The 114,571-nt window shown below is 38.2% G+C and overlaps 14 protein-coding genes, 1 non-coding gene and 2 pseudogenes across 16 annotated transcripts; 8 read left to right on the forward strand and 9 right to left on the reverse strand.

Annotated features, from left to right (window-relative positions):
* Positions 1 to 13,053: 13,053 nt before the first annotated feature.
* On the forward strand, positions 13,054 to 13,718 carry LOC121787956 (auxin-responsive protein SAUR64-like). Its single transcript, XM_042186800.1, has one exon. The coding sequence runs from the start codon at positions 13,182 to 13,184 to the stop codon at positions 13,596 to 13,598; it is 417 nt and encodes a 138-aa protein (XP_042042734.1). The 5' UTR covers positions 13,054 to 13,181; the 3' UTR covers positions 13,599 to 13,718.
* Positions 13,719 to 17,611: 3,893 nt separating this feature from the next.
* Positions 17,612 to 17,763, forward strand: LOC121788204. Its single transcript, XR_006047654.1, has one exon. It is a non-coding gene; the product is annotated as a U4 spliceosomal RNA (small nuclear RNA).
* Positions 17,764 to 24,229: 6,466 nt separating this feature from the next.
* On the forward strand, positions 24,230 to 26,373 carry LOC121787695 (heterodimeric geranylgeranyl pyrophosphate synthase small subunit, chloroplastic-like). The gene is made up of 2 exons (XM_042186511.1): positions 24,230 to 24,711; positions 25,595 to 26,373. The coding sequence occupies exons 1-2, from the start codon at positions 24,379 to 24,381 to the stop codon at positions 26,261 to 26,263; spliced, it is 1,002 nt and encodes a 333-aa protein (XP_042042445.1). The 5' UTR covers positions 24,230 to 24,378; the 3' UTR covers positions 26,264 to 26,373.
* A 346-nt stretch (positions 26,374 to 26,719) lies between these two features.
* LOC121787699 (V-type proton ATPase subunit B 2-like) lies at positions 26,720 to 31,612 on the reverse strand. Its single transcript, XM_042186515.1, has 15 exons — positions 31,459 to 31,612; positions 30,710 to 30,774; positions 30,416 to 30,471; positions 30,222 to 30,320; positions 29,872 to 29,931; positions 29,205 to 29,316; positions 28,908 to 29,116; positions 28,672 to 28,800; positions 28,442 to 28,579; positions 28,047 to 28,197; positions 27,871 to 27,953; positions 27,693 to 27,740; positions 27,551 to 27,604; positions 27,359 to 27,442; positions 26,720 to 27,270 (listed from the first exon to the last, which is right to left on the reverse strand). Exons 2-15 carry the CDS (start codon positions 30,765 to 30,767, stop codon positions 27,085 to 27,087), a joined length of 1,467 nt encoding a protein of 488 aa, XP_042042449.1. The 5' UTR covers positions 30,768 to 30,774; positions 31,459 to 31,612; the 3' UTR covers positions 26,720 to 27,084.
* Positions 31,613 to 32,479: 867 nt separating this feature from the next.
* Positions 32,480 to 36,384, reverse strand: LOC121787514 (probable protein phosphatase 2C 46). Its single transcript, XM_042186261.1, has 6 exons — positions 35,981 to 36,384; positions 35,703 to 35,858; positions 35,181 to 35,611; positions 34,466 to 34,833; positions 33,465 to 33,701; positions 32,480 to 33,081 (listed from the first exon to the last, which is right to left on the reverse strand). The coding sequence occupies exons 3-6, from the start codon at positions 35,497 to 35,499 to the stop codon at positions 32,812 to 32,814; spliced, it is 1,194 nt and encodes a 397-aa protein (XP_042042195.1). The 5' UTR covers positions 35,500 to 35,611; positions 35,703 to 35,858; positions 35,981 to 36,384; the 3' UTR covers positions 32,480 to 32,811.
* Positions 36,385 to 39,923: 3,539 nt separating this feature from the next.
* LOC121785940 lies at positions 39,924 to 42,290 on the forward strand (annotated as a pseudogene).
* Positions 42,291 to 42,824: 534 nt separating this feature from the next.
* LOC121787068 (probable 26S proteasome non-ATPase regulatory subunit 3) lies at positions 42,825 to 47,215 on the forward strand. Its single transcript, XM_042185682.1, has 10 exons — positions 42,825 to 42,936; positions 43,037 to 43,113; positions 43,232 to 43,331; positions 43,575 to 43,765; positions 44,362 to 44,496; positions 44,590 to 44,726; positions 44,923 to 44,977; positions 45,064 to 45,174; positions 46,127 to 46,366; positions 46,479 to 47,215. Exons 3-10 carry the CDS (start codon positions 43,244 to 43,246, stop codon positions 46,989 to 46,991), a joined length of 1,470 nt encoding a protein of 489 aa, XP_042041616.1. The 5' UTR covers positions 42,825 to 42,936; positions 43,037 to 43,113; positions 43,232 to 43,243; the 3' UTR covers positions 46,992 to 47,215.
* A 145-nt stretch (positions 47,216 to 47,360) lies between these two features.
* On the reverse strand, positions 47,361 to 49,982 carry LOC121787069 (trafficking protein particle complex subunit 2-like protein). Its single transcript, XM_042185683.1, has 5 exons — positions 49,872 to 49,982; positions 49,640 to 49,736; positions 48,198 to 48,276; positions 48,025 to 48,106; positions 47,361 to 47,722 (listed from the first exon to the last, which is right to left on the reverse strand). The coding sequence occupies exons 1-5, from the start codon at positions 49,902 to 49,904 to the stop codon at positions 47,582 to 47,584; spliced, it is 432 nt and encodes a 143-aa protein (XP_042041617.1). The 5' UTR covers positions 49,905 to 49,982; the 3' UTR covers positions 47,361 to 47,581.
* Positions 49,983 to 51,219: 1,237 nt separating this feature from the next.
* LOC121787336 (probable ubiquitin-conjugating enzyme E2 23) lies at positions 51,220 to 57,220 on the forward strand. Its single transcript, XM_042186040.1, has 8 exons — positions 51,220 to 51,310; positions 52,282 to 54,324; positions 54,457 to 54,585; positions 55,014 to 55,484; positions 55,630 to 55,699; positions 55,781 to 55,920; positions 56,031 to 56,342; positions 56,544 to 57,220. The coding sequence occupies exons 2-8, from the start codon at positions 52,282 to 52,284 to the stop codon at positions 56,790 to 56,792; spliced, it is 3,414 nt and encodes a 1,137-aa protein (XP_042041974.1). The 5' UTR covers positions 51,220 to 51,310; the 3' UTR covers positions 56,793 to 57,220.
* A 6,826-nt stretch (positions 57,221 to 64,046) lies between these two features.
* On the forward strand, positions 64,047 to 66,195 carry LOC121787834. Its single transcript, XM_042186677.1, has 2 exons — positions 64,047 to 64,500; positions 65,214 to 66,195. Exons 1-2 carry the CDS (start codon positions 64,204 to 64,206, stop codon positions 66,051 to 66,053), a joined length of 1,137 nt encoding a protein of 378 aa, XP_042042611.1. The 5' UTR covers positions 64,047 to 64,203; the 3' UTR covers positions 66,054 to 66,195.
* Positions 66,196 to 66,313: 118 nt separating this feature from the next.
* Positions 66,314 to 68,570, reverse strand: LOC121787835 (annotated as a pseudogene).
* A 1,525-nt stretch (positions 68,571 to 70,095) lies between these two features.
* Positions 70,096 to 73,271, reverse strand: LOC121785789 (rac-like GTP-binding protein 5). The gene is made up of 8 exons (XM_042184231.1): positions 73,182 to 73,271; positions 72,745 to 72,962; positions 72,049 to 72,136; positions 71,859 to 71,968; positions 71,442 to 71,505; positions 70,754 to 70,818; positions 70,576 to 70,641; positions 70,096 to 70,503 (listed from the first exon to the last, which is right to left on the reverse strand). Exons 2-8 carry the CDS (start codon positions 72,841 to 72,843, stop codon positions 70,399 to 70,401), a joined length of 597 nt encoding a protein of 198 aa, XP_042040165.1. The 5' UTR covers positions 72,844 to 72,962; positions 73,182 to 73,271; the 3' UTR covers positions 70,096 to 70,398.
* A 2,874-nt stretch (positions 73,272 to 76,145) lies between these two features.
* Positions 76,146 to 85,442, reverse strand: LOC121787539 (E3 ubiquitin-protein ligase UPL3-like). 2 transcript variants are annotated; one of them, XM_042186305.1, is made up of 19 exons: positions 84,206 to 85,442; positions 83,902 to 84,012; positions 83,660 to 83,776; positions 83,396 to 83,566; positions 83,159 to 83,320; positions 82,722 to 82,970; positions 82,524 to 82,645; positions 81,043 to 82,438; positions 80,696 to 80,797; positions 80,009 to 80,165; positions 78,672 to 79,942; positions 78,343 to 78,558; positions 78,151 to 78,255; positions 77,396 to 77,476; positions 77,242 to 77,310; positions 76,972 to 77,100; positions 76,761 to 76,883; positions 76,567 to 76,668; positions 76,146 to 76,440 (listed from the first exon to the last, which is right to left on the reverse strand). In XM_042186305.1, the coding sequence occupies exons 1-18, from the start codon at positions 85,067 to 85,069 to the stop codon at positions 76,603 to 76,605; spliced, it is 5,511 nt and encodes a 1,836-aa protein (XP_042042239.1). In that variant the 5' UTR covers positions 85,070 to 85,442; the 3' UTR covers positions 76,146 to 76,440; positions 76,567 to 76,602. The 2 variants fall into 2 exon arrangements, with proteins under 2 accessions (XP_042042239.1, XP_042042238.1); XM_042186304.1 differs by having other exon boundaries at positions 78,672 to 80,165; positions 84,206 to 85,441.
* Positions 85,443 to 89,085: 3,643 nt separating this feature from the next.
* Positions 89,086 to 92,562, forward strand: LOC121787404. The gene is made up of 3 exons (XM_042186113.1): positions 89,086 to 90,158; positions 90,729 to 91,085; positions 91,497 to 92,562. Exons 1-3 carry the CDS (start codon positions 89,749 to 89,751, stop codon positions 92,152 to 92,154), a joined length of 1,425 nt encoding a protein of 474 aa, XP_042042047.1. The 5' UTR covers positions 89,086 to 89,748; the 3' UTR covers positions 92,155 to 92,562.
* Positions 92,563 to 95,316: 2,754 nt separating this feature from the next.
* Positions 95,317 to 96,942, reverse strand: LOC121787405 (H/ACA ribonucleoprotein complex subunit 2-like protein). The gene is made up of 4 exons (XM_042186114.1): positions 96,770 to 96,942; positions 96,606 to 96,675; positions 96,079 to 96,184; positions 95,317 to 95,689 (listed from the first exon to the last, which is right to left on the reverse strand). The coding sequence occupies exons 1-4, from the start codon at positions 96,903 to 96,905 to the stop codon at positions 95,528 to 95,530; spliced, it is 474 nt and encodes a 157-aa protein (XP_042042048.1). The 5' UTR covers positions 96,906 to 96,942; the 3' UTR covers positions 95,317 to 95,527.
* Positions 96,943 to 97,571: 629 nt separating this feature from the next.
* On the reverse strand, positions 97,572 to 100,194 carry LOC121787693 (proteasome subunit alpha type-7-like). Its single transcript, XM_042186507.1, has 3 exons — positions 99,810 to 100,194; positions 98,378 to 98,792; positions 97,572 to 97,887 (listed from the first exon to the last, which is right to left on the reverse strand). The coding sequence occupies exons 1-3, from the start codon at positions 99,980 to 99,982 to the stop codon at positions 97,723 to 97,725; spliced, it is 753 nt and encodes a 250-aa protein (XP_042042441.1). The 5' UTR covers positions 99,983 to 100,194; the 3' UTR covers positions 97,572 to 97,722.
* A 723-nt stretch (positions 100,195 to 100,917) lies between these two features.
* LOC121787694 (dirigent protein 1-like) lies at positions 100,918 to 101,882 on the reverse strand. Its single transcript, XM_042186510.1, has one exon. It carries the CDS (start codon positions 101,670 to 101,672, stop codon positions 101,100 to 101,102), a length of 573 nt encoding a protein of 190 aa, XP_042042444.1. The 5' UTR covers positions 101,673 to 101,882; the 3' UTR covers positions 100,918 to 101,099.
* Positions 101,883 to 114,571: the final 12,689 nt, after the last annotated feature.

Genomic DNA, 114,571 nt, shown 5'->3' on the forward strand with positions numbered 1-114,571 from the left:
AGCTTTGACTCACAATCGTTGGCTTGTTGCAGCTCGTTTCAGACGAACTGCTTGTTTAAGCTGAATTGTGGTCTTGTATCTTCTGTAGAAGCTTTGACTCACAATCGTGTGCTTGTATATGTTCTAAGAAGGGGATCAGCCTTCGAAGAACAAGATACCTCAGTAACATTTGTAAGAGACGACACACACAGAGACAGACAAAATACACAGACAAAACGCACAGAGACAAATAAAAAGCACATAGAGAAACAAAGATCAAGCAAACCAAATAAAGCACATTGACCGGACAGGACTCAAGACTGACTGACCGGACTGTCTCTTACAAATGAAACTTCTTGAGGTTGGAAATGTGCCATGTTCGGGGTACCTGTTCTCCTGACATGTGAGCCAATTTGTAAGACCCTTTGCCGAGGACTTCTGACACCCGATACGGACCTTCCCATGTGGGTTCGAGCTTGCCCAGCTTTTCTGCTCGGCTTACTTCGTTGTTTCTCAGAACGAGATCTCCCACTTGAAATTGCAGCTTCTTCACCCTTTGGTTGTAATACCGGGCTACTTGCTCCTTGTACTTGGCTGCTTTTATGCATGCCAATTCTCTTCTTTCTTCGGCAAGATCTAGCTCAGCTCTCAGTCCGTCGTCATTCATTTCTGAGGAGAAATTTAGAGTTCGGGGACTGGGTACGCCGATCTCCACCGGAATTACGGCTTCAGTGCCGTACACAAGGCTGTACGGAGTTTCACCGTTGGAGGTTGTGGGTGTAGTTCGGTAGGACCATAGGACTTGAGGGAGATTTTCTACCCATTGTCCTTTGGCTTGTTCTAACCGAGCTTTTAACCCTTTCACCAGGATACGATTTGTTACCTCCGTTTGTCCGTTTGCTTGTGGATGAGAGACCGAAGTGAACCGCTGTTGAATATTCAGCTCTTGGCACCAATTCTTGAACGTCTTGTCGGTGAACTGAGTCCCGTTATCCGAGATGAGGATGTGGGGTATGCCGAATCGGCACACTATGTTCTTCCAGACGAAATCCAATGCCTTCGAGCTCGTTATCGTAGCTAATGGTTCAGCTTCCACCCACTTCGTAAAGTAGTCCACGGCAACGATTAGGAATTTCATTTGCCGAGGAGCTTGAGGAAGTGGTCCCACTATGTCTATGCCCCATTGCATGAAAGGCCAAGGGCTCTGCATAGTGGATAGATCGGTTTGCGGCATCTTTGGGATATTTGCATGGATTTGGCACTTCGGGCAGGTCTTGACGAGCTGCACTGCTTCTTGTACCAAGGTTGGCCAATAATATCCCCATCTTAGAACTTTTTTAGCTAAAGCTCTAGCTCCGATGTGGCTGCCGCACGATCCTTCATGAACTTCTCTGAGGATGTAGTCCGTCTCTTCTGGTCCTACGCACCGCAATAACGGCTGGAGGTAAGACTTTCTAAAGAGGACTCCTTCATGAAGTTCGTACCGAAGTGCTCGGCACGTGATCTTCCGAGCTTCTCTCTTATCCTCGGGCAATTGTCCTTGATCCAGATACTGCAAGATCGGCGTCATCCAGTTCGGCGAGCTGGATACTGAATGTACCTCGGCTTCATCAATGCTTCGATGCATTAATTCTTCCGCCTTTGAGCTCGGATCTGAGGCCAACTTACTTAAGGTATCTGCTCGGCTATTTTCCGCTCTGGGAACGCGGATTATCCGAAAATAGGAGAAACTTCGGCTGATGCTTTGCGCTTTGTCCAAATACTTCTTCATTCTCTCGTCACGAGCTTCACTTGTACCCAACATGTGATTTACTATGACTTGTGAATCACAATGGACTTTGAGAGATTTGACGAGCAGACTTTGCGCTAACTGGAGTCCGGCCAGGAGGGCTTCGTACTCGGCTTCATTATTAGTAGTGGGGAATAGGAACCGAAGTGAGTAGGTTACCTCGTGTCCGTCGGGAGCGACGAGTAAAATACCAGCTCCACTTCCCATCTTGTTTGAAGCTCCATCTACGAATCCGCTCCAGCAGTCCGGCGGCTCTACTTCGGATTCCAAGGGCTGTGCTAGTTCGGCATTGGCAGACTTTTTCTGTTCGGCAATGACAGGGATTGCTTGATCGAACTTGGCTTCTGTAAGAAAATCTGCCAAGGCTTGTCCCTTGATGGCTTTCCGAGGTAGGTACTCGATTGAGTGTTCTCCCAGCTCTATGGCCCATTTGGCGATTCTGCCTGATGCTTCTGGCTTGGTCAAAACTTGCCGAAGAGGCAGATCGGTTAAGACGCATACCTTGTGAGCATAGAAGTATGGCCGCAGTCTCCTTGCTGCATTTACTAACGCCAGAGCAATTTTTTCCAGAGGTTGATACCTTGTTTCTGGACCTCTTAATGCTCGGCTTGTAAAGTAGATGGGAAACTGCTTTAGGCCTTCTTTTCGTACAAGCACCGCGCTGATGGTTTGATCTGATGCCGCTAAGTATAAGAATATTACTTCGGCTTCGGTTGGAGCAGAGAGAATAGGAAGCTCGGCTAGATAACTTTTGAGCTCGTCAAAGGCCTTTTTCTGCTCGGCTCCCCACTCGAACTTGGGTGCCTTTTTCAACACCTTGAAGAACGGCAGTTGCTTTTCGGCTGCTTGGGAAAGGAATCGATTCAGTGCGGCTAGACATCCGGTTAGCCTTTGCGCGTCATGTATGGACTTCGGCATTGCCATGTTCTGAACGACTTGAACTTTTGAGGGGTTTGCCTTGAGTCCGTCCTTTGAAACCCAACAACCCAGAAACTTTCCCGAATCTACCAAAAAGGTACACTTTTGGGGATTAAGTTTGAGGTTGGCTTTCTTGAGCACGTTGAGAATGGACTTGAGGTTGAGCTCGTACTCCGAAGTGCTTTTGCTTTTGACGACTATATCGTCAACATACACTTCAACCTGCTTTCCGATTAGGTGCCGAAAAAGCTTGTCTACCATCCTTTGATAAGTTGCTCCGGCATTCTTTAAACCGAATGGCATCTTTTTATAAGCGAAAATGCCGAAATCGGTAATGAAAGCTGTTTTCGGAGCGTCGCTCTCATCCATCAATACTTGGTGATATCCTTTATATAAATCAAGAAAACAGAAAATTTCGAAGCCGATCAAAGCTTCTACTTTTTTATCTATATTCGGAAGGGGATAGCAATCTTTAGGACAGTGCTTGTTTAGATCGGTGAAATCTATGCACATCCGCCATCCTCCTTCCTTTTTCTTGATCATGACAGGATTGGCCACCCACGAAGGATACTTCACTTCGAATAACACATCCGCCTTCAATAATTGACGGACTTCGTCATGGATGACTTGACTTCGTTCTGCCGCAAAGAGTCTTTGCTTCTGTTTTATCGGCCGGACCGAAGGATCAATATTTAACCGATGAGTGATTACCTCGGGGGGCACTCCGGTCATGTCCAACGGAGACCATGCAAAGACGTCTTTATACTCCTTGAGGAGCTGGATGGTTTTTTCCCGAAGTAGAGGTGTTCCCGCGAAGCCGATCTTAACCGTTCTGGATGGATCGTCTTCGTACAGCTGAACTGTCATCGAGTTCGGCTCCGGTATGGCTTCGGTCATCACCTCTGACTCCGGCTGCTGTGATTGCTATGCTTGGTGGTGCCGATCTGACTGCTCGGCACTTCTAAGCGCAATTTGTAGACATTCCTTTGCTCTCTTTTGGTCACCTCGGATGACCGCTATCCCTCCTTTAGTAGGGATCTTGATGGTGAGGTGATAAGTAGAGCAAACGGCCCGAACTGTGTTGAGCCAGTCTCTCCCCAGGATGATGTTGTACGGGGACCGAGCTTTCACCACAAAGAACTCGATCATCGTATTGGAGCTTGTAGGCGCTTTTCCCACCGTGATCGGAAGGCTGATAATACCTTCAGGGCGGGTGTCCTCCTGGGCGAAACTTTTCAGAGGAAGCGGAGCCGGACTGAGTCGAGCTGGATCCACTTCCATTTTATCGAAACATTCTTTAAAAAGAATGCTGACTGACGCTCCTGTATCCACAAATACTCTGTGGATCAGTTTGTTTGCCACTCCGGCTTGAATGACAATAGCGTCTTGGTGAGGAGAGATGGCTGGGACGGGATCGGCATCTGAAAATGTAATCACTTCGTCTGTCTTCAGCCTTTTATGTGTTGGCTCCTCTTGATTGGAACCTCTGCGTTCTGCTTTTAGGGACGACTTAGTCTTCCCGGCAGGGAGAGCATCAATAGTCAGGATTACTCCATCATATTGCGGCTCGTCGTCGTCTTCGGGATCCTCATGCCTTTTCGGATCCTGAGGATTGCAGTTCGCACCTCTCTGTCTTTTGTTCTTTTTCAGCTGCTTGCTTTGGTATTTTTTTAATGTTCCTGTTTTCACAAGAACATCAATATCTGCAGCCAAATCTCGGCACTCCTCGGTATCGTGTCCGTGGGCCTGATGGAAGGAGCAATATTGATCCTGAGGTCGCCGCAGGGCTGATTTCGTCATCCGCTTTGGTCTCTCGAACATATCGGAATGTAGTTCGAAAATTTCCGCTCTTGACTTGTTCAGCGGTACGAACTGAGCGGGCGGCTTCTCGGGGTTGAGACGTGGTCCCAATCTGCCTTGTACCGGTGCCCTTTGAATTCTTTCAAAAGGAGTTCGGCGAGGAAGCCTCTGATCGCTATGATCGGGCTTCTTTTCGTCTCCTCGGGATGAGCTGTCTAAAGACCGTTTTCGACGGTCTGCCTCATCCGCACGGGAAAACTGGTCCGCAATGTCCCACATTTCTTGAGCTGTTTGCGGACCGCACTCCACGAGCTTTCTGTAGAGAGCTCCGGGCAGGATTCCATTTTGGAATGCCGAAGTGACAAGTAGATCATTGAGATTATCTACTTGTAGGCATTCTTTATGGAATCTCGTCAGGAAGTCGCTGATCTTTTCGTCGCGACCTTGACGTATAGAAAGCAGCTGAGCCGAAGTGATCCGGGCTTCTGCTTTCTGAAAGAACCTCCTATGGAAAGCATCCATTAGATCTCGGTAGGATCTAATGCTGCCTTGAGGAAGGCTGTCGAACCACCTTCTGGCGTTCCCGATGAGCAGCTCGGGGAACAGTTTGCACATATGGACCTCATTGAGACCCTGGTTCGCCATATTATATTGATAGCGTCCCAAGAAGTCATGAGGATCCTCTAGCCCGTCATAAGTCATTGACGGTGTCCGGTAGTTCCGCGGCAAAGGAGTTCGGGTGATGTCGTCCGAGAACGGAGTCTTTAATGCTCCGTACATGGCGAACCCGACATCTCTTCGGTACGGAGGAGATGGAGTTCTCCTGTGGTTCCGGTACCGAGGAGGAACTGGAACATGTCGGGGTTGAGGATTCTTTCTCCTGGAAGACACGTCACTACTGCGGTAGTGACTTTCATGTCTGGATGAGGAGGGAGAATCCGCCGTTGTCTTCTCCGGCTGTTGGCTCTTCTGCAGGAAGGTTAAGAACTCCTCCTGCTTCTCGGCCAAGAACAGCTTGACAGCTTCATTTAAATCGGGCTGCTGGGAAGACTCGGTGCGATGACTCCTGGAGTGGCTTGTTCCTCCTTCGTGAGAACCGGAGGTAGATGTCTCCCGAGGCCGTTTTTCAGACCTGCGAGCTGGACTAGCTTCCTCACGGTTATCACGAACGGTATTACGGGTGGTATGTGATCTGGTATGCATTTTTTTTTTTTTTTTGGGGTGGAAAAAGGGTCAAAAATTCGCTTTATCACAAATTTGGTTCTCTGTTTCCCACAGACGGCGCCAGTGATGAGGCTGCGAATTTTTGATGGTGATGAATGTTCGTAAAAATAAAGGAAGATCAACACACAGAGATTTACGTGGTTCGATTTACTGAGGTAAATCTACGTCCACGGGAAGAAAAGAGGGCAGAGTTGTATTGCTTGATCTGTTTTCTACAGCTAACAATACAGACTTGCTATTTGCTATTTTCTCTCTAGAGAGCTTAACAGAAGTTAACAGAAGACCTTTATCTATCTGACCTAGGTTCTATTTATACATTGAACCAAGATCGTGGCATGCAGCATTTATTAGGTAGTGGATGTCGTGGAGGTCGTGGCGACCTTGCATGGGTCCACTATCCTGCATGAGTTAATGACTGCTTGACACCACTAAATAGATCGTCGGTGTAGCGGAGGTGGAAATCTTGCATGAGTCCACTATTTCCTAGTTCGGTCGAATACTGAGACCGGACTGCTGAATTATTGCCGAGCAGCTTTTGCCGATCTGAGAGTAGAGCTTGATGCCGACCAGAGAGCAGAGTTTGATTGGTTGGCTTTTACCGAGCTGTAGGCTGGAGCCGAACTCTGTGGTTGTGCCGAACTGAACTCTTGAGTCATGCCGGACTGATACTCTTTAGCCATGCCGAACTGATACTCTTTCTTGGGCTTTACTGCTGTTGGGCTTGTTTAGTATTTGTTTAGTACGTACTCCATCAATGGTGCTGTGCTGTCTAAAAGTATGTTTGTGTGAGAGAGAGATAGTGGGGTATTGTTTGAGAAGAAGGGCAATCTATTCGAGAAAGAATTGCTACCTTGACTTCTACCACGCGGTTTTTTGGTGTACTAATTGTTGAAACCTTCTTCCTTTCACTTTCTCATCTCGGTCCATATAACAGTATTCCCTAGGTCCCGCCTTAAATGAGGCGCTCCTTTTGGCACGAGATTTTAGGAAGTACTCCCTCTGCCCCATTAAATATACAATATTTAAAAATCGGCACAAGATTTTATACAGTGTTGTTTTGTGAGTTAATAAAGAGAGAGTAAGGTAAGAGAGATGAAAAAGTAGAGATAAAATTATTTTAATTTTAAAAAACGTTTCATTTTTAATGAGACAATCTAAATTGGAAAACGTTTCATTTTTAATGAGACAAATAGAATATTATTTAGTACTACTAGGTTAAAGTAAAAGTAGCAGAAAAAATAAAACATGAGAAAAAAAGTAAGAGAGAAAATAAAGTATGATAGATAAAAATAAAGTGTTGGTTTTACCAAAAAAATGCATCACTGAGGTTGGAATGATCCAAAAATGAATTTGAATCACTTGAGGTGAGACGGATGTAGTAATTTTTATGTCGAAGGCTATTCTGATACCATAATAAATTTTACGAGGGCTAGATACGATCTTATTCATTGAACTGTACTTCTGTTCACACTCGACAACACATTTGGCTTGAGAATAGGGCTTGCTTTGATACCCTTTTAAACTTTACAGGGATTATGTACACTCTTATTCATTTGAAATATATGTTAGATTATACATAGTCTGATCTATTGAAATATACTTTATATGTAAATGATAGATCAGTTAAGCGAGTAAGACAGTTTCTCTTTCGATCAAAACATTAAGGCTTTGGGTAGCTATAAAATCAGGTTCAATCTAATCAAAATTCTTGAGTAATGGGACACAAAAGCATTAAGGCTTTGAGTACCTATATAATCAGGTATAGTCTAATCAAAATTCTTGAGTAATGGAAAATCTTACAGTGAAGTTTCCTTGAGTGATTTGTTTATTCCAACTAATGGGACTTTTTGAATTGGTCATCGTAGGAAATCCCACTATATAGTGGACTCTAAATTACTTTTCACACTAAAGACTTCTCAAATGACAAATCACTATCATCTACTATAATCAATCTATGAAAGTATAAATTGGAAACATATTTTAGAGAGAGAGAGAGAGAGAACTGACCAATTGATGAAATTTGCACTCAGTAAAACGCGTAGCTATCATAATAGTATAAGGAATTGATGAAAATCACATATTCTTTTAAGTTGTCACATCGATTGACTTGGAAATTTAAGTCTTCCCTCAAAGGTGGGCCGACTCATTACTAGCTTTGATGATTTATTGTCGCAGCTATAAGTCTATCAAAAATGTCATGGGTGCTCTTGATTTGCATAATTTCTTTGAAGAAGACTTCAACGATGCCATTTGGGGATTTTTTTTTCAAATGTATGTTGTGAAATTACAATTTCATAGTACTTGCTAAAAGGAAGAAAAAAACTTTTTTCTTTTCTCATTTGTTCACTTCAGACTTCAAAGCATTTCATAATTAAATTTTGTTCAACATGAACTAAAACTACGAATTTTGTAACTTTATGCATGTTGGATAATATTGGACAAAACACTTCGGAGTATGACCCACCACGATTCATATGCCCTTTCCTTTTGGGTTTGAACAAGTCTTAGACCATCCACAATGCGTCTCGCGCCGGGCTCGCGTCTCGTCTCGGAGAGACGAGACCCCCGCGAGACGCATTGCAGCGCCCATCTCGTCTCCAGCTCGCGACCGTCTCGTCGCGTAGCTCGTCTCGGAGAGACACGAGACGAGCTGTCTCGCCACGCGCCAGGGACACGTGGCACATCCCCATGCGTGCGTGACGCCCACTCGCTGGCCCGCGAGTGGGCGTCGTCACTGATGACGCAATAATTCATTTTTTTTAAAAAAAAATCGATTTTAATAAAAAAATTTTTTTTTTCAAACGGTAATATTACCGTTAAATATTTATTTTCATTTTTTAAATTTTTAATTTTTTTACTCTATAAATAATTCTATTCCATACTCATTTCAAACACAAACACACATCTATTCCTCTCAAATCCTCTCTATCACTCCAATTTCCATCTTCAATCAACTCAAACAAATGGATCCTTTTGAGCAAATGCGCCAATTAATGGAACAATCACTCGAAGAAGATCGACGACGAGAGGCGGAGGAAGCCGCACCACCCCCACGACGCTCCCGGAAGTACATCAATCGGAACCGGGAGGAAGCCGCCGCACGGTTAGTACGCGACTCTAGCGCCCACACCCAACTCCAAGAGGATCTAATTGAGCACATTTGGGAAAACTTTGGCGGAGAAGATTAAATTATGTCATTTTTATTTTTTTAGAATTTTAATTATGTCTTCGTTTTTTTTAATGTTAAGTTGTAATATTGTTTTAATTTTAATAAAGTGTGTTTGTTTAAATTGAATTGGGTTTTAAAAAAAATTATAAATTAAATTGAATGAATAGTAATTAAGAGACGGTATAGAGACGGTTAAGAGACGGAGCGTTGCAGGTTCCGTCTCTTAGTTAAGAGATGGAGGAAAAAAGGACAGTGGGGCCCTCAAATAGTGCTCAAATAGTAGTTAAGAGACGGTTTAAGAGACGGTATAGAGACAGCGTTGTGGATGGCCTTAGAAGAATTAGCTAGAATTAGCAAAATCAAATTTCATTTATTTTTTGTAACAAATTTCCTACCATGTATGCCGTTAACATGATATAAGAGCAGCATCATGCTCAAGCCTAATACATATTGAGATATTTACAAGTGAAATGTCCTACATATAGTGAGTCATTCCCTTTATCACCAATTAATTTTGGAATGAAATTGTATTAGGATTTGATCAGTCTCTCGTATTACTTATGCATTAAGATCTAAACACATGTGGCCACTGGGGAGGGATTTTGGTCTAATATTTAGAGCATCCACAACCGTGCTCTTGCCAGCGGCACGGTTGTGGGCTCGGGCGGTACTATTCATGACTGCTCTCTGGCAAGAGCACAACACCCACAACTGTGTTCTTCCGCAAGGACGAGCACAATTAATTTAAAATCCAATTAAACAATAACATTTCCATAATATTAAAATTCATTTAAAAACCACAATAAATATTACAAATGACAAATAAAATTAAACATTACATAATTAAAATCCTAAAAATGAAAAATTACATAATTAAAATCCTAAAAATTAAAAATTACATAATTAAAATCCTAAAAATTAAAATAACCACTACTCGTTGCCGAATTTCGCACACATGTGGTTGATTAGGTCTTCTTGTAGTTGATTGTGGATTCGAGTATCGCGCATTGTGTGTCTTGTCTCGATCCTCTGGCCAACCGTCGTATGCTCGCCTCGGCGTGGGGGAGACCTCGCTGTTGAGCTTCCGGCTTCGTCCTCGTCGTAGAAGCTAGCCGCCCTCGGCCCTTCGTCGGCTATAATCATGTTGTGTAATATAATACACGTGAACATGATGTCGGTGATATTATTCACGTACCACAGCCGAGCCGGGGCCTTCACAATGTTGAATCGAGACAGGGCCTTCACGATGTTGAATCGAGCTTGAAGCAACCGTTAGCAATCATCGGTGGTGGGTGCCCGAAGGAATTCATCCCCAAAAGCAGAACGAACGCCCTCGCAAAAATTCTTTAAACAAAGGATTTCAGTGGACTCACCGATATGCAAATACTCGTCGAAGATGTCGGCCGTTTGCCCAGTAGCGACTTGTCGGATGGCACACGTACACTTCTGCAACGCCGTGATACTTTGCCGGCCGACTGCATCTACACCTGTTTGAAAGTATTCAACACGTGCGGACAATGTGTTGACATTTCGCATGAACAAGCGCTTTGACATGCGAAAACGGCGCCTGAAGTAATCTGCCGGAAACCGTGGATGGTCGGCAAAGTAGTCGGCAACGAGCCTTTCGTGGGATCCCTCCCGGTCACGATGGATGTAGCGGCGATTTGATCTAGTGCGTTGAGGAGGATGAGCGGGGGTATTCACCGCGACATATGCTTCGTAAGCGGCACGATGTTGTTCGTAGTATTCTTGTTCTTCGCGCTCCGCTTCCGCCATGAGATGAGTGAAATCCATTTGATGTTTTGAGTGAAGGTTGAATGTGTTGATAGTTTGTATAAGAATTATGAATGAGAGATGAATGAGAGATGAATTGATGTGATAAATGAGTGATGAATGTGTGTATTTATAGATGATTTTGGGAAAAAAAATCAAAAAAATTCAGAAAAAACGGGAAAAAAACGGCCATATTTTTGGGATTTGGAATTTTTTTTTAGCATTATTTATAATTAAATACCGATTTTTTTAAAAAAAAGTTTGAATGCAACGGCTACGCCGTTGCCCAATCCCGTGCCGCCACGTGTGCGTCCGCTGACACGGACGTGCTCGATATATCGAGCAGCGTCGTGCCAGCGGCGGATGGTGTCCGTGCCAGCGGCGCGGACGGCGGTGGCGACGGACGCCACCGTTGCGCATGCTCTTATGATGCCAACAAAAAATCTTTTGTTTGTGCAAAGAAAATAAAAGGAAAATGTTATTGGAGACAGAATAAGGAAATGTAGACATAGTCACTAGTGTAATTTCTAGGAGTCTGCATTGATATTCCTTTGATTAATAGTTATATTATCATAGTACTATTTAGTATATCTCTAGCTAGCAGATTTCTTATGAAGTTCGTCGAACATCCCATGTTGTCAGTGACATATCACCTGCCACACTTTATTCAAACAATATTTACTATTTTAATTAATTCTGAAAGCTCGGTTTGTCCAAAAATGACTTTGGATCGAAAGGTCGAGCATAATTCAATTAATCCACTAGGGCTTAACTGCATAATGATAACAAAAATTGATGATTCGAGTGACAAAAAGAAATGTACATCAAATAGTGATATTCTATGCACTTTCAAATGCAATACTTATTAGCAATAGCCAGAATTTTGACGTTGGGGCCTTGAGTATTTAGCAGCGGCATCTCTCTCAGCAACGACATTGGTGGTTGTCGGCCGGCTGTGAGAGAGATGGCTAATGACTAATAAGAGAGAAAGAACTAAAGGACGGGTGAGAGAAGCTAGAGACGCGGAAGTAGCATCGTCGACGAGGCGGTAGTGGCAGTGTTGGCAATAAGCTGCAAGAGAGATAGAGATGCGTGGAGAAATAGAGTAAGACGCAAGAGCCAACTGTGAATGCAGCAGAATATTGTTGGACAAATAGTGGAAGTAGGAAGGGATTCGAACAAGTTATAATTCGCAAGAAAGAAAAAGATGATTCAGAAGAGGAAAATCAACAACGGATACAAATAACTTAAAAAATTTATTAATAAATATTAAAATTAGCAAAATACTCTAGATATTATCCGAAATTGCTTGGAGGACCATGCCCCCAAGCTCAACAACCCCGTGTTCACACAGCTGCCCGAGATGTCTGAAGTGGAGTACGGCCTGCCTTTTAAAGGCCCGAGATATCTTCATGGACTACGCCATCAGCCTCATCCGGGAAGGCCGGGCTGGAGATTTACATTGAGCTCTGCTTGAGTTGCTTGCCAGAAGCTGCTGCTCGTCTCACACAAGTACGCGAGAAAAACACCAGTGTGGCCGCCTCATGATCACGAAAAGCTTGCAGTATATGATCATGTATTCATATAAAGGAGATCAACTAGCACAAGGTATCGAACACCTAAACACCAATCAACAATTGGTCATCACCAGATAAAGGCGATATGGATTGTTAAATGCAGACAACAGAGACCCTCTTCAAAATCCTTAGCAACGACACATTTCAGACCCCTCGTCTCTAACATTAACCCATTCTCACAAGCACACGAGTAAAATAACCACCTCATGATCACAAAAATCTTGCAGTATATGATCATGTATTGATAAATATCTTCTCTATCCTAAAGCATAATAGTGAACTTCCAGACAGAGTGTGGCCACATGTTGGTGTTTCGAGCATACAAACAAGAGTGTACCATTTCAACTTTGGCGGTTTGAGCCACAAAATCCTTTGTAACAACGAATTTTTAAGGTCCTCGTCTCTAACATCAACCCAGTCTCACTAGCACGCGAATAATATAAGCAAAACACCACGAAAAGCTTGCAGTATATGATCATGTATTGATATAAAAGTGAACTTGAAGACAGGGTGTGGCCACATGTTGGTGTTTCAAGTATACAAAAACGAGTGTACCATTTCAACTTAGGCGATTCGAGCCACGTTTACCAGCCTGTTCGGAAGCCTCCCTCGACCAGCATTGCCTTGTCTTTGACCTGCCAAACTTCCCCACTCATTTAAGGATCTTGTTTCCTAGCTATCAATGCATCCACCTCCTTGAAAAAGATTCATCCTTCCATTCTTGTGGCTCTCAGCAATTCCTCCTCTTTTTCCCCAATTCCCACATGGCCTTGTAGCCCTAATCACCACAATTCAAAAAAGCCAAAATTTAATGCATTGTCTAGAAATTCCCCAATATATAAGCCCCAATCCATCAAATCCAAACACAGAACAACAGCAATCAATCGAGAATTCAATCAATCAACGAAACAAACAAAACCCTAAATTTCTCGATTTCGAAAAACCAGCCGAGATGATGATCAAAATCGACGTGGCAAGGAAATGGAGGGAAATTGCAGCTCTAGGAAGAAAACGCATCTCTTACCCGGAGAAGATGGATCGATCCTCGGAGGTGGCGGAGAAGGGGCATTTCGTCGTGTATGCGAGCGACGGAGTGAGATTCTCGTTCCCAATCGGTTATCTCAGCTGCCTTATCTTCAGGGAGCTGCTGAGGATGTCTGAGGAGGAATTTGGGCATCCCAGGAACGGACCGATCACATTTCCCTGCGATTCGCAGGTGTTGAGGTATGTGGCGTCTTTGATGGAGAAGAATGCAGCTGAAGAAGTGGAGAAAGCTTTCTTGCTGTCAATGACGGATTGTAGATGCTCATCACCTTACTATTTAAAGCAACAACAACAATGTCAGCACATTTTGTTAGCTGGTTGCTGAGATTGTTTAAATTTTTCAGTGATTTTCGAATTCTTAGTGTAGATTTTGTGTTTGAGGAAATGCTAACATGGAGAAGGAGATCGCATTTTCATGATAAAAAGTAAATTAATAATCCTTTTATTCATTTTTTTTCAATACTTTTATGGAGAAATAATAATGTTAATGAGCAAAAAAATTTAAATATTAAAGATTAAAAAATAATAATTGTAAGTAAATGTTGAACTTTGAACTCAATGAAATAAAATGAAAATTTATTTTATACTTCTAATTAGATTTTGAATTCAATTTATAAATCAATATAGCAAATAAAACCAACATAAAACGATATAGGCAGTCATTTTCTAGTCTTTATTTTTGAAATATCGAATTGCATTAAAATAAACTCAAAAACAGTAATTTTAAACCCTGTCTCATTCTTTACTATTCCATATTCAATTCTTTTTTCCCATTTAAGTATGCCGATTGATGATGTGATAGTAATATTTGAAATTTTAGAAGAAAAACGACGAGGATATTATATGTTGTTATCTCAACAAGAACAATTTGTCCAAACTATTTGCTAGCTTTTTGTTGATTTCAATTAATATATAGATTTTGTTCTTAATCCATAAACATGTAAAGCACATTCCAGATAAGATATCAATAATGTTCTTAATCTATATACGTAAAACAAACTTTAAAAGAATATATAGATAATGTTCTTATCCATAGGCATGAAACCGCACTCCGAATATAATTAGCTAACCTAACTTTTTTACATTTCTTAAAAATCAGATCTATTTTTTAAAATAGGACAATGGCGAGTAGTTGTCAATGAACAAATAATAGTATTTCTTTTATTACTATAAGAGCAAATTGCAAATTTGGTCCTTAGTGTATACAAAATGCATATTTGCGTTACTCCATAAAAATAAATTGTGCCAGAAACTTTTTCCATTTTATTAAACTAAGTATTTCTTTCTCATTTTCCTCTTTCAATTTTAATAAACAAAGAAATAAGGAAGTTTAGTTTTATTTTCAAATTTGTATAAAAGAATGTTTTTGAGAATATAAAAAAAATCCTAAAGAAAATATAAAATTATTTTTATTTTAAAACACATAATAAGAAAAAGATGAGAAGATAAGAGAAAAATAAATGAAGGGAAAAAATAAAAAAGGTAATACCGTCGCAAAAAAGAAAAAACAGTCTATTAAATACTATATCAAACAATCTCTACTGTAATTTAGATACTAAAATTTCCGTTCACTCTTTGACTATAAATAAAAAAACAATAGAAATAGCAATAGTGCATATGAATATTCACATAATCAATTCTTCTCCAATAAAATAAAATAAAATAAAATATGAGCTCCCCTAACCAAGACCTCCTGGACTCCCAAGCCCATGTTTGGAACCAGCTCTTCAACTACAAACTCCATGTCCCTCAAATGCGCCATCCAACAAGCCATCCCGGCCGCCATCGAGGCCCACGGCCCCGCCCCGATGCCCCTCTCCCCCCCCGCCCTCCAAAACCCCCGCCCTCCGCCGCCTCATGCGCCTCCTCGTCCACTCCAAATTCTTCAAAAAAGCCGACTCCTCCAGTGAGGAAGAGGAATCATACTGTTAGAAGTGACGACAAAGTTCGTCAAGCCGCTGCGTGCCAAGTTGATCAAGCCGCTCGTCAAGCCACTGCATGCCAAGTTGCATGTCAAGTTGATCAAGCCGCTCGTCAAGCCACTGCATCTCAGGTTGATCAAGCAGGTGACAAAGTTCATCGAGCCGCAGCATACCAAGCTGATCAAGCTATCAACTTCACACGAGCCAAGGAGGTGGGTAAGACAAAAGTAAGGACAAAGGCTGGTGCACGAGAAGAACCAACCCAAGAGCTCACACGAGCTAAGCTGTGTTTGTACCAAGCGTGCCAGCTAAGGTGGAGGACCACCACTGTACTTGGAGAGACGTGTTGCTCAATGGAATAAAGAAGAAAGAGCAGTTGCAGAGTTTACAGTTGCAGAGTTCGTTTTGATTAAGGAAGTAAAGCGTGTTTAGTTTAGCATAAAAGTAGATTAGTGCAATGTTCCAGATGGTTCGAATGAAGAGTATATGTATTGTATCTTGTTACATTTGAACAAAATGAAAAATGCTAATTTGAGCTCTCTCTCCAAACATATCTCGAGCATGTTTTTTATCCTCGTAGCTTCCGCAGCTTTCTTTCACATACCTCCTCACCGGGGCGTCACGCCTCCTGCTCAGCAGCAGGCGCGACAGCATGGTGCCGTTCGTGCGGATCGTGCTCGACCGCGTCTCCGTGGACCCGTGGCACTCCATGGGCGAGTGGCTCCGGGACGGCCGGTCCGCGATGTTCGAGACCGAGCACGGGTCCACGTTCTGGGAGTACGCGGAGGGCAACGGCCGCCTCAACGGGCTTCAACGACGGGATGGCGAGCGACGCCGGGTCGTGGCGCTCGTGCTGGGACGGTGGTCGACGTCGGCGGGGGGATCGGGGCGACGGCGAGGGGCTTCGCGGCGGAGTTTTCGGGGTTGGAGTGGGTGGTGCTGGATCTGCCGAGGGTGGTGGAGGGATTGGAAGGGGCTCAGAATGTGAGGTTTGTTGGTGGGGATATGTTTGAGTCCATTCCTCAGGCTGATGCGGTTTTTATGAAGGTGATACGGATACAGTATTTATTTATTTATTTAATTTAATGTGTGAATTAATTTGATAATTTTTTATGATCTATTTTGGTAGTTGTTATAGTTTGATATAAGAAGAAATATAGTCGAATTATTGTTAGTTAAAATGGAACTCATCGTATTTATAAAGCTTATATAAATATATAGAATAATTTTGATGTATGAATAAAAAACGAGACTATTTTTCTGCCCTTCCCCAAAAATATTTTAGCTATTTCTAAAATTTTATAGTTTTCTCTATTTGATGAAATTCTTAATATTAAATTTATAGCATTTTCGATTTTTATTTATTCGTAACAATTTATAGATATCTCTCTAATCTCCTAACACTATTCCAATATTTTTTTCTCCATTAATAAAACTAATGTCATCTACTATCAACATTATTGATTATTGGAATATATTTTATCATGGAATTTTGAAATTGGACACAAGGTTATATTGGGGTAATAGTCCCTAATTTCGCAAACATTGGTTGAAATTTAAAATTTGGTTGCTAATATCATTAACTTATGGCTTTAATTAATTATGAATTTTCCAGGAGTTCGATTTTTCCATAAATTGAATTCGACACAGCACGTTGGATTATGTGTGTGAACAAACTGGTCAATATAAGAAACAACAGCCTTTAATTGTTTCAAACACATCGTTTTGTGGCAAAGAAAGAACCGACAAAGAGTGGGCTAAGTTGTTCTTCGCTGCCGGCTTTGGAGACTATAAAATTACTCCTATCTTAGGCTTGAGATCTGTGATTGAGGTTTTCCCATGATTCCTTTCTCGGAAAACTAATATGGCGTGACGTTGTTTTGTGTGTTAAGTTGCACAACAAAGAAAGTAAGAGATATAATAAATTAAGAATGAATACTCATGTTTTTTTTAGAATTGTTTTACCTTAAATGAACAATCCAAAAAGAAAACGTATTACTTTGATCAGGATAGAGAGTATTTCTATTTTCCTTACCATGTCGTGTTCTCCGAATCATATGTTTACCACAATGTCTTATAAACTAGACTAGTATGCTGGTTAACAAAATTATCGATTTATGGTTTAACTAGTCTAATCTGTTAACCGGTGAGGCCAAAATACTATAGCAAATATGAAATATGTATACACATTCCTAGTTAAAAAAAATAATGTAGAGTATTATAAACAATAAAAGACATTATACAACATATAATATAAACTCTAGTTTATCATAAAGAGGAAAATACATGTAGAAATACTATATTGTATTGTTCTCTCAAACGAATAGGAGTACTAGTTAATCCCACATCGCTCATTCAGGATAATGATTAGTGGGATAAGCAATATAAAAGTAAACTAACTTGACTTGTCAAACTCATCTTTGCGCTTGGGGCAATGATGCAGCTTGTGAGGTTCTAACCGAGGCGCGTCTATTGCTGGTTGAAAACTATTTCCAGACCTCCTCTTCGGCCTGGGCTTGACTTGGGTTGTTGAGAATTTTTGGAAGGGCTCCCTTTTTGTGTTAGGCCCTACAATTTTATTATCAAAATTTTCTGGCTGCCGCCGTTGCTCGGTCGTCTCACTTATGCAGCCGCTGGTGCACCATTTGATAGACTCTTGGATATTCCCTAATATTATATCAAACTAATGTTATATTTACAGAATATATTCCATCAACACAATTTTGGAGATATTCCTACATTGTTAGCATCAAATGAGGTTTTGATTGGCTCCTTCCCTAGACCACCACCACTATGTGAGCCACCACTCCGAGTTGACTCTCAAACGTCCTATATTGGTCATGCCTGGTTTCTTTCGGAGACCACGGGATACCAGCTCTCAAAGTATTGAAAGAACCAATGTTCCAAAAGATTAATCGCTCACTTCGTATATAAATGAGGACTCTGTTATCTTACACAATCGATATATATATATAAAAGACAAATTTCATAGACATAAATCCTATTATATCATTTGTTTTATCATCTATACTCTGTTACTCTATTTGTAGTCAATTCACTTGTTATAAAGCACTAACTCTATTATAGTGTGAATCAAATCAAATCAATTCTACACATTCATGCAAAGTCACTATCTACTGAAAACATCAAAATCTAGACACTTAATAGTTCATACCGCCCAAACAAATCATTGATCTTTGGTATTACAGAAAACTTTTAACTCCTTTTGCCACAGCAAACACTTAACCACGAAAAGCCTATAAATACTTCCAAAAATTAGCCAGCATGAACACAAATAAGTTCTACCACAAGTAAAGTAAAGCTAGCAATACACCTTCTTCCTTGCCCTCATCCTGTATGGCCACGATAATAATACCTTTGTGTATGTCCCTTCTTATCATCTGCGCCACTTCCACGCCTCAGACGGACGACCCCACCAAGAAACTCATGTTTGTTCTTGGCGACTCAACGGCCGATGTTGGAACTAATAACTACATCACAACCCCTTTAAAAGCCAACTTCCCCCAAAATGGCGTAGACTTCCCCGGGAGCCAACCAACTGACTGATAACTGACTTCAACGAGGTGGTGTCCGTTAGGCGCTGTACGGGCTTGGGGCGAGAAAATTCGGGATCATAAGCGTTCCACCGGTAGGCTGCTGTCCGTTTTCGAGGCTCATCCAGCTGAACCTTACCGCGACAAAAGGCTGCTTCCCCCCGATGAATGATCTTGCTCAAGCCTTCCACCTTGCCCTCGATGGCCTTCTTCTCAACATCAGTTCGGAGCTTCCGGGGATGAAATACTCTCTTGGGAACACATTCAATATGACACTTGATGTCATTAACACACCAAGAAATTTATGTAAGAAAGAGTGCATCAAATTGTAGCTAAAAAAACACATGCACAAAGTGAAGAAATAACTTGAGGGTCTATTATATATACACATATAGGTAATTAAAACTTTAAAAATATTCAATTAAAAGTTAGTAACAAATTTTGACATGCCAAACAAAGACTATATAATTAGAATATAACTTTATGAAGAAATGGTTTGGTATTAAATTTGAGTATTATAAGTTCAACTTTAATTCTATGATATTGAATGGAGCCTTAACCTCTTCTATATCCGTACATCAGCCCTATTCGGATCGGTGGATACAGCATGCTGTGGGAGTGGAGGCTTGAACGCGGAAGGCCCGTGCAACCAAAAAGCGACGCTTTGTTCGGACCGCTCCTCGTATCTATTCTGGGACATGTTCCACCCGACTCAGGAAGCTTCGTTACTTGCGGCTCAGGCACTCTACTTCGGCCCAACTTATGTGTCACCGATTAGCTTTAGTCAGCTGGCAGATGAGTAACAGGACAACTAGCTATACTTTGAATATGTGTTGATGGTAATAAGCATTTTAAGGATTTACATGGAAATCCATTTTGTTTACACTATTTCATGTAAATCAGTGTACAAAATAATAGTACTCCTTTTGTCCAGATGACACTTTTGTACAAAATAAGTAACACAGCAAATAAGTTCTAACTATCATTATGTTTACATGCGATATCATTTAGTAGTATAAATCTTGATGCCCCTACGAATCAATGAATTATCTGACTATTGTGTTTTGATATACTCACTATGTGATTTTATTCATAAATTACTAACCATATCTTCAAGAGCAAAAACAACAAACCGGGGAGGGGTAGAAACCAATCAAACATGCTTATAAGTTCAATATTCATTATTATAGTACAAAACTAGTAGGAAAATTCAAACATATGTAAATTTCAGGGATATATAGGCCTGAATGATAGAAAAAAATGGAGCCAATATGTTTGACAGTGTAGCTACTGAAACCAGCCCCTTTGATCACTAAATCCCAATAGTTACACGTGTAAAAAAATCGATATTCAAAATAATTTATACTGTAGCATCGTGTGCGGGTCACAGGTGGAGTCTGCAGAGTGATTAATCGGATCCACCGCCGGCCGACCCCACGTCGCCGCACGCCAATCACATTAGCAAAAAGTAAGAGAAAATATTTTTGTAATTGTAATTAACTAGCTATGACGAAATCATTAAATGTTAACCCAATTTCGAACTCATATATTTACTGAACTCATTACAAAGAAATAAAGTAAGAAAAATTAAAAGAATTTATTTTTGACAAAATAAGAAATAACTCCCACTTATATCATAACATCCGAAAGATTATTTTATCCAAGCCCCTTGGCCTAGCAGTAAAGGGTGCTGGATACTGCGTCCATCTTGGAGGTCTCGAGTTCGAACCCTGGGTGGCGTCTCGTAATTTGTCTTTCCTCCTTGTTATAGGAGTTGATTTGTAATTTCCTCCTTCGTATATATGATATAAATATATGAAGTTAATTTAAAAAAAAAATATCATAACATCTGAAAGGAAACTATTCGAACCCAAGACCTTTAAATTTAGCAGTTTAAGCATTACTATTTCATGCTAACTCACACACAAATAATGACATTTTAATTTATATAAAAAAAAGGTTCAATAATTATAATCATGGCCATTAGAAAGATTTGGAATAATACTTCTTTATTTATATGAAAAAGGACAATACTCATGGCTATTAGATTACAATTTAATATCCGTGCATGATTTAAAATTACGACTTTTTTATTTATATAAAAAGAGAAGGACCAATACTCATGGCTATTAGAGCATCTCCGGTTCTGGACATGCAATAGCCCTCCCATAGTCTTCTCACTGCCACATCATATGCACTAAAATCCTCCTGCCACATCATCTGGACATGCAACTGGACATGCAATAGCCCTCTCATAGCCTATCCACATCACTAATAACAATTATATAATTTAATTTACAATCGTAGCAACATACGGAATTTAGTTTACGAGACAAATACAGGAAAATTGAATAATAATATTAAAATTTATTAAAAAAAAGTACAATAATTTATAAAAAAGTACATTAATTTTTTAAAAAATACAAAAATTAAAAAGCGTGTTAATACAAGTGGTGCGAATGAAAATGACGGCCAAAGCACGTATATATAGTGTTTCGAAAAATTTAAAAAAAATAAAAATAAAATTCTGACGCCGGTCTGACGCCGATTCGGGGCCTACAATGGCGCCGTGAGAGTCGGCGTCAGAATCGGCGTAGGCGCGCCGATTTTGACCCCGGCTGCAATGGTTCGGCGTCAGCACCGGCGTCCGCGAAAAATCGGCGTGTCTACGCTGACGCCGCCATTGGAGATGCTCTTAGATTACAATTTAATATTCGTGCATGATTTAAATCACGGCTTCTTTATTTATATAAAAAAAGGACCAATACTCATGGGTATTAGATTACAATTTAATATTCAGGCATGATTTGTTGATAGAACATATTTTAATCATATCATATTGTGTAGATCCTTTTCAGTCGGTGTAATACTAATAGAGTATTTTAATCAAGGTTGTTAAATGCCATTTTAAATTGTAGCACACCGCCCATTTATGAGCTAGAATGATTAGTTGGATAAGCAAAATAAAGTAAACTAGTTTGAGTTGTTAAGCACATCTTTACATTTGAGACAATGAGACAGCTAATGCAATTTTAAGCTCTCTTTGATCACTTAGGCTGTTATGAATTTTTTACAGGACTTTCTTTTTGGGATAGGCCTATAATTTTATTATAAAATTGTTTTGTTTATAATTGGTAAAGCCACTAATGTATTTCGTCTGTCCCACTAACAAGTGAGGTGTTTCTTCTTTACCGTTGTATTGTAAGAAGATAATAAATAGTTAAAGTAGAAAGAATTTAAAGAAAGTGAGGAAATAATATAATATAGAGTCGTGTATACATTATTATATTACTTGTAATGGGACGGAGGGAATATTAGATTTATAGAGTATATTTGCTTGTTAGAATGCTAATGTTGGCATGAAATAGTATTAATTATTGATAGATAATTTATTGTTATAATCTATACTAATATAAAAGTTGAGTTTTGAGGGCAATTTGGTAAATGAGAGATGTTTTTTTAGGGCAATTTAGGTAGCTGAGAAATGTTAATGCCATTACGAAATATTGTAACAATAAGTACCCAAGTGTGCAAATCCTCAAGAAAACGGCAGAAATAATGTCTTCTTTAATCTAATTAAATAGAATAATAATTGAAATGTAATCCAATTGGATCCAAATTCTAACAGTTTTTTATGACAAAAATTTGTGAGACAATTTAATGTTGATTTAATTAATTATTATAAATTAAACCGTGCTCACTAAAAGTCAATTGAGAAGAATTTGAAAGGAGAAGAATACCAAAAGCTACCAAATGTGCAAAGTAGATTATGAGATTGGTAAGTTACTTGAAGAACAATGGGGGAAATTGTTGCCATTTCAATTGTTTCATTAAGATGTAAAATTGCTGATTTAAAGATTGAGTGATCGTTAGTGTCAGTTACAAATTTTGTTATTAATCTATTCCATTGAAATCAATGGCTAAATTTTTAAACCAGCTAATTTCACTAAATAATGACTTAATTCATTTTAATTGTTATTATTAGCTGGATAAATGCATTTTCATTTCCATTATATATGGTAAAACTTGAGAAGTTTTAAAAATTTTCATTATATTTTTATGGCGATATCATTGTCATCCTAAAATTTTTAATTGTATATTAAATATTTTATATCCATTTTATATTGATAGGATTTTAGTAGTAGTATTAAAGAGTGTATGTTGATAAGAACAATATTTTTCTTTTTTTTAGTGATCTATATAAGTGTTGTAGTAATTAAAAGTTATTTTCATGTTGATTTAAATACCTCTCTTGCTTTCATTCTTGCTTTCAAGAACTACATTACTGCTTTCATACTTGCTTTCAAGAGCAACATTATGAAGTTACAAATTTTCTTATATGCAATTTTTCTTAGGCATATTAGAATTTCACGTATTTTATACAATTATATAAAATCCATAATGATATTTACGGAGATTTAATATTGCCATTGATTGGTATTTATAAGTATGAGGAATAACGACCTTTTGTTGTATGAGTATGCGGATTAACCGAAAGGTTGTAAAGTAAATTCTGAGATTATTACTTCAATGACCTTCCATTTCATTTTCCAAAATTTATTATACATTTATTCGTTACTCATTTCATACAAATACAATGGCGGAAATTATTGTCATTCATTTTCCAAAATTTGATAACATTTACGTAACGCTTAGTTTTTAATTTTTGGAAAATTAAAAGGTTTTAAATTTTTTAATAATAGGTGAAGAAAGTGAAAAAGTTTTGAGGAGTTATCTTCTATTTTTTGGACTATAAATATATAACATTTGGTAATTTATCCACTCACATATTTTTTTCATCACGTTTTTCACTCCCTCCATATTTTCCAATACTCTTCATATTGTTTAACATGAAGTTATGATATTCTTTTTATTTTTTTCTATTATTAAAGTTTGTTTCAAAGTGATTAACAAAGTAAAATTGAACTGGGACGGAGGGAGGATTTTATTTATATTTGGCTCATTTGTTGGTCATGATGATTATATTTTAACGTTAAGGGTTTAGGATTTAGGTTTCAAGGTTTGAGTTTTTAGCGTATTAGGGTCACTATATTGCAATGTAATGAAGCTCGACTATGATAAAGTATAGTACTAATTTAAATGGATACAAAATACAAAAAAGATTACACACAATTTTGTGACAATATTATTCTGCGTCGGCACTTTTATACTTCAAAATACAATTTTAAAACCGTTTTGAGGTTTGAAAAGCTATCATCCAATTTTAAAACTTGCAATACTACCAATTTATTTTCGGAATCAAAACTTGATCTTGTGTTAATCAATTAACAATTTAAAATCATATGATAAAAAAATATTTCATCGTGCATCGCACGTGGGTTAAAACTAGTAATAATAATGCACGACAACATCATCCTTATTTTTTACTATTGAAGTTCACTTCGATTCTTAGTTCAAACAAGATTAATTTAAAAAAAACGAATTAGACTTGCAACCTATAGCCAATGAAGAGATGCCGAGTCAGCAACAGGCGCACAAGCTTCGGTTTCGTCAACCATCTGATCTTCTTCACTCTAATCTCTCACTCAATCAAATTTCAGCCCCAAGGCCATAATCTAGAGACAAATTCAGCTCAAATCGGCAGCAATTTAGCTGAAAATCCAAATCAATGGTTTTCTCTTCCGTAATTGCATCGACTCCCCACGTTTGCTTGCCGAAGATCGCCCGCCCCGCGCTCCGCCGCACGATTCGATGCTCCGCTGCGTCGGTTTCGCCGGGATTTGATCTCAAGACGTATTGGACGTCTCTAATTAGAGAAATCGATCAGAAGCTCGACGAGGCGATTCCTGTGAAGTACCCTCAGCAGATCTATGAATCGATGCGCTATTCGGTTTTAGCGAAAGGCGCTAAGAGAGCGCCGCCGGTTATGTGCGTCGCCGCCTGCGAGATTTTCGGCGGTAATCGCCTCGCCGCCTTCCCAACCGCCTGCGCTCTTGAGATGGTTTGTTTTCTGAATATTTATTGAAATTTACTGTTTTTTCTTTTGAATCTATTCTGCAATTGATTGCTTAAGTCTTTCTATGCTCTCATATTCTGAATCAGCTGCAAGGCTACTCACTTGAAATCAATGCTCTAGTTTGAAATTTGTACAAATTGTGAAATGATTGCATTTTTATTGTTCTGATCTAGAAATCAATGCTGCTTAGTGATTATTGGGGCTTAAATCACATGTTAAGATTGTACTATAATGCTGAATATAGGTTGGCTATCAATGCCGTGTGTCTTCAATGCGCCTGCTTGAATTTTGATAGGTTTAGTCTAGACACATACGAAGATGTGAGGATAGATACATGAAGGGCCTAAATCACAGATGCTGCAAATGGGAACATGGTAGTTTTGCTCTGTTTAAGCAGTGGGAGGATTGGATTCGGTCTATCCGAGGGTTCAATTCAAATAGTAGTTCCCCTCTCTTTGATCAGTGGCAAGCTTCAATCGAGCTGTCCTAAGGTTCAGTTTGAGGAGTTGTATTCCTCTTGAATTTTTCTTTCATGTAGGGTTTGATTTACCCCTGAGATCTATTTTTCTGAATCTCCTTGCTAGATTATGTATATGACTTATCTCAAGAGTGTTGATGGTTTGCTTCAATGGTATAGTATAGTTCTAGCCATGAATTCCACCGAATTTGTGAACTGAAAATCAAACGTCTTTGAATCTTAAACTTAGGAATCTGCACAATTTCATTATGTATTGTATTTTTTCTGAGGTCAATGTTAACTTTAGTGTCTGGAATTTGTACGGTCGTTTTCATATGATCTAGTTTCAAGACATTGGTTAATTTTGTTTATAATCTCTCATTCCTTGACGTATGTGCCTCGGAACAATAGGTCCACGCTGCTTCACTGATACACGACGACTTGCCATGCATGGATGACGATCCATCAAGAAGAGGCAAGCCCTCCAACCACACAGTATTCGGTGAGGATATGGCAATATTAGCAGGGGATGCATTGTTCCCTCTCGGTTTCCAACATATTGTTTCGCACACCCCCACAGATCTCGTCCCTCAAACCTGCCTCCTCCGGGTCATTGCTGAGATCGCAAGGGCAGTGGGGTCCACCGGCATGGCTGCAGGTCAGTTTCTCGACCTCGAGGGTGGGCCGAACGCAGTCGATCTAGTGCAAGAGAAGAAGTTTGGCGAAATGGGGCAGTGCTCTGCTGTTTGTGGCGGCCTTCTTGCCGGTGCTTCGGATGATGAGATCGAGCACCTGAGGAAATATGGTCGGGCTGTGGGTATTCTGTATGAGGTGGTGGATGACATCCGGGAAGCGAAACAGCAGTCGGGAGAGGAGGATGGGAGCAAGGGTAAGGGTAAGGGTAAGAGTTATGTGTCTGTGTATGGAGTTGAGAAAGCAATGGAGGTGGCTGAGAATCTGAGATCCCAAGCAAAGAAAGAGTTGGATAGGTTGGAGAAATATGGTGATAAGGTTATGCCTTTATATAGCTTTGTTGATTATGCTGCTGATAGGTATTTTGGGTTTGAAGAATTAGTTTAATCAATACTTGTTTGTGTTCAAATTTAGAGAAACTTATTCAAAACCTTATTGGAAATCTTGATGGATTAAACTCAATTGTATTTGCTATAATCAGAGCCAGTTTATTGCTATTCTATCGTTGATAAACTTGAAAAGTTGGATGAATAAATACTTCGAGAAAACATAGGTGAAAACACTGGTTCTTTGGTTCGATGCTTCGTGCGTGCGGTGTTCAATCATTCATTAATCAGTATAAACTACAAACCCATTCTCCTATTTTTTTTTCTTCTGCCATAAAATATGGAGTACTCCATTAAATTAATAAGATAAAAAAAAATAATGGATCAATATATTGGTTTCTTATAAGACTATCTCATTATATGATCTGAACGAGATTGAAAAATATAGTAATAAAAAATGTAAATGAGATAGTAAAATCAAAATATTGTGTTTTTTTGTTTCTAACTTGGGATAATCTGAAATAGAATACGATATAATATCCTCATTTATTTTAGAAACTCAAGGACAAGAAGCAATAATGTCCAGCAAAATACAAATCCAGAAAAAAAAATGCACTACTACTATAGTATATAGAAAGGTGGGTAATAATGTAAGATGCCAAAACACAATGATACAAACGAATTACAGCATGATGCATGCTTCTCTGTCTTGAAAGAATACAACTCTCTCTTACTTCCTAAGGACGACCGTCTGCCTCTCAATGGTTTCAATCTTATTCCAAACCAGATAGGAACAAAACAAACACATCAAGAAACGCACCTCGAGGCGCCCACGCCAAGACAGTCGGACACATAACTCAGCGCTTCCTCCTCTCTCCTCGTTCAGTTAGACGCATCCCTGCTGTAGTATTGGTCGAGTGTCTTGGCTGGAATGCGGTGAAGAAGCTCCCTAGGAAAGATTCGAAGCAGGGTCCACGCCAAGTCTAGTGACTGGAAGATGTTGCGCGTGTCATAAGCTCCTTGCGCCACAAACTTCTTCTCGAATTTATCAAGGAACTCGAGATACAGCTGTACAACCATGTGGAGTTAGTAATCTAAACTAGTTGCCGTTGGGAATTGAATACAAGAAATGGCCATGTGTGTACGGGATACAGACCAGGTCTTCGGAGGAAAGAGCTTCCTCACCAACCACGGCTTTCATCGCCTGGACATCCTTCCCAATGGCATAGTTTGCATATAGCTGAGAATAGTAAATCCGAGGAAGAAGAAATTAGTGCAAATTCAACTGAATCCTTCGGCCAGTCAGAGGAAATCAGAATCAGTGAAACGAAAGTTGGAAGTGTACTACCTGGTTGGATACATCAGAGTGATCCCGACGTGTCATTCCCTCACCAATGGCACTCTACAACATATTCAAGCAGCAATAGTAGCACCTTCACTATCTTAACTAGTTCCTCAAATATAGATATAATGAACACACATGTCCTTACCTTCATTAGACGAGACAAGGATGGCAGCACATTGATTGGAGGATATATCTGTCAATTCAGGCAGATATCTATTAAGCTGAAACCGGAATATACCTAAATTCATAAACAAGAAAGAAGGCCCAAAGATACAAGTGGTTCTGTGATTAGATAATAATGGGGTGCATCAACCTCACTTTACCTGCCTATTGTAAAGTTGTCTGTCAATGTATATCTGTCCCTCGGTAATATACCCCGTGAGATCCGGGGTAGGATGTGTAATATCTGAGAATATTCGACAGAAAAGAAAAGGATTAACATTGATTTGTAACAGTGAAAGTGAGATAGTTAGGAGAAATTTATAGGTGTATGTATTACCATCATTAGGCATGGTTAATATAGGAATTTGAGTAATGGATCCTTTTCGTCCTTCAATACGTCCAGCTCGCTCGTATATGGTAGCCAGGTCAGTGTACATATAACCAGGATACCCACGCCTCCCAGGAACTTCCTCTCGAGCAGCAGACACCTAAGACGAAAATATGATCTCTAGCCCTTATCTTTCGACTTTCACTTGGAAGAGGAATAGCTAATACACATACTAACGGACAGCCAAGATGGGGTGCGTAAAAACACTTGTAACGGCACTTTTCACTTGAAAAAAGTTCATAGAATGTGAAATAAGGGGTACCAAACATTTCTAAATAAATCTTAGAAGAAGATAGAATTGTCGGTTAACAGCTGATAAAGCAGGAAGGATGTTCAGATATTACCTCACGAAGAGCATCAGCATAGGAACTCATATCTGTCAATATGACAAGAACATGCTTGCCACATTCATATGCTAAGTATTCTGCAGTTGTCAGGGCAATCCGAGGAGTAATAATACGTTCTATTGTAGGGTCATTGGCCTGAAGAAAATAAGAGATTAAATATGGGAGACCATCTCAAACCAAGATTTATGTAATAAAACAGTCTAGAACGAGGTCATCAGCATAATTACCAAGTTCAGGAAAAGGGTCACCCGCTCCATTGACCCATTCTCCTCAAAATCACGTTTGAAGAACTGTGCTGTCTCCATGTTTACTCCCATAGCTGCAAAGACAATGGCAAAGTTGTCCTCTTCGCCACCCTGTTGCACAGCATAGATGATAAAACTATGTCAATGGAAAAAGCTAGAGGAATCAAAAAAAGATTAAGCTAGAACCTAGAAGAAACTTTCCAGCGGTAACACCATACCTCAAGAAGATTCTCAGTTTTCTCCAGACGTTTCACCAAGCCTGCCTGGCGACAAATCTGGGCAGCAATTTCATTGTGGGGAAGACCAGCAGCAGAAAATAGAGGAATCTTCTGACCTCGGGCAATTGAGTTCATGACATCGATTGTTGAAATTCCAGTCTGTATCATTTCTTCAGGATAGGTTCTCTCACTAGGATTGATGGAACTCCCTGGCCCAAGGGCAAGAAGTTAGAGAATACATCAACTGTGAAATGGTCCAATGTACACCAAGGACACTTCTATATTAGTAGTACTTGCCTGATATATCTAAGTAGGCCTCTGGAAGAATAGGAGGGCCGTTGTCAATGGGCTTTCCAGAACCATTAAAAATACGACCAAGCATGTCCAATGAGACCGGTGTTTTCAAAACCTGCAAACAAGTTATAGCCAATTTCCATGAAACCAATTTAAATACCAAAGACTTAATTAATACTGCACCAGGGTAAAATCAGCCCATTTACCCCTAAAACAACCTCAACAACAACAAAAACAACAAAATTAAACTTTGTCACATATAATGAATGCATAAATGTATTCCAAAAACGGTAGTCAACAGAATTTACTAAAAAAGTTCACGCTTTTTGAAAGTCCATTCATAAACTTCAGTGCATCTAAAGATCTTATGGACCAATCATTAGTCTATCTAGGAAGAACTAACACAACTAACATGACAATGAATATCCTCGATGATTAATAATGTGATAACTTAAATAATAATTTCAATTTTTCCCATTGAAGTACCAAAGGGTAAATTTCCCTTCTCTCTCTCGCTATAACAGAATGGGTGTGGATGTTCAGGGATTAAAGTAGACTGCAAAGACAAAACTATGCCAAGAGAATATGAGTTCATCTTACTGCACTAGCGAGATAACAGAAAGAAGCTGAGAGAAATAACGGCCAAAAAAAAAAGAGGAAGCATTTGTACCTCCCCGGTAAACTGGACAGTAGTGTATTTGTTGTCAATTCCAGATGTTCCTTCAAAAACCTGATAAATAGAACAAAGGATTTCAATTATACTATCTAATACTACAAGAAGCAGATGGAAAGAACTGACTAGGTAAATGCAGAAAATAAAATCCAAGCAGATATGCAAAGAACAAACAATTCAAGCACTCTCCAAAATGGCAGTACAGCTGATTAGTCAACAAGGAGACTTTTGAGGAGAGAGCGTATACTTGTGGAAAGGAGTATGTAATCCTTACAATTGCAAAAATATCAAGGAAAAAAGTTCCGAAGGTTGCAAAATACAAAGCAATAAATTATTATGGCAGTAACCTGGACAACAGCCTTCTCTCCATCAACCTCCAGGACTTGCCCCCGGCGGGTTGTTCCATCTCCCAAGCGAATGTTGACAATTTCCTGGTACTTGGGTCCCTGACAAAAGTTTGGAATCCACCTAAGTTATATTGTTTCAGATTCCATAGGAGAGTTGCACAGACAGAAGAAATGAATAAGGAGTACAATGTCACCTTGACTTTGTCTAGGATAACAAGAGGTCCAGCAACACCAGAGACTGTTCTATATTCTGAGAAATTTTGAAGATCATCATACTATGAACTTTATAGTATATCAGTATATACGTAAAGGGAATATTTACACATTTTTTTACATAATTACATTAATAACTTGGGGAAACAGGCCTTTGGTAGATTCGAGAAACACATAAATTGATGATGCTTGGTTATGCATGGACTGGTGATTTACATAAACATCTATGCAATTATGTGAACAGAAAGATAACTGGTTACAGTTTGAGAGTATACCCATTCCAATCTCTAGTGTTCCCTCCTCCATGTCAATGGTGTTTTGTGTCACACCCATATTCAACCTACAATATTAGACAATATTTCAGACCAAATCGGACATGTGTGTGTGTGTGGGGAGAGACAGAGAGAGAGAGAGTAAATTCCAATTGATTTGAAGCAATTAGTCCCAGGGCATCTCAAAAACATGACTAGACCTCAATCTATATCTCCTGCGAGCATGCAGAGAGGCATAACATATGTTTGGCTAACTAGAGAAACTCTCCCTCAACTCCCTAACTTTACACAGTACTTCGAGTTAAACATGTAGTCATGAGAATAAGGAGGTCAGCTGAACCCTGAAGCCCAGCTTACACATTGCTGCTTGCTAACCAGTAGACTGCTCCTAATTGCTTATCGATTCAATAACCAAAATCATACTATCTACGATCTACCAGTGTAAACCAAATAAATACAGATCATTAACACATTCCATTCACATTCCTCATCAAAAGTTTGCCAACATTTCCACATGAAAGGATTACACTTAACAGCTACAAAAAGCATTGTACAATAATTGAGTTTCAACACAGATCACCGCAATTAAAAAGGAACAAAAACTACTACTATCTCTTTCCCCTCAGATTCTCCCTCCCAATGCACAACAGCAACGACAACTGATGTACGGATCAAATTTAACTCCACGAACAGCATAATCGATGATCAATTAAACTGAATATGCTTAAAGCTGGATCTAAAAAGAGGCATACCTTTTCACTGAATCGCAATCAGAGAGAAAGCGATGAGAATTGCAGTGAGATCTGACGATTGGAACCAAATGGATTGTCAGTATTTCGAGTCACGTATCATGTGATGATTTTTTTTTCTTTTTTTTATTATGAATAATTTTACTGAAATGAAATGAAAAGGAAAAACGAAAAATTGAGTGTACAACTCGCGGAAGCGTGGTTTACTGCAGCTGCAACTTTTTACCCGCGAATGTACAATACAATCAAGCGTAGACCATCGCCATGGAGATAGGTTATGAATCAGTAAGAGGGAATTAGTTCGAATCGAACGGTTTAGAAGGCAACACGTTGCGCTTGATTATGATTATGTGGTGGTGATTATGGTGACAAAGACAACCTCGACATATATTTTATTCAACAAATTATCCACAATCACTATAAGGTTAATCAAATTCTATTCAGTATGCAATGGGGAATTGCATACAAAATCCAAATTTAATTTTTTTCACGACCAAACTTCTCAATTTCCAAAACTTACCCAATTTTGTTTAACAATTACTACATAGTTGTTAACATGATTCAATAATTTGTTCACAATATCTTTTTTATTAACTAAATTTGTAAAAATACTCCCTCATAATTTTTAAGAAATACTCATGAACTAATAAGAAGTTAATAGAATATGAATTTTATTTTTATATAGTTTTATAGTAATAAAATTTGAATAAAATGATAGGAGTTTCAAGAAATGTGGAGTTTTTTGTTAGTTATAATAAAAACGGAATATTACTTCCATCAATGGATTTAATTCATGTATGTGCGGGCACGCACACTACGATCTGACCGATTGAACCATGAATCAATAGTTTGACCAGTTCATTTACCGATCCAGTTTTTGACAGTTTCACCGGTTCGCTCACCAATCCAGTTTTTTTAAATATTGCCCGCAACTATGTGTACCCAATCAAGGGTAATTAGTAAATAGTACTACTTATTTGTGATTGGCAACAAAAAACGAGACATAGCATAATGAACAAAATGATTGATCAACAATCATCATTTGTAATCATCATAAACATAGCCATGCAATCTTGCATATATCATCATACAAAGGAAGGAAAGCAGAGTATCATGAGACAAAAAAAAGTTATAGGTATGGAAGTTTCAGCTATAAAATCTGTTTATAAAAGTGGTGACAATGGGAAACATGGGGGGATTTACAAAAAAAGCTCAAGTATGATAGGAGGATTCCAGAACTAGCAAGTCTCGGGGTTAAAAAAAAGTTACAGTGTACATTAAAGAATTCAAGGGCTGCTGCTCAAGAAGCTACCTGTATATTCATTCATCCATCAGGTGAAACAAATCGGCGTAGCGTCAAGTTGTTGCCGGTTCTGCTGGTGTTGTGAAAGGCGCGAGGTGATTTGGAGGGATGGTGATGCCGCTCCCCTTCACGGATATGTTGGGGCTCCGGCCCGAACTAGCCCTGCTCACGAGATGAGAGTCGATAAACAACACCACTACAGTTATGTCGTCGTGGAAATGACGACGGACTCCACGGTCGATTTTCTTCAGGTCTGAATACCTCATCTCCCTTTTCTTTGCTGCCTCTTGCAAAGCTGCTTTCACTAATCTCCTAGCACTCCCCTGGACAATTTAACCATTTTTGAGGTATGGAATCTATAGCACAATTCGAAAAAGAATACGAAATAATTTGTCGAACCAATGTGATAACTAACAACACAGCTCTTTGCTCCCCTAGAAGCTTATATACAAATATAGGATTAAATTCTGCAGTCGATGAAGACCAAAAAAATACATGGCATAGTAGATTCCTATCAATATTCAGACAAATGAATAAAGAGAAATTGATACGTGTGAGCACGAGCTCATAACCAGAAAAGCGTGTGTGAAAACAAATGCCGAGCAGTCTACTCGCAAACTGTAACATGATCATGAGAAAGTTGCACACAACAGAGTACGGCCCGAAATAGAAATCTGCTTAAGGATTTCAGAGTTAAATATCTTACACTGTGCGGATGATTTTGGACTAGATCAACGGCCTCTTGGTTGGTAAGGTGCTCCCAGAGGCCATCAGATGCAAATATGATGAATTGGTCATGAGGCAACAGCTGTTGCACAGCGATTGCAGGGTCTGCGCTCAAAATAGGTCTTTTGAAAGGTTCACGAAGTCGGAATTTCTGGAATAGTGGCTCCCTGTTGAATTCAGCCTTTTTTAAATACACATCTCCAATTGATCTTGAGATCTGTAAGCAACACAGTTGACATCAATTCTATATTAATAATTTCAAGATCACATAATTTCGTCCAGCATGGACAGCATAAAAACCAAGTCCCTAAAACCGAGTCGAACATCAATATAGGCTAAACCAATTTGAGAGCTAAAACATAAGCATTGCACCAAGTCAGGGTCCTAATGTCTTAATATCAAGAGTTCTGCTTACTGACAAGTCATGACCACTTCACATCAAACATATAAATGAAAATTAAATTCTTGGAGTATCATAATTGATTCATATTACTGAAAGAAATGATAAGATATGGCAATGGTTTAGCTCACAACCGTGGAAATGATTAGCTGCTCAAAATTTCAAATACAAACTCGTGAAGCTCAAGCCATTATAAAGAAACAGATATGTGCAATATATCGATAATGGAAATTACACTTTGAAGACATGTAGAGCTTACTGTAAATCAATTTTAGAAAGAAAAATGTTTAATGAAATATCAGAAAGAAATGAATTTAATTACTCATTTAGCTAGTGTTGAACCCTTATACATAAAATTCTTTTTAACAAGTATCATCATGTTTCAATTTTCCAAAACCAATACAGCACCGAGACCCTTGAAGTGATATATATTATTCCAAAAACGCTTCTCATAACAGCCCTTGGATGTATAAGTTATATCCATACGATCAACATCACAATTAATGCGAAAAGAAACATGCCATCCCTGTCTTCATTATAATGAAATCAAATCAATGGTCAATGGGGAAATGATAAATTACCTGTATAAGACCCTTCACACGCCATACATTATGCTTTAAAACTACAATATGTGAATCATCAGGGTGTAAAGAGTGCAACTCCTGTCTCACTGACTCAAAACTTGCATTGTGCTCGGCTGAGAGCTGAATAGCAAGTACTTCCCCTGTTGCCTTGACAAGCCTTCCTAGAACAGCACGGGAATCACCAAGATTCGCAATATAAAGAGTTCCGTTGCAGATTATTCCTACAAGACAACAAGAACCAACCGCTGCAATCTGTGGTCTCGTAGGCCATTGTCTGCTAACAACTGAGAAGAAACCATCCTCGGTTGCTTGAAATGCCTTACGAATAACTTCTACTGACATCGACTGATGCTCCGCCGCAAACCCTGCACAATCAACCAGGACTTTAACATGATCATACTTAGCCATACACCACGTCCTCCATGTTTAAATTGAAATCAGACTCATAACTCATTTATAGTATTTGCTCCACACATGTAATAAAAAGGCAATCCCACTACATACACCCTAGATTAGATATATGTTATACTATATTTCAACCAATATTCTTTTCTAAACAAAGCAACACATCCAATCTAACTACATTTATTAGCAACTCAAAAATCTAGAAACTGTTGAGACATCAATCAAACTTCTTTCCTAAAACAAAACAACAAATTAAACCAACTAAAGTTTATAGCAACTCAAATTTCAAAATGCCATTGAGACTTACTCTTTAGATGTGGGAAGAGGTGATCATTGATGAACCGGGAGGTCTCGGGACCTCCATGCCCATCATAAATCCCCACGAAGGTGCCATAAGGGCCAGACTCAGTCGTGCTCAAACAACCAGATTCGAGCTGGCTTTGATCCTCCAGTAAATTATTTGCTTGAACTACAGCCATTGAGAACTCCCCATTGAAATGCTGCCCCAAGTCCTTATACCATAGAAGTCCATCCTGCCGGCCATTGGCATCCGAGCCTTTATGAGCATACCCGTCTGCCCATGGCCGAAAACAGGCCCTCAAAAAGTTCATTAACCCCGATAACATCCCTCATCTCGTCCAAATCACCCTCGAAAACATCCACATTTACCGCACACTCAACGATAACCTTCTCTGAACAATGAAACTTAACCCAGTCCGAATTTTCTTCTTCTTCAAACTATGCGCATTAAAAGTCTAACAACCATAAGAATTCGAACAAGTAATAACGATAATTTGAACTTAATTTCCAATTTGGGGGACACGATTACCAAGATAGGCCTCCAATGTGAAACAGATCTCCCAAATCAACAATCAGAACACGACGAGGAAGGGGCACGAGGGTTTCAAAATAAATTGGCGACGAAATTCACTTAATTTAGGTAAGAACTATTCGAATTAGGAAAAAAAATCCAACACCACGATACCTAATCAAACGAAAAAACTAAAATAATCAGTAGAAATCGAGCAATCGAAAATGAAATTCATTAATTCAACACTAGATAATTCAATTCCAAATAAACTGAAACGAATATGTCGCATGAGTTACCTTGGAGCTGATTCAGGAAGATCTCAAACTGAAAAAAACTTAGATCTGCGGATCCAGCGAATCGAAGGGGGGTTTTCACAATAAAACAGAAAAATAAAAAAGTAAGTTTCAGAAATTAGGGTTTCTAGCTTTGTAATCCAATCCTCCTCTGTGGTGTTTGTAAAGAAGATGGCGATGGAACAATGGAGCAAAATACATATAAAAAGGGGGAAAAGCAGAATATAGAGAGAGAAAATGGGAATTATGAATGAGAGAGAGAGAGTGGTAACAGCAACTGTGGTGGTATCGATGGGGAGACAAACGCCATTAAAGAAGCAACAACGGAGAGCTTCAACTTTCAATCCAGCAAAGCAGAGGACCAGTTTCGGGCTCCACTCTCTTCTTACAGATGGGTGGATTTTAGAGAGAGAAACTGTATTTATACCGTTGTAGAGAGAGAAACTGTATTTATACCGTTGTAGAGAGAGGTCGGAGGTATGAAAATAGCCACAAACTAACCAGAGGTTTTACTAATTTTATTTACTCACAAAATCAACATATGTCAACTTTAAAATGTGGAATACAATACAAGTGATTTAAATTCCTACAAATTTTATTTTACACAAAATTAATAGTATGTCTATTTATTTAAATCACTAATATTTTTAAAATTACGGTCAGTTTTATAAGATTTGAGAAATGAATATTAAATTGTAAAGTTTTTATTTTTCTTAGTTGTTTTGTTCGTGTATAAAATGACCTTGTTTGTTAAAGTAATGAAAAATATTGATGAGTATCATCAAAATACTTTTTATAAACACGGATTGGATAGTATAGAAATATATAAAAATTTCATAATTAAATATTCTATATTTAAACTTTATGGTTCTGACTAAATATTGTAATTTAAGTAGATATTGTTACCTTTAAATGGAAATGAACATTTGAGTATTCTTTATATGTTAGTGAAAACATGGTTAATTGAGTTTATTCATTGCAATGCATGGTAAATTGGATTCAAGACTTTAGAATAATTTCAACCTTTAACAATTGATTAGTTTTTTAATCCGGAATTGATGTCATACTCCAAATCAGAGTAAACACTACACTAGCCATTTATATTATATAGAGTGCTAGGTTTGGGTGAGGACTAAGGTAGGTTTTATGTACTTGCCCATTAATATTATTTAGAGCACTCGGAACGCGTTTATTTAAATGCACTCAGGAGCATTTATTTTAATGCACTGCATAGTGTGTGTACTGGTGTTTGTGCGTTACAACCTCCCACCACACCGTACTTGCACATCTTTGTTGTAAGGTGCAATTCACGTGCTCATCGTCCGCCTCGACCAATGGTAGGGCACGCGTTTGAGCGATTATAGTTGACTTTTAAATAGAATAAGAGTGGGTGCCAACCACCATGTCTTTTTCGATGAAATTATATTAGCAACTGACAAATAAAGTGATCCATAATGCTTCTGATTGTTGTTGTTGAAGTAGAAAGCGTAAAGTACGAATTAAACTCATTAATAGTATAAATATAGCCCCAAACAATGACGTGACACACGTTTGAACGATTATAGTTGACTTTTAAAAAGAATCAAGAGTCGTTGCCTACCGTCATGTCTTGCTCAATGTAATTATATTAACAACTGACAAATAAAGTGCTCTATGATGCTTATGATTGTTGTTGTTGAAGTAGAAAGCGTAAAGTACGAATGAAACTCATTAATATCATAAATATAACCTCAAACAATGATGTGACACGCGTTTGAGCGATTATAGTTGACTTTCAAAAAAGAATCATGAGTCGTTACCAACCGTGACGTCTATTTCAATATAATTATATTGGTGACTGACAAATAAGATGCTCTATAATGCCTTTTTTTTACCGTGGTTGTTGAAATAGAAAGTGTAAAATACAAATGAAACTCATTATTGATAGTATATATTTAGTGCTCCATAATGTTATTGGTTGTGGATACTTTTAATTTACCTGGTGTAAGATAACATATTTTAGTATTCATCTTATCAATACTTTTAACTGTCTCAAGTATTGATAACATAAAAGTTGTTCCGTTAGTTAGTTCATGATTCGAAACATTTTACAATATTTTGCTTTTAATAATAAATAAATTGGTAATCACCAAATGAACAATCTCTAATTTCAGGGATAGTTGGTTTATGGAGTACTAGGCACGAATCATTAGCCATTGATTAAAGTTTTAGCATCCACACAGATAAAGTATTACTACTAATTAATAAAGTAACAAGTATTAAATTAACTGTGCTAAAATGTAAATTCTAAATATTATACAAATTTCAAACTATAATTTGGACTGTTAGAAAATGTCAACAAATAACAAAACAATCAACACATTTTCAACATAACACAACAGTTGACACTGTATTGACATTTTCTGTTGATGTTATTTTGTTATGTGTTGACAATTTTTAACTATCTAAATCATAGTTTAAAGTTTATATAATATTTCGAGTTTGCAATTGATTATATCTCATTACTAATAATCATTAATCAATAAAGTGACATGCTATATATCAATTTAGGTATCAAATTCAATAAATGGAAATGTTTGGCCCATTGGTAATAAATGAGCTAATTAAGATTTAAAAATAAGCAAAAAGAATTCCATACCATTTTATTAAAATAACAAATCTCTAGTTTGCATATGTTATAAAAAATAAATTATTAACATTCTATTCACAATCTAAATAGATTTGTATTTCATAAAATGTTAATCATAACAAACATTAAATGTCTATATAGAGAAAGTAATTAATTCGAAAAATGAATTAGTCTATAGAAAACAGAATGAGAATGTGAATAATGTGAGTAATACACTTTTTCAATCATGGACTAGTGAGTTGGGCCCTTTTTTGGTGCTTGCCTCGAAATAGTATTTTTGTGCATGTGTTTATACACAGTGGGCCTATGCACTTCAATAATTATGAAAATTATTGTATGATTTTATAGTAATCTTATGTAATTATTGTAATATTTTAAAAGTATTACTTCATTCATTCGTGGTCAATGTTCCGATTTGATTTGCCATGACTTTAGAGGAATAGGTTTAATACGAATGGAAAATATTACTAGTAGAATACGAGTACTAGTTTTATATTTACTCTATTCTATTTGTTTTAGTTGAGTCATTTTTTATTTTGAGAAGTTTAAAAATAATTATGGCATTTTTATTTTTGACAAAAATATCTCTCTTTCTTACTTTATTCACTATACATTTAATGTACTATTCTTAATTTTCGTGCTAGTTAGAAACGCCTCTAATAACAAGGAACGACGGGAGTGTTAATTTTCTAATGGAACATAAATTTATTTATATTAATAAAAAAACCAGAATTTCGTTAAATTTATGAAGTTATGTTGTTAATTTGTGTATAATTTTATAGCGATAGTTTTTTTGCTAATAAAATTGTGAAATATGCTAATGGGCCCCGGCGTGAAATATATACTCCGTCATTATTTAAGCATGTTTATAATGCATAAACCATGGTATAAAAACAAAGGCATATGCATCACATGAGTACCAGCTCACTCTTGTTTGGCCAACATTTTTAATTTATTTAATTATACCAAAAAAAGATACTATTAAACTTCATTAGTTAAACATCATCAATCATAATGTTGGTTTCTGCACACGAGTATAATTAACATTTTTTGGGTATATAAATGTGATAAGTGTTAAACATGGTTATTACTATTAAAATTCGCATCCTATGCTAATACAAATAGAAGACGATGACCACGATAATATCACGAGAGCTATTATGATTATATAAATGGAAGAAGAAGATGATGATGTTGATCACGATAAAATCGAGAGAGAAATTATAACAAATTGGTTTAGCATCAATGTACTGAAATGAATCCTATGCATAAGCTTTCGAAATCAAACACTCTCTTTCAAAATTGAACTCAGTTTGACTGATTTTTTTTTTGTTGTTGTTGAAAATGGAAGATATAGTGATTGTTGGAGCTGGAATTGCTGGCCTTGCAACATCTCTAGGGCTACACAGGTATATCCCCAGCCAAAAAACTTCCCAAATCTTTCAATTAAGATACAGACATTTCGTCGAACATGTAAGCTGCTGAAGCTCTTCTGTCTAGATGATCATGATATGAAGATTTTAAAGCCGTTGTTTACTGATAATCGCAGATTGGGAGTTCGAAGCGTGGTTTTGGAAGCAGCAGATAGATTGAGAGCTTCGGGATTTGCTTTAGGAATTTGGGCAAACGGTTGGAGGGCATTAGATGCTATTGGCCACTTCGTGAAAAACACAACAGAATTAGTGGGTAGCGTTGATTTTTTCCTCATTTTGTTTGAAATTTGGATTGATTCGTTGATAGTTCTGAAGTGTTTGCCTTCAAACTTCAAAGTAGTTAGTTAATCTTGTTTTGATTTTGCAGAATTGTGGTTACATCAGTTGACTCTGGGGTTCAAAATGCAGAGCTACATTTTAGGGATTTACACACACAGTGAGTGTAACTTTATGAGTATAGTAAAAGATAAGTTTCTTCACTGTTTAAAACATGATTATTGACTATGTATGGCTGCATCTACATATGCAGGGATGATCTTGAGTATCGGTGTGTGAATCGGGGAGTTCTGTTGGAAACACTAGAAAACGAACTTCCGAGAGGTACAAGCATGTACTCCTCGAAGGTGGTTCATATACAGTGCGAGGGTCGTGTCAAATCTCTTCATCTATCCGATGGAACTGTCCTGAGAACGAAGGTAGTTAATGCGGAAACAAGAATGCTTGCTCAAGTTGGCTGATTAATGTGTAATAAGAAGTGTGATGTAGTTCTTGGCTTTGGATAGGTCTTGATTGGATGTGATGGAGTGAACTCTGTGGTGTCGAAGTTCCTGGGCTTTAGTAAGCCGGCTTATGCTGGTCGGACAGAAGTTAGGGGCTTCGTGTGTTTTAAGGATGGACATGGTTTTGCGCCGAAGTTCATGCAGTTCTTTGGAGAGGGTGTGAGATTTGGTGTTATCCCTTGTGATGGTTGTAATGTTTACTGGTTTCTCACCTTTACTCCTTCATCCCAAGGTAGATCTTATGATCTTTCTTTCATAATTTCTGATTTTGTTCCATCTTGCATTGTGTGTACTTGTTATGATCATTTTTGTCTGAGGAATTCTTGTCCCTTTGGTGATACGTAGCGGAAATGATAGACATGAAAAGATCTAGATTTATAACAAATATTGTGTGTTGAGCATTTAAATGCAAGATAACTTAATTGTTGTATTGTTTGTTTCCCGTGTTTGATCGATTTTTACAGTTGAATTCATCACTAGGTAGGCATCCACGTGCATGCAAATCCGATGAAGGTATAAATTTTCATATTATTTGTTTCCCGTGTTTGATCGAATATTGCAGTTTAATTTACATATCCACATGCATACCAATCCGATGAAGGAACAATTTTCGCATTTGTTTGTTTCTCGTGTTTGATCAAATCCTGTAGTTTGAATTCACGTATTTACGGGCATGCCAATTTGTTAAAGGAACAATTCTTTGTACGCTGTTTGATGAGAGAAAGCTATGCCATGATTGAACATGAATTCCTAACATGTTGAACTCCAACGGTGCAGAGAAAGAGATGGTGAAGGATCCGACCAAGGTGAAGCAACTCGTGCTCAGCAAGTTTGGCAAAGCCTCAGATAAGATAAGTCGGGTATTTGAAGAAACCGAGCTAGAAAACATGGCGTGTGCACAAATAAGGTTCAGATATCCGTGGGAGATGCTATGGGGAAACATAAGCAAAGGCAACGTTTGTGTCCTTGGCGACGCATTGCATCCCATGACACGCGGTGTTGCCCAAGGCGGTTGCTCTGCTCTGGAAGATAATGTTGTTTTAGCCAGACTTTTGGTCGGGGCGCTGAGGAGGAGTGATGGAGACAATGAGCACCATGCAGTCTCAGAGGTGCTAGAGAATATGGCGAGGGAGAGGCGGTGGAGATGCTTCGATCTGATTAGCTCCTTGTATATTGTTGGTTTCATGCAGCAGAGTGATGGGGTCTTGCTGCAGTTTTTGAGAGATAAGTTTATGACTGGAGTTGTGTTGAAGAGAGCTACTTTTGATTGTGGTGATCTTGCTCTTGAGGTGTAGATTGCAAGGCTATATTTATGAGTATGTGAAGTCGAGACCAACCATATGAAATGACTATTTGATATTTAAAAAAAGTTGATTTTTACTTTACATTTTGAACGTGAAAGATTCACGTGTAAATATTTCAATAGTGTCTCCCATCCGTTTTATTGAATATGAATGTATGTTTTCATCAAAGTTTTGTATTGTGGCACTCTTTTAATATTTTTCTATGTTTTCATCCGGTCTTTTAGTATAATATGAGTCTTACTTTTATAGCGAATAGGTATACGTACTAAAATAGAACGTTAGAATATACTATCTATGAGACTACGACGTATAATGACAAAATAAGTCCATATGTCGTGGACAAAGGGAGAATGAAAAAACAGGGGTAAAGGCGTAAAGCCATATATAATCTATAGAGACTAGGTCGAATGAAACAATGATATAAAATGTACTCTATTAAATTGGCACGTGAATGGAATTTTTTATACATGAAATAACAATTAGACATTTTTAAGCGATTATAACTGTTTAGTTATATATCTTCAAAATTGAACTCATATAAATCATTTAAATGTCAAAATAATTACTAGCAAGAAAGAGAGGGAATGACAAATATGAGTATATTGTAAATTGAATTCATATAAATCAATTAAATGTAAAAAAAATAGTAGCCTGAAAGAGAGGGAATGACAAATACACCCCTATTCGTCATACTTCAGAAATCAGAGATCAGTCTATATTCTACTTTCTTCAAGGCTTGGAGAAAAAGAATCCCCAATTCGAACAATCCTGCAGTTTGAAGGGTTTCTCCTTTTTCTATTGAATCGAATCTCAGGTTGTGGCTCAATCTCCTGCCTTTTAACTCTCCGCATCGAATTTCGTCTTTTGGCTTTGTGAATTTCGGGAAATATTCAATTTTGTATTCTGGCTTGCAGTGAAAGAAAGTAATCTGAACCCTAGCTTTTTCCCATCCGTCCTTGATCTCAAGAATCACTATTTCACTCAATTTCAGGTAAAATCTGATCACTTTTAGTAAATCTACGATAGTTGGATAGAATAAATAAAAAATGGATCTTCCAGCTTTTATTTCTGTTTTTTATGCAACCATCATGTTTGCGTTGATTTCTCAGATTTTGGCCAAGATGACTCAAGATGTTGAGATGAAGGAGCAGCAGCCTGCCCCCGCTGCAGACAATTCCGTCTCGTTGATTTCGCCCTCCATTCTTGAGCGTAAGTGCTTGAATTATATGTATAAATCTGTAAATTCAGTGGATTATACTTGATTTTGGTGTAGAGATGCGTGTGTGTGTGTGTTTGTGTGCTAGAGAGAGAGAGAGCTGGGTGTTGCAACTGTTTGGGCTTCTGATTGATAGTTACTGCCTACTGGAGGGATGAAGATATGAAGGATAGTTTTTGCTGTTGTATACATGTGTATGTTTTATATTATTAATACATTTGGTTTGTTTATGTTAGAATTGAAGGACATAGCTGCTTTGATTGAGACGGGAGCTTACACACGTGAGGTTAGGAGGATTATGAGGGCTATCCGGTGGACAATTCAGATAAGGAAGAAGCTAAATGTGTCTGTGCTTTCTGCATTTCTGAATTCTGCGTTTGTCCCTGGGTCTGAAGTGCATTCTCGCTTGGCGTCTTATATTCCTAAAGTAAGTCAGACCTGCTGGCTGATTTCTTCAACTTATTTTTGAAGTTCAGTTTCTCTTTAATGAAGTATGTATGATTTGTTTAGTTTTCATTCAGTAACGCATTCTGACAATTTTGTGCATCACACATGTATTGTTTGCCTGAGTTTCTGGATACAAGAGGTTCATGGCTAATAAGCTGTGATTTTTTTTTTAAATACCAACCAGCTGTATTTCTGTTGTTTACATTTCTGATTGCAGCTATTTCATTCATTCATATTTTAATAGTCTATCCTGTTATGTTTTTGCTACAATATTACTATATTAGGCGTATTAAAACCTATAATTCCACACTACTAAGTGGTAAGATTTCCAAGAGAATGTTGATGTGTCATTGCATCCTGCATCGATTCTATTACATCTGGATTTCATCTTTCTTAATCTTGTTGTCGTAAATTTCTGATTTCTAATGTAAAAAAAAGTAACTATCTTGTCTAGAAATACCATGGAATGGAGCAGTTGGTATTTCATACTGGTATCTTGTTTAATCAAAATGATGTGGAAATGGAAGATAAAGAATGTATGTAACTTTCAATCATCTTCATCTACTGATGTTTCAGGAGGAGGATCAAGATATGGAAGTGAATATAGGAACATCTGCTACTCTTCCATCAAAGCACTCATTACCAGAGATTGAGATCTATTGCTATTTGCTTGTCCTAATATTTTTGATTGATCAGAAGAGATACGATGAGGTATGTCCTGATGATTAAGTTTCCAGAAAGGCTTGCATAATGATAGATGCACTTATGCATGTTAACTCATTGGCAATTTTGTGTTATAACCAGGCTAAGGCTTGTTCTTCAGCTAGTATTGCACGCATAAAGAATCTCAACAGGCGGACTATTGATGTCCTGGCATCCAGGCTCTACTTTTACTACTCTCTGAGCTATGAACTTACTGGTGATCTTGCTGAAATACGAGGGTGTGCTGTTTTTTTTCAGCTAGTTTAATTTTTTCTGCTGAACTTAAAAGCCGCTGCTTAAAATTTTGGAATCAACTTATAAGTAAGGAATAAAGTGGTGTGAATGTCATGTTTCTTTGCTTTTGTTTTTAGTTGTATCTTATTTTTTCATGAAATCCGCATGCCATTTCTGATATTAACTTTCATTTATTAACAGCTCCTTGCATGCTTTGCATCGTACTGCTACTTTGCGCCATGATGAGCTGGGGCAGGTTTGTTTGTAATCGGGCTAACTAGTATTTTGTTTCTGTTACTTTGATATCAGTGTTCTCATGACTGATGACATCATATAATGCAGGAGACACTTTTGAATCTGTTGTTGAGGAATTACCTCCATTACAACTTATATGATAAAGCGGAGAAATTAAGATCAAAGGCTCCTCGCTTTGAGGCTCACTCAAATCAGCAGGTAATTCTTTATGCCCGTCCTTGCATAATTCAATATCTATTAACATTGGATCAGGGATTTGTGCTCTACACCTTTTGACTTATATGTCATCCAAAATATTTATCGTTTTACCAGAATACCAGATGATATTTGTGTGTTCTACACCTTTAGAAGACAATTAGATTAGGGATTTACTTTTTACACTGCTGACTTGATATCTTCCAGTTTGCTATCCAAAATAGTTCTTGTTTTACTACTTTACTAGAACATCAAATGGAATATGTAGTAGAAAACCATAGTGCAAAGCGGATATGTGAGTTACAAGATTCACAAATTGCATGTCTTTGTGTGGAATGAGTCCTTGTTTGCAAATTTTAAAACACTCAGAGAGTTAGAGGCTTAGAGCAACTGGGATTTGCAGATCTCAATAAATTTAAGAACAATCCTGGCCAATCTTACTAGATTTCTTTACTTTCGAGTCTTTGAGATAATAACCAGTGGCTTTTAAAGTCTTCCTAATCGTAATGTATGCTATATTGATCATCAGATACTACAACAAGACCCTTCAGATTGTACTCTGATGGTTTTCTAAATGAGAAATACTAATGCTGGGATATCATTGATTCACTAATGAATAGGTAGAACCATAGAAATAAGTACTCCCTCCGTCCCTCGCTAAGTGAGGCATTACTTTTCGGCACGGGTTTTAAGAAAGTGGAGTTTTGTTAGTTTAGTGTAGAGAATAAAGTAAGATAGATGCAGTAAGAGAGAGAGTGCCAAAAAAGGAAATGACTCACTTTGCTTGGGACATCCAAAAAAAGGAATGTGAATCACTTAACGAGGGACAGAGGGAGTACTTTTTTTCCTGCTATAGCATTATTTTTGTGCTGATGGATTCTTTTATTAATTTATACTATGATTTAGCTTTTACTATTATGACCTGCTGTTTCAATCTTGCTTTTTTTTTGTGCAGTTCTGCCGATACCTCTTCTACCTTGGAAAAATCAGGACAATTCAGCTGGAATATACTGATGCCAAAGAGTCTCTCCTTCAAGCTGCAAGAAAAGCACCAGTTTCTGCTCTGGGTTTCCGAATCCTGTGCAACAAGTGGGCTGTGATTGTGCGATTGCTGCTCGGAGAGATTCCGGAAAGAACTGTTTTCATGCAGAAAGGAATGGAAAAGGCTCTTAGGCCATACTTTGAGCTCACAAATGTGAGTGTAAATTTGTTTCCTCATCTGTAAAGAACTTGAGACCGTAATGTTCCTCGAAAACAGTTTAGCTTAACTAACTCATCTGTGTTTGACATTCTAATATCTATTTCAGGCTGTTCGAATAGGAGATTTGGAGCTGTTCAAGACTGTGGCTGAGAAGTTCGCCAGCACCTTCAGCTCTGACGGAACCAACAATCTGATTGTCAGGCTACGGCACAATGTGATCAGGACTGGTTTACGCAACATTAGCATCTCATACTCCAAGATATCTCTCGCTGATGTTGCTAAGAAGCTGAGATTGGATTCTCCAAATCCTATTGCTGATGCTGAAAGTATCGTAGCGAAAGCAATTAGAGACGGTGCGATTGATGCCACAGTTGACCATGCTAATGGATGGATGATATCAAAAGAAACTGGGGATATATACTCAACAAACGAGCCTCAAATCGCATTCAACTCCAGGATTGCTTTTTGCCTTAACATGCACAATGAAGCTGTCCGTGCTCTTCGATTTCCCCCAAATTCCGATAAAGAAAAGGAGAGTGCAGAGAAGAGAAGAGAGAGACAGCAGCAAGAGCAAGAACTTGCTAAACATATAGCTGAGGAGGATGATGACGAATTCTAATGAATGATGTTCCAACATGGTTGTCAGATTTTCGCACAATGATGTTCCTCACACCGATGGAGGCTACTAGCTTTCAAATAGGTGTGAGCTATGTCTAGGACAAGTATATGTTGGTTGCACTCTGATTCATTAAACAGCGAAGAACCATTTTTTATGTTGAACATAGTTGATATTGCAAGTCTATTAACATTAAATTTTATCAATATACATTTTGTTTCGTTCAATCGAATTAATTGCAACCTTGATGTTTCTAAGTGATACTATACTTTCTGCATGCCCATTACTTTCTTATACTTGAAACTGAATTATGAATTTCAGTAACATTAGAAACAGCCTCAATACGAGCAAAAGATCGAACACAACAGCAAATATCGGACATAATGCGTTTACAACATTTCAACTCAAGAAAGTGGATCAATCACTGTCTAAACATTACATCCACAACTGAAGTGTTTCTATCAACAAAAATGGGTGCTAAAGTTCTGGCAGAGAAACATAATTGAACACATGAATATGGAGTAACATTGTAGTTTTGGGACGAGGTAAAGCTTCTGAGAAGAAGAAAAACGTGCTTCACTGTTCATAGATATTCAGCTAGCTGAATTCAATCCGAAGGGCTTGACAATTGAGCTGACTCGCTCCCCGAAGGTTCTGGATGTGATCTTTTTACCAGGAATGTGAAACGGGTTTGAGACCGCATCAACGTAGGCAGCATGGAACTTCCTGAAAAACTGTGGCAGTTTCCAAGTAAGAAAAGTCAAGTTATGTGCCATGGAATCAAGAACTTCGATAAAACTTTTGAGAAAGCACAAGGGATGATGGAACAGTCAAGTACTCATGCTACCATACATTATACATTCTGACTTCTGAGTTAGTTAGAGAACATCAGATTTTAGTAAACAGTCCAAAGACTAAAGTTTATGACTCCCGAGCATTAACAGTTAAGGAGCTAAATGCAATCCGAAGCAGATTAGTTAACCAAAAAAATTATTCTGAGTTATCACATGAGAGCAAGTTTTACCAGAAGACTTACATTTCTCACATCTGCATCTCGTATATCAAGATCTGTCGTCACCAATATGAACTTCACCTTAGTATTGGTCAAGTAACCATATCTGCAGACATTGCATGATGAACTCAGTTGAGCAGAACAGGAGGAAGTAGAACAGTGTATTGTTTCCTTTCGACAAGGTTTTATGCACTTACACTTTGTAGTTTTCAGTAGGATATAGCAAACCGAGGAATGCCTCGTTTATTGCGGGGCTGGACTTTTTGGGGTTGTTCACTGGTCAAAAACAGCAAAAAGAAGTTCAATCATGAATCCATACATATTGAAGGTAAAATGCGATGGAAACGATCATTGCAGCAATAATATCTATTGAGCTTAAACTAGCAAACAGAGAGAGAGCATTGAAGACAATACACGCTGATTGTAATATTTTCCGAACTGATCTTCCCTTTTACTCTGCTAATTCTGAAATCAAAATTTCCATTACTAATCCATCCACTATTCTCCTCGATCAAATGTGCCTAAATCATACTATCAAAATATGACTATAACTATATATATCAGGGGCAGAGCTAGGAATTTGTAGAGAGGGGGGAAAATTTTTATATGAAGGAATTTTAAGTATTTTTGAGGAGGGGCATTTAGTAAGAGATTGAATGAAATAAAATTTATAATAGGTAATATATATACATGTGTTGGAAAATGAGGAGGGGCAAATGCCCCACCTAGGCATAATGTAGATTCGCCCCTGATATATATCAAGATGGGAAAAAGGCTTCGGACTTCGGTTGATTTGGAAGATACTAAACATAACAAGCAGCTAAATTCTCCAAAACAGCAACATTATTGACTTGACAGATCCAACACTTATGCTTCTCAATCACAGTACAACTAAATTATCGGTAATTCACAACTGAAATGCGAAATTCAGGAATTGCTAGTTTTGATCCAGTCTCTGGTGTTTATCTATGAACCAACTACTAATGAAGCAACATTAAGATCCAACCCCCAACCCCCAAAAATTACCCCTCTCATCGATGACGTCGAGAGAGCTATGCTTCTAGATCATAGTATAACTAAATTTTCGGTAATTCACAACTGAAATGCAAAATTCAGGAATTGCTACATTTCACAAGTTTTGATCCAATTTACTCCAATCACTGGTGTTTATCTACAAACCAACAACCAATGAAGAAAAATTAAGAAGATCCAACACCTTACCACCCAAAAAATTGCCTCTTTCATCGATGACGTCGAGAAAGCTATGCTTCTATATCATATAGTATCACTAAATTATCATAAATTCACAGCTGAAATGCGAAATTCAGGAATTGCTACATCTCAGCAGTTTTTATCCAATCACTGATGTTTATCTACAACAATCAATGAAACAAAATTAAGATGATCCAACCCCTCACCCCCCAAAACTTACCTTTTTCATCGATGATGTAGAGAAAGCTATGCTTCTAGATCATATAGTATCACTAAATTATCAGAAATTCACAACTGAAATGCGAAATTCAGGAATTGCTACATTTCAGCAGTTTTGATCCAAACACTGCTGTTAATTTATCCACGAACCAACAACCAATTCAACAAAATTAAGAAGATCCCCATCCCCCCATACAAAAACAATTACCTCTTTCATCGATGACGTCGAGAGAACAATGGACTATATGATGAAGCTTGAGTGCATCATCTGATTCAGTAAAACTTTGTATGTATAACGGATTATTCTGCCAATCACAACAAACGCAAACCAAGTATTATCACCAAATTTCGAGTGATCACATCACATTTACAAATTAGGATAACTACAAGAAAGACCCAATCACAGAGAGAAACACAGTTATAGGATGAAACCGGTGCACCTCGTGGCCGACGACGGCGAGGCAGACAATCATCGCTTTGATTCTCCGCTGAATCAGCTCAGATTCTTCGCTGTTTAGATGAAATCGTAAGATTTGGAAGGGTTTACATATTTGACCCCATATCTTTATTTATTTACACAACGATCCCTAGGTTTTATGAAGTTGTCGCATTCGGTACTATTCTAGTTTTTACATGTAAATGAAATTTAAATAATTTTTGATTTAAGAAATAGTAGTAAATTTTATATATTCGTTTGTCCAAAATATCAAGATACAATAAGTAAAGAAATAAAAAATGATTAAAATGATACTCCTTATATAAAGTTTTTCTAGGAATACAATACTTTAATCATACAACAATTAATATTATGTTAAAAAAGATTTTAAATTTCATGATTATTCTAACAAATCTAATACTACGTGACGAGCTGTTAAAGTTTGCACAATAAAATAATTAGAAATATTATTTAATAAGTATAGGGAATATTACTTACTTCAATAACATGATCACGTTATCATTGAATAACATATGGTAGACAAATAAAGAGAATAACTTTACTATCTTTTAGAATTTATTTTTTATACATGATGTATTTTATTGTTGCAACTAATCTAATTGGTTAAGGGTCGGTTTTGTCCCAATATTTGGGAGGTTTACCCGAAAATATGTCACTATCTAGGTGATTATCATTTAATAAATACTTACCATTTCATTTTTGTAATAAAATACATCATATAAAAAGTTTTTGCGACCTAAACCATGGGACATTTTGTTGAATAAATATCTTAAACGGTTAACAAAATCAACCTTTACCTAATACTAATAACATCCAAACACTATAATTAGACCAAATCCTAGTCCACTTGTCACATATGATACTCATAATGTAAATTTTGAATAGGTAAATTATCACTAATAAAATTTGATTGTCGTACGTATTTCAAAACTTGAAGAATAACTAACAAAATTTTGATTTTTCAGATTTTCTTATGACAAAGAGTCACCACCAAATCGAGCTTGTGTTAGACGAATGAGAATGACTTGTCGGCATGTTAAAATAAAAAACGTATATTTAGATACTTCGTTTGAAAGCGCCAAATACGCGCGCCAGATATTGAGTTTTAATTCACCGAACATTTTGTCCATATTACTAGCATTTAAGGCTCGCGACTCAACTTCGATTTTACTAGAATTGTTTGTCGTACTAAAAATCAGAAAAATCGAAACTTCATGATCAAAACTCCAAATATGCTTCTAAGGCACGTATTACCAAAATGCCCTTGACTTCACCGATATATTATCAAAACTCCAAATATGCTTCTAAGCGGCGCGTGATGTATATATATATACACATTTCTTCTATAAATTAATAAGATCGACGCACAGAGCTGCTCGACTTTCTTCTTCCTTTTTTCAATCGATTAAAATTTTGCGTAAGGTAATCGATAACATTATTGTCTCTATTCCTCAATTTGATGTGCAATCGATTGACAACCATTTTATCGACGCTTCTCAGAATTCTATAATCCATTTCTGAATTTCTATTTTTTTCTGGATGTTGATAGTTTTATTTTTGGTGAATGTATTTTGGTACGGAATAGAGTCGGCTGATCTTGTTTTCGGTAAAGAAAGAGTATCTGTTTCTTCTGTTTCAGCTTCAGCTGCAAAGAAAGAGTATTTTGGTATATGAATTTGGAGCTGGTCTAGGGATTTATGTTGTACTTAGTATATAATTTCTTATTTCATTGTAAACAGCTGATGATTTTTGCCTTTTTCCTTTATTGTGGTGATTAGAGTCACATCCAGTTAATGAATGTTTAATAGATTCATTACTAAATTCATAGGGTGGAGTTAGTTTGAAGTTAAAGATAAAGAAAACGAGATGATTTGAGCTTAATCGGTTCATAACTAAATCTGTATACAGTGTATTGTAGCTGTGTTCTTTCAATGTCTTTGAGATGAAGTTAATTCTGCTAGGCTTATGAATATCTTTCTAGTTGAGTGATATGCTTTTTTCTTCATTAAGGTTGCCATGGCATTGGGTACCTTTATCACATTTCAGATAGGGAGAGGCATTTTCAACCCTCTTGTTTTTGGGAAAAATGTATTGAACTGGTTTGTATATACCCTAATCCAACTCAACCAAATGATAATTACGTGTCATTTTTTAACCATGGGATGATGATACTTGGAGTTATAAGAAGAATTATTTCAAATTACATGGTTAGGACTATAACATATCTTAGTGGATTCATTTGGACTTCATTTTTTGGTCAGTTGAGCTTGATGAAGATCTCGTAATATATGAATGGATTTAGAGAAAGTCACAGATTATGAGAAGCAAAAGCTTTTAAATGTCCTATCGACAAAAAACATCTTTTGACTTTCTCCATGTTTTGTATTTGCTAGATGGAATCTGAGCAGAAATCGGGCATTCTGGATGCAAATAATGACTATAAAGCAACCTCAGAAGAAAGTAATTCTTCATCTTGTGGACGTAGTGGTGACCAAAACATGAGCTATGATAATAAACCTGGTGAGATCCTCCAGAACTTGCAGAATGTCTCATACATCTACCGACAAGATGTTGTCAGATGCAAATCAAAAACTCAAATTGGGATAGTGACTGAAGTTGCTGGGGATTCAGATTCAGATTCAGATTCAGATAGCAGCATAACTGATGATGAAGATGAAGATGAAGATGGGGGAGGAGTTGATAATGAAAAGGATGATGAGGCAGGTTCTAATGAGGAAGGTGATTTAGAAAATGACGAAAATTCTGGAGAGAATGCTGTTGATAGTAATGAAAGTAATGACTCTAAGAACAACCCACTCACTGCAGACCAAGTTAGGGTGCTTTGGATGGATGGGGCTGCAACAACAGAAACTACTACCGACGTGGAAGTTATTGATAGAGGATTTTTACATGGAGACTATGTGGCTGCTGCTTCTGATCCAACTGGCCAAATAGGTATAGTGGTGGATGTGAATATCAATGTCGATTTATTAACACATGATGGGTCTGTTATAAAGGATAAAGCATCCAGAGATCTGATGCGCATAAGAGATTTCACTATTGGGGATCATGTGGTACTTGGGCCTTGGCTAGGTAGAATTGAAGATGTTTTTGATAATGTTACTGTTCAGTTTGATGATGGTTCTGTCTGCAAAGTGATGAAAGCTGACCCACTCCATCTTAAACCAGTTGGTAAGAATATACTGGAAGATGGACATTTCCCGTATTATCCAGGTCAACGTGTGCAGTCAAGCTCTTCATCAGTTTTCAAGAATTCTCGGTGGTTATCTGGGTCATGGAAAGCTAACAAAGTACAAGGTACAGTAATCAATGTTACTGTAGGATCAGTGTTCATTTACTGGATTGCATCTGCTGGTTATGGGCCTGATTCGGATACTACTCCTGCTGAAGAGCAGAGTCCTAAGAACTTAAAACTACTATCTTGTTTTGCACATACAAATTGGCAGTTGGGAGATTGGTGCCTACTCCCGTTCTCCAAGGAGTCAACAGTTACAACCTTGAACAAGGGATCAAACAAAGCTGATTCCCACGATTCTACTAAGGGCGAGCATGAATTTACTGGAACAGTTGATGATTCCGATGCAGAAATGGCCACTACGGAGCAATCATCTGAGAATAATAAATCTATTGGAAATGATTTAGTTGCTTCATCTGTCCAAAATTGTGAAACATCAAAAGAAAATAAGACCTCAGCAGAAGACTCAGGCAATAGTTCAGTGCCAGCTTCAAAGGAAGTTCTTCATCGCAAGAAGTTGCGTAAAGTGGTAGTTAGAAAGGACAAGAAATCCCGAAAGAAATTAGAAAATTTTGAAAGGGCTCTCTTAATTTGCAACACCAGTACAAAAGTTGATGTTGTCTGGCAGGATGGCAAGATAAAATGTGACCTGGATTCAACATCTTTAATTCCTATTGATAGTCCTGGTGATCATGAATTTGTTGCAGAACAGTATGTTGTGGAAAAAGCTGCTGACAGTGATGATGCTGTTGAGACCAGACGAGTTGGGGTTATAAAAAGTGTCGATGCAAAAGACCGGACCGCCTGTGTTAGGTGGTTGAAGCCTGTTGCAAGGGCGGAGGACCCTAGAGAATTTGATAAAGAGGAAATGGTGAGTGTTTATGAGCTAGAGGGGCACCCTGATTACGATTATTGTTATGGAGATGTAGTTGTTAGGCTGTCACCTATTTCTTTACCAGACCAAATGGATTCTCTTGTGCATTCTGTTGAAAACATGGCACTAACTCATCCGGACGAGCTGAAACAAGAAAATGGGGAGCATTATGGATGTGGAAGTACTGAAACCACACTTATTCATGATGAATCTACTGAATTTGCTGACCTCTCTTGGGTCGGGAACATCACAGGTTTGAGAGATGGTGATATAGAAGTCACATGGGCTGATGGAATGATATCAACGGTAATTCTTTTCCAAAGGATACATGAATATCATCATTCTACTTCTTCTCTTACAAAAAATACTTCATGCTAACAGTTTTCTTGTTCTTTTTCGTGAACTCTACCTTAATGTAAAACTTCATTGGCATGTCAGGTTGGTCCTCAGGCGATATATGTTGTTGGCCGGGATGATGATGAGTCCATTGCTGGTGGAAGTGATGGCGATGATGCAGCTAGCTGGGAAACAGTTGAAGATGACACAGACAATGTCAATGATCCTGAGGTAAAGGTTATTAGCTATATTTGATTCATCCAGTAGTTGACTATATTTGCCAGCATCATAAATTGTTGTTCAATCCCTTCTTTGAGGCTTTAATTTAAGGCTGTTGGACCGTGGTATGGCACAAAGCTATTGCCAGTGAAACTATGCACTGAGAAAGTTTAAGAGGTTTAGTGTAGATACTTAGCACATGACTCGAGAGTAATTGATAATATAAATGTGATTTCAGTGGCCTGAAACTCTAAAAATTAGGGATATTTGATTCGATGACCTATGTAACTGTTTCTTTTGCTGCTTTATAATATCAAAATCTCTGCATAGCAAACACAGTGTTTGGCTTCAATATGCAATCTTTTACTAGTTATTATCATCAATGTTGTTCCTATGGAAGATTTTCTCTAGTTATTTAATATGTGTTTTGAATTTTTTAGGACCATGGGATGGAAAATGCAGTAGACAGCAGGCCTGAAATTGAAGATGAAACCATTAATGCAGAAAATTCTGGAAAGAATGGAGCTCTTTCACTTCCCCTAGCTGCAATTGGTTTTATGACTAGACTAGCCTCTGGAATATTTTCCAGGGGACAGAAAAATTCTGACCCGTCGGAGATAGATATACAAAATGAAGATGTTCTTCAACCTGAAGCTAAAGATCATGACGGTGGATCAAGCTCTCATAAACAGCATGATATTGATGAACGCCTTGCTAAGCTAACGAAATGTGAGGAGGAGGATCATGAGGCTGCAGAGGCCTCTGATCTGTTAGAAATCGCTGAGACATTATGTAACTTAAAACCTCCAGAATCGAATGCTTCTGCGCGTGAAGAGTTTATTTCAACATTCAAAGGATTTGATATAGTTAGAGATCCTTTAGACCATAACTTTCTTGGTTCACAGAATCAGGTTCGTACTTCCTAGTCATGCTGATCATGCAATATCAGAATGTAAATAATTTGTGTATTAGTATCGAGGTTACCCAGGGCAACCTTTAAATATCTTGTCTGTTATTTCTCTGAAATTCGAGTGATACTTTTATAACATCTTGCAGAACAATTCCGCTAGGAAGTGGCTCAAGAAAGTTCAACAAGATTGGGACATTCTTCAGAATAATCTGCCGGGTATGCTCCTGATTCTCTAAGATGTTAATCTTTGTGATCAGATGGGAAGCTGTCTTTTTAACCTCAGTTACTGGTAATCAGAGGGTATATATGTACGCGTCTATGAAGATAGAATGGATTTATTGAGGGCTGTGATAGTTGGAGCTTATGGGACTCCTTACCAAGATGGACTTTTCTTCTTCGATTTTCACCTTCCTCCAGAATATCCAGATGTTCCTCCTGTACGAAAACTTCTACTTATATATGTTTTTTCTTTATGGTGGTGCATTTTTTGCCTGAAGCTTGAATATTTTATGCATGCTAATGATAATCTGATTGTATTCTTCTGCAGTCTGCATACTACCACTCTGGAGGATGGAGAATAAATCCAAATTTATACGAGGAAGGAAAGGTTTGCCTCAGTCTATTGAATACGTGGACAGGTAGAGGAAATGAGGTCTGGGATCCTTCAACATCGAGCATTCTTCAAGTACTGGTTTCACTCCAAGGCCTAGTATTAAATGCAAAGCCATATTTCAATGAAGCTGGATATGACAAACAAGTTGGGACAGCCGAAGGGGAGAAAAATTCTCTGTCCTACAATGAGAATACATTTTTATTGAATTGTAAGATGATGATGTATCTGATGCGGAGGCCCCCAAAGGTGATTAATTCAACACTTCCTCATTCTTCCCACATTTTTATTGCTTGTTTGGAGATCTTTGTCGATATAGTATACCCCCCATCCGTACTTCCAATTACTGTGCATTATCGCCTTCCTTCTTTCTTCGTTTTACAATGCTTGTAGGTGCTTTCATTAGAATGCTGGAAATTTTGTTGCAATGTAATGACAAAGTGTTTGCAGGATTTCGAAGAGCTTGTTGTGGAGCATTTCAGGAAGCGTGGCTCTTACATTCTCAAGGCATGTGATGCTTACATGAAAGGGAACCTCATTGGCTCGCTCGCAAAAGATGCTTCTGCCAGTGATAGTATAACCAACTCGAATTCAGTTGGTTTCAAGCTAATGCTTGCTAAAGTGTTACCGAAACTTGTATCTGCTCTAAATGATGTTGGAGCTGAGTGTCAAGAATTCGAGCATCTGGCACAGTCATAGCAGTAGTCTTAAGGTATTCTGTGCGAAACTATTGAAGTGCTACGTCTCAGCATAGCACGCCCTAACTCGAGACAGTGGTACCATGTTCGATGGTTTGAGAAATCCGCAAGGATTCACTCATACAGTTGCAAAAATTTGTGAATTGACTGCAAAGTTGATCCATCTGTTTGCCATAGTTTTGAGGATTCAATTTCATTGCTCTTTGCGATTTCTCCGTCTTCGTCGACTGTATTTTGCTTCTGTTGTTAAGTGAGCTGCAAGAGGTGGAAAAGGGTGAGGGCAGTCAAATTTTTTTACAAGAACATGGGGTTTTTTTTGTTGTAAAATTCAGATTGTTTGTTTCTGCTTCTGCTTGCTCTCAACTCATTATACTATGAAACAAAATACAATTGGTCCAGTAATGAAATTTAGACATTCTTTTATTTTTACTTTTGTTTTGTGCTGAAATTGATTATGATGTGCATCGCATGGATACGATGGTAGATGGAGAAAGAGAAGTTTCGATTTTACTGAAATTCAATTCTTTTGACCTACAAAATGTATCATTATTATTGTTGTTATCATCAACGGCGGATTCAGGTGAGGTCGGAAAGTCACCACCGGAAAACTCCATTGTAATCTCTAATGGCCATTTGGACTGCCATCGGGAAACATGGGAGAATGCAATTTCATGTGTAATCAAAGCTTCGAGCAATGGCGGATCCAGGTAGGATGGGGTTAGGCGACCGATGCTGATGACGACCTTATGTCATCCGCAATCCACATCTCATTCATACTCTAACTACATTTCATCGGCTATGTTATCATTCTCTTCAATTTTTCGCTTGGCCACAACTCACATACTTCAACCATACCTCTACTTAAAAAAATACGATATTCATACCCCCTCTACAAAAACTACAACGGATGGCACCCGTCCAAGCAGTCCGGCACCCACATTTTCCATCCGGTGCATTCACCGTTGTTCGACTCACGAGTTCTGTTTTCTATGCCAGGGTAAACTCAATCAAGTCTTTTAATTCACGTTACTCTTTAAACATCATTTTTTTAATTGAGTAAATACACTTTTCGTACAAAATGTTTTACACTTATTTCAATTTGATACAAAAAGTTTTAAGTTTACATAATTAGTACAAAAAGTTATGTCGACGTTTAATTTTAATACAAACCGTTAGTACAACACTAACTCCGTTAATTGTGTGCTTATGTGGCATGTGACTCATCAAAATATACCAAAATGAATATAAAAGGAAGGAACAAATCGTTTGCCAACTTAGCATTGCCTTTAAAATGACCATTCACTCATCTTACTTTTTGATAGAGATGAACTCAAAGCTCCATAAGGGATCATCGCGACTGCCTTTACCTCCACGAGAAAAAAATGAAATAAAGAGAGAGATAGAGAAGTTTTATTGTGAGAAGTGGATGTAATGCTCTCTTGGTTCACAGGTCTTTGAAGAATGAAGTCAAGAGTTGCTTATGGGAGTTGAGGAGTTTTTATCTAGAATTTTGATTTTTTAATTAGTTGATGAGTCACATGCCATATAAGCACATAATTAACGGAGTTAATGCTGTAGTAACGGTTTGTATTGAAATTAAACGTCAACCTAACCTTTTGTACTAATTATGTAAACTTAAAACTTTTTATATCAGATTAAAACAAGTGTAAAACATTTTGTATGAAAAGTGGATTTACCCCTAATTTCTTCGTGCTAGTTTTGCCAAAATAAAATTCTTCATTTAAATCCGGAGTTTGTAATCCAAATCCAGCAACAAACAGAGGCTACGAAACTCGAAATTAATCATCATAATTCAAAACCATCCTATCTTCAAAATCACATCAACAAAAAACCATTCCTCTCAGATTCAACAAATCATCGCGAGCTGTAATATTTAATTATAAAAATAAATAAAGCATAATTTAAACATTAGGTTTTTTATTTAAATTTTTGCAATCATAAAGTTTCAAATATTATTTAAATGAGGGTTTAATTGAGTTTTTAAAAGAAAATGATTATTGAAGAAAAAATAAAAAAAAATTTAAAGGGAGAGTAGAAAGGTCCAAAATGCCCTCAAACATTAAATATTCACACTAGTGGTGCTTAAGGTTACTTTAGTCTTATCGTACTAAAAATGATAAAAAAAATATTTTATGGACCATTGGTGCATTTTTCGACAAGTTCAGGGACTATTAATGTAGTTCACTCTGAAAACAAAGACAATAAAAAGGCCAAAGGGCAAAGGGCAAAGGACAAAGAAGTTTCACTCACCAACAAAAATAAAAAATTAAAATTAAATAAAAATTGAATAAAATTTTTAAAAAACCATTGTCATACACTAGTATAGTAGTATAAGATAAAAATTCCCTTTTGAAATGAATAAATCCAAAGCATCCAGTCGATTTTGGTTTCATTAAATCTCCATACCACATTCTTCTACTCCCCCCCCCCCACAATGTTACTCATTATTTAACAAATTTATTGATCTGTTTAATTTTTAGTTGAATTTCTTATTATTAAGTGGTTAATTTTACCTAATCAATAAGTAATAGTAGCATATTTATGAAATTAGTTTTTATGAACAAATTGCAAATTGGTTTGAGTTACAATTTGTGGATCGAGTGAAATTATTGGTCACATTTATGCAACAAAAATTGCGCGGAGAAAGAGAAATTGTTATAAGTTGATTCATATGCTTTAATGGCGAATCGTGTTTAAATTTTCAATCTTATCATTATATTTTTTCTAAAGAAGGATAACATACAAAAACAAATTATTATAAGTTAATCATATAATATAAAAGTCAATTTAAAACTTGTAAAGATCATGTGACAAACAGCTGGCAGCGTCATGTTTTCTTTTATAAGTGGATGTAATAGTGTGGGGTGCTATCCTAATTTGGAAAGTGCTTTTTTTGGAAAATAAATTGTGATCTAGTTTAATATGAATCTACCTTACCAAAAGCTAAATGCTCTCATAATTATTTCTATATTTCCTTCGTCCAACAATAGATGTCCATATTTTTTCATTTTGATATGTTCTACTTTATGAGCCAAAGTGCACTTTTACTATAAATAGCACATAAAAATTATGAGCAAGATTTCACTTTTACAATAAATAGCACATAAAATCACATTTCAAGCATATTTTATTATAAAAATAAGACATCATAAAACAATTTCAAAAGAAAATAGATTCTTAATTTCTCCAATCCCACCCTCAAAATAGGACATAAATAAAATTAGCTCATATGACACTTCCTTATTAGTGGATGTGTTTATCATGAGTGTATAAATTAACAAATTTACTGAGTTAAATGAAGAGAAAATAAATTAAAAAAATTAATATATTAATTTTTGTATTAAAGAGAAATATGTTAATCACAATGAGATGATTAAAAAATGAATATAACTCAACTATAATGGGAGAGAAGTACTACTAACATAATTTATCAACTATCTACGAATATTTAAAAATTGCGACCCATAAAAGAAACACAAGAAATTAGCATATAGTAAGTACAAAGGAAGTCTATAAAATGTAGTAATACTTTTCAATATACCTACAAAATGGCCCAACCTTTGAAAAACATAATTGCAAAAAAGGGCTGGCCCTTCTTATAGATATATGGTATCTATATTATTGAAAATTTGAAACTAGCTTTCAGATTGTACAGATCGAATAACATGCTAATGCTAATGCAACCCTATATATATAACTTGAAATATCTATTAAGACCATCTCCAACCATTTACATCAAACTCAAATTCATTTTTTACTATACGTCACATTATAAAGTAGTTTACCCCGACCATTTACACCAAATTCAAAATTTACACCATTTTTGAGTTTTTGTCTCACAAATTTTTTGCAGCAACACCATACTTGGTATTTTTTAAAAAAACATCAAAAATGAATTTGTATTTATTGTATGGTTGGAGAATATTTCTACACCAAAACTCATTTTTGGAGTATGATTGAAGATGGTCTAATGCACTCTCCCCCTTTATTGAAAATAAAATAAACTAATAGTAGCAATAAATGAAATTGTCCTGGGTTGTCTTTAAAGAGAAAAAAATCAATTAAATTAGTCTAAATATGGTGACAATCGATTCGTTGATGAAATAAAAGTAAGAAATAGATAAAATAAAATAGGATTAAATTAGTCATAAGGATTAAGATGAAATGGATAGTTATGAATATAGAGATGGACCAACATACGATATCACGGACAAACTATGAAAAAAAAAAGCAATTGAACAATAAATTAGAATAGACACGACCACTAGTTAGGAGTAAACATGGAAATTGAACCACCAATATGTGTACTACTATTATCTCGATCAATGAGCCCAAAATGTCACACTAGCTCGAGATTTTTTTTGTCATTAACCAAAGTTAATCGACGATGGATTCAATGATTATTTCCCGTGCTGATTTGTGGCTTTTTAAACAGTGGGACAGTAACTGATCCAAGAATTTAGGATTGCTTTATATATTCAAAGACACGAATTGATCTCCATTTCGTTAAAGATGAATGAGTCATATGCTAGTTGACTATACCCCTTAGGCTACTATCTTCATCCGTGACCCTCACCCAACCCAACTTTAATCAACTTTTAATAAAATATTCATTTCTCTATCCTCCACATATACAACCTTCACTCAATTCAACCCCCATCAATTTTTTTACTTCCATCAGTGACCTCAACCCAACCCAATTAAATATTTTCTTTTTCATATAATATATATTTATATTTTGATTTATAATTAATTTAAATATATTAAATAATGGCTAAAAATTATAATAAAAAAGTATATGATTCAAAATTAAAAATAGAAAATATTAGATATTCAAATAATTAAAGCACAATATAATAATAAATTACACACATTAAAAAATACAATACGATAATAAAAATAAACAAACCAAAATACAAATGGAGAGTGAAAAAAAGCTAGCTTAAACAAGATAAACATTAGTATGTATTTAATTGTTTGTGCCAAATTTAATCCAAATGTGCTCAATCAAATCTTCCTTCTGATTTTTACCACGCACACTATCTTCGCTTGCGTAGATCCAAGAAGACATAAGTGATATATCTTCTTTCACACCCCAACTTACATTTTTTGAGCTCCTCTGATTTTTGTTCGCTTGTTGGACATTTCCGAACAAATTGCAGGAGATATTTACAGACGTGGGAATTTCAGTAGATGTAGGAATTTGGCTTAGATTTGGAGAAAATTCAAGGTTTTGTGAATACTCCGGATTTGAAAAAAATTGGGAGTTTGGATATTATGATAATTGTTGATAATTTTGGGAATTTTGATGGTTTGGGAAACAAGGACGAAAGTCCGGATAATTTGGATCCACGAAACCAAATTTATCAAAACAAGAATGAAAAGAAAGTTAGTTTGTTTGTAAAGAGCATGCTTAGTGGGATATATATAGAAAAAATGAAGCAAAATAAAAAAAAGTAGCAAATAATAAAGAAATAATAATTAATTAAAAATAAAATGAACTAGTTCACGTGAATTTTTCACAAGAGGGGCTCACATGAATGTTTGTAAGAATAATTCACATGAGTTTTGAAATGATATATAAAGACAATATAATAATAATTAAATAAATTAAATTAATAACTAAAAGTAATAAAAATATTATAAATTCACAATGTTCAAAATATTCAAAATGTGATTATCTAAAATATTTACATTTCATATTTATAGTATAAAATTCTAAAACATGTACATAAATAAAGTAATGATTAATCAATAATTAACAGTAAATAAAAAAAGCAAAAATAATAATATATTGAGCCAATAGAAAATTGACATGTGTCCTTTGCCCTCCACTTTATGTTGGGTCGACTGACAAGCCCTCAAATTGGAGGTTGGGTTGTGTTATTTAATTTTTGCTTTATTTTTATTTCTTTCTATTTTGTCTTATGTGTTTGCCTCCATCTCAAAGTCACCGATGGGGGTGGTCTCAGAAATCTACTGAGTTTCTGACCCATATAACAATACGTAGTTTGTTGGGCCAAATCAACGATCATAACTTCAATTATTTATTAAATTATTTTTATAATACTCTCCGGTCTCAAAGAAGATGACTCTTTCTTTGAGTGGTCGTGATTATATGCAACTTCTGGTACTGTCCTGTCAGAAGCTCATCTACCAAGATATTACACTTGTGCATTAGAGGTGTTGCAACTACACGACAGTAGTGAAACTCTATCGGTGGCTATTCTTGCAAATCTGCCCTTCCGGAACCAATTGCGTTGTCAGTACGGGCTATATGCAACTTTAATTTGTGCATTGGATGGAAAGAATAAAATAGAAAAATGAAATAAAGTATAGATAAAAGTATTTTTATTTTTAGTGATAAGTTATCTTAGTATATTTTTTTTCAAAATGTTCGACAAAGTAGTTGTGTTAAAAAAAGACTTTTGATAAGATGACAAAATAAAGATCCACCTAACACTTTTGCTTGCGATAAGGAGTGCAACTGTGGATGTAATTAGGCCACAACGTCACCTTCAACTCGTTCAAACAATGTGCTATTTTAATTATTTAGAATTACGAATAAAAGTTGCTCATTTATTCCCATGATCATAACTATTCTAAGTTTCTAACTCTTGACCAATTAATTTTGATTATAACTAAGTCGTGCTTATTCTTTGTTAAAAGTTCAAATAATGTGGATATGAGTCTATTAAGAATCATCAATTTTCTTTTCTCCCTAGCTTATAGTAGTAAAACTTTAAATAGAGTACAACTCTTTTGCAATCAAATTTTGGAATTAAGATTAATAATTTTTCTTTGTTTTTATTTAATAATTTTAATATTAAAATTTAGGTGATCAATAATTATGATTTAGTTTTTGCTGCAATTTATAATTATTTATGATAATCAAAACTTATAAAATAAAATAACCAACAAATAAATTAAAAGCAAAAGATAAAATGCAATAAAATGTATATATAAAAAAAGAAATAAACTCAATTAAAAGTATAGAAAACATAAATCTCCGGCAGAACCGCAAATCATAAAATAGCCATGATACAAGACCGCAATAATAATAATAATAATAATAATAATAATAATAATAATAATAATAATAATAATAATAATAATAATAATAATAATAGAGGAAAAAGTAATTTTTAAAATAAGAAATGAAAAATATTAAGAAAAGCATTGATTTTGTGAGAACTTAGTAAAGGGGGAGAGAGAGTGTTTAAATTTGAGTGTCAACCAAGCGTAGATACACAAATCCAACAGTCTAAATGCATTATCTTCTTTAACTCATCTTTTCAACCCTATAATCCATCCAATTCTCAAATCCTTTGATCAAATAAAGGGGGCGAATTTCCTCGAGCAGTTGGTGGGCAGAATCAGCAACAACAAAAATGGAGAGGTTGATCTACTCTAATTCCCTTCCTCTCAACCGCCGCCTCAATTCGCCGTTTCTTCCACAGCTCGCTCAAGCAGACTCGCCCCAGAGGCTCGGACCGCCTCCGTTTCCGCGCCGATTGAAGTCGGTTTCCTGCAGGATCAATGTGAACAGCTCCGGGATATTCCCCCGCAGAGGTGTGGATGATTCGCCGGAGATCAATTTGGAGCCTGTTGTGGATTCGGGGAATGTGTCTGCGCCGGAGCCCGGGTTTCTCAAATGGTTTGCTCAGAAATTGTCTCGGCAACAGAAGGTTTGAATTGGATTTGTTTTTGTTAGTTTTAATTGTCTGAGTGATTATGTTCAATTTTTGGGTTTAATTTGCTTGTTTTTGTGAGAATTTTTTTAGTAGCCTTGCAGTGAATTCCTTTCTTCGATTTGATAAAAATTGGGTTGAATGTGGCTTTGAATTGGTATGTTGGGCTTTTAATATGTGATCATGTTGCTAAAGATTTAATCTTTGTAGCATTGGAAATTACAGTATGCTTTAATCAATGAGAAAAAACCACAAAATTTGGAATTTAGGAAGAATTAGATAATGTTAGGAATATGAGTAAGATCAAGGCTTTTTTGCTGAAATCAATATTTCTCTTTCAAACACTGAAACTCGGATTTTCCTAGCTGGAATAGCTGAGAAAGAAAATGACATTGCAGAATGCTGCTCACCAAAATCTGTGTTTTGTGTCAAAAGTGTAACAAGTGATCTAGTTCGTTTAATCGAGCTTGTTTTCCATTTGATAGTAACTTATATGATTAGAATATGTCAAGTGCTAGTTACTGAATCATAAGTATATGTATGGTTGCTTATGTGACAAAATGTGTTATGCTGCTTTCTAAGATCCCCTTATGTTTTGTGTATAGAGATAAGAGCTCTCGTCGAAGTAATAATTAATGGTCACGTATTGAAAATCAGGATGAATGAGCTAGTTGACCCAATGATATTGATTGTTTAAAAATCTGTTACAGTTGGTTAACGCTGGGAAGGTAATACTACTATCAGCATTCATTTTAACGTTTCTCCATCCAGCTACTGTATCTCCAGCCTTTGCAAGTTTCCAAACAGAAGCCAAATCAGGAGGTCCAGCTGCAGCTGCAGTTGGTAGCACTCTCGTCCGCAGTGAGTTTTTAAGCAGTGCGTGGACGGGCTTTTTTGCTGGCTGTCTGCACACGCTATCTGGCCCAGATCACCTTGCTGCATTAGCACCACTCTCAATCGGCCGCACAAAAATGGAAAGTGCTGCTGTTGGTGCTCTATGGGGATGTGGGCACGATGCTGGCCAGTTACTGTTCGGCCTGTTGTTTTTACTCTTGAAAGACCGACTTCATATTGAGGTAATCAGAAATTGGGGAACCAGAGTCGTGGGCTTAACTCTGCTCGTTATTGGTGGAATGGGGATCCGGGAAGCTTCAGAGGTCCCTGTGCCTTGTGTCGCCTTAGAAAATGGCGAATGTGATGTTAGTGAGTACGAAGACCTTGTGAGCCAGCCAGTTGGAAAGAAGAAGATTGGGTTTGCTACATTTGCCACAGGAATTGTTCACGGGCTTCAGCCTGATGCGTTGATGATGATCTTACCCGCACTTGCTTTGCCTTCCCGACTAGCTGGTGCTGCGTTTTTGTTGATGTTTCTAGTCGGGACTGTCATTGCGATGGGAAGTTATACCGTCTTTATAGGCTCATGTAGCGAGGCGCTGAAGGAGAGAGTTCCTCGGATAACGGAGAAGCTAACATGGGCATCTTCCCTCATCGCGATCGCGCTTGGGCTTGCTCTTCTAGTTAGCCAGTATTTTGGATTTAGTCTCTATTGACATTCATTATGAATCTTGAGTTATGCTATGTAGCTGAGGATCTTGAAGGTAATTGATTTAGTGAATTGAGAGCCAAAGCTCATCGTTGCAGCTTTGTATTTTTACTGTTAATTTTAAAAATAAATGCATTTTTGCCTCTATATATACTTGATGTATACTAGTATATTGTAATTTCTCATTTGATACTGTATCATCATGAAGCAATCAAAGAGATGTAATAAAATCATAGATTAAGATTGATATATCATTAAATGAAATAATTCAGAGATCAAGAATAAATCTGAGCTTCATTTGAATAAACGGCCTAACCATTTTTTACATTTCTACAAAGTGAATCAACAGGTGATTTTCAGACATGAGTACGTAAGAGAAGAGATGTAAAACACGACCCTCTGGTTGTGTACAGTCGAGACACGTTATCTTGTTTGAGTTCATCGACAAGCTCTTAATCAGCTTCTGATGCCAGTCCCTACTCATCAACATGCTGCGCGAAACAAACAAAATACTACGAAGCAAGGCCGGCCATCCCCCCTACTGCTTCTTTGCAATGTCATAGAGTATACATGCATCTGCAGCTGTCTTCATCTGCAACCAGAAAACGAATGATCAGTTGGAGCTGAGGATAGGCACGATGAAGGAGAATGCAGAAATGATCCGGAGAGTCACATCTACTATACTTTTTCGGGACTACTCTAATTGTCATGTTGATGCGGGAGAGGAAAACTATGAACTTGCGAGAGTAATTCAGAAATAGAAGATATTACAAGTAAGATTAATGCACATGGCATAGCATTTGTTGAGACATCATTAGATAAAACGAGGAACACCATTTCTTGGTATCAACTCTTGACCTGTATGATATTAATTAGTTGTTTGATCGCCCATCCAACGAGACTCAAAGGAAGTAAAGTCAGGTAGAGCCAGTTTTGTGTTGAAACATTTGATCAAACCTGAGAGAAAAGTAACAAACAATAGGATGCTATAAGTATATGTCTCATATCATGCTATATGACACGCTCAAGTAAGGCGAGACTTACTTCAATAAGGTTCTCAGTCGGATTATTTGCCAGAAGAAACAATATAATATAAAGCACCTGTCATCCAAGCCAACAAATTACGTAACAAATCAAAACTTGAGACACATCTCTAGTAAGAGAACGGCTACCTCACAGGAAACACAACAATAACCCATAAACTTCCGATTCCTGTAGTAGAGCTTGAAAAGCCAGCTGCTGCTATCTTTAACATCTTTATGGCTACTCTTGCCCACCAAGAAGGTACTGGAGACAAAGTATTAAGTAAACACAGGAGCTAACTCCGAGGAAAGAACAAACACATCGGAAGGTCTGAAACAGAGCATATACCTATACATTTGCAACCAATGACAGGCAATGTCTAGAGCAAGCAATGACAAGAAAATCAACCCAAGCCTGCACAACATCATCATGAGTGAGGACTAACATCGTAGTGTGTTTGTAGAAATTCGAATTCCGTAAAACCTAATCAAATTTACCTATAAACTTGGGACAGTACAACTAACAGACAAGTTGTACTAATCCTGCAATGTAAAAATGGATCAAACTGTATCACTTTTTTTCAGAAATAATTAAAATGCAAGCTTACTAATACAGATGTACTGCATTAAATAAACACCATGACATCGTATTACAAACGAACAACCAAAAGATACTTGTCTGTAACCATGTCAAGAACAGCACCAAATGTCGAAACTAGAAACACAAGGTTCAACATGTTATTCCAAATTTTACCGTAATAAGCAGGTGAGACTAATCCACACTATGAATGACCAATTTTGCATTAAAATGTGCCAACATTCAAGCATACAATACATTAACCAGCAAGCTATGCAATGCCTCTCAAATTCAATCCACGCTTATCAAAAGAGAAAATCAAATCATAAACCCTAACCTTGATTCAATTTGCGTGCAAACCATCCATCCAAAGCATCACACACAAAGCTATAATTTTGTTTTACAAAATGCACAACATTAGATTCACAATAATGATTCATCAAAACGAAAAATGAGCAAAATAGAGACAGAAGCTCACCTAACAAAATACAAAAGGGAGAAAAGATACTTGTTCTTAAAGCATATCGCGAAAGCATAGCAATTCATTAAAATCCTTACATAACCTGTCCATGAGTGAAGAATACATCAGTTAAATCACGGATTAAGTGCAGAAGCGATAGTGTTGAGAAATCAGTGCTTACCGATTATGTTTGGGACGTAAAGATAAACGGACAAGGTGCTAGGTCTGGACTTCTTCGCCATTGACAAAGATCTGAGGCGATTTCTGCAGCAAATTAGGAGGTGGATTGTTCGATCAACGGATTCGGCCGCACGGATTCGCTCTCCGAGATGAATTCGCGTGGATTTTTGGAAGCAGAATTGGGGGAATTTGGGAGAGTAATAAACAAACCGTAGATTGCAAGAGCTAAGCAAAGAATCATATTCGAAAATGATGCACAATTTTTTAACGACAAAACACAAGAAAGATTAGTTACTTTAATATACTTTCTTCCTCTCTTAAAAATAGTCTCAATTTACTTTATACAAAAATTAATCAATTTCTGTTCATAGACATTATCAATAGCTTGTTATCTTGAAAAAAATATTATCCTATGTACATTGCACACAAAATTCGTTATCTATATAGTAATCCATGCATATTAGTTAGATTGTTTTATACATTTAAAATTATAATTCTTTATTAATTTTTGACATAGCATGCATAACATTTAAAGGCTAAAGCTGCATTTGTTATGTTATTAAGTTTTGACATAACATCCATAACATTTAAAATTATTGAAAAATAATAAATTGAACTTTAAGAGTCACATTTAGAATCTACGATATCAAATTTAACCTCATTATTCATCAAATTCACACTCAAATGTCATTACTTTCATAAAAATAAAACAAAACAAAATTCTAAACATACAAAAAGTAAAAAAGATCTCACTTTCCACTATATCACTTCAATTATTACAAACTCCAATAACTACTACCTCACTTCATTTATTACACACTCCACAAATTTCTTAAATTCCGTGTCATAACTAAATCTTGCTATAACTAAATCTTACTCTTAAACTGGGACCGGGAGAGTATAATAGAGTAAAAACAAATGTGTACGAGAAAACGTAACAAATACAAACGTAAACTGTGTGCTTATCAAAATATTAGTATAACATATGTAATTATCTTAAATCTACTAATTTTATATACTACTCTCCATGCTTTATGAGTGATCATTTTTTCATTCTCAATATATTTACAATTTTTTTTATTAATTAGTAGTACCAATTATATTGGAACTGGTGCAATATTTCGAAGTGTATATTTTTATTTGAATTGGTGCCATATTTCATTAAATAGTGTACCTACTCTGTTAAAAACATTAGAAATAAATGAAGGTAACTGAAAAAGCTTAAAAGGGAAGTGGAAAAACATTGGAAATAGTAGGGGCCTCGCCTTCTTGCTTTTCTCATGCATAAAAGGACGGCTAGAGATTTCACTAAATAATTGCTTGAACAATTTATAATTTACAATTATTGTGGTATTAAGCAACAACTATTGTTTGGAAACATGTGTGAAATGCACTCAAAGGAAAAGGTTCTAACCATTTGCTACAACATTGAATCCTTTGAAAGATTCAACGAATATATTACACCCACAATGGGTGTTTTCAATTTAAAAAAAAAATCAATCAATATAGTTAACGAGAAATGTTATGTTAACTTGTGTGAGAAGTATTTTGTGGGCATTGTTCTTCTTTAGTTCACGTTTTATTCATTTGGTTTGACTCTAATACCTTAAAGTCAATTTAATCTCGAGTAATCAATATTTGTCTTCGTCTGTCCGTCGCCTTGCCTACTCATGGGCATCTTTTGATGAAAAGTGAAAACAGATATGAACAGGCGTCGTATTTGGATCTCTCTCTCTCCATGTCTTCATACATACGAATACAGGCAATTATAGCAGTATGATGTTATTTTGAAGAAAAAAACACCACCAAAAGAATAACACAATATATATAAATATTCTTTTACATAATAGAGTAGGAGATTAGTATGCACAAGCAGTTCAATCCAGGGCCTAAAATGGAGGATATTTTCATATTACCACACATCTCAAATCACAAACATACATTGTGAAAAAACTATAACTAAGAAAGTGAAATCGACTAGTCGATGCTTCAAGGTATCTCCCTAATACAGTCAAGTTAAGAATATAGAGCTCACGTCATTTGCATCTTTAAAGGAGAGTAGGAGTAGAGAGTAGTACACTTTTAAAACAACAGGATCGATCCTCGTTGCCAATTATAATATCCTGCAAGCCTTTTGGCCCTTTCTCTTCTTTTTCTTCTTTTGCTTGGGTGGCTGCAAAACAACCTTGATTGCTGCATCGAAGACAGCTTTCACATTCTGCAATGTTAGGAAGATGAAAATATTATGACAGATAATGTATCCACTGAAAATTTGTAGTCCGGGTCAAACCTGTTGTGTCTTAGCACTGCATTCGATGTAAGCAGCAGCTCCAATCGATTTCTTCAAGTCCTCTCCCTACGAAAGGAAAAGGAAAATCGCTCTTTACTTTCACAAAGGCATACTCCACTTGTAGGTAAAGAGGCAAGATAGTTGGAGGATGAACGGCTGAATTTATATCGCAATGTACCTGTGCTGTCGTAATGGGCACTGCTCCCGGGTGGTCCACAAAGAACTGCTTATCCTCTCGAAGATCTGCAAGTCAATAAGTTTCCAATTGGACCACTATAAAAAGAATAAAGAATTATCAAAGCAGGAAAAGCGGGAGAAAGTGAAGCCCACATGTGTTCCTCCATCCCCCTCATGTGTGTGTGTGTGTCTTGGTAGTTTACTATTGGCTTACAAATTTCATAACATGTTGTACATTACACGAAACACAACAGCCATAAAATGTTCAATAGCTTGTTTACATGAGGTCATTCTTCATTAAGGATTAAATTCATGACAATACAAATCCCTCCCATCCTTGCATGGACAAAGAAGAAAAGATGCAGAATCGTGTGTATTACCAAGCTCAGTTGCAACGGTAAATGTTTCGATCGTAATACTGTTAAGTCCAATAGATTCTACTAAAAATACTATGAGAATGTCAATGAATAATGTGGTAGCTTCAATACAAAATGTATTACATGATATATGCCATGTGAAAATATAGAAAAATTAATTGAACACTAAAATTTTGAGCATTGTAATAACCTAATGTCAGGATAATCAGACAGCAAATGGGCATAATTAACTGTAAACAATGTTTCAGGCAAAAAAGGGCATGTGGGAAATTAGTCCTGTGCAGTGGAAGAAATATAGAATCAGATCCTTACCAAGCTTTGTCCCCACAAGGATTATTGGAACTCCAGGAGCATAATGCCTTAATTCAGGAATCCACTGAAAAATGAAAGACAAACAATCAGCACAACATAATCCACTGCTTTTTCTACTTTCAGCAGGACATGGTGAGGGTGCAAGTCTGGGTGATGTGGCATAACAAAGTTCATGCTATCAAAAGCCCTCCACCTTATTCAGTGAAAAAATGGTGTACAAGAAAGAACTAAAAGCTATTAAAGAGGTTAACAAAGTGCCAAGAAAATATTGATCAACGGTAAAATGAAGCAAATTAGAAGTAAGCTACTCTTGCATTTCTAAATTTACTTTTCCCCTTTTAATAACCTGTTATTCTAGAGATCAAACAAACTGAAGAGGTCAGGATTCCTACCCCACTAAGGTAAATGAGGGCTCACCTTCTTAGAGACATTCTCATAGCTGGCCTTGCTAATAAGAGAGAAGGCGAGTATGAAGACATCAGCTCCACGGTAGCTCAACGGTCTCAATCTGTTGTAATCCTCTTGACCTATACAATAAAGAGTGACTACCTGTTCCATAGTTTCCTTAAAGATGAGATAGAAGATATGCATGGAACCATCATTTTACCAGCAGTATCCCACAATCCCAGATTAACAGTGCTTCCGTCCACAACGACATTGGCACTGAAATTATCGAAAACAGTCGGGACGTAATCCTGTTTAGACCAAACCAAAAAAGATCCAGTTAGAAACCTAGTAGCTAAGAAGAAAAAAATCCACTGTTGAAAACTATAATAGCATGTGAAAAGGCAACACAGTGAAAAGTAAATCAGGAAACACTAAAAAGAAGAAAGGAATCTACATATCCAAGGATACATTACTGTTTTTGAATTTTTATTCATGTAACAACGAACAAAAGATAAAGCTAAACCACATGAAGTAAAAAAATGTTTAAAAAATTAAAAACAAAACTGATAATTTGGAAAAAGGAGGCTGTGGGTGACAAAAAAGGTAAAAGGATCCAGTCAAAAGCATATCCCAAATTCCCAATCCTCCTCTTTTTCACACTTCTGATTGTTCAAAACTATATTAATCTCAGGTACTCATTAATAATTTATAATTTAACAGATCCTATCAATATTAGAATGCTCCATTATGCAAGGAAAAAAACCCTCGGTTCCCTACCATGCCAGAACTAAATTGACTACAAAAGCTTGAACAATACCAACATCAACATTGCCTGCTCTTACCCAATCAAAATAATCACAGCAACTGAATGAAAAATTAAAACAAAAAATCAATAGAATCGGAGAACAAAACTTACAGTGGGAAAAGTGTTGCTAGTGTAAGAAATGAGCAAGCAAGTTTTACCCACAGCTCCGTCGCCCACCGTCACGCACTTAATAAACCTAGAAGCGCTCATCTCCGCGCCGGAAAGTTCCCCTATTACCGGCCGAACAATTATCTCAGCTCCAATTTCCCCAATCCCCCAACTCACGCAACTCCTCTGCAGCTCCGGTTAGCAGCCAATGAACTGCTTAGCTGCACAGGGAATCACGAGGAAAACAGTTAGAAATCTCCAATTAACACCAAATCAAAACCCTAACCTCGAAATTAAAACCTAATTACAGTACAAATCACCAACCGCACGACACCAAATTCACCAGCCGCATTCATTGTCAGTCAAAATTCAGAAACAAGCAGCTAATGAGAGAAAATGAGAGACAAATAGAGCTACTAGAGAGAGAGGAAGCACATTACCATAAGTGAGAGAGAGAGGTGGTGATTTTCGCAGAGAGAGAGATTATCAGTGAGAGAGAAAATGGAGTTTTTTAAATACAAATGTGAGAGAGCCAGCTACGACACAGCTATAGAAGTAGCAGCATATGACTCCATGTGTCATCTTATTATTTGCTAACACATAAACAGAAAAAACATCATTTTTTTTTGGGAAATTTAGTTTGGTTTTCAAGATTCAATATTTTTGCCAAAATTGAATGCACATTAAATTTCACATGTTTTTTCATGTGAAGGAAAGGATTTTGAGGATAATGTAATTTAGTTATGCTTTTCTTTGGTATATATCAACTACTACTCCATAAATTAGACATGAGAGCATCCACAACCGTGCTCTTGCCAGCGGCACGATTGTGGGCCCGGGCGGTACTATTCATGTCTGCTCTCTGGCAAGAGCACAACACCCACAACTGTGCTCTTCCGCAAGGACGAGCACAATTAATATAAAATTCAATTACACAAAAACATTTCCATAATATTAAAATTCATTTAAAACCCACAATAAATATTACAAATGACAAATAAAATTAAACATTGCATAATTAAAATCCTAAAAATTAAAAATTACATAATTAAAATCCTAAAAATTAAAAATTACATAATTAAAATCCTAAAAATTAAAAATGACACTACTCGTTGCCGAATTTCGCCCACATGTGGTTGATTAGGTCTTCTTGTAGTTGATTGTGGATTCGAGTATCGCGCATTGTGTGTCTTGTCTCGATCCTCTGGCCAACCGTCGTATGCTCGCCTCGGCGTAGGGGAGACCTCGCTGTTGAGCTTCCGGCTTCGTCCTCGTCGTAGAAGCTAGCCGCCCTCGGCCCTTTCGTGGGCTCCCTCCCGGTCACGATGGATGTACCGTCGATTTGATCTGGTTCGTTGAGGAGGAGGAGCAGGGGTATTCGCCGCGACATATGCTTCGTAAGCGGCACGATGTTGTTCGTAGTATTCTTGTTCTTCGCGTTCCGCTTCCGCCATAATATGGGTGAAATCCATTTGAGATTTTGAGTGGGTGATGAATGTGTTGATAGTTTGTATGAGAATTATGAATGAGAGATGAATGAGAGATGATTTGATGTGATAAATGGATGATGAATTTGTGTATTTATAGATGATTTTGGGGAAAAAAAAAATAAAAAAAAATCAAAAAAATTCAGAAAAAACGGGAAAAAAACGGCCATATTTTTGGGATTTGGAAAATATTTTATTTTTATTTTTTAGCATTATTTATAATTAAATACCGATTTTTAAAAAAAAAATAAAAAAAAGTTTAAACACAACGGCTATGCCGTTGACGAATGGGAGCGCGCCACGTGTGCGTCCGCTGGCACGGACGTGCTCGATACATCGAGCAGCGCCGTGCCAGCGGCGCGGCTGCAGCGGCGGCGGTCCTGCGCCTTGCCAACGGCGCGGACGGCGGTGGCGTCTTTCGCCACCGCTGCGGATGCTCTGAAACTAGTGGAGTTTTTTTTTTTTTTTTTTTATGAAATTATGAAATAATCATACATCCAAGTTTATGATAATACTATAATTATGAACACATTGCTTATCTTTGGTCAATTTGAATTGACTTTGACTTTAATTAGACTTAGCTAGTTTTCCCCCCTGGTTTTGTCTTTCTTTTATAATGATATTCTGATTTTGTCAAATTTCGAAATATATTGAACTTTGATAGCTATTTCTAAGATATTGGTCTTCAATATGATAATCCATTTTATGTCGTTGGAGCATGAAGAAGACACTGACTGAAATACTTCCCTGGCAATTTGGTTCGATAAAATCTCTTGGTGGGATATTTTTTAATTAAATTTAAAATGTTTGATAATTTTTTGCAATTACCTTTTGGTGGAGACATTTTTTTTAAATCCTAATATAACATACTATAAAAATTAAATAAAGAGGTCTCGTGCGTTGAAATTAGACGTCTTCAAGTCTTTATCATTCATATTAGCTGTGATTGATGCAATATATACCTATTTTTCTAACTTTAATGTCAATGTTGATGCACTATAAAAGCTTTGAAATTGTTGATATAAAATAAATAAACAAACTTTGATATTTTGCAATCCACGTGGCACACCTAATTGTAGTGTTTTTCAAGATAGGGAGAGGTCTTTAATTTATTTAATTACCTAGTACACAATTAATTTTCAAATTTATGGTGACAATTAGGTGGCTTGTCCCAAAAAGTGATAAAATATTTTGAAAGTTCATATACATTTGATAATTATAGTGCGATTGCTGATAGGTTAAACGTTTCCCCTAAAAAGATGATAAATTCAACCTAGGTATACAAATGAAACATAATTCATGCAATGTTCAAATAATCAATAAATAAGAGTAGGCAGCTTAAGTTTCCTGTCAAAATTAGGCCCTACATGAAAATTTATAGTATAAATTAAAAATCAACTGAAAGTTTTAACCACCTCCATTATAAATTGTTAAAACAAATCCAGCTTTTTATAATTGATTCATGTTTTAAAATATTGAAATGGGTTAGTTGGGGCAGTTAACCTACAACTGAACTAAACTAGCACCAATTCATTAAAATTAACGTAGACAAAGTCCATATCAAAATGCCAATATAAGCTTTAGGTTTTTCAAAGTGAAGTCTTGAGTCAAACTTAGAAAGGAGAAAATAAGAATAAAAGTACTCCATGTACTTATATCAATAACAACAAATTATATAAAGTTTTTCTTTCAAACTGAACAATGCATATAAGATTATAAAAAAAATTAGACTAATCTAATAAACTAGTGTATAATAAGCTATAAACTCTTGACAAGCATATTTTTTCATTAATCATGTTTGATCACTCAATTCATATGCGCATATCTAGCGTGACAATGAATCAACATGTACTGAATAAATTATTGAGATTAGATATTTAGTATAGTTAAATCTGTCAATAATATTATAGAGAGAGATAAAAGCAAGTAGGCAATTTATTTTAATGGATGCTTCATTATTACAAAATAACCAAAAAATAGCTACCAGAAACAAAAAGAGATATGTCAAGCAATGGATTTTGCCATTACAGCCATAATAAACAAGATGACTTGTCTACCAGCCATAAAAGCAGGTGACTGAATTATAACATAAAAAAGGATAAAATAGTTTTTCCAAGATAATAAAATCCTAGTACTTATTTACAAACTCTCAAAACATTCAACAATGTATCCCTTCACTGCCAATCCTTCCAATTCCAAGTTTTCCGGCAACCTGACAAAGACAGCCATCTACTACGTTTAACAGAGAATAAACAGTGTATCTATGAGTAAAGTGGTGATAGTGAATAAACAGAACAATGAGATAAGTAAAGCTGCTGTCTATCGAAAAATTACTAACCTTAACTATGTCAGTGGTTAAGAAAGAGCACACAACTCACGACAAATCGAAAGATCCCTGTCCTTCACTGATGGCGTAAAGTAGTTTCTTGTACATAACATCCTGAAAAGTACAGAGGAATTTTATTTGCCACACTTAGAAATGGCTCTGAGAGCAAATGACCGAACGGAAATGAAAAATCGTAGTGATCTAACCTTGGAGGAGTATGGAGGAAGCTTCAAATAATTTGCGCAGGTCATCACACTAGGTAAATCTTCATCAGCCGACTCAGATGCACCGGAACCATTGTTTTGTGTGGTGTTCATGCTGGAAGAATGCTGGTAAAAAAACAAAGATGCTTTGTCACAAACTAAAAGAATATCCGGAGAATTATAAATAATAAAGAGATCTTGACTATCTGCATACCTTTCTCACAATTGTCAATTTGGGATTCAACACAGCCAGACCACCTGGTGGAAGCCGCGGAGCACCAGTAACAAACTGACAAAAAGCCCGTTGCTGTTCCGGGGTGAATTCACCCATAATCTCAAGAAGCTGATTACATTGTAACGTGTAAGGTAACAGATGAAGCATAGAAGGGTAAATGATGTGTAGAACTCGAGAAACTCAACTGAAGATTACATAATTTTTGTCCAACATAGTTTATTCTGTGTTTTAGAAATATACAAAACTCACATATATAATAGCAGGACTTTTGGAGGTATATCCATGATCGAATTTAATGTGATCTGCCAGCGACTCAGCCTGAGCATCACAAGACAAGGATGTAAAATCAAGCAAAGGCAGAGGATTACAGGTTGAAGTTGGGTTCGCAAAAAGAAAACATTACCTTCCACAGCTCTCTGCGACCACAGAGCAGATAGTCCAACTCATTTGGAGAAAATATTTGCAGTGTTGAGATGTCAAACACCTGATCAAATATATACGGGTAAATACTATACTATGTCAAAATTTGAACATTAAACTGCAGTGTTACATCACACCATCATCAGTTGAAATCAGAATAAATCAGTTCATACTATTTGCCAGTAGGGGCAAAATAAAGTTAAGTAATCTTGCAGTTCATAGTATTTGCCAGCAGGGGCAAAATAAAGTTAAGGATTCGAGATTACATAAACATTAGATCTTAAGAAGATTTTAGACAAGGCCACATGTTAGTTGAGAGAATTCTTGGAAACTTTCCTTTTGGGAAATAAAGACAGAGAAAGACTGGGGAGATATTTGGTAGATGAGATTATCATAAGAATAGGATTTCAAATCTAATACCATGGGAGTGGGCTGCACTCTCATTCCCTAACTGTTTTCCATTTCGTAGAGCAAATCATGAAGATTTGAGAAAAAACAAATTGACACACAAAATTAGAGCAATATTATTGGCCATGTTTGGAATAGATAAGTGAAGGACTAAGATTAGGGCGCAAAGGTAAAAAATTATGACTGCCAGAGTACAAAATCACATCAATAAGTCCTGCTATGGGAATCATTATCATCCATGCTAGCATAAATACGAGGTACTCAGGCATCATATAAAGCAGAGCAATAACAGATCATATTTAGAGAGGATGAATATCAACAAAAACACACCTCGTTAAACCCTGATCTAAATGCTTCCATTTGCCGCATTATCCCAGTCCCTATAGTAGCATCAATCACAAGTGAAATATAATCCTCCAAACTGCTTGCATCCACCTGTGTATCAGAGCAGGCACACAAAATCAAGAAAGCAAATCGAAGGAGAAGGCAGTAAAAGAAGCCAATGGAGAGCTTGTTACTTACAATATCGTTGCCTGGTTTCAGAACATAATCGGGATAGCCTGGTAGTGAAAAATCTAAACAAAGATCTTCAATTAAAGCTCCACGAAAACGGAGTTCTTCTGGGTTATAGCCCCCTGTGGAATTCAAATATTGTTCCCGGAATACAAGCCCTTGTAACTCTTGCAACGTATTTCCAAGCTCCGTATCGAAAGATATTATATCATGCAAATCCAGCTCCTGCAGAAGTAATGGATCATAAAACTTGATAAATCAACCGAAGTTACTCCAAAAAATATATAAAATGTGAGCATCCCATTCATTGGGCAAAATAACAGTAAGAATATGCATACATGACCAAGGACTAGCTTATAAAAAGCAATTGACAGTGGCAAATCCAGAAGCCTCCCATCTTGGAGAGCCTTAGCCATAACTCGACCAAGTAATCGATAATACTCAATAGCTTTAGAAAACTGGCTACCATCAGAAGTATCAGCATTTGGTGCCCACGGACGAGGAAACAACCCAAGGGGCATATTGATAACATCTTTATCTCCGTCGGTGTCCATAGCGGGCCCACCAGGTGAAGAACCTGACCTCCACAATAGTAATCCAGATTTCTGAAGCTCATGACTTAGAAGAGTATAGAATTCAAGAGTTGGCCCAAGCCCTGTGCCAACTTCACCAAAATATTCAACTTCAAGAACTGCTTTTTGGCTGGAATACATCTCCATTACTTTAGTAGCAGAGTCTAATATCCGATTCCTAGAAACACGAACTTTTTGGCGCTGTAACCTCCCAAGCCTGCCCTCCCTCTCACCTGTCGATCCATGACCGTCAGCACCTTGCTGCTGCTGGAGCCGATACAGCGCACGCGACAATCCAAAAGCAGTTGAATAGAAATACTGTCGCCGGGTTTCAAAGGGAAACAAGAACGGGCAAGCTTTAGTAAGCTGGTAACACCATGATGGAAGAGACCCACTACAAAGTGCAAGAGCATCTTGAATTTGTCGAGCCAGTTTTGGAGTAAGCTTGCTATTGACAAATTCCTCAGGCGGTACTTTAGCTCCAGAAGCAACAAGTCCATCTAGGCTTGGAATTTTTCCCTCAGAGAATTTACCCATTGCTTGCTGGACTCGCAGACGAGGTGCAAGCTGATTCAACCCCTCTAGCACACGTAAAAGAACCAATATGTTATAGGTAGGATTACTTCGTTCTAAATCACATGGAAGTTCCCCTTGCAAAATGCTATCCAGCAGGGATACATGATGAGCTGCTGTGTCAGATCCAGAAATACTTGAATTAGCTTTCGCAGACTTAGACGGAGTACCTGAGCCTACAGCCCCAAGTGAAGCCCTCTCAGATTGACAATCTGCTCTTTGATATGTTATAGTGTAAATATCAGTCCAGAGCCTGCTTCCATCAGTAGAAAGAAGATCACTACCAGCAAGTCGGTCATCATCTTCCTCATCCAGAACAAGTTGCCGCTGAATTGCCTGATAAATAGTCAGGTGTCTATTCAACTGCCTTCCACCAGAAGTAAATATTAGTCTCTGGGAATCTTTAGAGCCGGATAAGGGACGTCCCCGCCTGTCTCTGCCTCCCCTTAGGCCTCGACTGTTACCTGATGCAAGTCCAGTCATTGCAGCAGCTGCAAACGACATTGCACCTCTTGAAGCATATGAACTACCTGTTCGAAACTCCGCAGAGCCTCTGCTGCTAGAGCTACAAGCTGGGTTGTTCTTCCCATCACTTGGGGCAGGCACAGGACTTTCTGCAGACTCACCCAATTTAACATCGTGCACTTCATCTGCCATACAAAGTGGAAGAGTATCATCTCCCAGTACCTGTCAACAATGAAGATGACATGTTTCAAAAAGGTAGGATTTTCAAAGGGGCAAATGTACAATTCAGCACCATTTTCATTGCAAATACACCTAATCATAACCAGAAAACACAATGCTCCCGCTGTCATTTAAGTGTTCCAATTTTTTCCATTTTAGCAAGTCCCTTTAAAGATTTACAGTTCCATATACCCACCAATACCTTTTATATTTTACCCTCGCTATATAAGCCTAGTTGCATCAAATCAAGAATGGCCCACCCACTCATCTACACACTTACATAACATCTACAAAAAAGTATAATAGGCCTACAATATAGGTGGACCCTTTATCCTCTCATCTACACATTTGCCTAACATTATTAAAACACATGCGAAAAGTTATGGGAACACATACGACGACAGGAGTATTATTTCATATTGAAAACATACAAGGGCTAATAATTATTATAATTCTGTCTGAAGCAAGACATTTCTAAAGTAAAAATTTAAGAAAAATATATAATTCAGTGATGGGAATATAGAGCAGCATACGTCATCATTCTCATCATCATCGTCGTCGTCATCTGATATTTCATCATCTTCAATCACCAGCCCCTCGTCAATTTCTACAGGTGAAATATCCAGCTCATCATCCTGCAATGTGCACAAAATCAATGCTCAATGCATCACAGTTGAAATAGTAAAAGGTACACAGGTGATATAAAAAACAATTGTAAAAGAAGCAGCAAACATTTAATGATTGTAACAAAAATCGAGATTACCAAGTTGGTCTAATCATCAGAATATATATTAATGTAATCATATGAATACAATAAGCCTAATATTGAAAATCAACAAGTCTATTGATCTAGACAGGTCCTGACAAATTTAAAACGTACCTCAGAGCTAGTGTCACCTTCAACTGGCTTCATTTCATTATCTTTATCCAAGGCTGCCCTTCTGCGGGAAGCATTTCTGGTTTGGGGTCCCTTTCCCTCCTCTAGGTTAGGCTTCAATACAGCTTTTCCCTTGCCTTTTGACGAGCTAGAGCTCTTATCAACTGATGAATCTTTTTTGCTTGAATCGCCAATATTAACAGAAGTTCTGGAGCGTGTTGAATGCCTTTGAGTGGCAGGAGTGGAAGCAGATGGTGAAGAAACACCGGTACCCACAGGTGTAGTCCCAGATTCAGAGTTCACGGCAGATACTGAAGGCATCTGACCAGACTCACTTCGTTGGACCCTGGGCCACAGGAAATCTTCAACACCAGCCAAACTTGCTAGCGGATCAATCAGAACTACATTTGATGAGTAGTCACGAAGAGATTTTTCTCCATGTGCTCGGCAAAGGCGGAGCTTGAATGGTTGAGACAAAGCACTTAGACCAGAAGAAAGACGGCCATTTCCGCCAGACGAACGTGAAGCATGGCTTAGTACAACGGGAAAACGTTCCAACGAAGACAGAGCATTTTGAAGTTTCTGAACTAAAATGCCCATGGGAACTACATTTCCTCCATCTAAAGTTGGAGGAAGAGAAACAGAAACAAAAGATATATATCTTTTGATTGCTTGTTCTCTAAGCCTGGGTAGATTTGCCTCAGAAACCCTCTCCTTAGAGAAATAACCACATGTGAAGTAGTTAAGCAAAGAGGCAACAACTCCACTGCCAATAAACTCAAAAGTAGACACACCATCATCTCTGTTAAGTTCTCGAAGCATCTCAGTTATGCTCTCACCCAGGTGTTCCTCTTTACTAACAGATAAATCAGAAGGTCGGGCAGCAGATGCTTTAGATTTTCCCTTCGATTTAGTTTTGTGATCATCATTTGCCAAGTTCAGTTTCGTGCAAAGATTCTTTAATCGGAGTAGATCTTCTGTTGCAGCAGTTTCACTACCCTCTGGGTCTGAAGGGAAATATTTCTCTTTAAAAGTTTTTGCACATGCACTAACTGATGCCCGCAGGCTTGAATTAGCAGTTGGAATTTCAAACGAATTCGGTATAGAATTTTTAGAATCATCAGTAGGATTTGCATCAGAAGCAGAATTACCACCACGTCGTCTATTCCGTCTAGACCGTGATGATCCAGAAATGGAATCATTATCTTTGTCATTAGAAGATGGCTGTGAACTGCTACTAGATCCTGTTAGTATCAATGTGTCCACGGCATGCACTACACCCTCCCTTACAAACATCTTAGAGAATGTACCAGGCAGTTTTTCCATCAATATTTCTGCTATTTGAAGGGCGGGCACCAGAACTTGTGGATCTTTCCAAGCCAAAACCCCAGCTAAAAAACTAAACAGAAAGAGAGTAAGTATGTTTCTATAGGCTCACCGGTCGGAAGAAAGATCATCCTGTGATATGAGGTAAAGCCATATACCTTGAAATGTTTGTGTCATTATTCAATGACTGGATAAATTCTACTGAGCTGAAATACATGAGTTTTCCTATAACTGATAGACACTTGTGGCGAACAGGACCATTGACACTGGAACCATAGACCTACAATCCAAAAATAATGTGAGATTTTAGCATCTGCAACAAGAAAAAAACAAATTTAAGCTCCTCTGACACCAACCTGGACCAGAACAGGCAGGAGATCCATTCCAAAATGCTGCAGAAGTTCAGGCTGATCATTTAACAGTTTCTCACGATTTGACACCTCTTGTATCTTCCCATTCGTATCTTCTGGCTTGTTAGAGCTTCCTGCATGACCCTTCTTAGGAAGGGACCCTTTCATAAAGAAACTACTACTGACAGGGAGAGATATTGTTCCTTGAGGAAGTGGCGGGAGAAGCTCATTTGCCAGGTTCACAATTTCAAATATCTGAGTTAATTGAAAAGGCCATCAGTCAAAGGAAATAAAGTACCTCAGCTACATGACCGCTAAAAAATATCACTAATAAAGTTGGTTTAAAGTAACAAGTCACATAACGGTAACTAATGGTAAAATTAATTCTAGTCTAGAAAACAAAGCCTGGAAGATATAGCTAATATGATAGCTATGAAGTGCACCTGCTCAGGGGGCCTGCTTAAAGCAGGTGAAACAGACATGCTTGATGCAAAGCCAGACCCAGATAAGATGTCCTTCAGAATTCCACTGATACCAAGGAGGAGGAGTGACTTGGCTCCTAAAGGAGAACCGCTTGCACATGTTGAAAGAAGCCGAATTAGTCCCTGCACGCAGGTGGGTATGGTCACACAGTGGATTATCAGACAAAACAATTAACCAAAAGTTGTCATTAGCCTTACCGTGTATGTAGAAGTGCTAAGTGAAGCCTGACCACCTCCGGCAATGCTAGATGAAATAAGTGTAGCAGCTTGTGTAACAAGACCATGGTTGCAGAGTTCATCAAGCTTTTCTGGTGATGAAGCAAATGCCTCAGCAATCCGAGTCAGACAAATAGATGCAGATTCTAGAACCTAAAAATCAAAAAAGAATTGCAATAGCTCAGAACGAAGGCCTAAATTTGCAACCATCAAGTTATATCCAAACAGCGTACACTCATATATAACCTTGGCATCATGATACTGCAGGAGATTTGTCAACAAAGGCACAGCTTCCATTACAAAATCAGATGCATCAGAAGGTAACTTCTTGCACATGTTTGCAGCAGTCGCCAAGGCAACTCTCTGAAAACATTAAAATGTAAAAATTCATATTTTTCCCACCAAAATCAGAAAAGGTAATCCGACAGCAAGGTGAAATTGGGATTTTATAGTTCACATTTTGTATATAATTTCCACTATTTACACACCTGAACCCCTGTGGAGAAGAAGTCGAGATACGAAAGCACAGCCATGAGTGCACCAGCCCGCAAGCAAGCAGTTGGGTGCTCTTGAGATATTTTTTTCAAAGCTTGCAGAGACTGTCTCAAACATTACAACGTCAATACTCAATAAAAACATAAGTTCTAGAAATTCTCAAATCCCAAAGGCAAGTATATTACTCAATAGATTGATTAGAATAAGAAAACAACATCATGATTAACAAATAATAGTCAACTTATAAAAAATCCAAGCAAGTAATACTAGTAGTCAAAAAATCGAAAAACAAAACACCTGTTCAGCCAAGTCCATATATTCGATAGTCAGAAGCCTCGCAACAAAGCAAGAGACAGCGCCATAATGCACCACTGCAGCACAAGAGGAGGGCAACACATCCACCAAGTGAGTCAGCGCCCTCGCAGCAAAAAGCATGATATCAGGATTACTTTCATGGTTAAGCAATCCCACCAGCACCGGAACAAAAGAATCCACCGAGAAAGTGCTCAAGGACTCCTCCGTCCCTATTGAAAGCATATCGCACAGCTGCGTCAGCGCCTCTACTTGCTTACCTTCCTCGCCATCAGCTCTGAGCCCCGACAGAATCTTCTTCAGCCGACCGCTCTGATGAGAGGACGAAGCCGAACCCATAGCAGAGCTCGGAAGCAAGTCGTCTAATCCAGCCCCCAACTTCCTCAACAAACCCTGAAGAGCACTACTAGCAGTAGTCAAATTCTGGTGCAGAATTCCAACTCCTCCCTCACTGTCATTATCATCATCATCCCCATCGTGGGAATCAATGTTCAGCCCTAAGCTCCTCTCTGCTTCCCTATGCCTGTGTTCCGGCTCCTTCTCTTTACCCTTATCCGAATTAGTGTTGTCTTTGTTAGTATTACTGTTTTCCCAATTCTGATTAGTGGTAGGGTTCTTCCCGCGGCGGCTGCGGGTGGTGGACGCGGAGGCGGTTGAAGGCTCCTGATTCGGGTCCATGGCAGTCGATCGAGTGGCGGTGCGAGAGCGCGTCGAGACCGGAGGGGTGGTAGCGGTGGCGTTCGCGGCGGAGGTGGCGGAGAGGCGAGAGCGTTTGGTGGCGCGTGTAGTGGGGCCCGATAACGCTGCTGAGGTGGATGCCTCCGCCCGCTTCCGGCTCCGAGTTTCCATACAATAACCCTACAAAACCGACTGAACAGCTCGCCGATTAATCGGCGACGAGGCTCTCCTCCGATCCGCAAATCCCTACCATGTCACAAATCAGAACCTCGAGAAAACCCTAATTCCTCGAAACGCCCAAAACCGAAGATCGAGCCCTGGCCAATTGAGCTGGATCGGAAACGCGAATTCAATAGCGAAGCGAGTGCTCACTGGTTCATCACCGATTGACGGAGATGCTTAACCGATAAGGAATTGGACGGCAAAATTCGAGAGAGGGCGATGGATGATTAAACAAAAAAAGGGAGGTGTAAATATAAATAGGGGGATTAAAATAAGCAAACCCTAATCAAAATGGATTTATTTATTAATAATTGAAAATTTGGAGAGACGATTCTGCTGCGATGTGATGGAATTTTGCCCTTTTTCTGTTCACACGTAACTTCTCACCGCTCTTTCTCTCTCTTGAGTGTGTGTCAGTGTGTAGATACGCATCATATATTAATATTTATTTTAAGATAATAATCATAATCTTTTACTAATAGGATACAATATTATGTGTATCATATCTACAGGGTTATCTAGTACTACTATTATGCAAACCATCTTTGTCACAACTTTATTATTGTTAATTTGATATGCCTCTCAAAATTAATCCATTCTATTTGTAAGTAAGTTTTTATTTTTAATACAATGGATCCATTTTCAAATAACAACATATCAATCACTTTTATATTATATTTTTCTCATATTTTACCAATTTTGCATTTAATAATTTTACATTAGAATCCGTGTTATTCTTAAATTTTTTATTTTAATGAAACGTAAATACGACTATATAGACAAAGATTCATGTGCGTGCACTCTTAGGTGCGCAAATCCCAATACGGTTACTCCCTTCTCATCGTCGCCACCTCTTACACTTCATGCTCCTTTGCGATGTCCTTGTCGTTCCCCCTCTTTCCATGCCGCACATCTTCCCCCATAGTCCTTAGTCACCTCACCTACCCCTTATTGTCGCCGGCTCAAGTGTTATAGTACTAGTATTTAAATTTTTAGTCATGGAGTTTTATATCATTGTAATGTAGTACTAATATATTATTTTTATTATTATTTTCAATATTATATTATTCCATCCGTCTGTAGAAAAGTATGAACTATTTCCTTATTAGTACGTCCTTGAAAAATATAAATTTTCTAATTTTAGAATAGTTAAACACACACATTACGTCATTACCCTACACATCATTCTATTTACAATTTATACAATTACACTAATACTATAAATGATGTGGAGCTCACTCTCAACTAATACTACTTACATGGCCCTTTCTCTTTCTCTTAACTTAATAATTATATATTAAAACTCGTCCTAAACACAATGTTTATAATATACAGGACGGAGGGAGTAATAAAAAAAATGCTCGTTCACAATTTAATTTTGAAAAATAAATAACATATCATCCAATGTCAAGTCAAGATTCTATTATTAGAGCTAGTAACATTACAGTAATAAAAATTGATAAATCACAAGAATTAGGATAGATTCAATAAGTAATCAAAAATTATAAAATGGGCTTATACATTGGGTCATCAGTAAATAAAATGGGTTTATATGAAATATTTGTGCTCATGAACTTATAAACTGGGCTCAAAATATATGACATTGGGCTTTATTTAGTCGAATGTGTATCATTTCTTGTGGAAAATACATTATTTAAGCAAGGAAATAAATTTTACACCCATGTAACGCATTTTTTTCTTTCTATAAAAAATAACTACTCTGAATAAATTATGATTAAAGCAGAATGTATAATATAAATAAAAAATATAATTAATGTTAAGACTTGGCCAAGCCTAAACAGTCTTCAGATCACTGGGCCGGGCCTAAAAGCTTGATGTTTATGTGCCTTGTACACTTAGAGCCCAACCGGCCCTAAAATTGATTGGGCTGGTCCATTTAAGGCCCATTTTGACAATTCTACTTGCTAATTATACTACTATTAGAACATAAACCAACACTAAAAATTAAAATATAATTTCCATTTTAAATTTTACTTTAATCAAATGGAAAGCCCTATGATTGCACATGGAGGCTGAAGTTACATGTCTTCTCATCTTTAAATACTATTCATAATCATTTCATAACCAATAATTATTCCTATCCATATTTAATTGCATCAACTAAGTATACCACGTGGAAATAGCGTACGGTTTCTCGTGTGACAACTAATATCAAATATACAGAATTGCATGAATTTATTGGCCCATTTTGGATTTATAATTTAGTATTATTTGCCTTTTGTGGATTTCTTTTTCCTTTCAGATCGATTGATGCTCAATGTTTTGTTATGTGTTTTTGTTCTTGTCATTCGATTTGGAGCTTTTGGCAAAACCATTCAGCATTGGTGGCGGATAGTTGACGGATAACAACATGATGTGTGCTGCCCACTTGGATCTATTTTACTACCATCATTCGTCGTTTTTTTCGCGACTAGTTTTTGATGGAGCTAGCGTTCGTTACTGTATAGTCATTTCCTTTTTATTGTTTATATTCAGTTATGCTATTATTTTGTTCATTATTATCTTTTTAACTTCAGCATTTTGTAAGACATAAAAACCCAATAAAATTCTCCCCTTCATAAAAAATTTCCAAAATCCTTTGTGCAAAATGGCAATACGATGGCAGTGGGGACATTTTTAAGGAAGATGTTTGCTTGTCTTGCTACTCATCCAACATGGAATCATGGACAAACCCTTTATTAATCAAATCTAGATCCATGCAAATATTTATTTATTTCGAAGCATCATGACAATTATTGATCTCCCCATTTTACCATATGTGTTAATTCATCCTACTGATTTCTTAGTTGAGTCGCTCCTCTTAAAGATGTTTCAAGTCATTCGATTTTTACATGTACATCGACTTAGGTCCAGAAGTCAAACGATCTAACACAAATCATAGTACTCGTCAAACGATCTAACACAAATTATTGATACATCGGAGATTCTAACGAGATTCGAATTTGAAGGATCATGAATGAAGGGCAAACTTTTGCTGGATGAAGTTAGTTAAGAAATGGGGGAGTGGCTCACATGGAGGCAAAGAAATATGATAGGAGGTAGGTAAGAATTGTTTTAGGACAACCCCACAAATTTTGTTGTGTCTCTACCTAAGCACATGACATCCATTTGATTTTATGAGTTTGGTTGTCATCTTGCATTTTACCAAATAATTGCCTACCCTATAACCCATGTACTAGCTAGACTTTCTTCATGAATAAGTTTATAATTTGGTACTTTCTATTATCGGAAAAAGTATTTGGTCATAGTAACAAAGAGATATTTGTAATTGTAATATAGAAGGAAATGGCATGAATACTGTAAAATTATTATACTAGAGAAATATTTTCTGATCGATCATAATATGATCAAATAGCACTATTCTTCCTTAATTAAGATTGGACAACGAGGGCAAGGGTGAGTATAGATGTTAATGTTTGATTTTGAAGAGTTAGTTTATGAAAGCAAAATGTGTATGAAAGTCCTGAAAGAGGCTATTTCTCTTTTTTGTTTTCTTTATGAATATGAGATAATGTTTGTGTGGAAATAAACTCGAAAATGGAGTGCCATTATTCAACATCAAATGTGGAGCCATTTTTTGCGCCAAGACATTCTGAAAAAGGCAAGAAAGTAGGTAAATACATCTATTTGAAAAGTGGGCATCTCTCTTGCTCATCAAAACCAAATTGATTGATGGATATTTGAGAGAGTGAATTATTTTATAGTGGGTAGCAAATGATGCATATGCAAATTGGGTTGGGGGTAAGCATTTTTGGTAAAAAATAAAATAAAATAAAAATAAAAATAAAAAGTTAAGTGGAAGGTAAAGCAAATCACATTTATTTCTTTTGCCCTAAACCTCCAACTCTTCTAGAAGCTCTTCACACACACACAAAATCATGACACTTTACTGCATATTGCACCTACACCTAATATAAGTAAAGTGAGTAGAGATAAAGTGCAACAACCACCACAATTTTTATTACATGCTTTACAACGTTAAGCCCACACCTTAATTTCACATAATATCTCACCAATTTCTTACCTATTTTCCCACATCACGTGCTTAATGCATGAAATAGTTGCAAAACTTTAATGCATGAAATAGTTGCAAAAAGTTCGAAAACAAAATCAATAGATACGCCAATAGGTCGTTTATGTCATTTCTCGAAAACTAGCAGTTCAATACTATCTATGGTCCTAGTAGTTTTCCGCCTCGGTGGATTTCTGGCTCTTGATTATGTGGTCGTTCGGTTCTTCATTTACTTTCGTCGCTTGTTTTTCTTGTGTGGCTTGCCTTCACGACATTTTCTTCCCTTCAGTTCGCTTGGTTGGTGGATATTTTGTCGTGTGTTTCGTGATCGCCGTTTGAAACTTCTCATACAGTTCGTGTGCCATTCATTTGCTTTTGTTTTACTATGTTCATCCGCTGTTTTTCTTCTATGGTTCGCCCATCGTTTATTACTACTATAAAACTGAATAGTGAAATGATTGATAAGGGCAAAATTAGGGGGTGGTTGTTGCATGATAATATAACATCCCCTTTTAATTAAATCACTTCATTACACACCTATACCACATAATAATCTTGTCGTACTATTATTCCAATTCATGATGTTCCTATCACCATGAAATTGCCACCACCCCATTCCATCTCTCTCCAACTTTTCCACCAACTCACATCTAGAAGCTCTCTCTCTCCTATATATGTATATATATATATAGGTTTAGTAGTGGAAAAAATAGTGTGTTTCATTTTCATAATTGTGTTATCAATGGGAAGGTCTCCTTGTTGCGAGAAGGCTCACACGAACAAGGGCGCGTGGACGAAGGAGGAAGACGACCGGCTCGTGGCGCACATCCGGGCCCACGGGGAGGGGTGCTGGCGGAGCCTCCCCAAGGCGGCGGGGCTCCTCCGCTGCGGCAAGAGCTGCCGCCTCCGCTGGATCAACTACCTCCGCCCCGATCTCAAGAGGGGCAACTTCACCCAAGAGGAGGACGACCTCATCATCAAGCTCCATAGCCTCCTCGGCAACAAGTAAGTCTCCTTCCTTTTTAGCCCTTCCATCGTCAATATTTTTTCACATGCTCCATGAATGTTCAATTTGTTTCAGCCTGTTAAGAATTTTTGTATATATATAGTCTGGGGCGGACGCAGAAATTTGTTTTGTTAACGAGGCTGAAATTCAATTTTAAATTTTGAGAAAATAATTATCTTATGTTTTGTTGCGATCATAGGTGGTCCTGGTGAATGAATGATCAACACAAAATATTAAAAAAAAATCGACGATATTATATAAATTTATAAAATAAATTTTTTAATTGAGTAGGTATAAGCCCTAATTGACTTTATGTACTTCCGCCATAGTTATAGTGAATGTACTAGTAAATAAGAAGGAATATAAGGGTAATAATACGAAAAAAAATTATATTTCTATTTTTGTCTGAGACTGTTTTTTAGCGCATATGGAAAGATGGAACTATTTTTCGTGGACGGAGAGAGTAGATAATAAGTTTTTGATCGTCGAGATTTTTATATACAATGGATGTTGTTGCGTCTCTTTGCTGAATAAATGTTTCAATTGTTAATAATGAGTTTGTGGTGCAGATGGTCTCTTATAGCGGGGAGATTGCCCGGGAGGACGGACAACGAGATCAAGAACTATTGGAACACGCACATCAGGAGGAAACTGGTGAGCCAAGGGATCGATCCCACGAGCCACCGCCCCATCAGCGAGCCTTCAGCTGCAGCATCGTCGCAACGAGAAGCAAATCCATCAAAAATAGACAAGTTTGTCAAAGAAGAGAGTCAATGTTGTAGCCAGGTTAGAGAAAGGTGCCCAGATTTGAATCTTGATCTAAGAATCAGCCCTCCATATCAGAATCAAGAAGCCTTCAAAACCGGCACGAATAGTACCTTTTGCTTCGGTTGTAGTACCGGCATTCAAAGTAGCAAAGATTGCAGGTGCAAAGAGGGGAATATTACTAATTCTGGATATGATTTTCTTGGCTTGAAATCTGGTGTTTTGGATAACAGAAGATTGGAGATGAAATGAAGAATCTTTTTTTTTTCATGTGTAATAATAGTTAAAAATTAATCTAGAATACTTAGAGCATCCACAACGGCGGCCGTCCCGGCGGACGTCCTCCATTAGGCGTGGGAGGGACGGATGCGGACGTCCGCTGCAGACACCGCAGATCCGCGGCTTTCCGACGACGTCCGTAGGGACGTCCGCCATTACGGGTTCCCGACGGACGACCCGATTTTTCATTTTTTTATTAAAAAAACTCTATATATACGTCTCGTTGAACTTCGTTTCATTCGCACCACTTGTTTTAACGAGTTTCTCTCTCTACGTTTCTTTTATATATCCAGAATGGCAAGTGGTAGTGGTAGTGGTGCGGGTGGTAGTGGTGAAATTTTTGATGACGTACATCGGCGAATTAGAGAACAGTTGCGGGCAGTTACGTCCAGGGAGATAAATCGCGCGATACAAGCGGCCTTGCAGCGGCAGCAGCCGGCGGTACCTCGACCCATCCATCGTCGAACTATAGTACCCCGGGACCACATCGCTGCACACCGTCGGTTGTATGAGGATTACTTCGCTCCGGAGCAGCGTTTTGGGGAGAACATGTTCCGACGATGTTTTAAGATGCATCATCCGCTATTTCTGCGTATCGTGGGCGCTATAGAGCGTCGATACAAGTATTTCAGGATGAGGGAGGATGCGGTTGGTAAACCCGGCCACACGCACATACATAAGTGTACTGCCGCAATCAGACAGCTGGCATACGGAGGTGCGACCGACATGTTCGATGAGTACCTCCACATCGGCGAGACGACTGCCTGCGATTGTCTGAAGTATTTTTGTGAGGGCGTTAGGGAGATATTCGAGGATAGGTATCTTCGGAAGCCTACCCTCGAAGATTGCCAGGCTTTGATGGATATGCACGAGAGTCAGCACAAGTTTCCGGGAATGTTGGGCAACATAGATTGTATGCATTGGGAGTGGAAGAACTGCCCCGCCGCCTAGAAATGAGTGTACACTACCGGTTTCAAGGGCAAGAATCCCACGATGATCCTTGAAGCAGTAGCTGACTACCGGCTGTGGATTTGACATGCGTATTTTGGAGTAGCCGGGTCGAACAACGACATCAATGTTCTCCAGTCATCGCACCTTTTCAACGACTAGTGCATGGGTGTTGGTCCGGCCGTCAGTTTCGTTATGGGCTATTATTTGGCGGATGGGATATACCCTATGTGGCCCGTCTTTGTGAAGACGATCAGATGCCCAATAGAAGAAAAGAAGATCCATTTTACGGGTCGTCAGGAGGCAGCATGCAAGGATGTGGAGCGGGCATTTGGTGTGCTCCAGGCTCGATGGGCGGCAGTGAAGGGTCCATCACGGCTGTGGTATATTGACAACATCGCTGATATCATGTACGCATGTATTATCATGCACAACATAATTGTCGAATATGAAGGTCCAGCACTGACTAATTGAGACAATGATGATGTTGATGTTGCCGGTCCAAGCCACGGCGTGGCCACTGCCAATGTACGTATGGGGATACCCCATGAAGAGGCCGATCGAGTCCGTGCATTTACCGACATGCGCTAACAACAAGCCCATATTCGACTCCAGAACAATATAATTGAAGAGCTATGGACGCGGAGGGGTCGTCGTTGATATTTAGAATATAATTTGTCTAGACTTTTTTTTGTTAGAAATGTACTTTTTTTAATTTTTTTTTATTTAATGAAATTATCATTGCATTTTCTCCGTCCGTATTCGTGTCGAATTTTTTATTCCGTAAATTGTTTAATTCCGTAAATTATTTAATTTGGTGAATTTGTGAATTTTTATTATTGTGAATGTCCGTCGGTATGTCCTTGGGATGTCCGTCATTGTGCAGTGGGATGTCCTTATGACGTGGCATGAGGTGTTTTTGGGAAGTCTGTCGGGATATCCGCCGGGACATCCGCATCACTGTAGATGCTCTTAGCCCGCGTGTCGCGCTGTTATTGGCCAAACCGTGCGATACGAGTCACCTCTCTCTAAGGCACATTTTGCACAAATTTTGTTCTAAGGCTCTCTATATGAGATTTGGAAATTTCCAATCTTGTGTGTGTGCAGAGGGTAGGTGTGGAACATAAATAATGTAAGACTAAATAGCCATTTGCAGTTGTTTTCTTCTATCCAGTTTGGTGGTCCAAAATTTAATGAAATTTTGTAACATAACATGGGGTCTTTGACAAAAATGAGTTTTTGAATCTTTGGTTAATTACAACATGTGATATAGAATTATTTAAAAAATGTTGATTCTTATTGATTCTTTGATTCTAGTTCATCGGAAGGGAGATTCGGTTCCGATGAATGAGGAATCTCTTCACTTAGGAAGATGAAATTGTTGCGGATTTATGCGTATGAAATTGTAAATTGTTGAGAATGTTTGCCTATCTATGAAATTGTAAATTGTTGAGATCTTTGTCTATCTATGAAATTCTAGGAGTGGGTTATAATCAATGTCGAACTAAATTCTAGTTCTGAACTTTTGAACCCGTCATTGTTAGTTTGTTTTAGGTCATTGTAAAATATTATTAGTTTGTTTTAGGTCCTTTTTAGTTCGTTTTAGGTCATTTTATATAATCCAAATTTGATAAATATGAATGTCATGTTTAGATCATTTAGGTCATGCTTACTATCATGATCTAAAAGCTGACTAAGAATGACATTCATATTATCTAAAAATGACTTTCGGGTGGAATTCTACCGTTCTATGGTTCAACAATAAGATTAAATTTTGCATATATTATAAATCGGCTAGGAGTACTATATATTTGACGATTATGCCATGTTACCCCCCACTATACGTGTACTAATTTTGTAACAATTATATACTATGAATTATAAAATGATAGATTTTTAAAAAGTTAAATTGATTTTTAAAGAAGTTGGAAAGTTTGGTAAGATATGAAGGAAAGTGGACCCAAAAGCCCATATTGATGATCAAAGCCCATAAATTAGTGTGGGCGCGACACGCCATAGTTTGGTAGTTGTCTTGTCATCTCACTTCATAATCTTTTTTTTTAATTATTATTATTGTTGTTGTTATTATTATTATTATACTATTACTATTACTATTACTATTACTGTTATTGTTATTATTATACCTACCAATTTCTATGTCATTTTGCCCATATGAAATTATTTGAGTTGTTGGGAATTTGTCTGGAGAATCTTGTGGAAAAAGGATGTTATTGAGGAACAAGTACACACACCTTGATTAGTTGATTCATATTGACATATGCTACGTGTTATCTTATCTATTCATGTTGCCACTTAGAATACAATTTTTGTCCTCAAGGATCGATTTATGCTTATATGTTATTTATGTCGAGTGTTAGTACTTATATTTATTTATGTTTAAAGAGTTACCGATTAGAATACAAATTTTATTTTTGAGTGATCAATTTATACTTTTGTGTTATCTTATCTACTATGATTGAAGAGTTGCCTATTCGAATACAAATTTTGTTGTCTAGTGATCGATTTATACTTATGTGTTAACTTATTTATTTAGTTTGAGTTGTTGCCGATAAGATACAAATAACATTGATAAAATGTGGAGTATAATATGAATACATCGTAATTGATCGACTCCAAAATATTCTCAAAATCAATATAGTACTGACTCCCTATATGAAAAATACTCCCATTTTGCGATTTTTAGGATGTCTACAAAAAATAATCCATTTCTATAAATGAAAAATCTATCTTTCATACTTTACCCACTTTTTGTCATCTATTCCATACTTTATCTACTTTTTCTCTATATCTATCTTATTTTACCAAATTTTCCATTCAAACTCATGTCATCCATAAATAGGACTATTTTTTTTGGATGGATAGAGTAAATGATTACTAAAATAGTGTTTACCCCAAACTGGACTTGTTCTAATGTACATAAGGGTGTCCACAATAGTGGACAAGCCATTCTCCCACCGCGGCAGTAACAAAAAACGTTTTCGGGACCGCGCCCATCTCCCATAGCCGCGACCTCGCCGAGTGCTCGGCGCAGAGCTTTCCACCCCCCGGCCCGGCCCTCGCTGTCCACCCCTATAGCTGTCGTGGCTCCCCAATTGTGGACACTCTAAAAGAAATATGTCTCACTTAAAGCTGGGACAGAGGAAGTATTATATAATGATGTATGTTTAATAAAATACTTATATTCACGACATATTAGCCATAAAAATGCAGGTTGCATACCAAATAGTAGTAGTATTAAAGATAATATAGGAAGTTGGAAACTAAAGAATCAGAGAAGTTGGGGGAAAATGCATCAACACAAAGCTTAACTTAAAACACCTAATAAAAGTGATAATGTAATATTTGGTACACTAACTCAAAACATTGTGTTTGCAAGCTCTGATATGTCAGAAGCAACCTGATCATACTCTCCCTTCAACTTCTCTTGCTCCTCCTGCCCGATTTCTCCCTTGGCTGGCTTGGTCGACACGAGGACACAGCAAGTCGGCCTCTTGGTAGCTCCTGCATTGGCGAGATCCTAAAAACAAGCAGTTCATTGTATCATTAGTACCCATTTATAACCAACATTTTCATCAACCCAACAGATATACGTAGCTATAGTTAGTGTTTGAGCTTTTATGCAATTGTAGAGAATCAAGGTAGCAAACGAACACGAACAAAAGCCAGTGGTGAAGTGAAAATAAATTCACACCAACCAAATAGAACAGATTTAGCCATAACAAGATATGCAGTAAACGAGAGGATTGAGGGGACAGCTCAAAGCTTGACCGTAAACTCGTTTTGTACAATATAGACAGTTGCCCCATACATCTTTGGCTAAACAGATGTGAAAATATGCTCTTGTGGCTTGATCGAAGATAATAACAGGACAAGTAATCATGAATAACAGAAGAGAAGGTAACTTGCCTCTTTCGATGTAACATAGACATATGGTATATCAGCTTCTTCACACAAGATTGGGACATGAGTGATGACATCGATAGGCGATATGTTCCCAGCAATAATACAAATTCTGCAAGAAAGAGTAAAATCTAAGCTTGAAAACCAAACCAAAACAAAAAAAATCTAAAAACAGGTTTCTCCATAACTTAATCAAGCAAACATATCAGGATACAAACATCTTGTAAGTTGTAACAATCATTCAACAAGTTAAGCCAAGTCTATCACAAATCATTTCCATACATAATTCACATTCACGTCGCACCACAAAAAAACTAAAATCGCTAACAGCTCAATTTAGCTCATGATTCTATACTATCAAAGAAGTATTTAAGCTCTCACTTCGTGAAAAGACTTCACAAATTTCCAAATTCACCACAAACGAATAAAACCTCCAACAACAGAGTTGAAACTTCAATAATTAACGTTCTATAAATTGATAACGTTACAGAATAAAAGCGTATCTCGTGAAAAAACTAGTGAAATCAAAATACCCTTTGTTTCCGCGGCGAATACTTTTGACGACCTCCTTAACTCCTCTCTTCAAGCACTTGTGCTCCGCAGCTGAAATCACAAGCAAAAAACACGGTTACAGAAACGAAACACAGAAATTGAACGGGAGAAACAGATGTAATACGATCGATTATAGTGACTGAACCTCGGCGAACAAGCTTGAGAGCGCGTTTGGAGAGCTTCTTTCCGGCGAGTGGCTTGGCGATGGGAGCGAGAGCCAAGATCTTCTTCTTCTCCCTCTCTTTCTGCGCAGATTTCTCAACTTCGCTGTCACTTCCCATCTCTGTGTGTGGTGCGTGTGTGTGAGTAGCAGAGGAACTAGGGTTTTATGAGTGAGGTTTAAGCAGCGTGGGTGGGTATTAAAGACTTGAAAAGACCAAAATGCCCTTCCCATTTTTTTCCGATTTTATTTTAATTTTGTACTCCGTATTTGAAAATTGGATTTTTTAAGTCTCCGTTACATTTATAGTATTTTAATTTAGAGTATGTAGTTACTTTTATGTACTAAGTTAAAAAATTATAGATTATCTGTTACATTTTTAAATGTGTGCACTTCTAAAAAACCAGCCCCTCTCTATCCACCAATAAGAGTCTCACTTTCGCTTATTGAATTTTAAAGTATAATGAAAAATGAGTGAAAAAATTAGCAAAAAGTAAATTCTACTTTTATATAGTACTACTAGTATAGTTTATAACAAAGTATGAGTAAAATAAAATTTTAAAAAAATTATAACCATTACCAAGTAAAAGCAAATGGAACAATTATTCACTACAAACAAAAATAGAACAATTAATAGTTGGGAGAGAGTACTAGATTAACTATTTTCTTCACGCCGTTGTGAAATAAAAATGCTACTACTATCTCTATAATAGAGACATTCTTTTTTAGCACAGATGTTAAAAAAATGGGGTAAGCGAAAGAGAATATAAAGCATGAAATAGATCGATGAACATCAAACTATTCTTCCTTCAAGTAATGATCATAAGCCGAAAAATAATCCTTGCACGAATCATTTTAAATAAGCAACAACAGACCATAATCTGCAATACAAGACAGTAAAAGTTATAATGTGAAGCATTTAAAAGAAGTAGAAGAGCTTAAGATTCCTTGGTTGCCGGGGCCTTCTTTGCAGCTTCTGCAGCCGCTTTCTCTGCTTCTATATCGGCAACTATGGCGTCAATTTCAGCTTCTTCGAGTTGGCGCAGTCCCTGCTCTTTAGTCATTACAGCAACTTCGATGTTCTTTCCTCCGCTTTCAACAACCTTCAAGCAAGATGACAGAAAAATCCTTAGCCATTTAAGCAAACAACGCATTTGCAGTATGTAGATACTCTTACTAAAATACCAAGTCACGGAAAACACACCCCAAGCAGGTAATTTTACCCCGATCATATTGCTCAGTTTGCAGAAAAGATGTAATGGACATACAAGTTCCAGAAATCTGCCATTTACCCGAACTCATCCACCTTCGGGATTCCACACAGTGTCGTGGATGGGAGTCGAATCATACACACCTATTCTACATTTAGTTTTATTTTACCCCACTGACCACTCGATATTATAATTCACAATAGTTCAATTTAGTGAGTAAAGAATGCCTATGGACCTCTTTGACTGGAAAAAGATCATGTCAAGAACGAGTAAGACGAATAACCCTCATCCTTTATCGAAGAGAATGCTTGGTAGTGAAATAGCACCGACATGACATGGTAATCACAAGTGAAATAAATTTTGAGATTCAATGATAATATACCTCAAGTAGAGCCCTGATGGCTAACTTCACAGTTTCTTGGCCAGATGTTTCGGTGTAGTTCTTCTCAAGAAACTCTCTGATAGAGTTTGAGTTTCTCCCAGTAGCATTGGCTTTCCATGCAGAAAAAGTGCCTGACGGATCAGTCTGATACAGTGCTGGAGTACCCGTATGTGGATCGAACCCGATGATCAAGGTTGAAAGGCCAAAAGGTCTCACACCACCACTTTGGGTGTACTTCTGTTGAAGACCAGCAATGTAGCGAGTTATGTATTCAACGGTTACAGGATCCTCTATCGTAAGCCTATAGCTCTGGCATTCTATACGCGCCCTATTTATCAAAACGCGAGCATCTGCCTTCAGGCCTGCACATGCCAACGCGATGTGATTGTCTAGGTTGACAATCTTCCTCACTGACCTGAGATATGCCAAATAGAAGTAGGTATTAACAGCAAATAGCCTTTATATACCTACCAAATTTGAAGTACAGATATTGGATTCAAAATGGAACAGCAAAGAAAACATGTACAAGACTTGTAACTTGTAAACAAAATTAGACAATTTAACAGGTTAACAAACAAAATCCGTACTCTATTGACATAAGAACTTCTCTTCTAGTATACAATCACCTTAGCCTGGAGAAACCTCAGGGAATGACGAGAGAAGAAATGCAATACATCATTCAGGAATACAACTGATTCTCAAAATGGTTCTGAAGAATCTGAACCATACATTAAGTTAATTTTCTTCGGAAAAAATGGCAACCATTTCAAAGACTCCATTCTAAAACATACAGTAAGTTAATTTTCTTTCAGAAAAAATGCCAACCATTTCAAAGACCCGCATTCTAAAACACACACAAGTATTCAAGCAGCATCTCTCTATATTAGAGGAATCATCATGTTCACTTCGTATTTTGCAAAACCAGTTCAGAAAAAAGCATTTTGTTAGCTAACTACAATCCGAAGTAGCAACATCACAAAACTCGGTTCATTACATCATTCTACACATCAAACCAAGCTTTAAATTATTTTCTTCTCATCAACTGGCAAACCTAACCAGACACAGCAATGAACACTAACTAAACTGATATACTCAAGCTAGAGACACAACAATAACAGACAAAGCTCAACCCGGAATTGAATTTACCCTACTGCTATAGAACAATCAGTACAAAACAAAGACGTAGTCAGAGAACAGAAAATTTTAAAAATTGAAAAAAATAAACAACTAGTAATTCATACATAAAACCGCTAATGAATTATAAAAAAAAACATAAAAACAATTCCTAAACACAAACGAAATAATTAAACATGAATAGCAAACCCTAAATAGATCTAATGATACATCTAAAACCGCAAAAATTAACTTGACAGTCAAAAACAATATTTCCCGATCTGCAATCACGCGTGTAGTGGAGAGAAAATGAATAAACCTCGAATCCTGCAGCTTAGGAGTGGACTTTTTCTCGACGGCGAGTACGATGGTGTCGGAGCCGCGAACACCGACGGCGGCGTTACCCTTGCGCACGGCTTCGAGAGCGTACTCCACCTGAAATAGGTGGCCGTCGGGGGAGAAAACAGTAATTGCTCTGTCGTATCGCGCCATATCTCAACAATCAAGCGATCTGCCGGAATCTCTTTCGTTTCTTCCCTGAAGTAGTATGATTTTGGTGATTCGAAGAGGAGTGAGGAAGAAATTGAAGGAGTTTTAAGAGAGAGAGTTCATCGGAGCTTGGGCGACACGATAGATAGGAAAAAAGGTTTGTGTTGTGTTGAAATCGCTTGTTTTGATAGACGGTTTTTAATTAAACTTAAATGAGAAAATAATGATATTCATAAAAGTAACAACTACATATATTATTATTATTATTATTATTATTATTATTATTATGTAGAAAATGAAGGCATTTTCTAAAACCAAAAAAAAAGGTTAAGATTCCATAAATGAAAAATATTTTTGTAATCACAGCAAAATAAAGATAGCAAATTGGCCCATTCATCGCTTTTTAATCGAAGCTTAGCACAGCCCAATTTGTTTTTAAAACAAAGCCATGTAGGCTGTAGCCCAACTAAAAAATCTAGAGTATGTATAATAATTATTTAAATTATTTATTTTGATTTAGTAATTATGATATTTTTTATGATACTCAAACGATATCGTTTTAGTAAAATAAATACTACTGCTATTTTTTATTGTAAAATACAATATGATTTTTATCATTACCAAAAGGTATTATTTATATGCAAGTGAGATAGTTGGCAAACAAAATTATATTTTGTGATTTGATAAGTATTGTATTTTCAAATTTTATGTGATTGACCAAACTTAAATTATAAATTAAACTAATATTGTCTCATACTAAAATGGAGTAGCCTGCATGAAAATTTCCCTCCACAAAACTTGATTTTTCCACCATATGCCATCTATTCTCATGCAAAAGAAATATGCATTTGCCAAAACGTCAACTAATTATCCCAAAAAACATGCAAAATTTATTGTGGTTGTATCCACCTACTCGACGTATTGGTTAGGAGAAAACGTTTTATCAAGGCACAATAATATGATTCCAAGTTATATTTCAAGCTTTTTTTTTTCAAATATTTGAAACACGGCGTGACACGCTGAAGAGTCTATCAATCAATTCACAACCCTGAATTCGCATAAATCAATAGAATTCTCAACATCGTTAACCAAAATCGAATAAACTAACAGACCCCTAATATCATCGGCGATGCGACAACAAAACATTACGATCCGTATGATACACGACCGCATCGTACTCGTACACATTACAAACACCGGCGGGGTCCTTGAAATAAGTACTCGTGAGAATATAACCGGTGGCCATCCTAAACGCGGCAGTGCCACCCACGATCGAGACCTCCCTGACCTCATGGGTCAAGGGGTTCCGGCCGAGAATGCTGAGCGTGCTCCCCTCGTACTCGCCCTTGGTGAATACGAGGTTCAAGACCATCACGAGGGCCCTCTCGTGAAGGTCGGCCTGGCCCACGGTCCCCTGCATTCGCCCGACCTCGGGGGAGTCGAGGCCGGGGCCCGAGGTCACGAGGTTGTCGAGCACGAGAAACTTACCGAACTTCGACGGGAGGACGTCGGTCAGGTTGCAACTCGCCACCGCCCACACGGTGGGGCTGTCCCCGCCGATGAAGTCGTGGAGGTAGAAGCGGAGGCGCGTGACCTTCCTCTTTTCGCCGGTATGCGTTGATTCCGTCTGCGGCGGCGGAATCAGCAATGATGATGTTAGTATGACTAGGATTAGAGTGTTAATTTTTGCCATGGCTTCCTTTTTCAGATTTTTTTTCCTTTTGCTTTTCTTTTCTATTGATTTGAAATGGGTGAAATTGATTTTTTCATGCCAAATGCAATTACTCCATAGTAGAACATAAAGCTGATCAACAACGTTAGTTGATTTTGCTGCTTTATTTTATTGTTGGACCTTTGACTCGGAATATATATATGCATGGAAATATAAATGGTAGATGCATTATTTACTCTTCTCAATTAAATAATTTAATTAATATTGAGCTCATCAAAAAGAGGTTGGACTTTGGAGAATATCATTCTTTTTTCATTGATTGGAAAAGTCCAAAATAAGTTAGTAATAATAATTATTTGTAAACCATAAAAAAAATTGAAATGGTGTTTGAAGTTTGAACTATTCCCTTAGAAAGGAAGTCATAAAAGAAATGGTTATACTATCTATAGAGCATCAAGACCTACAAGAGATAAAATCAATGTCAATTTCTAAGGGAAATAAATGGGGTAAGGAAAATTGTCCTTTACAAATCCACCACAACTAAAATAATAGGTTTATCATATATCAAATCTAATTATTTTTAACACTGGCCCCACCAAATACTAGTAGAACATATAATTGTGGTTTGATTAATCATGAATTATAGTACATGTACACTATTTTGGAATAAGACCATTAATGGAAATTGCCAACTAAGAGCATCCACTATATGCGGACGTCCCAAATAGCCCCGCCCCCCTTTTTTGTCCATAGCCCCAATTTTTTTGTCCACAATCCTAAATTTTTGTTTCCGCCATTATAGGCGGACACTTCCAATAGCCCCGAAATTTTATAACCAATTTTTATTTTAATTTTAAAATAAAATACATGTACATAATCCCTCAATTTACAAAACTCCAACATCTCCGGTGAGCTCTCCGACCTGGCCAGCCTCGTCGCCTGTTCCTCCCTATCCCTCCTCAACCTCTCCGCCAACACAATCAACCAATCCCCCCACTCTCCCCCACGCGCCGCCGTATTTTCCTCCCTCAAAACCCTCGATCTCTCCCACAACAACATCTCCGGCGACTCCGCCGCCTCGTGGCTGCTCTCCGCCTCCGCATTCCCCTCCATCCAGCAATTGTCGCTCCAATTCAACAAGCTCGCCAGAATCCTCCCGGAACTCAACAATTCAACTCAGCTCCGATCGCCGAAAAAAATCGAAGGGGCCGACGGCGCGCCGACCGCCGCCCCACTATAGACCGGCGCGCCTATCGCCCCGCCGCCCCGTCCTCGCCCCCATTTTTTCGTCCGCCCCGTGGCGGACGTCCCTCCCACTATAGTCCGCCCCGTCGTCTCCCCCTCTGAGTCGTCCGCCTCGCCTCGCCTATAGTGGATGCTCTAAATAGTCAAATACTCTGCCATGCATATAAAGAGTAATTATATTTCAAAATAACATTAAAAATGTAATTTCTCAAATTTGAGATATGAGTAATCATGATTGTGGGATAACTGAGAAATTTGTTGACATTTTAACATAAAAATAAAACAAGAAAATGAACAAAATAAAACAATGTCAAAATTTGTTGACATTGTGGGCCTAAAATACAATAAAATTACTTTACCCACACTCAATTATTTACCTGTTGTGGCATCTTCATCTTATCTTATCATTATTGATTAGGTATCTATCTATCAAATAATTAATCTTCATCTTATCTTATCATTATTGATTAGGTATCTATCTATCAAATAATTAGTAGTATATGATATGATATGATATCAAAGTTTAAAAAAATTAAGCAAATACTACAAAACAACGAATGAGGACAAAATGAAAGAAGAAAAATGGTGCTTAGCTGTTAAACTATGCATAATTGGTAAATTAAAGATTGTTTCTCAAAAATTATTACAAAAGCGATTTACTGACTAATACAATTAGCAGCACATGGTGTAAAAGGGTGATGGATGGGACACACTAACACGATGAAAGCATAGGTCTTAACTAAGTGGGGATTATTTAATCAAACTAGGCGATTTGATTATTCGTATTATAATTCTCAAACATGATTTGATAAAAGATAATTATGAAAATGGTAAACAAAACTATTTAACTCCCTCCTTAATGAGATCGAATTCGTAATGAATTCCATCCAATGCCCTCCTCAATCCATCTTTAGATGTTGCGTACAATATTTTTGCTCTTATTCTTGATGCTGTTGGGGCCCTGCAATTTAATATGCTATGTGTCATCATGAGAAAAATAGAAACCATAAAAATGTACATATTCCATTAATATTGTCTTATAATATCTCATCTATTTGGTGTTACGTCATACTCAAAATGACACATTTTCTTTGATTGAATGTATTATTACTCGCTGCTCAACGCACTAAACAACAACAAATAAAATTTTGTGATGAAGTAATAGTTCAACCAGCATTTATGTTAGATTCTAAGAAAGATTTTAGCAATAAACGAAAAATGCAAGAAATAGAATCCGTGAGAACAAACGTAATGAAGAAAGCATAGTGAAGAAGGTGACGATAACTCCAAATATCGAATTTGTAATAATGGAGTGCTCATTTCAGTTGGAAGAAGCTCGGCTAGAAAGGAGTTCGGTAAGCTCGGCTTACCGAGCTGGAACTAGCCTGGAACTAGCCGAGAAGAAGAAGAAGAAGGCAGAAGTCGGTAAGCTCAGCGGTAAGGAAGCTCGGTATGGAAGCTCGGTATGGAAGCTCGGCGTTGAGCTGGAATGAGCCGAGAAAGAAGAGTTCGGTTGTAAGCCGAGAAGGAAGAGTTCGGTTGTAAGCCGAGAATGAGTTCGGTATTGAGCCGAGGAAGGAGCTCGGTCTTGAACCGAGAAGGTAGAAGCAACCTAGCCGAACTAGCCGTTGGAGCAGCAGTTAGTTAGCTGAGATGTAGCGGTTATTCTTCTTGCTTTCTTGATTCTTCTTGTAGTTAGTTAGTAGCAGTTGCTACGTGATTATAGAGCTTTAAATAGCTCACCATGTATGTAGTTTAGAGTAGAGTTTAATCAATAAAGAGTTTTCCAGTTTTCTCTCCAAGATTATCATCTTCAATACTCAAAGTGTGAGTGTGTGTGTTTTCTGCATTGTGTGATCTCATACAACAGTGAGTGTGTGTGTGATCTGTTTGAGTGTGTGAAAGCCTTGTGTGCGTAAATCCCAACAAGTGGCGCCGTCTGTGGGAAAGGGATATTGAAGCTGATTTGCAGAGGATCAAACGGTTTCAGAGATGGCAGCAAGGCTTGATGCAGAGAAGTTCACAGGCAAGAATGATTATGGCCTGTGGAAGATGAAGATGAAGGCGGTTTTAATTCAACAAGGCTTGGCGGCAGTTCTTGCAAAACCGGATGAGAAAGGAAAGGCTCCAGTGCTTGATGAAAAGGCTCAGGCAAAAATGGAGGAGATGCAGCTCAAGGCACATTCTGCAGTGATTCTGTGCCTTGGAGATAAGGTCTTGAGGGAAGTTCAAGAAGCCAAGACTGCGGTGGAGATCTTGGACAAGTTAGATGAAGTTTACTTGGCCAAATCCTTGGCAAACCGGCTGTATCTCAAGAAGAGGCTGTATGCCTATAGTTTTTCTGGAGATAGGTCCATCATTGAGCAGCTAGAGGAGTTCAACAAGATCATTGATGACCTGGGATCTGTTGATGTCAAGATCTCAGATGAGGATAAGGCCATTCTCACATTGAATGCCTTGCCTAGCTCGTATGACCAGCTAAGTGATGCAATTATCTATGGAAGAGATAAACCTATCACCTATGCAGAAGTCTATTCAGCCTTGATGGCCAAAGAACTCCAGAAGACAGCCAACAGAGGCTCTGCAAGCTCCAATGTTCAAGCTGCAGAGGCCTTGAATGTGAAGAAGTTCAAGAAGCAGAACTTCAAGAAGAAGTTTGAGGGCCCTAAACCCTCAAGTTCAGATGCTCAGAAGGAAACCAGAGCTTGCTATTGGTGCAAGAAACCTGGACATTTGAAGAAAGATTGTCATGCATGGAAGAGAAAGATGGCCTCAGAGGGACACAATCAATCTGATTGTGTGGAGAGTGCTGATCCCCCTGCTCAACTCATGAATATCAGTGACAGTGGGGTCAGTCATAGGTGGATAATGGACTCGGGGTGCAGCTTCCATATGTGCCCCAATAGAAGCTGGTTTCATGATCTTCAAGAAGCATCGGGTACGGTTGTTCTTGGTAATAACCACATTTGTCAGATCAAAGGAATAGGGAAGGTAAAGCTAAGCCTACAAGATGGCTCTATAAAGATCCTAACTGGGGTGAGGTATATTCCAGAAGTAAAGAGGAACCTCATCTCATTGGGAATGCTGGAACAGAAAGGGTTCACCATATTGATGAGTCAAGGAAAATTGTTTGTGAAATCTGGAGATGCAGTGATGATGGAGGCTGACAGAGAGCATATTCTCTATTATCTGAAGGCTAAGGCTGTTGATGGAGAAAGCAATGCAGTGTCAGATGATTCCATAATGCTATGGCACAAGAGATTGGGCCACCCAGCCGAAGGAAGCTTGAAAGAACTCATCAGGAAGGGTCTGATCTCTGGAGATTTCAACAAGATGGACCCCTGTGAGCAATGTATACTTGGAAAGGCTAAGAAGGCACCCTATCCTACAGGTATTCACTCTTCTACAGCCCCTTTAGACTACATACATAGTGATCTTTGGGGGCCTTCACCGGTGTGTTCAATTGGTGGAGGAAAGTACTATCTAGCTATCATTGATGACTATACAAGAAAGTTGTGGGTATATATTCTTAAAGAAAAATCTGAAACACTCACAAAGTTCAAGATATGGTGTAAGGAGGTTGAGCTAGAGAAGGGTAGAAGTGTTAAATGCTTAAGGACAGACAATGGCCTAGAGTTCTTGTCTGCTGAGTTTGATCTGTTCTGTAAAGAGAATGGTATGAAGAGGCACCGGACTGTTCCTGGTAATCCTCAGCAAAATGGTGTTGTGGAGAGGATGAATAGGACAATCCTAGAGAGGGTGAGGTGCTTACTTCTTGGGTCTGGTTTGAGCAGCAGATTCTGGGGTGAGGCTGTGTATACAGCAGCCTATCTCATCAATAAATGCCCATCTACTGCCCTGAAATCTGAAACTCCTGATTACATGTGGTATGGAGCTCACAGTGACTACTCAAAATACAAGGTGTTTGGGTGTGCAGCCTATGCTCATGCTAGGCAAAGTAAGCTTGAAGCTAGGGCTCTGAAATGTATCTTGCTGGGGTATCAGAGAGGTGTTAAGGGGTATAGGCTCTGGTGCATTGAGCCCGGTAAGCAGAAGGTCTTGGTGAGTAGGGATGTGGTGTTCTTGGAGGATCAGATGTCATTCCTGAAAGATAAGCCGGACTCCAATGAAGATGAGGGTGATTTCTTCAAGGTGGAGCCTGTGGGGGTTGGCCTAGGAGCAGGTGGAGTTATTGACTCAGGGAGTGAGTCTGATTCAGATAAAGAAGCGGCTCCAACTCAGGGCAACCAGGCTGGTGAGCCTATATCAGACTCTATCAGAGACTATCAGCTTGCAAGGGACAGAGTTAGAAGAGAAACAAGGCCACCAACAAAGTTCTCTGATGTTGTGTATTATGCTCTGTGTGCTGCTGAAGGTATTGATGGTGCAGATCCACTCACATATAAAGAAGCTATGCAGAGTAAAGATAGAGAAAGATGGATTGAAGCCATGAATGAGGAAATAGAGTCTTTACTCAAGAACAAAACATGGATTTTGGTGGACAAATCCAAGCTGAATACAGATGGAAAGGAGAGGAAGCTGATCAGTTGCAAGTGGTTGTTTAAAAAGAAGGTAGAAACCACTGATAAAGACAGAATCAGGTTCAAGGCAAGGCTGGTGGCTAGAGGCTTTACACAGCAGGAGGGAATCGATTTCAATGAAGTGTTTGCACCTGTTGTGAAGCACACTTCGATTAGGATTCTATTGGCTGTGGTGAATCAGCTTGACTGGGAGCTACAACAGCTTGATGTGAAGACAGCCTTCCTCAATGGAGATCTAGAGGAAACTATCTTCATGGAACAGCCAGAGGGCTATGTGAAGATTGGAGAAGAAGGCAAGGTGTGCCTGTTACAGAAAAGTCTTTATGGACTTAAGCAAAGTCCTAGACAGTGGAATAAGAAGTTTGATGCACAGATGAAGAAGATTGGCTTCTCCAAGTCAGAATATGATGATTGCATCTACATCAAGAAGGCAGGCAAGACTCCCATTGCCTACCTATTACTCTATGTGGATGATATGCTACTTGCAGGGCCTTCTATGACAGAAATTCAGAAAGTTAAACAAGATCTGAAGTCAAGCTTTGAAATGAAGGATCTAGGAGAGTCAAGGAAGATCCTAGGCATACATATTCAGAGAGATAGAGGCTGCAAGAAGCTGTGGATGCTGCAAACTGATTATATTGAGAAAGTGTTGCAGAGATTCAAAATGGAAAATGCAAAAGCTGCATCAACTCCTCTGTCCCAGAGTTTTAAGCTATCAAAGGAACAAGCCCCTAAAACTAAGCAAGAGGCTGATGAGATGGAGGCTATCCCTTATGCTAGTGTGGTTGGAAGTGTTATGTACACTATGATTTGTACAAGACCAGATTTGGCTCATGCTATCTCAGTGACTAGCAGATACATGGCAGACCCAGGAAAGGAGCATTGGAATGCCCTTAAGTGGATATTGAGGTACATGAAGTCAACTAAGGACTGGGGGATTGTGTTCAATGGCTGGGAAGGTGAATCTGAGGAGGTTGTGCAGGGCTATTGTGATGCAGACTATGCTGCAAACCTGGACAACAGAAAGTCCCAAACAGGTTATCTTTTCACCATGTTTGGAACTGTAGTCAGCTGGAAGTCAGGGTTGCAAAGTGTTGTTGCTCTCTCAACAACAGAATCAGAGTATATAGCTCTCACTGCAGCTGTACAGGAGAGTTTTTGGATTCAGGGAGTGATTTCTGACTTTGGTTTTGACCAAAAGACAATGGTGATTCATTGTGACAGCAGCTCAGCTATGTGCTTGGCTAAACATCCGGGTTTTCATGAAAGGAGCAAGCACATAGACATAAAGTTGCATTTCATTAGAGATGAGATTGAAAAGGGGAGAGTGAAGGTGGTTAAGATTAACACCTTGCACAATCCGGCTGACATGCTAACAAAGTCTCTAGGTAGAGACAAGTTTGATCATTGCAAGAAATGGATCAATGTTTGTGCAAGAACTGAGATGAGCCCTCAGGTGGAGAATTGTAATAATGGAGTGCTCATTTCAGTTGGAAGAAGCTCGGCTAGAAAGGAGTTCGGTAAGCTCGGCTTACCGAGCTGGAACTAGCCTGGAACTAGCCGAGAAGAAGAAGAAGAAGGCAGAAGTCGGTAAGCTCAGCGGTAAGGAAGCTCGGTATGGAAGCTCGGTATGGAAGCTCGGCGTTGAGCTGGAATGAGCCGAGAAAGAAGAGTTCGGTTGTAAGCCGAGAAGGAAGAGTTCGGTTGTAAGCCGAGAATGAGTTCGGTATTGAGCCGAGGAAGGAGCTCGGTCTTGAACCGAGAAGGTAGAAGCAACCTAGCCGAACTAGCCGTTGGAGCAGCAGTTAGTTAGCTGAGATGTAGCGGTTATTCTTCTTGCTTTCTTGATTCTTCTTGTAGTTAGTTAGTAGCAGTTGCTACGTGATTATAGAGCTTTAAATAGCTCACCATGTATGTAGTTTAGAATAGAGTTTTATCAATAAAGAGTTTTCCAGTTTTCTCTCCAAGATTATCATCTTCAATACTCAAAGTGTGAGTGTGTGTGTTTTCTGCATTGTGTGATCTCATATAACAGTGAGTGTGTGTGTGATCTGTTTGAGTGTGTGAAAGCCTTGTGTGCGTAAATCCCAACAGAATTTAAAAGAATTTTCAAACTACTGAATAAAGCATAGTGAAGAAGGTAACGACAACTCCTAAAATCGAATTTAAAAGAATTTTCAAGCTTCCAACACCATTATATAATCGATAGTAGGATTAATTCGACCCGACCTGACTCTGCCATCGGTCGGAATATAAAATGGTGATGCTATCTACAATCGGTTGGTGTGTATATGTATTTTTATAGTCACCAAATGTAGAATAAATAATAGGAGAAACTTAGGTGGTAAATTTTATGCAATTTTAATATTTTTTGATGGACTAAGAGTCATTAACAAGCAAATACATAAACTTCTCTTTAGGCAAAATACATAATATAGGAAAACATATTTAAAATTATAGTTTCTCTACAAAGATAGTACTAGTATTAATCTGATATTTCAATTAAAATGATATATAAGGCCATCCACAATGAGGCGCCCTAAGGAGCGCCCTAAAGCTCGCCCTATACACCGCCACGTCAGCATTTTATCCTCCTGCCCTTCCACCTGCAGTGGGGCGCCCTAAGCATTTTACTATTGTTTTATTATTTAATTTAAATATTTTCAAATATATAAATGCAAACTTATTAAAAAACACAACGATTAACTAAAAGAATGACAAAAAATTCATTGACTAAAAAAAAAGTTACACGAGTTAGAAATTAAAAAAATGACTATCTTACAAAAGCCCCAACTTCCGACTCAACTCATCGCTCAACCTCTGGAGGCGCTCGGCTTGGGCCGGATCCGTACACTTCATAAGGGCGTTGTGCGTATCCAACAACGTCCGCGCCATCGAGGCCGTTGCCAAATCCACGTAGGCAAGTGTCACCTGGATCGTCGCCGGGATCGGGTCGGAGTCGGGGTCGGGGTCGGGATCGGCGATGGGGGGCGGCGGCCGAGGAGGATGTCGCCTTTGCCTTCCCCTTGTTCTTCGCAGCCTTTATGCCTATGGGACGCCGCCGAGAGGACATCGGTGTGCCGGAACTCTCTTCCTCCGTGCACATCTGGTTGAGGTCCACCGGATGAGTTCCGCTTTCGCTGGTCTTGTAACCACCAGTGTCGGTGGTCTTCGTCCTCTTCGACCCCGCCTTGGAACTTCTGCTTGTCCCTCAAGAGCGCCCAGATGTTGAAATGCTTGAAGTCGCCGTACATGGACTGGTACGACAACAACGCTTTATCGCGCAGTCGCTCAAGCTCTTGCGCTTCCCTGATCCCTCGAGCACTTCTCGTACTCCACCACGAACAGGTTGACTTGCTTTGCCAAATCCGCGTAGGCAAGTGTCATCTGGATCGTCGCCGGGGTCGGGGTCAGAGTCGGGATCGGGATCGGTGATGGGGAGCGGCGGCCGAGGAGAATGTCGCATTTGCCTTCCTCTTGTTCTTCGTAGCCTTGATGCCTATGGGACACCGCCGGGAGGACATCGGTGTGCCGGACCTCTCTTCCTCCGTGCACGCCTGGTTGAGGTCCACCAGATGAGTTTCGCTTTCGCTGGTCGTGTAACCACCAGTGTCGGTGGTCTTCGTCCTCTTCGACCCCACCTTGGAACTTCTGCTTGTCCCTCAAGAGCGCCCAGATGTTGAAATGCTTGAAGTCGCCGTAACGCTCTATCGCGCACGTCGCTCAAGCTCTCGCCGCTTCCTTGATCCCTCGAGCACTTCTCGTACTCCACCACGAACAGGTTGACTTGTTTTGCCAAATTTGCGTAGGCAAGTGTCGCCTGGATCGTCGTCGGAGTCGGGGTCGGGATCGGCGATGGGGGGCGGCAGCCGAGGAGGATGTCGCCTTTGCCTTCCTCTTGTTCTTCGCAGCCTTGATGCATATGGGACGCTGCCGGGAGGACATCTGTGTGCTGGAACTCTCTTCCTCCGTGCACGTCTAGTTGAGGTCCACCGGATGAGTTCCGCTTTCGCTGGTCGTGTAACCACCAGTGTCGGTGGTCTTCGTCCTCTTCGACCCCGCCTTGGAACTTCTGTTTGTCCCTCAAGAGCGCCCAGATGTTGAAATGCTTGAAGTCGCCGTACATGGACTGGTACGACAACAACGCTCTTTCGCGCACGTCGCTTAAGCTCTCGCCGCTTCCCTGATCCCTCGAGCACTTCTCGTACTCCACCACGAACATGTTGACTTGCTTTGCCAAATCCGCATAGGCAAGTGTCGCCTGGATCGTCGCTGGGGTCGGGGTCGGAGTCGGGGTCGGGATCGGTGATGGGGGGCGGCGGCCGAGGAGGATGTCGTCTTTGCCTTCCCCTTGTTCTTCGCAGCCTTGATGCCTATGGGACGCCGCCGGGAGGACATCGGTGTGCCGGAACTCTCTTCCTCCGTGCACGTCTGGTTGAGGTCCACCGGATGAGTTCCGCTTTCGCTGGTCGTGTAACCACCAGTGTCGGTGGTCTTCGTCCTCTTCGACCCCGCCTTGGAACTTCTGCTTGTCCCTCAAGAGCGCCAGATGTTGAAATGCTTGAAGTCGCCGTACATGGACTAGTACGACAACAACGCTCTATCGCGCACGTCGCTCAAGCTCTCGCCGCTTCCCTGATCCCTCGAGCACTTCTCGTACTCCACCACGAACAGGTTGACTTGCCTCTTCACCTGATCCCAGTGCTTGCGGAGCTGCTCCCGTTGGCGCTTGTACGCGCTCGGCGGCTTCGCCTCATTGTAGCGCTCTGTGATGCTCTCCCAGTACGCGAGCTGTTTCTGGTTGTTCGCGAATATCGGGTCCTCCGATATATCCACCCAACACCTCGCCAAGACGAGGGTTTCATCCGGCTGGTAGTTCTACGGCCGCGGCCGTACTCTTCATTCGTTGTCGGAGGTGGCTCCTTGTACGCGCGGTGCTTGGTCCGCTTCTTTCTGGCGGGGGCGGCGGGGGCGGCGTCCGTGTCGGGAGCGCGAGTTGGAGACGGCTCCATGTCGGAGAGACCGTACGAATCCGTACTGAAGTCCGGATCATACTGCGTGTTGACGTCGAACGACCGATATTCGCCAGTGTACCCGGCCACCGTGCGACATCTCCAAACATCGGGCTACTAGGACTTGAGTATCCACCGGAATCTATTTTATAGCGTAATTTGAGAGTTGAAATGTGAATCGAAAAGTTACAAATGAAATGTGAAGCCAGGGGTGTATATATATAACAAAATTTTCGAATTTTAAAATTAAAAAAAAAAACTAAAACGCGTAGCATCGTCCGCGCCATCGTCCGCGTCGCCCACAGTGGGCGGACGATGATGCGGACGATGCCTATCGTCCGCGCTTCGTCCGCGAACTAAGAGCACCCACAACCGTGCTCTTGCCAACGAGCACGGTAAGAGCACAACACCCACAGCTGTGCTCTTCCGCAAGGACGAGCAAAAGGGTCCCACCATTCTATTATTCAATTTAAATAAAAACATTTCCATATATTAAAATTCATTAAAAAAACTAAAATAATATTACAAATTACAAATAAAAAAAAAGACATAATTAAAATCCTAAAAAATAAAAATTGCATAATTAAAATCCTAAAAATTAAAAATTACATAATTAAAGCTAAAAATATCCTCGTGGAAGACTATTCATCTGGTGCCACTACCCCCAATTGTTTTTGGAGGCCCAATATCATGGCCTCGTTCGATCGAAGTTGCGCGGGGGTCATAGTTGACTTATAGGTCATATTGAGTTGGGCCAAAATCCCCCACAACGAGTTGGTGGGGGTGGAGGTGGCGCATAGGGCGCGGGAGCGGGTTCAGGAGCATCGCCGGATGGAGTCGCGGCGCCACGGCGGTTGGCCGCCGCCTTCTTTCTTCCTTGCGGTCGGCGTTGGGAACCGCTCGGGCCGGTGTCGGGGTTACCCAAGTTAGCTCCGGCGAGTTGGCTAACCACGTCTTCGGAGCCGGCGTCAGATAGGGATACCGACCTTGACCGTTTGGAGGGGCCGCTAGAGGAGGATGTTACGCCTCCCCTATACTTCGGATGCGACCGCGTCTCCTGCCAAATGTTGAGGTACTTGAACGGCTTGTAGTTCATGGATTGGTAGGTGTTCATCGCGGCAGTGATGACGTCGACCTCGCTCCGGCCGCTCCCCGCCGACCGCTCTTCCTGGAGGTAATACCCCTGGAACTTTTGGATTTCTTCGTTGGCTCTGTAGATGGTGTTGCGCACCATACTCTCGTTGCGCTCGATTGTTCCCTCCGGTCGGTTTTCATTGTACCGGCGATAAATATGCCACCAAAAGTCATCGCCGGATTGGCTCGTGCCAACCTCCGGATCTTTGGAGATTGACAACAACGCCTTGAAAAATTGTTCCATCTCCGTCGGAGTGTACGGTGTGCGGACACCGCGAGTAGGAGGAGTCGGAGTTTGGGAGGGGGCGGTCGACCTCGCTCTAGGCTCGGGTGTCCACCCGCAGGGGCGGAGCTAGGAATTTGTAGAGAGGGGGGCAAATTTTTATACGAAGGAATTTTAAGTATTTTTTAGGAGGGGCATTTAGTAAGAGATTGAATGAAATAAAATTTATAATAGGTAATATATATACATGTGTTGGAAAATGAGGAGGGGCAAATGCCCAACCTAGGCATAATGTAGATTCGCCCCTGTCCACCCGTATAGCCCTTCGGGGGCATCTTGGTCGTTGATCGGGTAAGGTCGGTAGCCACCTGGAACGCCCGAACTTTGGGTTTGAGGAGGGGCCGAATATTCCGTTTCCGGACTAGGAAACGGTTGTGAACCGAACCAATCGGGGTTCCAACCGTGGGAGCCCGGAGGGTGATCGCCTTGACCGGACATTGTTATGTTGTAGGAGTGGTAGAAAGATTGAGAATGGAGATGAGAGAATGTAGATGAGAATGGAGATGAGAGAATGTAGATGAGAATTGTATAGTGTGGTGTGAATTTTTTGGTGTGAAAGTGTGAGTATTTATATATGAAAAAGTGTATTTTTAGGGGAAAAAATTAAAAAAAAATTAAAAGTGAGTAGAAAACTGATATATTTTTTTGGGTAGTGGGATTTTTTTAATCGATTTTTTTAATTAAAAACTGATTTTTTTAAAAAAA

The sequence above is a fragment of the Salvia splendens genome, chromosome 22, assembly GCF_004379255.2.
Source record: "Salvia splendens isolate huo1 chromosome 22, SspV2, whole genome shotgun sequence".
NCBI lineage: Eukaryota > Viridiplantae > Streptophyta > Magnoliopsida > Lamiales > Lamiaceae > Salvia > Salvia splendens.

What these genes read in the sequence shown, in the direction of transcription:
- LOC121787956 (XM_042186800.1), top strand. Translation starts at nt 13,182, where the DNA reads ATGATGATCAAAATCGACGTGGCAAGGAAATGGAGGGAAATTGCAGCT.
- LOC121787695 (XM_042186511.1), top strand. Translation starts at nt 24,379, where the DNA reads ATGGTTTTCTCTTCCGTAATTGCATCGACTCCCCACGTTTGCTTGCCG. An exon ending in CCGCCTGCGCTCTTGAGATG is followed by an intron (nt 24,712 to 25,594) that starts GTTTGTTTTCTG and finishes TCGGAACAATAG; the next exon opens with GTCCACGCTGCTTCACTGAT.
- LOC121787699 (XM_042186515.1), bottom strand. Translation starts at nt 30,767, where the DNA reads ATGGGTGTGACACAAAACACCATTGACATGGAGGAGGGAACACTAGAG. An exon ending in TGACCCTTTTCCTGAACTTG is followed by an intron (nt 28,580 to 28,671) that starts GTAATTATGCTG and finishes TATTTTCTTCAG; the next exon opens with GCCAATGACCCTACAATAGA. An exon ending in CCTTGTCTCGTCTAATGAAG is followed by an intron (nt 27,605 to 27,692) that starts GTAAGGACATGT and finishes AATATGTTGTAG; the next exon opens with AGTGCCATTGGTGAGGGAAT.
- LOC121787514 (XM_042186261.1), bottom strand. Translation starts at nt 35,499, where the DNA reads ATGTTATCGGGGTTAATGAACTTTTTGAGGGCCTGTTTTCGGCCATGG. An exon ending in GTGTGAAGGGTCTTATACAG is followed by an intron (nt 33,702 to 34,465) that starts GTAATTTATCAT and finishes TGTTGCTTACAG; the next exon opens with ATCTCAAGATCAATTGGAGA. An exon ending in TCCAAAATCATCCGCACAGT is followed by an intron (nt 33,082 to 33,464) that starts GTAAGATATTTA and finishes TAAATTGTCCAG; the next exon opens with GGGAGTGCTAGGAGATTAGT.
- LOC121787068 (XM_042185682.1), top strand. Translation starts at nt 43,244, where the DNA reads ATGACTCAAGATGTTGAGATGAAGGAGCAGCAGCCTGCCCCCGCTGCA. An exon ending in GCCATGATGAGCTGGGGCAG is followed by an intron (nt 44,978 to 45,063) that starts GTTTGTTTGTAA and finishes CATATAATGCAG; the next exon opens with GAGACACTTTTGAATCTGTT. An exon ending in AGGCTCACTCAAATCAGCAG is followed by an intron (nt 45,175 to 46,126) that starts GTAATTCTTTAT and finishes TTTTTTGTGCAG; the next exon opens with TTCTGCCGATACCTCTTCTA.
- LOC121787069 (XM_042185683.1), bottom strand. Translation starts at nt 49,904, where the DNA reads ATGATTGTCTGCCTCGCCGTCGTCGGCCACGAG. An exon ending in TCGCCGTCGTCGGCCACGAG is followed by an intron (nt 49,737 to 49,871) that starts GTGCACCGGTTT and finishes TGTGATTGGCAG; the next exon opens with AATAATCCGTTATACATACA. An exon ending in GAGATGCAGATGTGAGAAAT is followed by an intron (nt 47,723 to 48,024) that starts GTAAGTCTTCTG and finishes AAACTGCCACAG; the next exon opens with TTTTTCAGGAAGTTCCATGC.
- LOC121787336 (XM_042186040.1), top strand. Translation starts at nt 52,282, where the DNA reads ATGGAATCTGAGCAGAAATCGGGCATTCTGGATGCAAATAATGACTAT. An exon ending in TCTTCAGAATAATCTGCCGG is followed by an intron (nt 55,700 to 55,780) that starts GTATGCTCCTGA and finishes ACTGGTAATCAG; the next exon opens with AGGGTATATATGTACGCGTC. An exon ending in AATATCCAGATGTTCCTCCT is followed by an intron (nt 55,921 to 56,030) that starts GTACGAAAACTT and finishes ATTCTTCTGCAG; the next exon opens with TCTGCATACTACCACTCTGG.
- LOC121787834 (XM_042186677.1), top strand. Translation starts at nt 64,204, where the DNA reads ATGGAGAGGTTGATCTACTCTAATTCCCTTCCTCTCAACCGCCGCCTC. An exon ending in AATTGTCTCGGCAACAGAAG is followed by an intron (nt 64,501 to 65,213) that starts GTTTGAATTGGA and finishes AATCTGTTACAG; the next exon opens with TTGGTTAACGCTGGGAAGGT.
- LOC121785789 (XM_042184231.1), bottom strand. Translation starts at nt 72,843, where the DNA reads ATGAGCGCTTCTAGGTTTATTAAGTGCGTGACGGTGGGCGACGGAGCT. An exon ending in CTAGCAACACTTTTCCCACT is followed by an intron (nt 72,137 to 72,744) that starts GTAAGTTTTGTT and finishes TGGTCTAAACAG; the next exon opens with GATTACGTCCCGACTGTTTT. An exon ending in CCTTGTGGGGACAAAGCTTG is followed by an intron (nt 70,819 to 71,441) that starts GTAAGGATCTGA and finishes ATTGACTTGCAG; the next exon opens with ATCTTCGAGAGGATAAGCAG.
- LOC121787539 (XM_042186304.1), bottom strand. Translation starts at nt 85,069, where the DNA reads ATGGAAACTCGGAGCCGGAAGCGGGCGGAGGCATCCACCTCAGCAGCG. An exon ending in TCCTGCCTGTTCTGGTCCAG is followed by an intron (nt 82,646 to 82,721) that starts GTTGGTGTCAGA and finishes TTTGGATTGTAG; the next exon opens with GTCTATGGTTCCAGTGTCAA. An exon ending in AATGACACAAACATTTCAAG is followed by an intron (nt 82,439 to 82,523) that starts GTATATGGCTTT and finishes CTTTCTGTTTAG; the next exon opens with TTTTTTAGCTGGGGTTTTGG.
- LOC121787404 (XM_042186113.1), top strand. Translation starts at nt 89,749, where the DNA reads ATGAAATTGCCACCACCCCATTCCATCTCTCTCCAACTTTTCCACCAA. An exon ending in CATAGCCTCCTCGGCAACAA is followed by an intron (nt 90,159 to 90,728) that starts GTAAGTCTCCTT and finishes TTTGTGGTGCAG; the next exon opens with ATGGTCTCTTATAGCGGGGA. An exon ending in CAAAGTAGCAAAGATTGCAG is followed by an intron (nt 91,086 to 91,496) that starts GTGCAAAGAGGG and finishes TTATATATCCAG; the next exon opens with AATGGCAAGTGGTAGTGGTA.
- LOC121787405 (XM_042186114.1), bottom strand. Translation starts at nt 96,905, where the DNA reads ATGGGAAGTGACAGCGAAGTTGAGAAATCTGCGCAGAAAGAGAGGGAG. An exon ending in ATTCGCCGCGGAAACAAAGG is followed by an intron (nt 96,185 to 96,605) that starts GTATTTTGATTT and finishes TCTTTCTTGCAG; the next exon opens with AATTTGTATTATTGCTGGGA. An exon ending in TCTATGTTACATCGAAAGAG is followed by an intron (nt 95,690 to 96,078) that starts GCAAGTTACCTT and finishes GCTTGTTTTTAG; the next exon opens with GATCTCGCCAATGCAGGAGC.
- LOC121787693 (XM_042186507.1), bottom strand. Translation starts at nt 99,982, where the DNA reads ATGGCGCGATACGACAGAGCAATTACTGTTTTCTCCCCCGACGGCCAC. An exon ending in CCTAAGCTGCAGGATTCGAG is followed by an intron (nt 98,793 to 99,809) that starts GTTTATTCATTT and finishes GGCATATCTCAG; the next exon opens with GTCAGTGAGGAAGATTGTCA. An exon ending in CCATCAGGGCTCTACTTGAG is followed by an intron (nt 97,888 to 98,377) that starts GTATATTATCAT and finishes TCTTGCTTGAAG; the next exon opens with GTTGTTGAAAGCGGAGGAAA.
- LOC121787694 (XM_042186510.1), bottom strand. Translation starts at nt 101,672, where the DNA reads ATGGCAAAAATTAACACTCTAATCCTAGTCATACTAACATCATCATTG.